Here is a 144,179-nt window from a genome sequence, read left to right as displayed (position 1 = left end):
CTTACTACCACTATTGCTCTCTTATGCACTACCCCTCCGTATTCCCTTATCTATTTACATCCAAACTATCCCACACATTGAATCCTACCCAACCCTAGAGAATCCAGTAATTGGCCAAGTTTACAATACGAATACCATTTAACAGAGGAATCCGTGAGTTTGCATTGAACCTCAAACTATCCGCCTTGTGCAAACTGTGGTCGATTTAACTTCGCCTGCATTGTGGCAGTTTGCGATAATTTCCTTTGCTTGGCCTAGTCCCATGTGAAATCGCTCCTTGGTTTAGGTTCCTGATAGATTCAGAACTGGAACCTAATCCTAATAATATTATAAATGTGAAAGTTTTTGAGCATGCATGTAGGTATGTATGTTTGTTATTCTTTCACGCAATAACCGCTTGACCGATTGGGTTGAAATTTGGTATGTAGATAGGTGACACCTTGGATAAGGCGCTACTACTTATGAACACACCATGTGGGCGAAGTGGCGAGTATATACGAGTTTCCAACCCGTATTAAATAATTGTAGAATGTAGGTACCTAATATTTTTTACGACCATCGAGTATGTAATGGACATTTCCAGTTTTTTTTTTTTCAAACTATCTGCGGTTTCATTTAAACAATGTTTAAACATAATGCAACGCCATGCTTCTTTTTGCTTCTCACTGAGGTACATACGCGGCAAAGTCAGGCTTTAAACAAAATAAAATCGAATTTAACACCCTACCTATAGAAAATAACTTCGCCAGATATCCCATCTCGACAAAAAAATACGAAAAAAGCATTTCGCTTTATATTAATGAATTCAACACAAGTCCGTGCTCGGTGACATGACTCGGTGAAAAGACACTACAGCTGTTCTGTTAGAAACTAGTTGCACTTGCAACTTTGCAACAGTTTTCAATATATGTTCACAACTGTGCCCAGTTTTGTTTTTGTTAGGGAATTTTTCGATAAAGTTTTCATTCATATTTAATTTAAACAAAAACAAGACATGCACAGGGCACACACCCAAGCTCACTAACATAAACGTCAATCTTTAACCGACTTCAAAAGGGAGGAGGTTCTCAATTCGACCGTAGGTTTTCTTAAAACAACTCTTTACTAAGAATTTTTACAATCAATTCAATGTTCAAACTAAAGAGTTATTTTAAAGAAAAACAGACGTTTATGTTGTCAATGAACTTGAGCCTCAGTATTTACTCATTGAGAATTTGTGTACTTAATTTTAAAGCTGATTAAAACACACTTTTCAATTCCTACTTAGATACTTATGAGGTCAACACGGGATTAAAACAAAATAAAATGTTCCCACTATCCATAAGCGAAACTGGTTGTCTTACTGACTTCTGACAACCCGTAACGACTGCCAAAGATGTTCAATGATAACCGGCACCTACAGTTTAACGTGCCTTCCGAAACATAGAAACTCTTGTACCAACATTACAACAAAAAAATCGCTTTATATTAATTAATTCAACACAAGTCCGTGCTCGGTGACACACAAAAAGACACTACAGCTGTTCTGTTAGAAACTAGTTGCACTTCAACACGGAGTAAGCAAAGATGAGTAGAGATACCATAATGCAAGAAGGTCAGGCGTCTTCTTTTACCTCAAATTCATACGGCGGACATGACCAAAACGATCAGTTACGAGTGAAGTAAAGAGGCGGTCGTGTTCTTTGAGACATCTATCAACGATTTTTGGTATGACAAAAAATGGTCGGGTCCAAACAAGGCGTGTAAAGGCGAAGACAGTATAGTTATCGGCACGAATCTTGAGCTCTGACCTACGTCTGCGCAGAAGTGATTTATTAGCAAAGAACCAATCCCGAGTGCCGGCTATGACGCGATGCACTGCGGGCCAATCACCGCCTTAGCCCGCCCCCGCGCCTCACTTCATACCACAAAAGGGACCCAATAAATTACTTCTGCGCAGGTGAAGGTCAGAGCTCAAGATTCGTGCCGATAACTATACAGTAACGTTCCTCGCTCACCCGCATGTTGGCGCGCTACTTTCTTAGGTGATTTTCCGTTATGGCACCTTCGCTAGTCATTTTGTTCTCCATGCACTTGGAACTTTGCAACAGTTTTCAATATATTTTCGCAACTGTGCCCAGTTTTGTTTTTGTTCTTGTTTTGTTTTCAACTAGAACTGGTCTGTTTGAATTTCTGAAACTGGCTTGTCCTGTTTAATCTTGGAGGTTTTCTTGCGAATAATGTTGGGTCGGACTAATATTATAAATGGGAATTTCATTTATGTCTGTCTATCGCTCTTTCACGCCTAACTACTGAACCGTTTTAAATGAACTTTGATACACTGATATTTTAGAGCGTGACAAAGGGCATGGTTACCTTTTACTCGGTTGCGAGAAGTTCTCTCAATTATAGTTCGGCCATTCAGAGAATGCGTTCCTGACACGTCGCGATTGAACTGACGACGTAACTTTGCAATGGCGTTGCAGTTACGATAAAAATATTTTTGCTGGTTGTTTACCGTTTTAACAATTGAGGAGCATTAAAACAACATTATTATATCAATAATCAATGAATGTTATAATTTTGTGCCAAACTGAGTGTCAAATAACTTGGTAAACAATATTTTTCTAAATCTATACTGCGCTATTATAGTTCGGCCATTCAGAGAATGCGTTCCTGACACGTCGCGATTGAACTGACGACGTAATAACATTCATTGATTATTGATATAATAATGTTGTTTTAATGCTCCTCAATTGTTAAAACGGTAAACAACCAGCAAAAATATTTTTATCGTAACTGCAACGCCATTGCAAAGTTACGTCGTCAGTTCAATCGCGACGTGTCAGGAACGCATTCTCTGAATGGCCGAACTATACAAGGTTATGTCAGCGGTTTATATTTTGTAGTGCTGTGCTAAAAATAACAGGCAAGTATCGTAATCTGTTCTTATACAGTTATAATATAAAATAATACGTTTTGATTTTCTTTTTAAGAATTGGAAAATAATGGACTATAAGACTTAATTATAACGTTTATGAAATATAAAAATAAAACTATGACCAAACCGCATTTTTATACTTAGATTAAAAATGGTAACCCCAAATGGCGTTATGGGCCGCCATTTTGTGACGCTAAAACAGTCGTCCGTTGTCGTTTCGTGCGCATAGACCACGTTTTTCAAGTGTTTTCGATCTGTTTTTATTTGATTACCCGGCTTTTGTTAGACCGAGATATCAGGATTGATTCTGTTATTGATAATAATATAATTATACATGTAGGCGAAGATGATGATGAAGACACCACCTCCTCAAGCAAATCGGAGTCTGATTAATATTCTGTTCGCACATTCAATTCAATGTACTTGTAACAAAGAATAAATAAAACAATTTTATTATATGAATATTACCTTTTTTTGGTTTCCACTTAAATAACTAAAATATAAAACAAATGATTCCGCCAATTTAAAACGAAAATAATCTTAAAATAATGCGGCGGTTCATTTTGAAGGAACGGTAACGAACTCAGTGTTATGTTGTGCCCATCACTAGTCGTGACTAACTGATAGGTGTCAGGAACGCATTCTCTGAACGGCCGAAGTATAATAAGGTTTTCTAAGATACAGCAGTACGTGGTATAATGTTATATCCATTGTATACAAACTTAACAATCAAATAACATTAAAACAAAGCAATTACGCAATTACCAGCTAAAACTTCGCACTTTACCCGGTTATTGCTGGAAATTACCATCTGGCTATTAGAAAGCCTATATCCGTCCGTTTAGACAATTTGTACATTGTCCGTTAAACAGTTTTGTAAATGACTACAATTTGTTTACCGGCTTTGCTTTGGCTCGGGTGGCCATATTTTAATTACTTTCTTCGGACATTTCGTGTAAAAAATTGCGGCTTTTGTTTTAATAATACCTACGAAAAAGCTAACAATTTGGGCGCGGTTTTTTTTTATGGTAGGATAATGCTTTGTGGTAATTCTTGCTTGATAGTATAAAATTATATAGAGCTCTTTAAGCAAGGGAAAGCTCTTCAATCAATCTTACCTTGTCAGCCACCCCTTTTACCCATGAGGGATGTTATGAAGGTAAAAAGGGGTAATTACAATATAGGTCAAATGAAGGGAAACTTTCGACATATTTTTTCATACGTATCAGGGTGCGTCCACATCTGGCGAATGCGCCGCGAATGCGCAGCACGCGAGCCGATCGCGAGCTGTCCGCGAGCTGCGCGCGTGCATTTTTGTTCGTGCGCCGCTTCTGCGCCTCCCGCGCGCAGCTCGCGCGCGACCTAAGCGCCGCACGCGAGCGGCGCGCAGGCGGCGCGCGACGTCTGACATCTTCGATAGTACTGAGCCAATATACGGAACTGTAAGGGTGCGTCCACATCTGGCGAATGCGCCGCGAATGCGCAGCACGCGAGCCGATCGCGAGCTGTCCGCGAGCTGCGCGCGTGCAGTCACTGCAATAGTTCGGTGCGTCTCTTTAGCGCAACTCACGCAAGGCTCGTATAGAGCGCGCGAGCGGCGCGCGATCTGCGCGCAATCAGTTCTCGCCCTTACAGTTCCGTATATTGGCTCAGTACTATCGAAGATGTCAGACGTCGCGCGCCGCCTGCGCGCCGCTCGCGTGCGGCGCTTAGGTCGCGCGCGAGCTGCGCGCGGGAGGCGCAGAAGCGGCGCACGAACAAAAATGCACGCGCGCAGCTCGCGGACAGCTCGCGATCGGCTCGCGTGCTGCGCATTCGCGGCGCATTCGCCAGATGTGGACGCACCCTAAGGGCGAGAACTGATTGCGCGCAGATCGCGCGCCGCTCGCGCGCTCTATACGAGCCTTGCGTGAGTTGCGCTAAAGAGGCGCACCGAACTATTGCAGTGACTGCACGCGCGCAGCTCGCGGACAGCTCGCGATCGGCTCGCGTGCTGCGCATTCGCGGCGCATTCGCCAGATGTGGACGCACCCTTAAATTGTGGTTGAAAATAAGGCATACAATAAGTACCTATACATACAGAATTAGCTAATGATACATACACAATTAGCGAATTCAATATACTTTATAATACTATATACTTCTATACAATAAATCATACTAATTGATACACGAAAACTACCCATTCGCCGGATTCAAGTATCTATAATCATAAGTACTTACAGCTCTATTTTACAAAAACTACAATTTGTTACACGAAAACTAACCACCACAAAATACACGAAAACTTAAAACTTGACAAAAGAAAAATAAATCATACACTAACAAAAATTCTGACGTACTTAGCAAAACTTTTTCTACCCAACTGAGCCTAAAATGTTACCTAATATAAATTTCAGCAACCAGACTTTTTAGTCCCAAAACTGCTGTCTATAAATCAATTAGGGTGGCCATATATTACCGAAATACAAGTACGGAATGCTATCGCAAGATGGCAGCACTTCCGTAGGCAGTTTCGTTTGTACATAGGAAACAGTAGCGTGGTTACCTGTTGAATAATTCATGGACACCCTATAATATATCTTACTTCGAGTTTCGACATTGAATATAATTTTAAATATTATAGATGTGTTGTGTTTTATGTGGTAATTTGGGTTTGATTATGAATATATTGTTATATTGTATATATATTATATTGCTTTTTTGTGTGGAAAATATTTAACTTGTCTAAAAAGGACGAATCCTTTGTTTTTCTTTTAGGGTATTTATTGACATTTTCTACCAAGAGTCATTTGCCCTTATTTAGTAATATTATTATCCCTTTCATTTATTAAGCCCTTTTCTAAAATAGTATCTAGGTACTTACACCTTTGGCAAATATAATTGCTTCTATCATTAACCGACTTCCCAAAAAGGAGGAGGTTATCAATTCGGCCGGTATATATATATATTTTTTTTTCTATGTATGTACATCGATTACTCCGAGGTTTATGGACCGATTTACGTGATTCTTTTTTTGTTCGACTCGGAATAGCTGCCAGTTGGTCCCATAGTCATCAGGTCAGGATCTGATGATGGAAACCCTGAGAAATCGAGGGCAACCTTCGAAAGTTGTAGGCATACATAGGGTAAAAACTTGATACTCAAGTGTACGCCTAAAAGCACTATTCAACAGTGAAGATTTGGAGCTGATCTGGTGATGAAAACCAGAGAGGGTCGAGGGAACTCGACAGCTGAATATGTAAACTACCTCGTGTTTGGGCTTAAATTATTTGTATTGACAAGACCTTTGCAACAGTGAAGGTTTGAAGCTGACCTGATGATGGAGACCAGAGAAAGTCGAGGGAACTCGACAACTGAATATGTAAAATACCTCGTATTTGGACTTATATTCTTTGTATTGATGAGAACTTCCCACTTGTATGGATAGTGACAACTATACGTATCACTGAAAAGCTTTAAATAAAAAACTTTTTTACAAAAAAATTAAACCGACTTCCCAAAACACTAAAAAGCAAAAAAAAACTATTTTTAGGTGCATCGGCCTAGAAGTCGGTGGCAAAATTAACTTAGTAACATCCATTAGACACCGAATTCTAGGCCGATGCACCTAAAAATAGTTTTTTTTTGCTTTTTAGTGTTTTGGGAAGTCGGTTTAATTTTTTTGTAAAAAAGTTTTTTTTTAATTTCAGTCAGTTTCAGATTGTTCCTTTAATACCAACAGAAAATAAAAAGGAAAGTAAACAAAGTTGGTCTTTAGAGAAAACTCGTTCAAATTCATGAGTTAGTTAACTCTTAGAAAATATGGTAACATTTTCAATTTTCCCTCAAATAAAGGTAAGTCTTGAACAAAGAAAATCGTAGAAAATTGTTCGCCAACAAATCATAGATATATCTAAAGTCTAGACTAGGCTTGTTAGTGTTTAAACTTGAGAAAACGAAACAACAGGTGTATTGGAAAATTGAACCGTAGCAATTTGAACTGTATGTCTTACGACTTAAGATAGAATTTTGTAGTTGCGTTTGTCAATAGTTTTTTTTTTTTTATCGGCTGTAATAGGAGCACCGTTGCAATTTAAACTCTATGCTCTAAGACTTAAGATAGAATTTCGTAGAGATGTGTTTTATCAATCGTTTTCTTTTGTTATAGGTACGTGTATTGCTAATGTATAAATATATGCTACTAGCTTTTGCCCGCGACTTCGTTCGCGTGGAATAGTGACTTCCGGCAGATTTTTGGTTTTACCCACATAGTTTCCGATCTCGCGGGATTTTTGAGAAGTTCCCGCTCCCGCAGGATGAATTAAAACAATAACATGAACCGAACACGTGTAATGACACCATTGCGCGATTAACGCCATCTATCTACGGAGCATAGGAACAGCTCGACATTTGACCAATAGATGGCACTGTATGTCCGTAATAAATTTTATTTTTTATTTTTATTTTTTGTAATAAAAACTATCCTATGTCCTTTCTCAAATTTCAAACTATGTCTGTACCAAATTTCACACAAATCGGTTCAGTAGTTTAGGCGTGAAGAAAAGACAGACAGACAGACAGAAAGACAGACAGACAGACAGAGTTACTTTCGCATTTATAATATTAGTTTGGATATATAAATGGATGTGTTAGTATAGAACTGGAAGTGACAAGTCTGTTACAATATTGTTCCATGTTATATAGGACTTTTGTCCTATCTGCGCAGGTAAAAACAAGTCCATAATAATCTATACTAATATAATAGACTTTTTTTGTTTGTTTCTTCTCTAAAGGCTCCGAAACTACTGAACCTTTCTGAAAAGTTCTTTTGCTGTTGGAAGCTAGACTTTTCCCGAGTAATATAGGCTATACTTTGTTCTGGTACGGGAAGAAGTTTCCCGTGATGCGGATAAAACCACGTGGAATAGCTAGTATTAGATAAAAGTATAATACACCATTTTAAACCAACCTTAGTAAATAATTAATATATTACCCGTCACAGCAATTATTTCAGCTGAAAGGTGCAGTAAAAGGGTTAAAGCGCCTGAAAGCCTGAAACCTTATCTTCATGCGTCACTGAACTTTCATACATGGAGTTTACTGCTCATCACCTTATAGGCGCTATGCCTCTAAATAGTTGAATAAGGTGTACTTTACTAGGCTGCGGGATTGTTCGAAAGAGATACCGCGGCCCAGGTACATAGAAGGCCTACGACGGAACACGACGGTCTTTAGTCAGTAAGAGTCTGACACTCCCTCACCGCTGCTAACCCACAGCGGGAAGGGTCATTTGATGATTTTTGACGTCGGAAAAAAAAGTGTACTATACTTATTTTAGGATAGGTAAGGTTAATAAAATAAATATAAATAAATAAAAATAATGTCGGGACACTTTTTCACACACGGTCGGTTAGCCCCATGGTAAGTTATTAATTAACTTGTGTTATGGGTGCTAACACAACTGATAAACTACATGTAGCTACATATATACATATTTATAAATACATATCATAACACCCAGACCACGGCCAACAAGCATGCTCATCACACAAATGTCGACCGAACCGGGAATCGAACCCTCAGGTTCGGCAGTCCGGCATGGTGAGCATTGCGCCATCGAGGTCGTCTCAATAATAGAATAGAAACTTAGAGTGAGGGAATATTATATTATCTCGGGGCTGCGGGATTGTTCGAATGAGTTACCGCGGCCTTGGTATAACTTAAGAAGGAACATTTTGGGTTTTAGTCAGTAAGAGTTTGACACTCAATCACACTGTACCCACAGCGGGAGGAGTTTTTTGATGATTTCGCATCACAAAAAAAAGGAACTGCTGTACCGATCTGAATAGATAACAGATGTTAAAGATATGTATATCGGGAAATATTAACTGCTCGCCTTTTTATTTTGAACCACTGCGCAGAGGATGTCCCACTACTACTACCGGTTCCCGTAGGTGAAAACTAATAAGAAAAATACAAACAACACCATTTAATCTTCTTTATAACTGCAAAAAAATGAACATAGAGAACAGAATTCCCGCCATTACTCAGTGAGTGCACACTAGTTTCCATACAGTGTAAATAAATTGCCCTGTGAGAACGGCCTGTAGCTCTGCGTCAAATATTTGTGTTGCCATAAATTGCGATGCGGGGCCCGCACGACGGCCGTGCGATATGCGTTCCGTATTTACTGACCGGCAAAGGTGCAGTTTTTTGGATAAAAAAGGTATAAAAGATACTTTAAAAATTGTCTATAGACACACGCTTTTGGGCAGGTTTATTTTTGTATTTATTACACGAACTGACTGATTTCTTGTTGACTCAACCATCCAGTCCATATGGGATTCCAGAATCCCATATTTAAAAGGTTAAAGCACCTAACCTAAAAATTTTACAAGCAAATTAAACCGACTTAATGTAGAAACCCCTTTCCTAAATTTGAAAATTACTATGCTGAAAACAGCATCAGAATCGCTTCGGCAAAACGTGAGATAAGTAATAACACAAAAACATACGTACACACACCTACAGTTGACCTCCTTTTCTTGGAGTCGGTCAAAAATAAAAAAATAATGAATTACCAGGTAACCCTGCATTTGAGAACCCGTCAATTCGAAACTTAAAAACAAAAAAGAACAACCTATAAACTATTAATGAAATTTCACAGCGCTGCCAACATCACCGCAACAGAAAAAAGGATTTAATAAAAATTATAAGAAAAATGATAAAAACCTGAAACTTTGCTCTCTGTTTAGATGCAACAGCGATGTAAAACAAAGCCTGGGGCGACGCTTCAGAGCCTTGTTTCACGCGGAAAACTTTGAAAAAGGTCTGTAACAGTTATAAATAGAATACCTTTTTTTTAATTGTAAACATTTTGTCTGCCTTGTTACTGCTCAGTTAGGTGCAAAAGATGAGCAGTTTTATATTTTATTCTGGTTTTTAAAATATGGTATTTTTTATATTTGTTAACTTCAGTTTATCTTCTAATACATAAAATCTAGCTCTGTCAGTGGTTTAAATCGCGTCCCGTGGCGACTACTTCAAGTATTCTGTTAAAAATAGTCCATAATTCTCGATAAATGGGCTAACTAACACTGCAAGACATCGAGATTAGCTCGTACAATCATATTTACAAAACAAATTAAAAATAATATTGAAAAAATAAAAAAAAGGTTAATGAGTAAAACAGCAAACTACTACGTAAAACAGTTTGTTCATCACTGTTTCTTCTTCCCAACACTAGGAAGCGGTGAAAGGGGGGCATTTTGGGGGTGCTGTCCTACGCAATCTGACGTTGGAAATAGTGCTCATTTAATAAGCCTAATTTCAATAAATGAATTTGACTTTGACTTTGCAAAGTTATTCAAAAAGCAACTAGGTACACCTTTTCTTTTCTTCTGTAGTAAAATATCGCATTGTATAACAAAAACAGATGTTTTAAGAAGAGATAGCGAGCCAGGACTGGACTCAAGCAATAAATAAACTCTTTAACAATTAAACAAAACAAAAGCGGGAACAAAGTGTTGTTCATTTTAATGACTGTTTTGAACTGTGCAATTATAAAAATGATACTTTAAACTTTGTCGTAGCTTGCTTAATTTATTGGCGGATGTTGAGAAGTTTTTTGATAAAGTACAGTGGAATTTTAGCATTTTCTCACTTTTATGTAGTTGCATTCAAGCTAATTCCTACTTTTATAAGTAAGTTATTCCTCTACCTACCTGTTTTTATTGTCTCGTTTTCCAAGTAGGTATTGGAATTGATTTTTTAATTGCGTCTTTAATTGCAAGTTATAAATAAGTTTTTAAATGCCACAAAAATATTCCTAAATATTAAATTAAAATGACCTAAATCCGACCCTGAATACATTGATAACAATAAAAAAGCTGTTTAAAAAAACTGCTCTCATGTCAAAGTTACGGGAACATCATTTCCCTTTTATGACAGTTTTGGTTGATATATTTAAATATATAACAATAAAAAATCTGCGAAGAAAACTTCGGAACGGGCAGTAGGATAAGCAAGAAATTCTATTTATAGTAGACGATACGATTACGACACGACTTATGAGAATAAAAATTAAATATTAAAATATCCGTTCGTTGCCTATGACTTTTGGACGGTTTATTTTGTATATTCTGCGAAAAAGCGAGGAATACAAAACCCCCGAAAATTACATCCTTATATTATATTGAAAAATTAATATATCCACATAGCATCGTAAATACGAAAGTAACTCTATCTGTCTGCCTGTGCGTTTGTTGCACTTTTACGCCTTAACTATTGAACATTTAATAATGTTACTCCAAACGACACCATAATAAATGAATAAAATTATTAAAACAACAGGGTCCAAACACTAAAGTTCCACAATAAAACCAGGAAAAGCTTAATTAAATTCAGAAATTCATAAACTTTACAATAAAGCCTGACAGCGTTGTTATTGACATTGATATTAATTCAGGGAATCTTGTCAGGCGTCTATTGTCTGCGGTTACTCGTCCAATAAACCGAAACTGTCATATTAATGGCGAAAGGATTCATTTATAAAATTGCTTTATAAATGTTTATGTATATTTGAGGCATTTTTAAAAACGTTTTAAAGAAAAATAAATCAATTTTTCCGTACTTTTTTATCAATCTATGTACCTACGGTCTGACTCTTTTTTTGTAAAGTTAACAATTCTGTCAGTTAGTACAAAATACGCTATCATCCCTTGAAAATTGATAGCTGCACAAAACATTCGATAGGACTAATTTTGACAAAAGCATTTCCAGTATGCATGTATTCTGTAATCTGTGTTTTCATCAGGAAAAAATAGATAATAAATAGCAATGAAAAAAATGGTAAACAAATTTTAAAAAATCTTTACTCTTAGATAGGGGTCACATTAAAACCATAATATTTAATATTTACCATAGCGTATAATTTACCGTACTTTTTACACCATTAAGGTTTTCAACAAATTGGCATCTAAATCATTTTTATTATGATTTATTGAGGAAAATGAACAAAACGGTCATAAAATTATACATTTTAATTTATAATCTAATTATTCCTTCCGCCATTTTATTTAAGATCGTCGAGTGTAAACGTGTTATTAAAGAAAGTTTCTACAATAATTTAAATAATTACACTTTCCTTTTAAATGCGCGGAAATTATAAATAATTTGTCTACGTTTTGCAAATTAAGACGGGCTGTGAAATTTTATTTTCGTGTACGAAACTTCTTTACATTTTCGGTAGTACTTTTAGGTTTTGTGAGATGGTTTTATTGTTACCGGTATATAAAAATAAGTGCATAGACTGTCCAGTGTCCATATCAAAAGGTTTTTAAACGTAAAGAAGTCTGCACAGTGTTATTATGGTTATTAAACCTATTTCCAACTGTGTCGGGGTCAGATTCTAATCAAAACTGAGTATCATTGTTTTACAAGAAGCAACTGCCTATCTGACCTCCTCAACCCAGCTACTCGGGCAACCCATGACCCCAATGTAAACCTGGCTTCTGACTGACTGACTACCCATAACGACTGCCAAAAATGTTCAAATGACAGCCGGGATCTACATTTTATCGGTCCCTTTCGAATAATTTAAGCGTGACACAATTTTTACTGTTTCACCATACAATGAAGCTAATTTAAGTACCTGTAGCTTATAAACAGGCAAACATAATGTATGTAACACATGTTGTTGCTATGATTATGTGTATGTGTGTGTGCTTGTCGATATTCAAAGGCAATAGAAAGGCAGGTTCTGAATACCTCGTTACTGGGACCTTCTTCGCGCACAGAGTAGTTTGGCACAGAGGTTTCTGTTTAAGTTTGATTAGACTTCATCATTATTAGTCTTTTTTGTCCCTCAGTATAGGTAGGGCATAGGTCTCTTCTCATACAGAGAAGGAACGAGATTAACAATCATCACCACGCTTGCTCAAGGCGGTTTTCCGATTTCAGACTTTAAAATCCAGTTTTCCTAAAGATGTTTTTCTTCACACCAAAAATAGACTGAGTATCTTTTTTATGGGATATCATCAAATTGCGTGAGCGTGAAGGAGTGTCAGACTCGTACTGACTTAAACCTGCACTGTTCCTTAAGCCCTTCATGTAGTTACCAGGGCTGCGGTAACTTACGCGAACTATTCCGCAGCCCCGGAAAAAAGCTGAGTATCTAAAGGTGAAATTTTAAAAAGATTTTTTATTTGCCTATGGGTTCCAAAACTACAAAACCGATTTAAAAATTCTTTCACTTTTTTGAACCAACACAACACAGAAGACAGGCGTCTTGAAAAGAACAAGTTACAAATGAATAAAAAAATGCAACCTCTGTACTTCCTCCCTACTCTATGTTTCGTAGAGGCGCAATGCAAACTACATACATAGGTAAAGACTCACTACGGAGCACCCTTTATCTATGGACAGCTTACATGCTCTATATTTTGCTCTATGGGCCGGGAAATATTTCCACCTTAAGAAGTTTTTACAGGCTTATAATAGCTATATTTTTTCAGTACTAATAATAGCCTATATTTGGCAAGAGCACCAATTAATATGTGCCAAATTTTATCTCAATCGATTTATACCCTAGAATAAGTAGTCTATATTCGTCTCCCGAGTACCATCTATACCTGTGTCACATTTCATCTCAATCGATTTAGCGGTTTTAGCATGATTATAATATTATACCCTAGAGTAAATGGTCTATACCTCTTCGTCTTCAAAGTACCATCTGTATCTGTTTCAAACTTCATCCTAATCGGTTTAGCCCTTTTAACGTAATTGCATTTTTACTCAAGTGTGTTGCTCCACAGTTATTTTCGAAAATATAATATTTCTAAGTACGGTTTTCAAAACACTTAAAATGGGCTGTCAAGAAAGGGCTAATTTACCGGGGATTGTTAAAAGGTTAACGAGATTATTATTTTGAAGAGAACTTGACATTTTAAGATCTTTATTAGAAAGCAGTTACACGTGTAAAATTTAACTTTTCTACGTCAATTTAAGTAGGGTTAAGCTGGCTTACTGAAAGTTATTTTTGTCGCAAGGAAGTGATTGTTTTCAAAAATCTTTCCTTCTTCCGTGTTTCAAAACAAACAAAGGCGTTGTTTGGTAAACATTTTTAGAATTTAGAATATTTTTAAATTGTTTTATGAAAGCTTCAGATAAAAAAAACAGGAACTAGGAGGCTATTATATCAAAATCAAAAATCAAGAGGATATAATGTAATAATTTGCAGGGCTTTTACCAAATATGTATATTGGGGTCATTTTTATGTCAACCCGGATTCGGACCAGTTTTTACATGGAGAGACTGCCTGTCTGATCTCCTCAACCTAGTTACCTGTCCGGCCCAATTAAATCAAATATTATTCACATGAAACTGTCTTGTAGATAAATACAGTTGTAATTTCTACCCGTAACTTCTAGCAATCTCAAATCTCAACTTTTATTCAAGAAATACTTTTCCCTTTTTCAGCCATTATACATAATAAATCTGTATTATTTCACCAGAGGCAAGACAGCCGTCCACAAGTGGTTCCATTGGACGAAGGAAACTGCGGTTTTAAACGCGATGTAATCATTTCATATTTATAGTACGAAAAAGGTTTCTTGTATTGTTAATGTTTTATGTTAATTAAAGTGAATGAATGAAACATACGAAGGTAAACAATACTTAGTAAATATAGTGTACACTGGCTCCCGAGAATCAATTCAAAGCATTAGAAAGATTTTTGTTCAGTTGTTTTCAAATTAATAGATACATAATTAGGTTATTACAAAAAAGATGAATAATATTGCTTACTACCGCAATTTGATGAGACTCTTTTTGGGATCTTTAATTCTACCACTCATTTTACTCCCAGCTTCTCTGTCACTAATTTAAAAATATCGAATATGAGAAGAAAGCTCGAATACATACTATTAAAATAGCACAACTAGCAACGAATTTAGACTAAGTAAGTATAACTATAGCCCCGCGTTTTTTTATCTAAACATATCATAGCATCCACTTTTTCTAATTTTCAAAAAAAGGGAAATATGACCAAACAATAACTCAAATGCGACAGCTGAACACAGAATTATTTGCAAACCCGGAACCAGGCGGTTCATTTCTAATTATCCTCAGTGAATATTCATGTCACATTGAATGGAATAATTAATCTTTCCGTGTAATATTATACTTACTTAGCTAGCATTAAACGCGTTTAGATTTGTATAACTTTTTATCTGCTTGGTTGCTACAATGGTTACATATGTGGATGTTCTAAAACTCCTGAACGGCGAATTTTGATGAGACTTGGTAATCACATCTTCAGAGTAACATACAGGTTTTTACAGGCGGCTAAAACGCTATCTAAAATAATTCAATAAAAATCAAAAGGTGGTTGTAAGTGCTTAAAAAATCTTAGGCTATAGCAATTAGGTAAAACTTGCAAAAAACCATTAAACTGTACGTCCCGACTGTCATTGAACATATTTGGCAGTCGTTACAGATAGTCAGAAGCCAGTAAGTCTGTCAACCAGTTATACCATGGGATATTAGGTTGGCCGTGTAACTGGGTTGAGGAGGTCAGATAGGCAGCCGTACCTTGGGAAAACACTGGTACTCAGCTGCATTCGGTTAGGCTGGAAGCCGACCCCAACATAGTTGGGAAAAGGCTAGACAGATTGCAAAGATCCTGAAACCATCCATCAGAACTTCTTACACACACTTCAAAAACCTACGTAACCCATAACAATACAAAATGGTTCTCAAATTAGACACCCTAAAGTTTATATTAATTGGGGGTGCGCAAATTGTCGGCATTCCACTAGATTAGTTACCGACCACAGCCCAAGTTTGGCCTGCCCTAGTAATCGTTTGAACAATGGGACCTTTCTTTGGGTGGGTGCCTTAAACCTATTATATAATAGAAGTCATACTTAACCCTGTAAAGGTCTTTTCGTGATGATCACACTGACTACAGACAATGTATACCTAATTCTTCTACAAAGAAAGTCATAAAACTTTCAGCAAAACAAAGGGTTTGTTCCCACTAGTTCTACTGCTTAGTTCTACCGTAGAACTAATGGGAACTTTTTTTCCCACTAGTTCTACTATTTGAGGTGTAACAAAATAGTAGAACTAGTGGGAATTATGGTTTTTATTGGTATTCCCACTAGTTCCACTGAACATTTGCAGTAGAACTAATGGGACATTTTGTTCTACTAGACAGAAGAAGTACAGTCGACGGCCTGGGTGGTTATATATAGCCTATGTTACGCGGGAAGAGGGTAGCTTTCCAACAGTGAAAGAATTTTTAAAATCGATTCCGTAGTTTTGGAGCCTTAGGCCTTTACAAACAAAAAAATCTTATGTGTGTATGTATGACTTAGCGATTCGACCAATAATGAGCGCTCCCATACTTACGCATACAAAGACAGAGTATGGACATTTACGCACACATTTTTGGCTCACCCGCTTTTGTGAGATAAAACATAGATACCTGAGTGCCTAGTGCGAGTTTTGCAAGTTAATTTTTTCGATGCGAAGATTACCATACCATTGAATCACGTAGCACTTATCATAGAATTGTTTATATAATAAAGACTGTCATCAGTACTTGGTCGTATTACACTTGAGCTCACTTTTGCGAGTGTAATCATTATTAACCGGCAAAATGAAAGAAGAAGTAATACCTAACTCATGTGACGTAGCATTCGACTCTTTATTTCAATAGACTTATAATTACGTATCGAGTTGCGAATGCTGTCAAAACTCGGAATCAGCACTCTGATACAATCAGTCATCGAAACCGATTTCTTAAATAAATACTCTTCAGTTAAATATTGAACATGAAATTATTATTTCAAAGTGAAATACCTCCTTAATTATTCCTTTGACATCAAGTCCAGAGATTAAATAGCAGTCATTAAGATTTAACTGGAAGATTATGTAATCATAGCTGAAGTGTCTTGGTTTTCAGATTAATCTTTAACGTAAAAAGTAAGTAACACAAAGTTATTGTCCTTTAAAAAATACCTGTATCTAATTAACGTCAGAAAGAGTTGAAATTGGAAGGTAATTTAAAATGTTAGTTTGTTTTTACTAAAAAGATAGGCACATTATTTTATTCTGCTTTATTTCAATAGTTAGTAACCACCGATTTTGAGGATGGTACATCATTAAAAACTATGCCCCTCTATGAAGTCTGTAAGCTAGAATATTACTTATATCTCATAGGCCACACATTTAGCTCTGAGAGGAAAATATATCATTTTCACTTTCATAGACGTTTCTTACATCTTATACATCATCCCAAAAACACAGAACCAAAAAATTATCAAAAGAATATAATATTCCCCCAAAAATATACGGGAGTCCTTAACCCGTAAACTGATTCCTTTGCAAATGAATAAATCCCCCGAGTCCCGGGGTCACTTTCGTTAAAAATACCACGAAAAGCCCACTAATACCGCTGTAAATATAATTATGCAGGACCGAAATCAACTTGCAGAGCGTGGTTCCGTATACGTGAAGATTTTTACAAGAAGATCGGATGGGAAGTGTTGTTACATAGAATAAATAGAGAATACAATATATTGGTATGTTAAAAGAAGAAAATTATAAGATTTTGCTTCATTACAACGTTTCAAGGATTTTACACTATATATGTTTATTTTTTGATTTTTATAAAATACTTTCTACAAGTTACAAACTTGAATATAGCAGACATGATTTCTTGACTTGACACTTCAAAGACTTGAAACAATTTAAATCTACATAAAGTCGCAAATGGTAAATTAAGTAGGTAAAACAATGCAAGATATACAAATGTTCTCAGAACACTGAAAAATAACTATTTTAACGTAGGTATATCGGTGAACCAACACAGGTAACGTGAAAAGGCCTAAAAGAAAATAACCTGCGGGCCCCTAAAAGCCTCGTTATTAATGTTCAAAAAGGGAGCGATGCAAATTTTACCACAAATAGAAATTCCTCTCATTAACCCAAGCCTAATGACGTCTTTTTTACTTAAACCAACCAAAGAAATGCGTGGCTTTAGCTAGGAGACGAATGCTTAGAATTTACCGTAGGGACACCATGTTTTGTGTATCTTGAAGACAGGTACATATTGCATACATATAGATTTGTCAATTTGGAGAAATACATTAGCTGAATTAAAAAAAAAAACTATCCTCGATTATGGTATCTGTAGTTTGTTTAATGATCAGTGAATGCTATGTTTTTCTGTTATATCATGTGAAAATACATATAGACATTGAAAGGAGAGCAATATTGTTCAACCCTAGTAACCATTTACCAGTCTTTGCCGACTTCACTCAGATAAAACTCTTCAGAAAGGTAAAGAATAACAATTTGGATGTTCATATTTTTATCTATTGTTAATTACAATCTTTGTTCACTATAGCCTTTCACGAAGTTTTCTGAAGCCGATCTACAATTTTTTCTGAAATCTTAGTCTCCCTACTGAAGGGTGAATATTTACAAGTAGATATGTACAGTTGATACCGACATGATACTTATAGTGCGACACTATTGCTGTAGTGAGGTTAACGATCTCGTCGTGGACCTTGATTATGTCCTATAGGTACAAAGTCTAAAAGGTGATTTTGTTATCACTGTTCAAGAGTAAGTACGAGATAGGTAATCGTTCTTCGTACCATCCCTTTCGCACCAAAATGAACAGTGTGTTTAAAAATCGAAAAATTTTGAAAAAAAAAATTTAAAAAATCCGGCCGGCAATTAAAAAAAAACTTTATTGTTATAAACTTATCATTTTGAAAAGTAATGGATAGTATCTACCTTATGCTTATAAACTAGATCAACAGGGTCATTAAAACTTGGCAATAATTTATGTATCATAAATACGACAATAAAACAAAGCCTAACTGAAACGAATAAATATATACTTCGAAATAAAAATAGGAGACGTATGGACAAAAACTCCATCTTCAAAAATAAAGATACCTATCATATCTACAAAATCACCGTAACAAGATAACAAAATCACCGTCGCCAGCTTTAAAAGCAAAGTTATAGCCTAATTTTAGTGGCAGACAAGACCTAATTTTGGGCACAAAAAGTGTCACACTCACGTTGAAACTCCCCGCAAAGTGGGAGATTCGGTAAAAAGTGGCACGGAGCCGAGTCTAACGCGGCTAAATAAAAAGTGGCGAGTGCTTCATTATTGACCACACGAATGTGGGGAGAGTTTTGTGGAGAAGGTACGTTTAAATCTGGCCTAATCTACCCTGGTTAGTCAAGGCAGTAATAAATGGATCCAAGTGAGAGCTTTAATATGGCACTGACTACTGAATATGATCTGACACCCAGAAAAAGCCTTATAAAAATACTTTGTAGCCTTCTTTATTACTCTGGTCAATGCATGTATGAATGATAAGCTCTTAAGCACCAGGGCCGAGCTAACTCTTTCAAACAATCCCTGCAGGCTTTCGCTCGGCAAACATGACACTCTTTGAAGAACGAGTGGAAAAGAATGGGTGCTTTGGCCGGAAGTCTGTCCAAAGTCCGAAGTATCAACATTTAATCGATTTATAGTATGTCTGCTCTTTAACGGATATTGAAAACTTCTTCATAGTTCCATGTTGCAGACTGTGGGGAGCTCTTTAATCTCCAGCGATGCACCGCCATAAAATTTAATATTAATAGTAATCTGTAGGCTGCGACGCCACAGCTGTATAAGTAAGAGTAATGTTTAATACGCGACTGTAATTGTTCAAAGCTTAAGTATTCATGGTTATTTTAATCGTTTATTAATTAATTTTATAGTCTGAGCGTGTGGGTTTATAAGAGATTTAGTTTGGGTAAAATGTAGGTGTATTTATGAAGAGTAAAAAGTCAGTTATTCAGATGCCTTTTTGTACAACTATACCACAGAATTCGAGGACTTCAAGGAAGCCCTCAAAAGATTTATTTTCATTATTGTCATCACCTTTCCTAATCTACAGCCTGGAGACAGACGCACAGGGACGTCTTAGTAATAGGGTCCTGTTTTACCCCTTGGGCACGACGGATGGTAGGATGGAAAAGGATGATAATGACCTAAGAAACAACTAAACTGCTTTCACCTCATTGATTAACTAAGCCAGCGGCAAAGTGACATCCTCAACGATCATAGGTATTGACAATGAAATACCTCCGTTTTTTCACGTCATAATAGTTCTCACTACAATAAATACAGCATTTCAACCTAATAACTTCAGGTCATAGAAAATGCTACAAGTAAGTATTCGGAACCTAAGGTTCAATCGCTCAAGGGAAATCTATAGGCTCGTTTATTTCAGCAAATCATATAAAATAACCAGCGCAGACTAAAAATATCCACCGGAGTTCGAAGATGATGGATGATTGTGGAGATTTTTGGGCTATTTTTAGTTTTTTTTTTTCTTTACTTGGTTGGTGGGTCTATCAATCAAGTTGCGCCTTTTGTCTGGTTGCCTTACTTATCTGGGTATTTTATATTTAGACCAGACATTTTAGGTAGAAAGTTCAGCTACTATAATATTGCAATATTGTCTTTTCAGCTATTTACTTGATTGGCGGATTTGGCAGTCGTTACGGGTAGTCAGAAGCCAGTAAGTGTGACGCCAGTCTAATCAAGGGGTATCGGGTTGCCCGGGTAACTGAGTTGAGAAGGTCAGATAGGTAGTCGCTTCTTGTAAAGCACTGGTACTCAGCTGAATCCGGTTAGACTGGAAGCCGACCCCAACATGGTTGGGAAAAATGCTAGGAGGATGATGATTGGCAGACTGTTTAGGATTTGAGCTTCTTGCGCGTAACTTAGGTACTTGAACCAACGTTCTTCTTCTGTCCACCATAATCTTGGTATAATTGAAACGGATTCTATGGCTACAGTATATGGGCCATAATTACCTGATAACAAAGGTTTAAATAAATCGGACACCCACATGTCCCCAGTATTAGAAAAGCTACAATACTAAAAACAAATACTATTACCACTATTTCTAACACATAAAACCATCTTCAAACAACAAAACCAAATAGTTAAACAATATAAGAAATTTTCCATTATAACCCAGTAATGGAAACTGTCAAAATATAAGAGCCGAATGTATTTACAGCGGCGCTAAAGCCCGGATTGACATCATTGCCAATAATATCCAGCGGCCGAGGGTTAATAGAAAACTTAATACCTTTGTTTTCTTAGCTTCAGTTTAATAGGTTGTAGGGTGACCATGATTAGTGTTTAGGAAGCTAGGATATAGAACTCGAGATATTTCTTAAGACTACATGTATGTAGCCTGTTAGTAATTTTTTAAGGTTCCGTACCCAAAGGGTAAAACGGGACCCTATTGTTTTCGCTCCTCTGTCCGTCCGTCCGTCCGTCCGTCCGTCCGTCTGTCACCAGGCTGTATCTCATGAATCGTGATAGCTAGAGAGTTGAAATTTTCACAGATGATGTATTTCTGTTGCCGCTATAACAACAAATACTGAAAACTAGAAAAACAAAAAATAGTTGGGGGCTCCCATACAACAAACGTGATTTTTTGCTCATTTTTGCTCGATATCCATAAATATATATAGAATATTACTTTGGATGGTACGGAACCCTTCGTGCACGAGTCCGACTCGACTTGGCCGGTTTTTTTTTAAAGAACAACATTCATTAGTCAAACAACATCTTTCTGAATTTATATACCTAACAAAGCTCAAAAAAATCTCTTTTGCAAATAAACTTAAAAAAAACCTAGACTATATCACCCGCAACGTGGTCACCCTACTCCATCGTGCTGAGCCGTGATGCACCCAGCTTAGGACCCCGGGCCCCGTATGGGTCCAAGATAAACCTACACGTTAACCACATCGGAACACCGTCACGGCTTACTTTAGTCTATAATATTGTTTCCGATTCATAGACAAGAATGAGGTAAATAGATAAAAAAAAGATGGAGTAAATTGTCAATTTTGTTATTTGGAGATTGTATTAACTGAGATTGTGTTTAAATTGAACTATAATATTGTTTTGTTAGTTCGTGATTTTGTAGGCGGAATGATAAACATTTTTTTGCGCTGAATTCAATAAAATCCTTACTAATATTATAAATCGGAAAGTGAGTTTGTTTGTTTGTTTGTTTGTTTGTTCCGCTTTCACGCCGTAACTACTGAACCGATTGCTTTGAAATTTTGCAGACGTAAAGTTAGAAGTCCGGATTAAATAATAGGGTACTTTTTATCCCGAAAAAAATAGATATTCCCGAGGGAAAACAAAAATATTGTTTGCTTGATGGATGGATTGTAGATGGCGCTGTGTGTCGTTTAAAACAAGGTAATATATTGCAAACGAAACAAAACTAAAAGTAGGTGTACCGGTGATGCTCATGCGTAATCTCGATGCCCCTAGACTGTGTAATGGTACCAGGCTGCGTGTCACTCAGCTTGGGTGGAACATTATTACAGCCACTATTTTAACTGGCGCAGCAAAGGGTGAAAGTGTACTCATTCCTCGGATTCCGATTATTCCAACAGACCACCCATTTCAATTTAAAAGACTACAATTTCCTATAAGGGTTTCATTTGCAATGACCATTAATAAAGCACAAGGCCAAACTCTAAGGGTTGCTGGAGTACACTTAGAAAAACATTGTTTTTCGCATGGTCAGCTCTATGTAGCGTGTTCCCGGGTTTCCAGTGCCCAAAATCTGCATGTTTTTGCTCCACAAGGGAAAACGTATAATATAGTGTACCATTCAGTTTTGGTTTAACAACTAATCGTATCCAGCGTTACATCGCGCTTCTTAGATTTTTCCGTGGGAATGAGAAGTTTTCTTATAGTTGTGATTTATACCGCAATATAACCGAATTCCACGCGGGCGAAGCCGCGGGCGGAAAGCTAGTAATCTATAAAAAAAAACCCTAATATTTAATACGTTGAAGAACTGGCGGTAAGCCACTTTAAAAATGTCATGTAAAGGGTTGCCATGGCAACAGAACTAAAAGTTTCATAGTAAGTGGCATATAATATTGTAAGGGGAAAGTTTGTTTCTGTGTATCAAAGTACCTATATTTGTTACTATAATACTTCACGCGCAAACAGCTAGAAGATATTTTGACAAAACATGACAGTTTATAAATCAGAACTGCATAATTATGGGCTACGTTTGACCAGCTGGCGGAAGCTATTTATCGTTATAAATACCTAATGCGTATTATCAGACAACAGGTGATGGTCTGATACTAATCTTTGATAAGAATGACTAACAGAAAACCAGACAAAATCACGTTTTTAAGAAACATTTTCCTTGACATAATATTTATCTGTTAAGTACTCGCTAAGTACACCCATTATCTCCCCTATTTTCAGTACAAATTATCACAAAACTCAACCTTTGGACTATAAAATCCTTGCAATTTATTATCGAAATGTTATTTTGTCCCAGATAACGGACACTGAGGACGTCGGAGTCCAAAGGTTTCTTATCGAACATTCTTCTATAAATAAATAACAATCGGAGACGGTACAAAGTCTTTTGTAATAATCCTGTTTTGAATATTAAGTGTGCTTAAAGTACATAGGTCGCTGGACTAGAGATGAGAGACGTTGGAAGGACTTGGTGTCGATATATGATCTGAGCACGCGTGGTGAACATGCAGGCAGGTAAACAATGATAGAACAAATCTTCTTTCTGAGAAAGAAAGCCTTTTTAAATGGGAATGCATGAAATTACCCCTGTGGCAGCCTTACAGCCGGAGTGTCAGACTAAGTAACTTCTTACACAGGTAATATAACATAGGTTCCATAGATTCCTTCTGAAGAAAATGGTGAAACAATGCCGCGGTATCTCTTTCGAACGACCCCGCAGCAACGTAAACAATCGAAATATTTAACGCTTACCCTATTATTATGAATGCCAAAATGACTTTGTCAGACTGTCAGTCTGTCAGGCTTTCACACCAAAACTACTGAACCACATTGCCAAATGGTCTAGAACCTGAGAAAGAACATAGGCTACTTTTCATCCGGCTGTGTGAAGTAGTTCCCTCACTCGGGTTTAAATACGGGGAACAACTTCTTTTTCTGCAGGTTTTAAATCACCTCGCGATGCCTCCGACGTGGAATTGTAACAACGACTGCTGCTGAGAAGCATTCAGGAACGCGGCTTTACGTGCCCTCCCAGGCACGAGGGTATATCACTGTCGACTGAGATCAACTAATTAGATACCCAAGTATTACATAAACTCCAAAATCACGTAAATATTATAAAACTAATATCACTTCGAGACAGACTATAGGTCGTCAGACACATCCGGCTATCTTTATCGCTTTATTTTTTATTTTAAAAACATTAATAATATCGTTTAACTATCACTATCTATGACTTATTGAACCTTTTTATCCAGAAACCGGAGGTGCAGGCATTATCTCTGAATTTGGTTATCTGTGGCTGGACAAAAAAACATGCGGCATTTTTGTATTTGAGAGGACTATTGAAATTTTATTGTAGTAACTCCGTTAAATGGGTATAAAATTATGTTTTGTCGATCGATACTTTTCCGGGCTCATAAGTAAATAAAATGGAATAATACATTAGTACCTCCTTACGCACATTACAAAGATCTGGTATCCGGCCAGTATCATTCTGACTAAAAAGTTTGATTGGATTCACAACTACCTTAAAAATAGGTAAACTTTCTCAGAAGCATTGAAGAGCTAACTTCCTTCCGTATGTTAAGTCTGCACTGTAGAGAAGCTCTAAAACTCCTAATGAGTTACATATTAAACTTATTAAGAAAACCGCATGGAAATGTAATCGAAACTACATTTATTCTAATATAGTAAACTACTTCTTACTTTGTTTTATGTTTTAATATAACCGACCGTTTTACTGCTACATTCAGGTAGGTACTACTATGAATTATGTAGTTATCCCTACAACTTCACAAACACAAGTTCAACATACTTAACTACGTACATATCTACCTCTTTTATGTCAATATCAATTTAGTATCGAGATCTGTGGAACTTTAACTCCAGGCAAATCCTTTTCTGAGAGATGGACCACTTTAAAAGTTTCACACAAAATAAGCAATGGAGTTACCTACTAAAAGGGCAGACATAATTTAATTTAACCTAGCGACAATAACCAATAGCGGACATTTGTCTCACTATCGGCCCGCGCGATAAGGGTTGATACTGAAAAAAATATAAATAAATAAGCGTGGTCCCAAATTCAAATTGTATCAGTGATCCGATCGACGTCGATCAATACAGACGTCCTATAAAGTGTTGCAAGCGTTAAATTATATTCAAATTAATTAATTAATATGGCACTTTTATACCATATTTCGATAGTAAGTTTATATACGTTCGCGCTATGGTATGATCAAAAGTACGTGCATATACCATACCCGGCGAAAGAATTTGAAAATGTACCATTCAACGCTCGAGCGATATTCTTCACATTTTGGACTGTTGTAAGTATTTCTTTTCATTTAAATTATTTTTGTAATATTATTGCTGTTGACCATTTATTCTGAATATACTGTTTTCTTTTTTTCAAAGTTTTAAAATTAAATTGAGCCCAAATAACTTTACAATATTAGACACCGAGCTTTAGTTCTAAATTAACTAAACTAAATTTGAACTGGTAAAACTACAAGAACTTCAATTTTATGTCAAAATTAATACCGACCCAACTTTACGGAAAATATTTTTAATTATTTATTATTTCTGGTTCTTATTTTATTTATTTATCGCCTCTCAAATCTTAAACGTTAAATTAAGTCCAATATCTAAACAAAAGGAACAAAAGTATCCTTATTTTTAAACCAGTCTCCACTAAGGATTTTAATTGCATCCTATGGGAACTGCTTTGCACACTTGGAATAAAAGGAATCTATAACCTAACTTTCCACGATTTTGTTATAGTTAGTCTCATAGTTAATGTCTAATAGTTAAATAATTTTTCAAATCGGACCAGTTGCTCAAATCACGTTCAAGCAAGCAAAAAGCTTTTCAGCGTAATACATAATCATTAGGTGTACCTAAGTAGATAATGCAACTATAACCACAGATTATATAATAGTTACTACGTAACAGATAAATCACTCCATACAAAAAAGTCCATACCTACTATTATAAGCACCTACAAGTTCCCCAACTACCTACAAATTCCTAGCTGCTTTATAAAATGAACCTTAAAAGCTCGAGCGCGTGATTGTTATTCCAATGCGATAGCGCACAGTTCAGTGACCGCAACAATTACAATTTATTAATATTTAAGTAGGAAAACAAAGTTACGCTTATTTTAAGATAGCCTAAAATGGAGTATGGATACATATTACTAAATATTACCTAATACGTAAGCATAGGTAAGTAGGTACTTAAGTAAAGCTTTCGTCAAAATCAAAGGCGGTTTCCAACTATTTTACGAGCACAAGTGCCATACCCCATATGGTACAACTCCGTCGAGTGTTGATACATACCTAAAATTGGTTTCTGCGTAGCGACACGCGTAATATTCCGAGTCGTCATTAAGTTGGACCAGAACTATACCTACTTACACTCGAGATGTGTTTTGAGCTACAAAACTCACAATACAGTTCATATAACTAAGTAGGTATCTAAAGTAAAATAAGTACCTAATGATCTCTGTTGTTAAAATCATAAAGTAGATAAGTATTAATTTATTAAAAAAAAATAGAATTACTAGATAAGCTCATACATATAAAATGTTTCTAAATCTTACAATAGTCGCATATAAACCAACACAACTCAAAATAATCCATCAGTTTGTGAGGTAGCTTAAAAAACCTAATAAAAACCAACAGCATAACATGCCACGAAATAAAAATAATAATATTGGAGCGCGCGCGGCGCGTGTGACTGTTGAAAGCAGGCCTCTGTCACTCGACGTACTTGCGAGCGATAAATGCCTACCGCTCGCTGGGTTACCGGTAGCCCCACGCGGCTCAGGGCTTTCAATAGTCACACGCGCCGCGCGCGTTCCAATATTATTATTTTTATTTCGTGGCATGTTATGCTGTTGGTTTTTATTAGGTTTTTTAAGCTACCTAACAAACTGATGGATTATTTTGAGTTGTGTTGGTTTATATGCGACTATTGTAAGATTTAGAAACATTTTCTATTTATGAACTTATCTAGTAATTCTATTTTTTTTTTAATAAATTAATACTTATCTACTTTATGATTTTAACAACAGAGATCATTAGGTACTTATTTTACTTTAGATACCTACTTAGTTATATGAACTGTATTGTGAGTTTTGTAGCTCAAAACACATCTCGAGTGTAAGTAGGTATAGTTCTGGTCCAACTTAATGACGACTCGGAACATTACGCGTGTCGCTACGCAGAAACCAATTTTAGGTATGTATCAACACTCGACGGAATTGTACCATATGGGGTATGGCACTTGTGCTCAAAAAATAGTTGGAAACTGCCTTTGATTTTGACGAAAGCTTTACTTAAGTATTTACCTATGCTTACGTATTAGTTAATATTTAGTAATATGTACCTACACTCCATTTTAGTTGGCAATACAATAGTTAACTAAAGAAAAATATTATTGATATTACTTTTTATTTAAAAACTCAGTTTGAAAAAAGGCTATCTTAAAATAAGCGTAACTTTGTTTTCCTACTTAAATATTAATTAATTGTAAGAAGCAACCCTAAGCACGGCCACGGCACGGTTGCGGTCACTGAACTGTGCGCTATCGCATTGGAATAACAATCAAGCGCTCGAGCTTTTAAGGTTCATTTTATAACGCAGCTAGGAATTTGTAGGTAGTTGGGGAACTTGTAGGTGCTTATAACAGTAGGTATGGACCTTTTTGTATGGAGTGATTTATCTGTTACGTAGTAACTATTATATAATCTGTGGTTGAAAGCCCTGAGCCGCGTGGGGCTACCGGTAACCCAGCGAGCGGTAGGCATTTATCGCGCGCAAGTACGTCGAGTGACAGAGGCCTGCTATAACTAACTATGCCCCTTTATTTGACAGTGCCGATATCTATCGATCTCATACATTCGCTAGTTGTTAGGTAACTTTAATGCATCTTCAATTGAAACCAATCTACCTACTGCCTATCAGTAGAAGTAGATACCTATGGTCAATATGCAGACAGACTTAATCACGCCAATCTATGGGAATGCACTCAATTGATAGGTACACATTGATTAAGTAGGCTTTACAAATACCGAAATAAAAAGAAAAAAAAAAGGAAATAGGTACCTAAGAACGTAGGTACCTAAGTATGTGCCACAATCATTATTTTCTTTAGGTACCTAGGTACCTACTTATTTATTATATTTTCTATCCTTATCTCCGTGAAAAGCGGAAATTATAATTAGGCACCTATCTTCCGTTTAAATCCATATTATCAAAAGTTATATTTATGTGCCTCAATGACGTGACTCAACATCAGGTAGACATCTTTAGATATTTTTACGTACATATATCGATAAAAGAATAGTATCGTTCGATTCGATAAAATTAATTCAGAAAGTATTATCTCGTTTAACTACTAACTTAAATTAAGCAGATAATGAGTTGACGGAGGTACGCAATGTAGGAAAAAGACTCATTATAAAACAAAAAAATAGCAATACCTAGATACAAAACACTAACTGGTTCTTTGGTGGTCGCAAGCACGATCACCGAGCTTAGGGTGTGTAGCCTTCGAGTCTTGGGTCGGGCCCAAATTGCTCGGAGAAATGCAGGTTAACCTGTCGGCAGACGCAGGTCCACCCCTATTCCCACACTCTTAGTCTGACGATAAGGCTCTGCTCCTAGCCTGTGTCTGCGCGTATGCTCGTGCGCTGTACCTAGGTATATAGGCCAGTAAATATATTAAAGTTGTTCCGAACGAAGCAAAGACTGCCTCAAAACTTCTTAAACTAACAAAAATATTTTCTTCTTTCCAGGTACTGCAAAATGTGTACTTCATCGTAGCACTTCTGAATGACATCTTCGGAACCAACTCGGCCACGAAAAAGCCGCCTCTAATCCGTCAGTTCAAGGACATCCTATTCAGCATAACGCTCAGTGCTGCTCTATACGTAGTCCTCGTATTTTGGACCTTCTATATAATCGACAAAAGGGCCATCTTCCCTAGCGATGAAATCGAAAAAATCTTCCCAATGTGGTTGAACCTTATCATGCACACACTAATTCTACCAATTATTTTAGTAGAATTATACCTCACTAAGAGAAACTATCCTTCAAGGAAAACTGGGTTTTCTGTAGCCATTTTCTTGACTGCTATTTATGCTGTTTACATTCATGTTATTTACTTTAAATACGGTATCTGGCCTTACCCATTCCTGTATGTAGTTAGTTGGACGACAAAAGGCATGTATTTCCTGGGCAGTGCTGCACTGGGCATGGCTTTCTATTCGTTCGGTGAAAAGTTAGACGCCATGGTCTCTGATAGAAATAGTAAAGTAACTTACACTAATGGAACTAAGAAAATACACTGATTAATATTATTTTAGAAATAAGGATTTAAGTTATTTAATTTTTTTAGAGATTTTTTTGGAAGCCTAAATTAAATCTAGTTACTATGTGCAAGTGGCACTTTTTTTATCCTTTTGGAGCCCTTTTTGTAACTACCAGGCCCGGCAGGTATTGGCCCTGGAACCCGCAGTTTGATGACTGCTCTTTGATAAGAGTATGCAAGAAAACGTGCTATCGACACGGGCTTAGAAGGCATTTATTAGATAGGTACTCACATACAGCCATGACGTTCAAACCTTATAAATAATTTTAAATTGTAAAAGTAGCACACTTAATTTTTCGAGAATTGTCTAAATAGTAGGTACACACTACTTACCTGCATAACTACAGTCCATAACGTAGTAGATAATTTTAGATAGCTACTTGAAACACTTAGTGTTTCCTTTCTCAATTATGTATATTATTCTAGTGTAGGCTATGTCCTGGAGCTGTAGTAAAATTATTTTTATACAATCTTTAACATTCTAAACTCATTCCAAATATATGTACTCAGTTTGTAAATAACCCATTGAAATAAAACCAAAAATTGTTATACAAAAAATACGTTTTATTTTTTAAATAAAAACCTCTGATTCAAATCCTTTCACAATAAAATTGATTTCATCTTCTTCCGTATTTTTCTTTCTTCGCCTTTTCTTTTTTCCTTGCCATTGAGCAGTTGTTAAACCCATTTTCTCAGAACATTTCTCATAAATACTACATAAACTTTTATAGTACAAAAGTACTGAATTTGCACCTCTCAGGTACTGATCTAAAAAGTTCTTTGGGTCAACCTGGGTCTCTAATTTGACGGCTAAATTGTAGACAAAGGTACCGTTAAATGTTTTTGAGTACTTTGTACTTTCAAATGGATTCCTACATAAAGTGTTAAGGCTGTTAATTTGCATCAAACAGCATTGAAATTGAGCAAATGAGTGCATTTTCTTTGTGTCATAACTTTTAGGTTTTTTCTTAATCTTATCATCTAACTCAAAATGTTTTAATAAAACATGGGCAGCTATCAAACTGTCTTCATATTGCACTTTGTTTTTATTCATGAATAAATCATTCTCATCAAAGGAGTATGCGGTTGCATTCTTTTTTAATTCTTCAACCTTTTTGGAGTATTTGTTATTGAATTGGAAGTTCCCTCTGAATGTTCCGGTTTTTTCGTCAATGGCATCTAGCATTACAAATCCTATTATAAGACTATGAATATTGCCTAATGGGACATTGCATTTTGCAACCCACCAGAGGATAGCAATAAAAAACAGTTTAAAATTAGATGGAAGACATTCTATTAAGCTCAAATCTAAATCATTCATATGTTCTTTAATAAAATGATAAAAACATGATTTCAGTTGATCCTCTGTTAATTCAGAAAATGGTATCTCAAAAGGTCTTTCTGTGGCAATATCTTTTTCTAAAAACAGCCTTTTATAACTTGTATTTTTTTCCCGGCTGACGTATATACATTTTTCCTCTGAAAAATCTGTGAGCAAATCAAAGGCATATCTCAGTATTGGTAAGCAACATAGAAATGAGTCTTCATCATAATAATCTTCTGCTTGGGGTGAACAGAAGTATAGATGATGAGTATAAAGATTGATGTATGCTTTTGGGATACAGTTGTGGCGTATACCATCTGCAAACCATTCGGGAACACCTAAAACTAGTTGATCTTCTTCAACTTCAGTTACTTCTTCTTCTTCTTCTTCATCTCCTTCTTCTCCATCTTCTCCAGGCTCTTCAACTTGATCGTCTGAAGAAGCTTCTTCATTCTCCGAAGATTTGTCATCTTCACCATTTTCTGTGTCATTTTCTTCAGCTAAAATATTTTCTTCAAAATCCTTAGACAGCTGCCAGTCTTCTTCAATGGTGTTTTCCTGAGTTATATCAAAGAACTTCAATGATCTACACTGCTTTCTGTGATACCCGTCTATACTTTTCTTTATTACATAAAGAACTCTTTGCTTCTGACTTTTTTTCAGCCTGCCCAATATTTTGGCTATGGCAGTCTCTAAGGTTTCATTCTGAAGCCATTGGAATAACCCATGAATACATTTCTGTTGATCATTGCTCTTCTTTTTAGTCTTTGGCAATTTGAGCTGCGAGAAGAACTTTTTGAAAACTTTCTTCTGCACAAAGTCATTGCCAAGTAAAGTTGCCAATAAAGGTAGCAATTCTTCTGTTAGACCTCCAAAATTTTTGACCATGTATTCTACTCTGTAGATTTTACATGTTAGTACAAAGGTTTTATTGCCTTCTATCTCTATGGGCTTAGCTTTGAAGTCTAAAGTGTTGAAAGGGATGTATAAAACATTGTAGATGAAGAAGTCCGAGTCGTAGCTTAGAACAGGGCAGTTGAGGTGACGCGCCATGGCTGCAATCTCATCATCAGCCTCAAATTCACACACTGTGTATGGCACATTCATATCTACTAATGCCTCGATAAAAACATCCCTTATTAAAAGCGGGAAAATCTGTAAGCTTCCCTGAGTAACCGGGTCGAGCTTAGACGCACCATAGATTTTAGACCTTAGTCTGCTGTAGGCAGTTCTCAGTTTCCTGTGCTCGTAGCTCCCGTCAAATAAAACGTACGGAGTAATGTTGCACTTTCTCAGGTTTTTAAAGAAATTTCGGACATAATTGAAGAATTTGTCGTAATCTCCGCCGAAGGCAGAAAAGCAGTTGAGTAGTCTGTATAACTGAGCACATAAGCTGTGCCCATCGATAATCAAACAGCAGTCATGGAGCAAAAAGTCTTGGAGGAAAGCATGCTCCTTATGATTAATATAAGTAGTCAAACCTCGTACTCCCATTTTTATTATTTCACTTCATTTGTCGTATGTCCATTTACTTCTGATTACATAAGTCACTTTTGCTTTTAATGTTGTCTATCTTTTCTATAAATACATTTTATTTTTACAAAATAGAATAGATAGGTTATGTTTGGTTATGTTTATTTTGAATGTCAAATTTTATTTGTAAATGTCAGTCATGAGTCAAGTGTCAACTATTGTCATGCATGTTCATTTAAAACGTTCGTTTAAAAAGCCTTTTGCATCTACATAAATGATCGCCGGTTTCTCCCAAACGAGATTTTAGTCATACATTCAAAATAAGCACATTTAAATTCATAAATATACGTAGCTTAAAGAGCTTAAGACCAAGCTCACTGGTTTCAAAGTTTGCGTGCAATTTGTTTCTATATGCTCGGAGTTGGGACACGAAAAGAATAGTTTTTTAAAGCTTCAATCAAATTTTATATGCATTGTAGTCTAAAAAGTGCTATTACAATAAATAACCCTATTCTTAAGAACAAAATCAATACAGTATTCTAATCGCAACTTTCAGAACGTAGCATTACATGTCAATACACATTCTCCCCTCCCCCGCCAATTCGTAAGCCGGCCGCGTGTGGTAAAACTCGAAACACGTGTTTTCGAAAAGAAATTGCTTGAATCCATTGATTCTACGTGTTATTCTGATTTTATTGTCTGAATCATCGTTCCTGTGAGTTAATTCCCAGTGAAAAAAGGTAAGTGTTGTAATTAAAATCGATAGCGCCATTTTAGAGATGCGCCGCGCCGAATCGTTGGTTTGGAGTTTAGGCTTATATTTTTATACAATATGCTTGTTTTTCAGTTTGATAAACATGACTGAAGCTAAAGAAGTTGTTGCTGAGACTAATGGAGAGGAGCATAAGAAGGTTGAGGAGAATGTGGAAGAAGAAACTGAGTTGGAATCTGCAATCATTCGTCAAGTGGAGTACTATTTCGGTAAGTACATAGTGAATAATTTGGATCTGACGTCGAGTTTAAATAAAGAATACCGCGTATTCTCAAGGTCTTGAATGCGTTTGAGCATAGTTTGTGATGCACCTACCTATAAATATTGCACTCATTTTCTCTGCAACTTCATAACATTCAACATCTGGTATTCCGCCAATTTAGTACTAACGAGGTTAGGTGTGTTTTCATAAACAAATCACTTTTTGGGAATTCCCCTAAAAAGGTGCCTATGCCTGAGTTGCAATGGTATTAGTACACAAATAAAACAATGAATGTATTCATTACATATCAATGTATTCAAGAATTATACATTGTATGTAACAAAGTTCTTATCACAATGTGAACTATTATGAAAACAACATTACTCTATAAATTCTTCATTCCACATAAAATCTTACCATAACCGATCAATTATAAGGCATAAATACATTTTCTTATACCGTTCTTCTGAAATTACTTGGCTGCTCCGAAGTTAACTATGAGTAACTTTACAATTGTAAAAAATATTGAACAATATTATGACCATGTGTAGATTTAGATAACTACCCTCAGAAAAGCTGCAATAGTAAAGACGTTGTTTGACTAGAACCACACCACAAAACACAAAAATTATCTAAAACCATACCTACATACTTCAAATAAAATAATTCTCCTCATTTTCCAGGTGACTTGAACCTTCCCCGTGACAAGTTCCTCCATGAGCAAGTGCAGCTAGACGATGGCTGGGTACCGCTGGAAATCCTCACCAGATTCAACCGACTCGCCAAACTGACGAAGGACACTGAAATCATTGCAAAGGCTCTTGCCAAGTCTACGAGTGGACTTTTAGAGGTACGCACAGATGATGATCAGTATATTTATAGAAAATATTTGAATTAATTATTGTAAAGAAACCTTGTCCACTTTATTATAAAACGGTTATTATGGTTTTACGAAGTACCTGCTTTAGTAACAGGTTTAGTCCACAACTTTGTTCGGGCCGGTGGTTTAAACGTGGTGTAAAAGCTGGTACTTTTTTAATACCATGTTTTATAATAAGGTGGTAAATGTCACCCCAACACTTCACTCTTTGGTTGTAAAGGCAACCAAATGCATGCGTATGTCTTCCATATAGCCATAAATCCCTCAAAAGATATATAAATGTAATTTTTGACACAATGCATCTATTCTGAATCTTAATTAAGTAAACAAATTGAAACCTTTTAAAGAAAAATATGAAATCAACTTTCTAAAATCCAAATTGGTTTATAAAACCATCTGTTATTTTACTTTTGATTATTTTTTAGATCTCAGACGACAACAAAAAAGTCAGACGCAGCCCTGAGGTACCGATACCGGAGATGAACGAGGAACGCAGGAAGGAACTCAGCAACCGGACTATTTACGCTAAAGGATTCCCAAAAGACTCTTCGTTGGATGAACTTTTGAAACATTTCAGACAGTTTGAAACAGTCGAGAATATTATTATGAGGAAATACCAGGATAGGTCCTCTAAGAAGAGGCTTTTCAAGGGATCCATTTTTGTTACCTTCAAGACCAGAGAACAGGTAATTTGAAAATTATCTGTTTTTATCCTTAATGAAAAATGTGGTAGAAAGACATTTCTGTTTCTGTTCTCGTAGTTGTTTCCGACGGTTTCACCTGCTCACCTGAATTAAAAGTAGCCTACATTTCAGGCTCTTGAATATGTACTAAATATCAATTAAATCACTTCAGTAGATTAGGCATGCAAGTACAACAGACCAGAGTTGTTGCCTTATAAAGTGACCTGCATATAAAGTCACCAAATTTCAAAACCTTTAACGATTTTTCTAATATAATTTCAGGCTGAAAAGTTCATGGAAGGCAAACCTCACAGCTACCAAGACACAGAACTGTTGATCCTCTGGCAGGACGACTATATTGTGAAGAAGCAAGAAGAGTATGCCAGCAAGAAGGAACAGAAGGATAAGAAGAATAAGGATAAGGAACAACATGTATGTAGTACATTTGTACTTTCAGAATAATTGCAAAATAACCTCAACCTTGTAGCAGTGGACATAAGGTTGAAATCGTCATTGCTTAATTTGGTGGCCACAATTATTCAAGTAATCATAGAAATAATAATATGCATAATTAAAATGCATAATTTTACAAATAGAACCAAAGTTCCTACAAATAGTGTGCTCAACCAAAAAATGTATGCCATCTTTAGAATTATATTAGTGTAGGAAAATTATATTACCCTAAAATAACCATCTATGTTTTACAGGTTGAAAAGGAAGAACTGAAGCTTCCTACAGGGACGGTGCTGCACTTCAGCGAGGGTACTGCCCAGATGAAGAGGGAGGATATCAAGGAAGCACTCTCTACTATAGGTAAAGTTCTCTCCAAACTCTTTGTCATCTCAAAACATAGTAAAAAAAGTTATGGTACTTCTTTACAGAGAAATAATTGATAGAAATAAAAAATGCTGACAGCAATAACCAATTTTAAGTTTTTATGTAAAAAGAAGATAATCCCAATTCATGCTGCTGCAAGCTAGATGCAGGTGCTGTCATGGCAATTATATTACTTTATTTCTTCAAGTGCCTAATGGTTGAATGTGGTTTTTGCTCACAGGTGCAGATATAGCTTACATAGACTTTAATATTGGCGACAAGGAGGGATGGGTGCGTCTCACGAAAGAGAACACAGCTAAGGGAATCGCAGAGAAAATGACTGACAACAAAATGAAGATCGCCGAAGCTGACGTAGTATTCAAAGTTCTAGAGGGAGAGGAAGAGACCTTATATTTACAGAAAACGGTCGAAGAAATGGCTAAGAGACGAAAAAATATGAAGAATTTCAAAAGTAATAAAGGCAGGAAAGGAGGTAACAAGTACCACGGCAAGAAAAGGCGACATGACAACGATGACAGTGGACCTCCAAAGAAAATTATGGCCTCCGATAGTTAGTTATAGATGGCGCCACCGTGTAGGGACGACTCTATGCTTGAACATAGACTTTCATGTTCGCTTCTAAGTATAATATTAAAGATAATCTTTAATACAAGTATAAACTGTTTGTTGATAAACCGGAACTGTGTTAATCTAGAGTTTCATTTGTTACGTCAAATATTTACTATTAAATTTTATCTTATAAGGATTTTAATTTTTTATTTCTACATAATTTTGGCCTGCATGGAACCCGTTTCTTCTATATACTGCACAGTTTGATCATAAATGATGCAAAAGTTGTTTACGAAATCCAAGTCTAAATAAACAATCCCCAACTAAACAGGATACCGAGACTAACAAAATACAATAGCACTCAAAGTACCTACAGTCATAAGATACCATGTCCCCTCATAAAGTGAATGAGAATTTATCGATCTTAGCATGCTTCGTATGTCGAGTGGGTTTATAAATAAGTATTAATAAATAAATTTATGTTTCCATCTCTCAGGTACTTTTCTGCATAGTGTATTTGAAATCAGTTTTTCAAACAAATACGAATTTCAGCAAAATTGAAAAAGGCTTACTGGGGCTAAGTAAACTCTTCCTTCGTAAACGTATGTCAAGTTTCCATTCGTTCTTTTTGACAAGCTTGTTCGTAAAGTCAAAATAAAAGAACACTGTTATATATTCGTTTGTTTTTATTATCGATCGAGATGAAGTGTTTTGTTTTACAATATTTATTGTGTTAAGTTGAGATAAGCGTTCGCTCTTAGAGTACTCTAAACGTTAACCTCGTTAGCATTAAATCTTATAGTAGTCTAATATCTCGTAGACTTAAAAACATCGTGGTTGACTTAAAACCACATGTCACAAAACATGAATACTGAAGGAAATCTTACTCCATCTGAAACGAACAAAGTAATCCCTGAAATCGTTACAAATGCTAAACATTCTATAATACCAGAAACAATGAAGTTTGAAGACCTAAAAATCTCTCACTGGGACGAAAATGATGAAATAGACATGAAGCTTGAAAAAGACAGAGTTGAGAATTTTGAAGATTATGTTCCCTCACGTGAAATAATTTCTAGAGACCAACATAGCGATGAAATTCCAGAATTTGATGGAAATAAAGCTGACTATCCTTTTCCACCAGTTCTGTCCAGAAAAAAGAAAAAAAGGAGACAGGATGATGATGCTTGTTCCTTATTTGTCCTGCAATCAGACTCTGATGATGCATCAGACCAACCTTCTTATGACTCTGAAGACACATGTGATAATTTTGTAAATATTCCTTTCAAAATTTTAATTCTGCACACTTATTTTACATACCTATTGCATTTTACCCATTCCAAGGCAAACAATAAAATAAAATATTGTTTATCTGAAACTTTCAGGTAGAGTGTGGCGAGAAGGGTATGTGCAAATGCCGAAGAATGCAGGGAAGACAATACTATGATTACTTCTTAGAGACACAAGAACAGGAAATCCATTCTATGTATCCAAGAGGCAGGGCTGTGTTGCCCGTGGGAGCTGTATTACATTTCACTGTAAATATTGATGCGCCTGCGTTGTGGAGGGAGAATATAAAAAACGAGTTTTTATGTTTAGGTAAGATCCCTTGAGAAATAATTTTTAATTCATACATGGATGGAAGCTCACAAAATGGGCTTCTTTTTATGTTTGTGGCACTATTTTCAAATAATGTAATTATAAATAATGAGGATTCTTGTTTTCAGGTGCAAAAGTAGAATTTGTGGACTATCAAAAAGGTCATAAAGAAGGATGGGTGCGCCTCAGCTTTCCCCATGAAGCCAGAATTATCATCAGGAGGATGAAAAATAAGAAACTTATTATAGCCAATGCCGAATTAACCTTCAGAGTTATATCAGGAAAAGAAGAAAAGAGATACTTAGAAAACGTAATAGAAGAAATGTTTCGAATACATAAAAAGGCACAGAGTAGAAAACTGAAAAATCAGTTGCACAAAGCTGGTTTCCAATATTTTAATACATATTACAATCTTGAAAATAAAAAGAAAAAACCGAGAACAAAACCAAAAGGAAGTCCAAGTTCAGATGGTTATAACGGCACACCAAAGTTACAATATAAAGAAGGAAAGAAAGAACAGCCCCAAGCCCCACAATGCGAGGAAGAGAAAAACCAATCTTCAACCTCACAATGCATAGGAGGCGAAGGGCAGTCTGATAAATCACAATGCGAAGGAAAGAAAGATCCATGTAAAACCTCAAAACGCAAACGAAAGAAAGGAAAATCTTGTAAAACCTCACAAAGCCAAGGAGAGATAGGACAGACCCAAAACTCACAATGCAAAGAAGAGGAAGGACAGACCCAAAACTCACAATGCAAAGGAGAGATAGGACAGACTGAAACCTCGCTTTGCAAAAGAGAGAAAGGCCTGTCTAAATCCTCACAAAGAAAAGGCAAGAAAAAAAGACAGCCTTGTAAAACCTTAAAATGTGAAGGAGACATAGGACAGGCCCAAACCTTACCTTGCCAAGAAAAGAAAGAGTCTGAAACCCCGCGATGTGAAGGAGAGAAAGAACAGTCTAATAACTCGCAATGTGAAGGAGAGATAGGACAGACTGAAACCTCGCTTTGCAAAAGAGAGAAAGGCCAGTCTAAAACCTCAGAAAGGGAAGGCAAGAAAAAAAGACAGCTTTGTAAAACCTTAGAATGTGAAGGAGAGAAAGAACCGTCTAATAACTCACAATGCAAAGGAGACATAGGACAGCCCCAAACCTCACTTACCCAAGAAGAGAAAGAGTCTGAAACCCCACAAAGTGAAGGAGAGAAAGAACCGTCTAATAACTTACAATGTGAAGGAGAGATAGGACAGCCCCAACCCTCAACTTGCCAAGAAGAGAAGGAGTCTGAAACCCCACAATTTGCAGGAGAGAAAGAACCGTCTAATAACTCACAATGCAGAGGAGATATAGGACAGCCCCAAACCTCACCTAGTCAAGAAGAGAAAGAGTCTGAAACCCCACAATGTGAAGGAGAGAAAGAACCATCTAATAACTCACAATGTGAAGGAGAGAAAGAGTCTGAAACTCCACAATGTGAAGGAGAGAAAGAACTGTCTAATAACTCACAATGCAAAGGAGAGATAGGGCGGCCCCAACCCTCAGCTTGCCAAGAAGAGAAAGAGTTAGAAACCCCACAATATGAAGGAGAGAAGGAATGAAAAAAGGACAGCCCTGTAAAACCTTAGAATGTGAAGGAGAGAAAGAACAGTCTAATACATCACAATGCAAAGGAGAGGCAGGACAGCCCCAACCCTCACCTTGCCAAGAAGAAATTGAGTCTGAAACACTGCAATGCATAGGAGAGGAAAGACAGACTGAAACCTCAAAAAGCAAAGGAGAGAAAGACCCATCTACAACTTCACAATGCAAAAGAGAGACTGACCAGTCTGAAAACTTTGAATCACCATAGTTGTAATAATTAAAATATTTACTTACTCAGCAATATAAATGAACATTTACTACTTACGTACCAATGTGTTTTCTTTTATTTCTACATTTTAATTTGATTACTTTCTTCTTGGCTTCGATTGAATTCAAATTCTGATATGCTTTTTCTTAATCCAGATAAAAGTTTTATTACTTTTCTTTACAAAGATATTTACATGTCTATACTAATATTATAAAGCTGAAGAGTTTGTTTGTTTGTTTGTTTGAACGCGCTGTTTATTTATAATTTATTATTAATTTAATATAGATAAAAAACTTGGTTTGTACGGTTTTTATATGACCCGGTTTTATAGTTTTATGTCGGTATACTGAAAAAAGATAATAAATAGAAATAAGAATAGAGAGAAAGGGTCGTGGTGGCCCAGTGGGTAAAGGACCAACCTCTCAAGTATGAGGGCGCGGGTTCGATCCCAGGTCAGGCAAGTACCAATGCAACTTTTCTAAGTTTGTATGTACTTTCTAAGTATATCTCAATCAAAATCAAAAGTCATTTATTCAAAGTAGGCTGAAAATCAGCACTTTTCGAACGTCAAAACAAAAGACAGCCCCCAAAACGCCCGCCCTTCACCACTTCCTATGTGTTTTTGCTGGGAAGAAGAAGTGGTGGAACAAACTCCCCAGCAACACAATTCTGTCTGTATGGTTTGAAGAACCGTATACAAATATTTAAATATCACTATACAACATTGTGTACATAATCTTAGACATCATTGACTGTGTTTCGGATGGCACGTTAAACTGTAGGTCACAGCTGTCATTGAACATCCTTAGCAGTCGTTACGGGTAGTCAGAAGCCAGTAAGTCTGACACCAGTCGAACCAAGGGGTATCGGGTTGCCCGGGTAATTGGGTTGAGGAGGTCAGATAGGCAGTCGCTTCTTGTAAAGCACTGGTACTCAGCTGAATCAGGTTAGACTGGAAGCCGACCCCAACATGATTGGGAAAAAGGCTCGGAGGATGATACTGAAAAAAGAGAACTTTGCTCAAAATTAAATTCAATAATTTGGAGATAATCGTATATCCACGTATACATTAGCAACCTTCATAAATACAATCTTACAGAAAAATATTCATTCTTCAGTTCAGTCATTGTCAGTTATATGTCAATGTTGTCAACCAGTCAATGACCCACCTCGCTTCATTATGTCACTGTCAAAACATAGTAAGTTTTTGATTTGGTTTGCAATGAAGAAGTGTTTGTTGTAAAAACATATTATTGGCGATAAATTAAATTATTAGTGAAGCCTCTTGTACTTCATAAACAAAATGAAGCCAGAAACGGTTGAAGATACAGAGAATTCGGCCCAAGTAGCCGGAGATGTTATCGGCGATACGGCATACAGCGAACGATTTGTTCTTAAAATTTTATTGAAACTCGCCAATTTAGATACGCTGAAAGAGGAAATTAAGGAAAAGGCATTTGAAGACGATGTCTGCACGTTATGGGACATGACCGCCGAGAGAGATGTCGTGTTATTTCTTCAAAAACACGATGTTTTGAAGCTGTTCAATTTTGCATTGCCGGTCATTGAAATACCGAGGATTATTGAAATAATCGTCGGTATTATTGGTAATATGTGTTGTCAAAAAGAAGTGGTGAATGTCTTGATGACGATGGACGGCTTGCTGACTATTCTGATAGACTACATTAACACTGATGATAGTCTAGTGTTGGTGCAACTACTGCGACTGGTGAGCGCGTGCCTCTTCCTCGCGAGTGACGACGAAATCAACATTTGGATGGACTTGTTCGTCAAAATAGAGTACTCTTCTGCCTTATACTTTATATTAAAAAACTCTTCACACAAATTACTTATAGTCACAGCTCTAGAAAATTTAAATACATTGTGTTCATATTGTAACACCGAAAAGTTTCGAACTAAATTTTTTACACACTTTGTCATACCAGAGGCCTTAGATTCTCTCATCTCAGGTTTTACTGAGATCACGGTTAATCAGAAAGAGTTGTGTATTAAAGATGACTTAGAAAGAGTTCTAGTTGTAAGTCTCCAGATAGCTTTAAACTTAGTTGGTTTTGATAAGTCACAAGAGATATACAGCCAGAGTACAGAAAATGTATAACAATGATAAATGTTATACTAAAATATTATGAAGACAAGTTGGTAATCAACAAAGAGATTGATTCAGATTTGGTTGATATTGTTGAATCAACAAATACAATTGTCAATGTGTTGAAAATTAATACAGACCCTGATAAGTACTTAGAACTCAGTTACAGTATTTGGAAGGCAGCATCTTCTATCATACAATCAGATAAAAATGGATCATCCTTTGAGGAGAATGATAAAGAGGAACTTAAAGAATTTGTAGCTAAAGTGAAACCATCATTGGCTATATTGATTTGTAACTACTTATCAAAATGTACAGATGAAAATTTGATAAAAGTATTAGATCTAATTGGAGCGGATTATGAAGACATTCTATGTTGGGTTAAGGATAAAGAGTTGCAAACTAATGTGCGGAACAGAGGAACTAATTATAGGACTAGGTTGAAAGATAATGTAGATTCATAATAAAAAATATTTCTCCCTACTATGCGTTTAATTTTTAATTTTTTTTTTGCATTCTTCTAATAATAATGAGTGAGCTTTGCTAGGATAGAACTTATTAGAATCTTAGAAAATTCTCACCTACACTGTTAATGCCCACCACTCCCAAAACCATAAATTCTTATGATAAACAAAGTACTGCAGTTGTATCATAAGTTGTTGATAATTTTGGAATTCCAGGCTTTCCATTTGGACCTTAGGATTCTGGAAGCTAGGTTTCTTGTGGTGATCAAGTTGTTACGGCGTATTATTAAAGGCATACCTTTATTTTGCACATTAAAGGACGTGACACATTACAGCAGCACCGCAACAGCACGGCTCCACACCAGCATTTAAGTTGTCATTCAATTTAGAGCATTAAATCGTGTATATTATAATATATTTCGTAATGTCAATATGAAAAAGCCAACGGCGAGCAGTCAGCTGTGACAGCAAGCTTACACCTCGCGGCCGACGGCGAGCGGACAGCGCGTGGTTGGCGCGCTGTCCGCTCGCCGTAGTCTTAATTCGAGGCGACGCCGTGCTGCAGCCGTGCTGTTGCCGTGCTGCTATAATGTGCCACAAGCTTTAACCTATTTCATTAAGGAGCAGAAAAAAAAACGACAATATGTATATAGGATTATATATTTTTTTACACATTATGAAGCAACATTTACATTACCATAAACGAGTTTTACACCGTCGCGTGCGCGGCGGACTAAAACTATTCGAATGTAACAGTACACAAGTACACAGTAACAGAACAAAGCTCTCTACATCCACGCCTCACATACCTCACACAATGATATGCTCCTCACATAAAAAAACGACACAATACTGAAAAGGAAAAAGGAGATTAATAAATTTACATATATTAAATGTACTTATACACTAACTAACCACGAGCCTACGCGCCCTGACAGGGCAAAAACGCACGAACTTTTTAAATATCAATTTGTATATAGTTTACATAGTATTATATCGTTAGAGATAATAAAAACAGGATAAAGACTAGACTTTACACTGATCAACGACAAATTGGCTAACAGCAACATATCGCGAGAGCGTGTGTGTGCGGGCGACACCCGCTACATAACATATCGTGACATAGCCCGGACACTCGGGGCCAATCACTAATGCCCGCTCGTTAGTAAACAAGAAACGTCGTTTTGCCTACGAACAGTAGTTTTTGACGTATATTGTATGAGGCTTCTGTCAAAACCAACTACTATCCGTAATCAAAACTTATTATTTCTTGTTCACCAAGTTCTTATGTTTCGTCAAAGCTCAGTAGCGACCCCGACTGCTCCGGCCGCTAAAAGTAATCGTTTCATAAACTAAAAACAAAAAAAAAAACATGTGACCGTAATCTGTCGGCCGCACACACACGCATCATAACATACATATAAAACGTTACATGTTACCTACTCAATAAGTTACATAAATAATTTGAATTTAAAACGAGTCTTAGGCTTTTGAATAACATAATTATAGCATGTAGTACCATGACAAAACCTAGTGACGCTACGAACAGTCCGCTAAGTAGCGACCATGGTAGGATACCTTTACAATTCAATCCAGCCGTAATTTAATGTTGTAATGTTTATTTCTTTCTTCTTAAAGACTATAGAGCCGTATTATGCTCAAGAGGCAACTTCGCGCATTCCAAATCGAACAGACCACAAAACATTGAATGATCCTTCGCTATCTTAAACTAACCTCCTCTAAATCAAATACCTTATAAATATTCAAAAAGTTAGAATGTCTATATTAACCGAACGATATAATATTTGTGTATGGGCTACAATACTTAACGACATTCACAACTTCACATAATATATATAAAAACATTACTCAGGTACATGTGAACATTTTTACATTGATAACAATCCGTTTGGGCCTCGTTTCTAGTGGTGATTAAATTGTAAAGGGTTTGAGTTTCATGGTCAGGTAGTTAGGAGACTGTACAGAAATAATATTTACAAATAAATCGTAGCGGAATATGCCGCGGGTGATACGAACGCAGGTTGTTCCCCGTTGTACCCTGAGGGATGTGTTTGTGTACACGATGACGTCACTGTACAAACGTCAGCACGTCAACTTACCCGAATCTGACATCTGTAAAATTTTACCAATCGAACATTAACCTTCCACTACTGTGTTAAGGTTGAAAATCTATTGAAGAAATTTGACAGGTTGAGGTAGGTTGATGTGCTGTCGTCTGCACCTACACGTTACCTGCATTGCGCTAACAACATCTGACGTTCGTTTGTCGTCACTCAAAGTTCATTGATAAAGATTTATACGCACCGCGTCTTCTCAATTCTATCTTAAACAATGTTGCTTCATACCACATCAAACTACATAACGACAAACGAACTCAAACACCATACTAAAAAAAAAAACAACTAAAATATTTTTCGACACAATTCATCTTCGATAAAAACTAATTCACTTACGTTTCGTCGATAAAAAATACAATCAATAAGTGTAAAAATACTTTTACATAAATTTTATGTAGAAAACAAATACATCCAGATTAATATCTGAAGTTTAGAATCAAGCCAATTCGTTTAATGGTCCGATTTTGGCACATCACCTTTGAAAATACATAATAAATAATACTATTTTGACTGCGAACGATGGCAGTGGGAGTTGAACCTTTTCTCTTCGTGATAAGAGCGACAATTGAATGGCAATCGTTCTCTAGTTTCCGGTGCAATATATTTGTTCGCAAAACACGATGTTTCCTCATAGAACCAAGGAGCGCGGTTGTGATTATTTCTCTTGTAATTCAACTGAAGTGCAAAACATATTGCCATGTTTCTATGACTTGGCATCGCATACGCTCTACATATAAACTCTTTGGTACATTTTTGTGAGCAACGACAAAATCACTGTGAGTATAGAATCTTAAGCAATTAGAACATACTATACGATACCAAAATACTGTTGTTTGGACCGAATCTGTGTCGTACAAATTAAAAGTTCCTCACAATGAGATAACGCTGTTGTGGAATGTGGAATGTCCGAAACCCCGAACATAGTCCACCGCACGGCCGAACCCCACAAATACATATTGCTTTCATAATAAGCGTATTATTTTAATCCATCAAGAGTAGGTACGATACATTCAAAATTTTATTTGTACTTACACAATCTAAACACGAGTAAATATTTTTTTTTAAACAACCTACATTTCCCCGTCTTCGTTGTCTTGAACGGACAGCTTGAATCGTATAGGATTGCTACGGGGCCACACAGAGATATTGTAGAATAAATATTAGGAATACAACTACACAGTCTGTTAAACGGCAAAGGGTCAATACATTGTCAATGTATTTATTCGCCGATTCGCGTACATGAAGCGACGATCACAACATTTATCACTCGGGGATATGAGACGAGGGACTTCGACTTCGAAGTGACTTCGATCTACGCGCCGGAGAAGCCGTAGACTTCGAGGACGCGGATTTCGAAGTCGCCACTGGGACAGAGAGGCGGGTTGTTGAATGTGGAGCAGCGATCCGTCTTGCCGAACCGAATGTTCTCGTCCATCCATATCGCTTGTCCGTCACTGGAAATATATAAAAATATATATTAAAGTTACATTCAACATTAGTAATGGACGGCATAGTTAAAAGGAGTAAGTTATCTTACATACAAGTGGAGATATGAACTATTGAAGTGTTTGTTAAGTGCAAAAAAATTGTGACGTGAAAAAGGGGCCTTGGTTCTTTAACAGGCCTTTAAGGGAAGTTATGATAATGTATCGCAAAGTTAAGACATAAAACAACACTCCACTTACAAACAGTTATAAACATAAAAACTGACAACACTGAAACTTGGGGGTTTTAATGTAAATAACACTGAGGAGATATTTTCATATGGGGCATCATGCTTAACAAACAATCATACCATGGAGGGTTTAGTCTCGTGATTGGACAACGTTCAAATCTAAATCCAACCCAATCTCAATCTTATAAAATTTCACTATCCGACATTTCTCTATAAATTCATCAGTAAGAAATGATCCCTTTTGGCAACGGATAGTAGACCGTCGGCGTATTCTGTGTGGTGGCAAATACTGTAACTATCAATGCAGCTTTATTTTTATCTATCCCGTCTTTTAAAAAGCTCTAGACATTCATCCCATCTGCTTATAAAATTGAGATTAGCATCAGAACAGACTCCCAACTCACAAACCGCAAACACTTACTCGTACCATTCACACACAAACATCGACATACCCTCCACCGATAGTAATCATAGTATTATCAGCCGCCATGAACAGCGAGTTGGCATGAGGAGTCCTCTCCGTGGGCCCCTCCACTTTGTCCTCTAAACACCCCACCCACGGGTACTTCGCTCGTAACGGATGCAAACTGGAATTATTATTATTATTTTTAGCTATTTACCCTCCGCCAATGGTGATCATTTTGGAGTCGGCTGCCATGAAGAGTTCGGAGCCGTGGGCGACTCGCTCTTCGCCTTTTCCGTCGGCTCCCGTGGTACAACCCACCCAGGGGTACTTGGCCCGCTCCGGGTAAAGGCTGGAAGAAATTAGGGTTGATGCAAACATGCTATGGTATATACAGGTTGGTTATTACGAATGGGGGGTTTAAGTTTGGTTGTGCGAAAATGGCCCATTTTTGAAAAGTTAAAAAATATAATGGCTTTTTTTTAAGGTTTTCCTTGTGTACAGAAAAATGTAAGAAAGTTTTTGCTTCAAATAATCTTAATGTTTGGACCATTTAGGCACAATGTTTCTGAGATACAAAATTATCGGGTGAGGTCATAAACTCATTTTTTTAAACAAAAATCATGATGAAACGGACCAGAGTATGACATAACATACTTTTTGTCTGGGTCTATTTGAGAGGTATTGCTCTATAGTAAAAAACGTTGGGTTATTGATGTAGTTAAAATAAGGGAACTAAGTGCCTCACGATAGGATCACATTACATATTATATTTTCACAGTGTTAAAAGTATTTTTAGGTACATATTAGTACGGTCATATATATATTGATAGTTAAATATGTAAGTAGTAAATACTCAAAGCAAGTAAATAAATATAGTGTTTTATCGATGTTTTATGGAATTTGATACAAATTATCTGCAAGTTTGTAATCAAATTCTGTAAGGAGGTTAATGTAGTTAATAGTAAGTTATTGTGATAAAGTTAATAGTGTTTTCTATATTCAGTAATAAAAAATACAATAACGATATAATAAATAGGGCTAACTCACTATTACGTGTTAGCTACATTTAAGGGAATAGTCCCTTAAATGTAGCTAACATAAAAACTAAAAATGTATAGACATAAAAACGAAGCATGAGGTTGCTACATGTAAAGGGTTAAGAAAACATTAGTGGACACAATAAATAGGTATTCTAGCATTTACCCGAAGAGCTCCAATATAATAAATAAACTGCTATATTGTAAAATATAAATAAATAAAAATCATAACAAAATATTAGTACAAACTTATAAACCCTTTAATTTTTTATTGTAAAATATTGCTCTTATTTTGATAACACCTAGAAGATCAATTAAATTACGCAATATAACAATAAAATTAAAATATTATGCAATAAAGCATTGATTTTCCGAAATTCACTGCGCAATCTTCAATATAATTTCGTTATATTGCGCAATTTAATGTATCGTCTAGGCAGCAAAGCAACCAAGAAGTTGTTGGTTGCTGTCAAAAGACGCGAAGTGAATGGTTACCTAAAGAGGAATGTCTCTCCGGTGCCGAAGTAAGCCTGTCGGTTGCCGCGCTCGTCTTTCTGGTTGCGCTCGAACCATCTCGTTGAACAATATGCTCCGAATACCTGGAAAGTAATGTTATTTGTGATAGGTAAACATTGTAGACTGAAAATTATTACTATATTCAAATCTAGTTAAATTGGCTCTTGATTGCATTGCTTGTAAAATTGAACCCTCTATGATAAACTATTCTCTAATTCCGATTTAAAAAATATATTTCAGTGTTAGATAGCCCCTACTTCTCAAGGAAGGCTATTAGTTAATTTGTTTATTTACTTCTGTTGGGAGTTAGTAAATATAAATTAGACTGATATAATTACGAGATATGGAAGCATATGGTTAGCGAGCAACCAAACACTTCAGAAAATACTAATAAAGCAGAAAAAGAACCTCACCTCGTTATTACATGTCTTGATCATGAGCAACGTTGGTTCATGGTGCTCAACCCGCACGTAGAATGTGGTTAACGAGCAACCATGCTCTTCGGTAGTGTATAGCAGCACTGGTTGGTACATCGTGATCCGCACGGGCAACCACGACCATAACGTGAATAGCTGCAACGATTTTTTGAAAATGTTAGAATATATTTTTGATTTTTAGGCGGTTGTTTGAAGTTGATGGTTGCTTTGCTATCTAAATATGGTCTACTAATAACTAGCTAAAAAATAGCTATTTAAAATTTGCTAAATGGATTGTAATTAAAATAAATATATTTGAGAGAGAATGTGTAGTTTATTTTTTGTCTCACTGGTGAATTTTTGATAAATATCATTCACACTTCTTTACAATGTAATAAATACATTCTGTAAATTAATATAAAGAAGGAAATAAATTTTACTTAATATTCTGTAAATAAAATATGAATTTAAAACCAATTACCAAAATTATCCAATTTAATACTAATTTGGAAGTTTATATTTCAGCTGGCAACATCTTAATGACGTCACAGTTAGTGGTGTTGTATTAGTAAACGTGTGAAAGTGACTTGTGCTTAAGTGCGTAAGAACGATATAAACACAGTACTAGTAAAGTGATACTGCAATACCTTACTCTATTATATCTATTTTACTATCTGCTGGGGCTGCAGGATTGTTCGAAAGAGTTACCGCGGCCCTGGTACGTAAAGGGCTCAAGAAGGAACATGGTGGGTTTTAGTCAGTAAGTCTGACAATCCCTCACGCTGCACCCACAACGGGAAGGGTTATTGTATGATTTCCCACAAAATGATCTAGTTTATTTTAACTTTCTTAAGCTAAAGCTAATTTTCAACCTTATATCTTTGCTCTAAAGTTTATATTGCAATATCACAGATGATTTACGTGAACAAATACAAATGATATGACATGTCATGCAACATTAAATATTTAATATTAAAATAAACAACAAAATAAACAGCTCGAGTTAGAGCTAAGTACACAACAACGATTTTATAAAAAAGCTAATTTTTTACAGGTTAAGGGTTTATCTAACATCTAAAAATCACATTCGGAATCATTAAATTAATAATGGGGTCTAGAGACAAATTATTATTTATGGAAAACGTCTAGATTTTTTATAAAGGTTGGGGCACATTAAATACGAGTGCAATGTATACTTTAACTCTAAAAAGGAGTTTTAAATTTTTACTTACTATTAAAAAAAAATTATAATGGATATTAATTTTAAATGTATTTTTAAAAACATTGAACGCATATCCCGTGTGCCCCTTTCTATAAAACTTACAGTTTCTATAGCTTTTTCTCGCAATTCTGTTCGTACCTTTAAAAATGATTAATTTCATGGAGAGATAGGCATCACGAATGTTGAAGGTAATTCTACATTTATTTACTTTCCTAAAATTCACTATTACATACTAAGTAATTAAACACGAAATAAATGATAATAATATGACCGATTTAAAATATCCTACAGTTCTGTACACATTTATTGTTTTTATTTTCTACAAGATTTGATGGAAAACTAGCTAAATGAATAAAAACACGATATCTTTGACATGGGCATATACTTATTTGCCATAAGACAATAATATAATACGAGGAACAGGGTAGCAAAAGTCGTTAAAGATTCTCTGAAACTCTGATCCCTATTAATTATAAGTACATACCTACTTAATAAAGAAGATAACACCTAATCTTTATGTTCATAATAATTTAATTTAATTTAAAATTGTTCAGTACAAACCCACATCAAACTATAACTACCTCTAAAGTCGGTGGCTACTTCAAACTATATTTCAAAAAGAATTTACCTAGATGTGATCGCAGGCACTATAAAGGTGCAACTAGATACAGTGACAATGTGGTTTTTATAGACACATGCAAAACTAATTGGGGTTCCGTAGGTTGACTAAACTTACCAAAAGATAATATATATAATACCTACAAATTGGGGACACTAATCTACAATAATTATCTTGGTGGAATAATCTATCTACTACTAAATACTGCTATATTTTTATATACCAATACCACATCACATTCCATACTTTAATAATGTCTAAAACATTCAATAAATAGAAGATATAAAATATGTCACCTAGGGGCCAACTAACTAAATAGGTATAAAAAATCTCAAATCTACGTATACATAATGGATATCAGGAATAACTGAAATCTAATAAACTTTATGTATTAATATAATAATGGAATAAAATCCGCCGGCGCCATCTAACATCTATCTATCAAATAAAATTATCTTGGCTAAGGCTTAATGACAAAATGATAATTTTACCACAGCAAATTACACCTAAAAAGTACTTATGATCTCAACCCTAACACTATAAAAAAGACTCAAAAATCCTCAAAAAAACCTACGGAACCTTCCAATTTTAAAAACCGAATAACTACCAAGTGCTGAAATAAAATAAAAATTTAAAAAATTCTACTATTACGAGTGCCACCACGACAACTCCCTTTAGTTACGATTACGTATAAGGTAAGGTAATAACAGTCGTCTGTCAAACCTTTTGTCTGAGGTCGGACGCGTGGTGTTGCTGATCCTTGAAAACAGCGTTAGGAAATGGGAACCAAAGAGCCAAGTGCGCTGACCGGGGGCTCTGTGAACACCGATGTCACGGTGGGATAATGGTACTAAGGTAACTAGGGTAGTATGTAACCGAGGAGGTTTAGTTACGATACTTTTGATTTTATTTTCGATGTTTTTGTGTTGTTTGGTTGAGGTATTGTATTGGCACTGTATAAAATAAAACATGTAATACAACAAAGAAAAAAACAGGACGAACATCAGCCGTCATGCACACTAGCTTACACTTACTTACCATAAAAACGCAAAATAAAATGTTCAAAAACAAGCTTATCATAAAGTCGATCCTTCCAAAGCTATATCGCTTCAAAAGAACAAAATAAATAAAACACCTAGTGACAAGCGGTGCATCTAAACATCGATATAATGTCGCAAGCTCTCAATAGGGGCGACACTTATATTTGGTGACTTAATACTTGTATCTTACTTCGCTCTGGTCTAGAATCTGCGACCTTATGGCTTGGATTGGGAATACGCCCATCGATAGGGCGCGCGGGCCCGGCGAATGTGAGCCCTAACGGGAAAATCGACACACAGTTAGCACTCACACAAAACAATCGATACATGCCTTCACATCACTATTATCGATTTCTCTCAACATTTGTTAATTTGTCAAGCTTTGTCCACTTGTTGTGGCATTTTGTATTTGTACATATGTCTCCGACTCCTGAGAGTCCTGAAACTCCACACACATGCCAACTGCACGCTTTGACACAAAATTATGTTCAATAAATTATTCTTAAGGAGAAAATATTTTGTACACAGAGTATAGTCACACTTAAAACAATGAGAGAAACATGAATAAATCAGACATTCAAAGCGAATGATAATATGAATGTTCGATATCGTTCATTCGGTTCAAATATTTAACTAATGAGAATTAAAATCGAATCGTATGATAACATCGACGGACACAACAATATAGTCATTCACAGATGTTGGCTACACAGACCGAACATAACATAACGGTGGTTCGACAAACGAAACAATATGTATCTTAGATATATTAGACTGGACTATCGAATTTGTACAACAATTCGATTTATAGTTAGTCGTGTTAGGGTTGCAATCGAATGAATTTAATGATAAATAAAAGCCAAAGCCACGCCTAAGTCGTCGTAGTACAATACCATTTGTTTGCACGTTTCCTCAGACATTCTCTGCGAACCAAGTAAAATAAACCGATATACAAATATATTCTTGTATATATTTGTGAATGTGCAGTGTGTAGTTAGGATATATCATCGTGACTGTTAGCATCAAAGCTACCCGTAAGCAGAACATAAACCTACACGTGGCTATCGTTCTATGGGAAACTTTACCATAACTTTCATTCTTCATAATGGTAAATAAGTCTCTTTTATATAAATACCACATACATATAGTATTGATACATAAATCTGCTGCAAAAAATATATATTAATAAAAATAATATCATATGATATTAGTACATTAAAAATATCAATATAATAAATCCCTGCCCAAAACTCGAATCACATAAAAACTTTTACCATTCCCATAAATTAGCAGACTTTTAAAAACCAAAGCTGTCAATGTCAAACATGAATATCGTAAACGTCAAATGATTTGACACCTGTCAACAAAATGTCATAGAGTTGGGGAGGTGTGTTGTAAAGGTGGGAACATACCTCGCGGATAGTGAGAGTGTGTGACATCATCTGGATGTTGACTTGTGACTGGCTGGTGGGGAGGTTATCTGAGGACCGGGAGCGAACGAGCCGGGACCCGGTGATCACTTGCTTGGACTTGAGCGTCATCTCTGTCTTGATGAACACCCGCGATATGTACTGTGAACTGTTAAACAGGATCATTAGCTTCGTCAACGGTAAGAATTTACAAAAAAACGTATTATTGCAAAGTTTTATCATTTCCCCAATGTGGTGAGAGAAAAGTTCAGGCTTCCAGTGACCGTATAAATCAGAAAAACAAGTCACGTAGTAAATCCTTCAATCCCTCACGACTCTCCACCATTATTCAACTTTATTAATCACAAAATGAAACGTGTGCCCACATTTCTGCTAAACCCAGCTTTATATAATCCTAAGCTTTACACCGCAAACTTCACACATATTTTCATTAAATACGAAAACAAAGCATAAATAATCTTACAAACGGCAAAATTCCTGCATTACCATACGAAATCTAATAAAGCGACGTTCGGGATTCATCTAATTTGCATACTCTGATTGAGAAGAATTAATTATGCATTCGTCTCACACACCCGCCTAATGAACGAAATTTAGTAAAGGAACAACTTTTTATACAAGAATTACGAACACCGAAAAGGCGACGAAGAATGAAATATTTCGAAAATTTCGCGTTGCCAACGTAATTACTAACAAGACATGTTTTATTCATGAGTTAAAAAGTTGACATTACTTTCGGGGCGTAGAAAAAAGTAATTAATACAATTTCAGGCAAAAACATTTACATAAAATATGTCGGTTGTATGCAGAGACCGAAAAAGTTTAAAGCAAAATTTTTATAAATATTTATAAAAAATGCTCGTTTACATAATATCGAACATGATTGTCATTAAAAATAATATCGATATCGATACGGTGACTACGGTCCCATCACTATTTCCTTTATTCAGTCAACACACCAACAAATATTCTATTACAAAGCCTTATTATTTATCTATTATCTTACCTTAATGCCCTTATACTGAAAGCAGTCCTGAGCAGCTTGGTGGGCGACGCAGGCATGTTCCTACAAAACTTGTCAATGGCGTGGTCGACGCCGTTCTTCGTGGCTTCGGCGTACCACTCCGAGCTCTGATTCGATGCGTGCTTGTTGAATAGGATGAGGATCGATAGCGCCACCCTGTAGAATACCTGAGAAGACAATGCATGAATTGGAAAAAAATATTTATACACATGTTTTTGCCTTTTGGCAAATTATACAAGGTGTTGATTTGCATTTGTGCCATAGTTCAGGAGGAGGACATAAAATACGTAAATAATCGATTGGAATTACAGTAGATGGGGAATAGCTAATATGCACTGCTTTTTTTGTCATTGTAATGTCGTAGTATTTCAGAAGTAATCCAATTTTATGAATGAAATTTATGAATAATCGTTGCGTATTCTTTGTGTTTGCGTTTGTGTGAGTGCGCAGCACGGTTTTAAGGCCAGTACCACACGCGCCAAGTTTAAATACGGCTAGATGACAGTTTTCGGAATTCGGAAAAAAAAAATAAAAAAAATATTACGTACCAATTTTTTTGTTGATTTGGGTCGAGAATCATTAGCATAATTACGTCCCTGAATATGGCACGGATGCAAATCAACAGCTTGTATAATTGCTTATTGAGTTTGTTTGAAAGAGTTACCGTGGCACTAAAAAGGACCCGGAGTCTTCTTGAAATGCGCACTTGGCGTGTAGTCAGAATCACAATAAATTCACGCAGTCATTAAAGCCACGGTCAATTAAAATTCATTTCAGCGCAGTACTAAAATGTTGAATAGTTTGACTTCAGTAAATCAACCTTCTATGCATATGTTATGGACCAAGTGATAAATTGGGCAGTATACATAATGCCCGGTCATTATGAATAATGCCCAATATGAGAGTGCAATTTGATAATAATTATTCAAACAATCAAATTGACCGGGCACTATACATATTGCCCGTGACCTTTTGGGCAAAGTAATACAAACATATTTAATTTCATTTTTTTTATTGTTATTGACATTTAACTTAAAATAAACTAAATATTACACATCCCATATCAATTGACAGAGCATAGAAGTAAGCATGCAACATGCAGCAGGCATGGCTTCTGTCACGGCTCCGGCGCTGCGGGGCTCCGGCGGTCCCATGCGAGCTTATCGCCTACCTGCACCTCAGCTCGCGGGCCGCCTCGCCCCTCCGTGCCTACGCGGTTTTGAATTGCACTCTAGGGGTAGGGCAGACAAGACTACGTGGAGTCGGTTTTGCAGCGATTCGTTTTCGTCACTAAGTTCAGTTTTTAATACAATGTTTTGAATCCAAATTAAATTCTACCATAAAAAAAAAACGAGCCAAGAAAAATGAGATCAAGAAAACGAGGCCGAGTTAGTAAATTAGATGACAATTGTCCAACTAATAATTTTGTGGCTAGACTTATAATTTCCCATTAAAATAGAACATACAATTTAAAACAATAATCATAAAATATGTAGCAAGTAACAGGATTTATTTATTAGAACAACTGCCACCCTCGCACCGCATAAAATATAGCTTTATTATCAAATTGCCCAACTATCATGTAGCAATATAATAATGCCCGTGCAATGTGATAAATAATGAAGTTAAGATAGTTATTAATCACTTGGCCCGATAAAGCTAGACATTATTCATAATGCTCGGGCATTATAAATAATGCCCGAATTAATCACATGGTCCATAACACATATACCAACCCCGCTTTAGAAATAGCTCGTGTCTCACTAGATTACGGAACAGGTACGGAACATCCATGGTACCTCAACGATCTTTACGGTCCAAGAGCACATTTCCTTCAACAGTAAACCATGTGTACCTTAATCCCCTCATGGAAGAAGCAGTCGAGCACTCGCACGAGGTGCGGGAAGGGCAACGCGGCGAGAATCCACCACTGCCAGTCGGCGTAGATCCGCTCGGGCCCGATCGCTCCCGACAGCCGCGACAGGTGCTGCGCCGCCGACTTCTGCAAACAATTCATAGCACTGTACGGAAACTGTATGGGAGAAAACAACTTACATATAATTTACATGTCCATCAGTTGTACAATGGTCCTCTTTGAATCTCATAGTCTTCCCTTTCAGCGTTACACTCATTCGTTTCGTAACATGGCAATATCCTGAACAGATTTTCAGCAACCATCCTTCGACGTAGTCCTAATTATAAATATCATCTCCTTGTGTAATGAAGAACTAAAGCACCGTTTCTTGAACCTAAGTCGTTACTGGTTTTCAGGAAAAGTGCAATGACGAAATTATTTTACTTATTATTTTAACCGATATGGAAAAAGAAAGTAGATACTCCTCTATTTGGTAATACAAAGAAAATACAAACAACGAGTGGTTCACAACCAATGACAACATACAAACATCCAATTACGGACAATGAGTCACAGAATCTGATGCAACCCTTGGCACAAATCTCGATTCACAATTAACATTTATTTTTATCGAATAAATCGATTAAAGTTCACTCGATTTTTACCTCAATGGTCGTTGCCCTCAATGTTTATTATTCATAGTCGATAAATAGTGTTGTGCCCTCCGTGATAATGTTATCGATAGTTTATTGTGAGATCACGTAGGTGCGAACACACGTGATATGTGAATTAGATGCGATAATTATACGCTTACATAATAAAGTAGTTCTGCACGTGCTGATTCATTTTAAATCAGTCTGTGGATTTTTATCGATAATATTATAAAGAGTGATTTAATCAGGTTATCAATTCGCTTGATAGTAGTATTCAATGAAGCGACTTTTTTGCGATTGTCAGCAGTCAGGTGACCGAGATTGGAAAAGGAGGTTAGCTCTTGATCTGTGAGGTCGGCTGTTAAGTCCCTTGCCTTTGCCTTTGTCTAGAATATTCGGAGAGGCCGTTGAATCGGTAACTAATACGGCTTTACTGTGAGAGTAAGAGATTAAAAGATTTTTTTGCATCATCGACAGTTTGATTGAATGATTTTGACTGTGAATGAAATCAGTCCTTACCTGACTCTGGTTTAATTTATCCTCAAGAACATTTTTGGACAATATTTGAACTTTATCGACCTTACACGTTGTAACATTTTATGAGTAAAATAAATAAATATCCGAAATGAAGAATCACTGAAGGTGAAGTGCACAATTGAAGTATTTAGTAACGGTTAAACTAATATTGTCAAAACTTAGTGAGGTTTTCGTGACTATATTTCAGGGCCAGTTTAAGTACAGTTATTCAGGTCATTGTAACTTAAAAACTTATGGGGATACATAACAAAATATAAGCACGTGTTTAACCATTCTTACTTATCAATTTGAGTAACGCTCATGTGTTTGCTTATACAACCTAACGCGGTGTCCTGCGTGAGCGACGAACGCGACGCGACGCGACGCTGCGAACGCGACGAACGCGATCAACTCAAAGGAATTCCCTACATGCGGCCTATGTGACAGTCTGCGGCGAGACGCGACGTAACGCGTACTTGTTTTGAGGGCGACCAGACGCGACACCGCGAACTATTCAGAAGCGTTGATTGTTGTGGGACAAAAAAAACATAAATATTAAAGAAATCGTTTATTAGTACAAACAAGTTGGAAGATTGTTGCTGTCTGTACTTTAAATATGAACTTTCAAGCAAAATTGTAACACAACTTCTCCATGATTTGAGAAGTAATGACCAAAATCACGTAGGACATCTGTCGCGTATAGCATCGCGTCGCATTACGTCGCGTCGTGTTGCGTCGCGTCGCGTCGCGTTCGTCGCTCACGCAGGACACCGCGTAAGTTGATAGCTGTCGGTTTTCAAGAGAGAATAACTTTCATTCTTGTCGGGGTATAATCGATATTGCTCGTCACTGTCAAAATGAAAACAAAAAACTATCGTGTGGAAAATACTAGAACTCACCGTCCCTAGGCTCCACGGCGCCATAATATATTTACACGATAAAAACAAAAATGAATAGTTTAAGGAGTTAGTGTCCCCCATTGCGTGTCCTAGAGTTATGGCGCAGTAATGGTTCCGATAAGCGCCACTTCTGGGAGGGGGGGAGTTGGCACGCAATGGCCTAACGTATAAAGGGGGAAAATTACACAAACTGGAAATCCAGTAGTTTGAATCATGGAGAACAGAATGACTAGCGGAGGTGCCATAACGGAAAATCGCCTAAGAAAGTAGCGCGCCAAAATGCGGGTGAGAGGGGGACGAAGAACGTTACTGTTTTCGCCCTTACACGTCTTCTTTGGACCCGATTAATTTTTGGAATACCAAAAATCGTTGACAGATGTCTTAAACAACCTCGAACCGAACGCCTCGTTAGTTCACTCGTAAGTGATTGTTTTGGTCATGCCCACCGTACGAATTTGACCTAGAAGAAGGCGTCTGACCTACCAGCATTATGGCATCTCTGCTCATTTTTCCTTTCGGGGTTTGAATTCAAGGAAAATGCAAAGGAAATTGCTTTAGTTTTTAGTAGAGGAAACTTTTGGGATGCAAAGGATTTCATTATAGTAATGGGGTTGCTATGTTTCCTTTCGAAAGTTTGACCCGAATAAAAAGTATTGCAATGTCCTTTGGGAATTTCTTTTCGGGAATATTCAACGAATTTAGCATTGCCATGAATTTTTATACAATTCTTTTTGACTTTGCGACAGTAGCAAGAAAGAAGAATTATGTAGGTATTTTGTGTATGTGTATGTTTTATCAAAGTGAATATTTTATTTGTGTTCGAATTTCTTCGTAATACTAACAAATTCCTATTTAACTAGTATTTACAATAAATAAAACGTAGCCACAAGCCAGGGTGGCTTGTGGCTACGTTTTCTGTAAGTTGTTCTAAAACTTCAAAGGGCATGTTGAACGGTTAAACCAATTAAGTTTCAATCAAGGACTGAATGTCAATCACACTTCAAAGTGGTGAGAAATTAGTCAGTCTTCTTTCTACGTAACCCTTCAATTATGTATATGTATAATATACTACATTATAACGAGTATGTATTACTATGCTTTAATGCCTATTTAAAATGATAGTTTGGTTGTGGCGCGGATAAAAAGTAGCCTGTATGTTGTTCTAATTTTTTAGTTACGATTATTGATAAGTTTCATCAAAATCCGTTACGCATTATTTTTGGTTAAAGGAACATCCATACACTAAAATTATACAATTATGTGTGAAGTGATAGAGACCCTTCTATTCTATAATTCCTCCTGAAAGAAGGTTAAGGAAAAATAAAATTTTCAGGACATAAATACTCGAAACATTGTTTGAGACACGATAGCGAGTAGCATTCTAAAGTAGATATTAGGATTTTCCCACGATTTTATTCGATTACAAAGTAAAGTTTTTTCGGAAACAACGGTTGAGGAAAATGTTTAAGCTTCGTGCAAATCTTTTTTAAATTATTTCAGGGATTTACTGTGAGAGAGATCAACTTTCATTGATTAAGTATTTTGTTCATCATCCACCTGCTTTTATACCAATTTTATATCTACAGGGTCAACGCAGCATGTCTTCTTTTCCCATACATTTCTGTCTGAAGTCATCTTACAAGTGCCATTCTTTCTAACCGTAGCCTCTTCCACAAAACCCATCCATCGTTTCTTTGGTCGTCCCCTTCCTCGTTTATGTTAAAAACCTTCCCCACAACGTTAACATGATTATTTTGTTTTGTGTATAAAAACAATGGTCTTAATAAACATTCCAATAAAATTACGCAGTTACACAGTGTAAGGACCTTAAAACTATAATTTAAAAGTCAGATTTATTTGTTTGATTGTATAAACGCGCACGCAATTCCTCGGAAACGAAAATAAAATGTCACTATTGATGTTATTTAGTTTACATACGTTGCTATAAAAATACTCCCTATTTAGACATCGTTATCCCTACTAATTTTATAAAATGCGAAAGTAGGTAACTCTGTCTGTCTGTTACGCTTTTACGTCTAAACCACTAAACTGATTTAAAAAAAATTTGGTACAGAGATAGAGTTGACCTTGAGAAAGAACATAGGATAGTTTTTATCTCGGACTTTGAAGAATTCCCTTGGAAACGCGATATAACCGAACACTACGCGGGTGAAGCTGCGGTCGGAAGCTAGTATGGTATGGGATCGTTTCTTCTGGAACTTATTCAACTAGTTACAGCAACTCGGAATCTTATTGGAACAACCCCAAGTCCGGCAGATCTAGAGTCTTAAAGCAAGAATGTTGTTAAACTTTAGAACAACTGAAAGAGTATGTAATTTGGAGTCGGAAGTAGATTAAAGAAAATTTGCCTAAAATATGAATTAAAGAAGAATACGAAGAAATGGAAACGTAATTACATAATACAGGGCAGAAAAGAAGAAGAAGAAATAGTAATATAGAATTCTTGAACTATAAACGGTCTTTAGGTCAAGAAACTACTAAATAAAGTACCCAAGTATTTAACTTCACAACATAACCCGTTGCTATTAATATCAAAGTTTAATGTCCTGCTATTAACTTGGTTACGCATAACTGCATTTATAATAAGGAAAAACTTAATTAAACGATATGCTAGTCATTATCTTATTTGCGTAATTTATTGATTTACGGGAACTTTATAGCTGCATACACTGTAAAGTGGGGTAAATAGGTTCTTAGCGTTGAAAGAGACATTTTTATAGAAGTGTTTTATGTACTTGCTTTTGATCAATAAATCTCATTAGAATATGTGTTTATAATTTCGTTTAATATGGTGTAAATACTGGTTACAGCAAAATTTTACTAGCCTCTTAGTAAGGTCTAGTGGCAAAGGTATCACATTAGGTTGTTGGGCGAAGTTTTCCTGTTTAATCGAATTATTTTGAAAAAGGTAGCCCATATTAACTAAACGGGGGTCGGGAGTCACATGAGCACCACTCGCTCAATAACTTTGCGTTACGCACTAGGCTATAGTGATTGTTTACAACCGTTTGATGCCTTGCGCTTACGAATGAGTGTTACGAATATTTTCACTGATGCGCAACTTCAGACCGGCAAACTTATTTCAGTTTTAAAGCTTTAAAGACTACGTGAAATTTAAACTTACGGCATGTTTCTTAGCGATCTGCATGACCGTCTTCCATGTGACTTCGTTGAGTAGTTTCGTTTGCGTGATGAACATCTTCTCCTTGGACGCCACCAGGCTCGCCATGCAGTGGTAGCATTCCTCTTCTGTGGACAAGAAGAAATAAACATTTAATACAAGTTATAATTACCTGGTTAAAGTGGAAATTACAAAAAAAGTGGGGATCAGGCTACAACAGTCTTAAAAAAAAAACCCGAATTCAGGACCTTCTATTTTTCTAAGAAGACTGCAAAAAAACACAAGGTAAACAGATACATAAAAGTCTGTTTACACAGTTAATAAATGAAAACCACAATCCATCAACAAATACAAATACAACCCTAATCCTGATTACTGAAACCCTCTTACATCACGCAATAAACACACAACACCCAACACATACATAAAACCCGCAGACAGTTTAACCCATCGCTGATACATAGGCAAAGTGATCCTACAATCCATTTCAAGGTACATTTAATGCGCCCACGCAAAGCAAATAAGCTCTTTGTTCGAAATCTACTAGTGGAAGTATATAATGTACGGCGTTGAACAATATATGTAGTAGAATTTGGTGAGTAGCCAAATGGCTGTAACGAATTTAAAAGCAGTTATGGTTTTGTTGTAGCTGCAAGGTAAGGGTTAATTGTGTCATGATTGTTTTGGAAATGATGATGAAATATGGACGTACTGTGTAAATGATTTGCTTGTAATAAGTATAAGAAAATCATACTGATAATACGAGCTCCATAAAAAATAAGCAATTGGCTAATAATGATATCCGTCATTTAGTCCATCCAGGAATTTCTACTTGTCAAGGATTTTCTAGAATAGTTGTCAAAGTGTATGGATTTATATTCGGAGAACGCAGAAGCATTGTTAACCGGTATACAATGACTAAATCATCAGCACCAGTCTAAATGCTGAAGCCATCAACATGAAAAATAGGTGCGAAAACCACAATTAAAACAAAACAAAACATCACTATAAAAACATCGCATGGAAAAATAAAAACGGAATTTTTAAAAGCGTCCAGTATAATTGCGGCGTTACAGACCGCAAGCTCACAAACTCGATTAATGCCCACCGCTTTTACTACGAAATGGAAATAAAACAAAGCGATGGAAACTCCGGACTCCGACAATCCCATTGGGAAGCGAAAACGTTAGCTCTAGTGTTGTTTGTGAAACCGGGAATTGAAAGTAATTCCGCGGAATTATTTTAGAGTGAATACTTTATGTGTGATATGAAAAGGTCAGTGTCGAAATTAAACGGGGAATTGCGGTTATAATTAATGGACTGTTGAGAGCATGAACGATGAAGCTTGGAAAGGTCAAATGTGAAAAATTGTGTTATGCCAAAATGTAATTATACAGACTCTGCTACAGAATGATACATCATAAATTGTTGCCATCGTTACAGATTTCATAATTGAGACGTTTGTTGCAGAAAGACTGACAATTATCAACAATCATCTTTGGAGAATATCTTCTTAGTATCAAAGAGAAATTTCATACCAAAATTGAAAATCTAGACTCCGACAAAGATGCAATAACTCTAACAGACACAATGCATGACAAATTCATTTTTGCAATCCCAACTACCATCCGGCTGACCCATAAAATAAAATTTAATAACGAGCCAGAACTGACGACGGGATACACGCTACGTCCTGCAATTTCCCCGTCACTACTGTTGAACATGACAAATTGGAGTGAGACGTCCAATTTGCAATCGAGCTCCCGGAATACACGAGGGCCCTAGAGACCAGCATCGGTTTCCAATAATTCATGTATATAATGAATATATTGCTGCATGTGTTGTGGTAGATAAAAACTTAGTTATGTAATGTGGGAATTAATTTTGTTTGTGTTTTCTTTGTTGTTGTTCTTGGTCGTAGTTGGAGCTTGATTATTGATTATCGGAATTTCGTCTTCAGCTTGAATTATCATTTGACTGATTCAAAAATCACCAAGTCATGACTTTAGAAGAGATCCATCCATCAGTGCGTCTAATTCGGGGGATAGAATATGATTATCCAGAATTACAATTCATATTTTCTTTCTTCGCTTAGCAATTCTGTACAGTATTAAACATTCAGTTACCGATAGCCAGATTAAGTTGTAAAACCTAAATATAAAACGGTTAGAGCACGCCCCAAAGCGAAGCGTTTCACTAACGACCAGCGATAATTAATAGCGTCTGAGCCAAACGCTTTGAATTATTTATCGAGATGAAAACGTTCAGTTTTATAGTTAGGGTTTATTTCAAGTTTATTGTGGGAACGCCTCATATTGCTTGCGTTTAACCATTCCTCATTAAGGAGGTCAAAGGAATAGAATTTATATTCATGTGGGGTTTAAATGAGATGCGTTTTGCAACAGAATAAATAATGTGTGCTTAGATGCGTCTTCTCTTAAGATTGTTTCTGAATTAAATTGCAGCCTCAAGCGTATTCACTTTTTAATGCTGTTGTTATACATAAGCCTAGAAATAATACCACATGAGGATTAAGCGAAAGTGCAACAAATAAATGAAAAATGTCTGAGTAAACTAGAATCAACCTTATTTATAATTTTTGACATTCATAAGTGCTTGTAAAGGCCTAAATGAAATAAATGATTTGACTTTGACTTTGACTGAGTAGCTTGGTGATCGCGAAATTCCTAACAATGCAAGTTATTTCTAAGTCACTATCTACATCTTCATTATCATGTTATACCCTCCTAGCATATTCTTCTAGTCTTACAACATCAATATACAATATGCCTTCTGCATATCTATCTTCATGATCTATAGTACCTACAGCATGTAAACCACAGGTGTTCAGTACTGCATCGTTGCGGTCGACTAATTAATCTAATTAACCGTTCCTTGTGAAAGACCTTAGTGTATGTGATAATGCGGATTGTAAATCGTCTTCGCGTCATGGTTTGGTAATGGTGTGCCTTGATTGATGATTTTAATTAGTGCGGCTTGTTTCTAATGAAGATATCGTTTTACTGTGATCTCGGTTGTGTATGTTTTACATGTCTTATTTAAACTTGAACTTGACTGTTAGGATTAACATCCTATCTTCACTGTTTGTGTATCCTTTTCAAAATGATATTTTTCATACTATGACTCACAGTGGTTCCTATTAAGTTAAGAAAAATAAAGACGCTCCTACAATAATATTTATCAAGGTCTCAGCATCAGTCTAGACTCCCATCCCATCTATCCATCAAAATCTCTAAGCCCGCATATTTGCCGAATATGAAGGGATTACTTAGGCTACATAAGAAAGCTTTTAATACCGGACCAAGTAACACAATTACAGATCCCTGGGACGCCAGTCGTAAGTGGTTCCGTACTCAAGGATAAGTGCATTAGCTGAACTGATGGAAAAAGGAATATAATTGGGTTATGATGAAAGGGAAGCTGCCGAAGCGGCGATGGCTCGTGAAATTGAAAGAAAGAGTGATAAGGGTGGTTATTGTTCTATATGTAGTAATTTAATTTTCGCAATTGAATTACGGGAGTTACCGAGCAGACTCTTCGGACGTAATTAGATGTGTTTATGTTATTAATGTAAGGTTTATGAGTATCTTGAGGTTTTATGAAACTCCGTAACTTCGTGACATCTTACTGTTATTATATCTTATAATTATCCTATTCTTCGATACATTTTTAGTGATTTTGACGAATAAATTAATTTGACGTAATCAAAACTACGGTTTACATAAATAGGGATTACGTAAAGGAAAGTGACGAATCTTGTGCTTGTTGTAAAAATGGGCAATTAATTACGGTAATTTGTGTAGGTAGTCACTAAATTTGTATTGTTGTGTTTGTTTTATCAGCCATTGTTAATACACACTTTCATAAAAACAATGGATCATTACTGCTTATAGCTTTATTTGATTAAGATTGATAGCTTTTGATTGTTATTTTCAGGCTCTATCAATAGGAACTATTGCAATCACAAACCTTTCTTCTAGAGTGATAATTTTCAGAGTTTGACGTAAAAAAAAATAACTATCAACGTAACAGCAATGTCAAAACACGTACATTGTTTTACGATTAAATCGATGACATAATTTTCTTGATGGCAAATTGATATAGAAATAGAACAACTTTTCGCTTTCGCTGCCGTGTGAGGAACTGTGTCGTGTACTGTCAGCGGTGATTTTTGAGATGGTCTAAATTAAAAAATATTTTGGTACATATTCTCTTTACCTACGATTTCTTATATCAAAATAGACGACCAATAAGATATAGTAAGAATTCTTAATAAGCAGTTTTCTTGGCATGTTTACGAGGGCACTTGGCTGAGCCAGATTAATTGGCTGTCATAAACAAGTTTAATAATTTTCTTTAAGGAAATACCGAAAGCAAAAGGTCAGGCAAACGACGGAGTGACGATAATGTTATTAGAAATTAAACTTCGCTAATACAATTTTCCACGATTAAACTTTAAAGGTAAGTATGGAAATATGCTGTAGTTAAGTTCCAAAATTGTGTCAAAGTTGAGTTAAAATTATCCTTTATTATGTAATCTGGACTAAGAAAACATTGGAACGTGAACTTGAAAGATGTCTTCATACAGAAATATGGGACACGCGGCAACCACCCAAAATAAAAAAATTATAAGCACAGGAGGTTGGTGCTAATCTAGAAAATAGTAAGTATCTGTTTCATAAGTCCGCAATAGTGTGTTTTCCAGTCGAGCAGTAACAAACATCCCTGAAACTTTCACGTTTATAATAACAGGATGAGATTTATTCACACGAGCATGAAATGTTTCCTTCGAGTTCCATAAACTACTGAATAAACAAGTTTAATTAAAAGCTTTGCAAGTTTCAGATGCGTGAGATGCTCATACATGCCTTGTTTGAATAAAGACTAAGCACAAGTATTTTAATAACGTTTCAGAACATGAATATTCATGTGTAGTTTATGTTATATTAATTTCGTAAATCCTTAATCGAAACACGTGTCTCCACAAGAAGAAAATAATAAGAAATAAGAAAAAAACTAAAAGTAATCCTGACAACATGCCTGTCTGGAATAAATTACGGTCTAATTAATATTATTCTGACTGAAAATATTCATCTACCCTAATGAGTGATAAGAATTTCGAATTAATAGGGGTCTATAGATGACAATTTTATAGGACCCCGCGCTCCAATGTTCAAGTGGCTACTGATGCACACGAGAACATACTCAGATGATAGGGAGAAAGAAAGAAGCCGACCCCAACATAGTTGCGAAAAAAGGCTTGGAGGATGATGGATGAGGGAGAAAGAAAGAACAGAACATTTTGGCATTCAAATTCAACATACTACAGTAGTACCCACCCTTCTATTCACTAAAGTCATCGATTTCATTGAACCGAACACTGCCCTAGAATCCATACTGAACTATCGATCTCCCATCCAAGCTAAGTCAACCCAACTGTAAGTTCATGATTCATGAATAAGTGAACGCTGAACAAATTACCTCCTTCTAGAACATTCACCCCGACACTTGCGTAATTTACGAGTATATCAAGTTCTATGTCTGAGAGTAACCATGTGGTATTGTTTGTTGAACTTTGTCTTCAAGTGAAGGTTTATTGCACGTGGTTTGTATTATTTCAGGGTTTAGAAGGGAAATGTTTTCATCATGAAGTAAAGCTTTAGAATCGTAAGTTCTATGTGCATCATAACAAACACGCAGTCCGTCAAATCAGATAATACCAATCCTCTCTGTGCAACTGTTTTTGAGTTCTTTGCCAACAATCAGTCCGTACTCAGATGTGTCCGTGAGAATACGCCAAACAGTATACTGATTTATTATTGCATTCTCTTTATTACTTTGTCAAACCGAATTATTTTTTGAAATAATGACTGGTTTGGATAAATTGGGTAAAGATGTCACGATACGATTTTATTTGATCCCACAGTAAAATAATAACAAAAAAAAAACTTAATATTTCGGCCATTGAATATCAATGCAATATTTGACCACGTGCAAAAATAGTAGACAGCAATCGTTCCCATATGCGAAGGGTACAATGACAATGTAAAACAGTCTAATTTTAGAACTACCCAAATTGATACAGATACCATAACATAGCAACTTACAGACAGATTCGATTCGATTTCATTACAGCAGCATGTAGTAATGTTTATTCGCGGAACAAAAACATACTCGACGAGTCACTCTCACGATACAACAAAACCAAAAGTTTATTAGTTTAGTAGACAGAAATAGTGAATTGCTTAGTGGATGCTAATAAACCATTGGTTCTTAAAGTCTGCGAGCCCCTTGATATAGTTTAAGAATTTAATACTCTACAAACCATAAATCGTTATTGTTAAATATTGAAAAGGAAAATGTGTCTAACGAAATATTTGGCTTAGGAATCCCTTCAAACAATCGATTGAAAGCGAGAAAACATACGTCACACCAGTATGCGCCAAGATTGTGACAATATCCTGGCAACGATGCACCAAACCTTTCAGTTATTAGCCAATACTTTAACAAAACAACATCCAATTTAAAATGCATCGCACTTCGTCCAATCAGCAACGAACCAAGGAAGACGTTGGATGAGATAAACAAAAATTTTGGCAACATTTTGGACACCAAAACGGCGTCGAATGGACCATTACCGCGATTACTAACCACGTTTTCTCCTATAACTTGTTCAGTTTGTGCTCAAGTAAATGGTACATCAGACGATACGTCACTGCCGCAGTCTGAATGTATTCGGACCTTTTTTCAGTGAGTCTCGTTATTTTATAGTGAGACTTCGCCCACGAACGCGCGTAAGCTACGTGCCAAAAAACATCGGGATTCTACGTGGAAACAAACACCCGTCAAAACAAATTAACTAAGATATGTCGCCAAAAATGTTGAACGAATCATTTTACTGAGTTAATAAATTGGAATCGTTGTTTTCATGATTGTAGATTAATAAGCTCTTAGTTGAAGATTGAGAATATATTTGAGTTTTTTGAAGGAACGTTAACTATCAATTCTAGTCCCCTTAGCATACTACTAGATAAATTCTGAATTGTGAGATAAGAAACCCGCTACATTATGATTACGATACCTCCTAAATCTACCTCAGTTATAACAGACTAGAGACACGACTTTTAAACCTACACTAGAAAACACTGCAGCAATTATTATTATGATCGGCATTGACAAAGCCTGGCCTCCAAACACCGAAACCGTTGCCAACCCATATATACTCCTGCATTTCAAATGTAACATTGACTGCAATAAGATAGGTTACAAGAAATTACTTTTTTTACGACCTGACGATACAAACAGATCCATCCATTGGTGCGCAAGAAACAATAAACGTTATATTGGACAGATAAAAGTTCTTATTGTATTCATTGCGGTGTATAACACAGCTGGACTTTACGACTGCCTCACCCACATATTGCTTGTTACCCTGGACATGTATATTCATAAAGTTATTATTGCCTTACGGTTAAGGGGTAAACAAGTGACATCTTGGAAGAAAAGTTGAGGCAAAGTTAAATTAAAAAACGAATACACTAACATGAACACAGAAAGCGTTAGGTAACTGAAACAGATTTTCAGGCAGGCATATCCGTGGCAGTTAGCGGATTGAATTTAAAATATGGACGATGAAGAAAAAAATAACTAGGGAAACATTCCTCGGCACCTGCCGAAATAAAGAAAATCTCACATTATAACACAAGTCATAATGAGAAACTAACAAGCGAAAATGGAAAAACACACTGAACAGCACAAAATTAAAAAAAGTAAACAACTTTAACATTTCACTACTAATTAGTCTCTCCTGCAAAACTAACTCTGACATCACTACCGCACACAAAAGACACGTTCATATAATGAGCTGTCACATTTTGCACTAATTAAAAGTTTTCATAAATCACGTTGGCTCTCATTTTGCTGTCAACCATGCCCCTTTTGCAGTGACATGAAGTTTATTACATACAATTTTAACCATATTAGTAGTATGTTGGCTGACTTATATAATCAGGTATATGTGTAATAGATGACCTGTCATGTTGTTCTATAGATTTAATGCTGTGTAGTTCTTTGTATCAATATTTGTTTCAATTGCATTGCAATATCCCTGTTATGTAATTGTTCATCATCATCATTTTCGTCAACTTATGCCGATATCATAACCGAAGCCACTGCTTGAAGATGACCAACCATCTCAATCTACTCTTTATCTTTGCCAGATATGACGACGACATAAATAAATCCAGTTCACTATCCCTTACGCACATTTGTCACCAATCTCAGCTTCACGCAAACCTAACACAATAAGTTAACTCTATTGTCGCCATAGCAAAAATGTCCTCACACCCTACATTTCTTCCAAAATAAAGAAAGCCAAGACGTAAAACGTGACGGGTATTCGTTGCAGTGTGGCAATATACAGTTTTCCGTAAATTGGCCCCTTTTGCGAGGAAAGCGTATAAGCCCGGCCGAATATATTGCCCTCCGCCTTTGTACAATCGTCCTACCTATTCGTGCGTGCTCCAACTGGCTCACGTGCCTTTCTAAGTGGATGTACCTCAATATTTTATTTAAATGTAAGAATTTTAGGTAAGGGAGAAACCTGGTTTGGGTTCTAATATTTTTGATATGAAAATGTGTTTGGTATCCGGTTAGACTGGAAGCCGACCCCAACATGTTGGGAAAAAAGGCTGGGAGGATGATGATGATGAAAATATGTTTGGTAACAGTAAAAATATTCTTCTGGGTGGATACTCACTGGGTTTTACTTTCTCCATTAATTAACCAAGTATCTATTTTTACAACATTTATTTAGAACGACTATAAAATATTTAATTATAAAGGTCATGAAGTCATCCTACCAGCAGAGCTGAAAAATATATCAATGAATCTCCACAGGGACACGAAACGTATATAAAAGTATAAAAAACCCTACGTAACACAAACTCAGGTTAAATTTAGATTTATCACCAGTTCCGAGCTAAGGAAAACATCGCACGGAAACTGGAACTTTTAACAATAAACAAATAACTGAGAAACAGTTAGTTTACATGTACTGCCGATAGATGTCGCTACCTGTGGCATGGTGAAGGTAAAAATAATCACTACCTGAATATTTTATAATCAACGGTCGACGGTCGTTCTAAGTCCATTGCCCTAATCTAACTATTAAACTATTACCGTCTTACCACAAAAACTTTTAAACGTCAGTTTATGCCTTGTCTAAAAAAATGTCAAATTATGACGTTGACATATGGTGCATTTTGCAGCCAAAATTTTATTAGACAAGTGTAAAACAGGGTTTAAAGTTTTTGTAGTAAGGCCCTTAATGCTTTCAAGAACTTTTTTAGACATTGACATTCTTATGCAATTTGTGACGTCACTACTTGGATTAGCCCTTTCTATTTCAAGAGTTTCTAAGTAGACTTTCATGTGATTTAAACTTTGGACGACATTACATATAGTCTAAAAATTCTAAAAAAAACCATGCACTACATAGTCAAAAAATTACTTCACGGTCATAGAAAAGATCCGTCGTTGTAAAACACTGGTACTCGGCTGCATTTAGTTGGACAGGAAGCCGACCCAAAAAAAAAAAGGCTGGGGAAAAGACTAGGCAGATGATGAAAATTTAGGATGACAATAAAAATGATAAATTCGGAAGAAAAAGTTTCTTTCAAGCCAAACAATCATAGACTCTCTCTTAAACAACAATTTGCGTGGGCAGACTTGAACATTCAAATCATTCAAATAACTTTCCCACCTGATTCATTACACGCAGCCTTCTAAAAGCATATCCAGGTCATTCTAGAAGATTCCAGGGTCATTGACCCGCAGGCTACACTACGAACGAACGGTCTAGGTATTACTCAAGTTGATGACAATCGTAAAATGTTTACGAAGCACTAAATTCTTGGATCACGATATATTTTCTTTGAACAACGTGAGAGATGAGGAAATGGAATAGGTAAGGGATTTTTATTTTGGTTAAGTACTTGGGGGTAGTTAAATAAATTAAGTACATACATTTTGAAGACTTAATGGCTCTAAATAAAGGCACAAGGTTCAATATACTTTTGATCTAAAGGTTTCATTTACCCGTTGTACACCTACGCATATTTGACACCGTTTTCCTGCACAAATCTAAATACATATTATTATCTATTGCTTAAAAATAAATGCGAATAAATCCTCAGAGCTTATTTTGTTTGTGTTTTAATTCCTCACAAAAATATTGTTCAGTTTGCGAATTTTATGCCAAAACTTATACACTGTGAAAACAACACTTTAGCATTACCAAAGAAAAAACTGTTTACTACATTCCCGACGCAAACAAAGGGTGTCCTACCTACACATCAACCTTTAAGTCTACAAACATTTGAAGACGTAAATAAAAACTTTCCACCGCTGGAAAAACCCTCGGAAAGCAATACCATGTTCTTTCAGTTAAGCACCTGAACTTTTGCTATTAATTTCTTCATTAACGATTATATGTTCTTAGTAACAAATCTTTGATAGCCGACAAGTACGATGAAGGTAGGTATTTTTTCTAATTAAAAGTTAAATTAAATTGAGAAAACAATTCCTTTGTTTACTTAATTTATTCACTATAACAAGATAATAGATCAAATTGCTTTAAGAGTACTTCGCGAGTAATTAAAAAAGTTGTTTCATTTGTAACGATCACACGAATTCCTTCACAAAGAAAATATATACTTAAACATCAAAGGCAGACGATATTACTTTTAATTACAGATAAATATATCAACACAAAATCAGTAATAAAGATAAAATGGTGGAATCAGTTACAGACGTTAAATAAAAAGATTTTTTTTTTCGCACAAATTCAACGCAAACCCGCACAAAATGCTTTAAAAGCCTTCTCATATATTCCCTAAGGCAACGAGCGGCCTTAGTTATAATAAAATAGTAATATAACGCCGAGATGAATGGAATGATAAAAAATGCGACAAGAAAAAACCAAGTTTCGAGAGCAAAATTCAAAGTTGAAGGCATACTTTTTCATTATGATACCGGAGGGATGTTATCGTTATTGATCTAGACACACGGCAGTGTGTCCGCCAAGTTCGAGCAAAAAAAAGCGACACACCGGCCGTGGGTTATATTACACGAACCATTTCGGGCCAAATTCTACCCCCCTATGACTCAAAATCTATTTTATTTACGCATATCAAATTTCTAGTATCTGTTGAGACCTCCTCACTTATCTAAAATACAAAATTTCATTAATATATCTTTTGTAGGTCTTGAGATATTGACGTCAGAAAATCGCTATTTTTACTATACACTCACTGACTGACTGACTCACTCATCAAAAACCTAGACCACTTCCAATGGTCGTATTGACTTGAAATTTGGCAGGGAGGTAGGTCTTTATGTCAAGGTAAAGGGAAAAATCTGAAAATGGCCAAGTGTGAGTCAGTTTCAAAATAATGAAGGTGTAAAATACCCGGTGTAAACTAAGGAACTAAAACGAACTAAATTTATCTATATTTATGTAATATATCTTCGAATGGTCGTACCGATCTGAAATTCGTTACAAAGGTTTGTATTTAGTCAAAGTAAAGTAAAAATCTGAAAACGGCCAAGTGTGAGTCACTTTCAAAAATAACGAATGTGTAACTTTGATCCACGAACATAATATATGATAACATGTCATGTCAGTCTGTTGGTAATTCTAGTCCATTTAGGTAATCTAGTTCATTTCTTTGTAAGAAGGATAGTGCATATTCAAAAATCTGAAAGATAGTATAAATGAGACATTTCCTTAACTAACTTAATCATAAGAAAAAAATAAAATAAACAACCTTACAAAAATAAATGAAATCCCACCCAAAACAAAAATGTGAAAGGTTGCCAAGTTCGATAATATGGGAATGCTTCGCCTATAAAAGAAGTGAGATCTGAATAAGTACCAAGTTCCATACAAATACCTCAGTTAAAAATAGTTACTTTTTAATGATGTTACTTGGCAAGTTTTAATAGAAAATTATATACTTGATTCATTGCGTTTAGTACAAGGTTAGGTTTATAACAAGGTGTGTGAAAACTTGCCAAGAACTATCATTAAAAAGTAACTATTTTTAACTGAGGTATTTGTATGGAACTTGGTACTTATTCAGATCTCACTTCTTTTATAGGCGAAGCATTCCCATATTATCGAACTTGGCAACCTTTCACATTTTTGTTTTGGGTGGGATTAAAAATACAGTACAGTAACACTTTAAGCTTGTATAGAAATCCGATGTTATTAGATTTGATTGCAAAAACCCAAGACTAAATAATGTATGTAACGATAAAACGGATCCAAAAAAGGCGTAACGTGTATACGAAAATTCATGCATTGTTAAACAGATCAGTCAAGCTTAAAGCCAACTACTACCAATATATCCGAACTTTGAACCCAAACGATGTTCATTCATACGATACCGGCGTTTGACCGATAACCTTTCCATGAGGCGAATGTCACATTTTCTCAAAGGCTAGTAAACTAGTTTATGAATAAAAGTGACCTCGCTATATATTTTAGTAACGGTTTACGAAATTAGAATGCTAAAACCGGCTGGAATGTTGAAGTAGTTGAGAGGAATCAATCGGTATCTACGTCAGTAGTAAATGACGATGATGATTATAATTCATCGAATGAAGAGAATATTAAAAGATCGGGTAACTGGGTTGAGGAGGTCAGATAGGCAGCCGCTCCTTGTAAAATACTGGTAATCTCCATCCTGTTAGACTGGCAGCCGAAACCAACATAGTTGGGAAAAGGCTAAGCTTGATGATGATGATTATACAATTAAGCAAATGTAGAGAACTTTCAATGATCGAAAAGGATTAAGGTGACGAACAAACTTAGGATCATTGATAGGAGTGTCATGCAGTTTAACAAATTAGTCATCTCGGTGTTAAAATAGATTTTATATGACACATGACGATTGAATGAAGCAATAGAGATAAGGAAAAATAACAAGATATTTTCAACAGAATCATTGGACAGACAAACAGAGCTGAACAAAAAGTATTACAAACTGTTATCAATTACGTGCAAGATAAGTGCTGGTATTTTTATGACAGAGTAAAGTAATGCAGACTACATGTCTCAAAACACGTAAAAACCTAGGTTTAACGAACGCGTTAATGTAGGCGATTGTGGATGACCTAAATGTACAAAATGATGTATTTCACAGGGTATAATAAATCCAACTAAAGACAATTTAAAATTAAAATAACATAATCATTTCATCAGAAAGTACAAGCTTGGGGTATTTCATCATAAACTGGACATCAGAATTAGTCATACGCATTTTGTCCTTTGATCAGAAACATATAAAATAAAGTTTCACCATGACTAGGCAAAATATATGAGCTATAGAAATTACTTCCGAAAATTGGCTTGAGTCATAGATAAACCCTTAAACAGTAGTCGTAAAAATCAATCGAGAGCTTGTTCGAAATATTGGAAAACAATAAAGTCTGGCAGGTAAAAAATGAAAGGATAATATCAAGTATTTGTCAACCCAGACATGATATTGCAAAATATGGAGACACCCCTTATCTCATTCATCGAATGCATGAAGCTAAGAGGACTTTAGATGGAGTATCCGTTGACGCAGCACAACAAGCACCTACAAAACCTAATTAAACATTTTGCTTTTAATTCGATGAAAATCATGGATTAACCATAAATACATGGTACAGGTGTAATGATCCACCAAGTACCGTATTTGTACAATCAGAGTTAGTCATCGATAATTATGGAACTTAATGAGCGTGCAAATTGTCAGTCACGCCAACACTATACTGAGCCAATTTAGTGCATTACTGCAACCTTTACTGCCATATATGGTTTATTAAATTAACAGTTACATTCCAAAGGTCAAAGCTTTAATAGCTAAAAGAGACGCAAGCATTTCAGGAATGAGATTTTAGAAAATAATGAATTCATAAAGTTTAAGATAAATTGCTTTTTGTTAATAAATACTATAAAACGACCACACGATCCCCACTGAGTTAGATAATTCACAAAATGCAATAACGTAATAAAATATTTATTGCATATAAATCGGTTGGGATTACTGATAAATAATATGATAAATATAGTTTTATGGCGACATTGACAGGTAAGAGATAAAATGCCGATATTCAGTCGCATCAGGTAAATGCCAGAATGATGAAAGAATTTGATATCTGATACAATGATAAGATCCTCATGCTATTTTTTAAATCCCAGGTTCTACGTAAACGAACAAACAAGGTAAATCCCTGAGAGCTGAAAAGTGTATAAAACTGAATTTATTAGTAGCGAAAGATGGAATAATAAATGAGAGTCCTAAAAACTACGATGAATTTGAAATTATGCGGGGAATAGTAAATGAAGGTACGAAGTATTATAGTAAACAGGATCTCTACAGATTAACCAGTAAGGAATACTTTAATATGAAAACTAAATATAATATAGGATCCCTTGATTTTTGGACGTCTATTAACATAAATACAACCTACAGTATAGCGGTTTTTACGATAGAAAGTACTTCTAAAGTGACAGTTTTTTTTGCCGATCGATTTTATCAATTTCTACACCTACTATTCAATCTATGATATTGCCAAATCGCCGATTTGATCTCTTGTTTTTCATCTCACTGACGATAAGAAACAATGTCTATTTTTGTTGCCTTGCAAACATGTTTAATTTTTTTTGCCAAACCTACGTCTGTCATGACCATGTTGTCCATGAAAACTTCGTCATACTATCGTCACTGTGAGTTAATCTAACGTTAATTTGCATACGTCCACAGCAAGAATAGCAATTTTGTTTGCTAGAACTCTGCTTGCATAAACTTTATCTGCTGTTTCAGTGACGTATGATTTAGTGTCATTTTTATCATATTTATGTTGTTTCGACACGCATCACAGACGCGTTTTAGAATGTCGTTTTAGCTTGAATTCATACTACAAGTAGGTTTAGTAATGATAACTCACTCTGTGTGACTCAGCTTATCATACTTAAAAACTAAATCTTACAACAGCAATCCTGAAATGTCATGCGATATTAAGAGTAATTGAAACCTATCTCCCACAGCTAGTTAAACTAATTTACAACAATGTACTGCATTATGTGCAAAACCCGTATAAAGTGACATTTAACGCCACACACAACGTTACGCATGATTTTCAAGGATTTATCGCGATGTTTCCACTCGATTAAGCATTTATTTACCTAGAAAGGGATATAGTTTCAGTTAGAACAATCGCCTCGTTAGGAGCCGTAACGAGCATGTCTATGATAATAACGGATTGAGCTGGGATTTCAGGTTAGGACCTTTTATACGTCATCATGAACCGCAAAATTTTCGAATTAATTTTCCGTCGGTAATTTTTTTCCTGATTATGATATTCAGCAGTTCAACAAATCCTCAGTTCACTGAGATTGGCTTTAGAAAACCGGTGATGTCACTCCCTCACAATCCAAACGACGAAAGTTACGCCTAAATCATGTGCAAGAAAGTGTTCGCGGCATTTGTAGGGTACAAAATAACAACTACATAAACATTGAACATACCAGTTATGATAATATGTATAGTTGAACATTTTCAAGTATAGCCCACACGTTCCCACCACTAGGAACTGAGTATTGTGATATGATATCAGAGATTGCAACAGTTATAGAACTTATAGATTAGTGAACGCATGCTGAAATTATTTAAACGGCTATTGATGAAGGATGATCGTCGTTATCGATATAAAATTATGCAATTTGAACCAATATTGATTTAAATTGTATTTACGTTAATTGAAGAGTGAGGGAAAGATGAGATGTTGATATTTCATGACTAATACACACCACATTTTGAAAGGCATGTAACATTGAAAGCGTGAAAATGAATTTATGACAGTGATAAAACAATGCCATTAATACAAAATTGTGTCACACGAAGGCAATTTTAAGTAGATCTAAAACTTATAATCCTAAAGAAACTAAAACACGTAACAAACCGAAAAAAAAAAACATAGATACAACGTCACAAGACCAGTCAACAAACTAAAACTTGCGAAACACTTTATCCCGGAATTAGACCGAAGTTGCTAAACGGGTCTTTCTGAAAAAACAGTCAACACTGCAGTAATTGGGCTTTCAGCTAACAACGAATAAAAAATAAAAACTAGAGGGACAAACACTTTGAAAGCTTGTTATAATGGACGTAACTGTCGTTTACAGCTATAAAGGATGCTAACAGTATTATTCTGCAGCACATCAAGTTAGTCCACATGTAAATTTTCATACTGTTATGCAAAAATATTTTAATAGGATTAAGCAGTGTGCAAATGTTTGCTTTCTGTCAACGTTTTATTGTATGTGTTGCGAATTATTTACTTTTGTTCTTGTTTCAGTTGCAGTTTTATCTTCAACTTTTACTGAAATCATCATAATATATTTTCTTGATAATAACAGTCTAACTATAATCTGTACACGTCGGAGAAATCCACAAGCAAATAGATCAGACCCACTATCAACAGACATAAGTCATTGTTTTTACGTAAACTTTATCGACATAGATACAGTAAGATATGACGTTGACTCGCAACGTAAAGCGCATTGGTAATACTCTGTGCGTGCGTACCGACGTAGGCAGTTCAATATCAGCCATTTACGATTTGATCCCTCTTTGACGCAAGCTGCGTGTTGATAAACGCTCAAAAGTAAATAAACGAAAGTATTATGGATCCCCTTTGTTATTTGCGTTTTTATGACTTTAAGTGTTTGTTTTCCTGTAGGAGTTATAATGTTACAGATATCTTTGTTCAGATTGTAATTTGATAAACTAAAATCTTCGTAGGTATTAGAGATTTTCTTACACTTGGTAACAACATATTGCCTTCAATGGCGAAATCCCAAGAAATCCGCTTACACGTAAGAAAATCCGAATGCAGAAAGATCCGGATAAGCCCACATCGGGCTATTGTCTAACCTTTTTCTCGAATAGACTTGCTAAATCGACGGGAAGTGACAAACAGATGCCCCAACGGATGCATTTATGCCGTTTATCTACGAACCTGCTTCGACTAGAGGGGATCTCTTGCTCCTACCAGTTAATTGAATCTAACTTCAGATAACTGAATTAAATTGAATATCGTTAACGCTTTGAAGATCAATGGTGTGGTAATTGGATTTTCTAGGCAATAGTTGAACTTGTGAAGGGTTAAATGGAGCTTTCATGTTAGGTTAACTTAGGTTCATGTAATTAGTCTGCGGCGTACTCGTGAAATTCTCTTCAAGTTTCAATTAAAACGCAATTGAATTAATTACAGAATTCAAAGAATTCATTAGACCGAAGAAAATATGGTTAGAATTAATCCTTTTATTTACTATATAAATTAACTCACCTCAGACTTCACACAAATCTAATATTAATCTAATACAAAACTGACATGGGTTTGAACATCTAAAAGACCTGTCACCACGGCGCGCAAATTATTTCCGCTGAAAACCTTAGGGAAATAGCTTCCTCTCTAACTGGAGGGTCGGTTGATATCAAGTGACCCGCACTTGACTCGTGAACTATAGGATTTTGGGCTTCGAGAATAGGATGAATTTGATGGAAATTTATATTTAGAACGCTTCGGAATTTTCATGCAAAATTCTATGACATTTTCCGATAAAGTTTTGCTGGCGTTAATTCAATTAACGTTGTTGTATTGGTCAAGGACCGAAAATATTTTTTGGGCTCAAATTGTTTTATAGGAATTGTGATTGCTACTGGAAAAGTAATAAAACCAGGAAAATACGATTTCAGTTCCACAAACGTTCTTGTGTCTGAAATGTTTCAATATTTATATTAACATCACTCACAAAAGTTGAAGAGGTGTTCTGAAAGACAGGGTTTCTTACGTCGGAAACCAATATGAGAGGGAGTTAGACAGCAGCGATTTGTTCAAACGGACTGTTTAATAGTAATGTCACTTGTCTATCAACAAAATCAGAAAAAAGCCCACCAGACACCAACGCTATTTCAGTTCAATCGTAGGTTGAAATATTTATTATTTATTTTGGAAGACCAGAGCTATTTTCGTTTTGATTCGAGGTCCTTATAGCGTTGGTAAAAAAAATGATGAACAATTTAAATTAAAAAAATATCAAGTAAGCGTAACGTTATTTTAATCATATGAAATTGCTTTGTGTTCTGAAATGTGCTGAAAATGCCAAAGGCATTACACACAGTTTTTCCACAGAGCGTGTTCAAAAAGGTAAAATACATGATACCAAAGCAACATCACATGAAAACAGAAAACACGATGCCATTGTCAGACACAATAATCCTGTTAAACAAATAACCTAACAACATAAAATAAAGACGTGCCAACAACGATAAAGGCAGAGAATCTAATTAAAACTTATAATCCCACTTATCCAGTCAGGCAAGGTATCTTCAAAGCTTCACACGAGAAGTCGAATAAACTCGAAACTGAACTTGGAAGTTAGTACTTCATCAGTGGAGGCAGTTACCGTCGTCACCTAGGAGCTAAGTTAAACTTCTTGATTGAATTTGAAATCTCATTAAGTAGATGTACCTAAGGCTGGGTTGAATTTGTGTACAGGCGTCGAAATTGGATACGTTTTGGAGAACATGGCACGTTAAGTAGATAGAACGTTATTACTCTAAGCCCTGTAAATATATTTAAGATAATACTTGTTTAAATTTATACATGTAGAGTATAAAAAGGTAAACAACAATTGTAATTAACTGAAAGAACAATAATTAAATGTTACCGCATACAAATGACCTATAAAATATCAATGAATTCAATGGCAAATACAATTGCACCGGCATAGGTTAGGAACTATCGTACAATAGTCATGCAATTTGGCAATTTAAAGAGCAATCTGACCTAGCAGATCAGACATTACAGTTTTATTAATCCGTTTAAAAAATAAATGCGTGTTGTAGATAATGAAAAAATGTTCCACTCCATTTCCGGTCTGTATTATTCGGTCAAAATAACAATAACATCTATGGTTCATACTTTTAGCTGCTTTCAGAGTCGCTTAAATAAGTTTAATTTTAATTTTAGCTGTTTAATATAGGACCTCATTAGCCAGTAAGTCTGACACCAGTCTAACCAAGGGGTATCGGGTTGCCCGGGTAACTGGGTTGAGGAGGTCAGATAGGCAGTCGCTTCTTGTAAAGCACTGGTACTCAGCTGAATCCGGTTAGACTGGAAGCCGACCCCAACATAGTTTGGGAAAAGGCTCGGAGGATGATGAATATAGGACCTCATGTAGACCCTTGCGGGACACCAATTATTTTCCAAATTCTGCTTACATCATCAAATATGTAAGGACCACCAATATTCTATATAAACACGTCCAAGCCTTGTTACTAATATGACAACACGTTAACAGGAAAAGAAAACACAATACCGTTTTAATATGTGGTCGTAAACGTGCTCAAAAGCCTAACATTGACATCTGCCAAAAGCAATGACAAATATATTGTGTTACAGGCAACGACCTGTCAGTTAGGAGCATACAGTTGTTTTGTGTATGCCCTCGCTATTATCACGTGGCTTGTGCTGTTAAACAAATAGTCTTCAAAGATTTGCTAAATGACTAAATCAGTAGAGTAGAGAATAGCTAGACTCATTTTTGGAACCGGTCAATGTCCTTGCAGCTATTTTGCGAGGAAATTATTCTGCATAACAGTGTTCCGTCATGCAAGGAAATATGGAAACGTTTATCTGTCATATTCACAAGATTATAGACATAAGCAATTACAGTGATATAACCGTGCAACAAAAGAAACATTAGCATTGACACAATTGTAGATAGCAACATTTCAATAATAAACGGATATTATAAGTAAAAGTCCTTGCACTATAGCGAGTGGTAATAGAGGCTAACCACCTATGCTGGTGTAACGATATCACATGAGTTTCTATGATTCATTGTGTAAATACCAGTCTGATCGATATTAGAAACATTGTAGGTAATCTTGTTACATTGCTCTAGTAGAGATTACAGATATATCTTCAAAGGTGAGCTACATTTTATAAGATTGCAATCCCAACTCGGTTGGAAATAAAAAGTATTTAATTTTTATTACTAGTATTGCGTTTTGATCTAACGTTTTTCCAGTTTTTATCGTTCTGTAAACTCTTTCAATGGAACCACATGGCGTAATTCATATACAGTAATAATAACTAAGTTTATTATAGTTTGTTATAATAAATGTTCTTATTATTAATCATATTCGGTTCACATCTGTGGCTTTAGTGCAGTTTTATCTTTACGATACCACAAATGATATTTTTATGGCTAAATTAATTTGCAATTGGAAACCGGTTTCTAACGTTTATTAAAACTTGAATTATAGATCAGGATAGAGAAATGTGTTAGATAAAACGAACATTCATATCATAGATCATGAATCTGTACAGGAAATAGAATAGGAAGCTGGTTATCATTATCAATAAGTCATTGAAGGTTTATTTAATGAGAATGATTATTTATATGTAGTATTCATAGTCATATTTAATATAAGAAATGATCCAGCCGTACGGTTGGAGTCGGTGGTTGCAATCTGTGGTTCGACTGATGGTCGTAAAACTTTGATATACGGCTGTTGGCCGTCGCGAACGAAAATGTTGTTTACACCAAATTGCTATACGTATATGTATATGTATATGTGTATATGATATCAAGGTATGTTTGCTTTAATAATTTTGGACGCTAGCAACAGATCTGAAGTGCCTCAAATGTTTGAAGGGGAATAAAAATGTTGCATATCATGTAACGTTTTAAGTTTAGGTATATGATATGACAAACTTTACCATGCTGATCTGAGTCAGTTACCTTATTCGTCACTTCTTTATCTATATTTTGGATAAAAAAAAAAACACTGAAAACTTTTACTCTCAGCACTCGATATAACCACTCCATTCATCTTTCACAAACTGCAGAACATGATCAGTGACCGAGATATTTGATAAACCATCTAATTCGGTTAAATAAAATCAAAATCCAGCCATCGGATAAGTACAAAGGAGTACAAACCAAACCACTATCAATTTCCTGATTTTCCAAATCCTTCTCTATAAAGGTAATGTCAATAAAGAAGAAGGTTCGCCATGACAGGATTTATTTACTCACAAAAGCCTTACTTTGTAAATGGTACGGATAGCGCATAAAATAGAAGGGAAAGAGAGAGCTTAACAAAGATCGTGACCTATATTCCTTTCAGGAGGGTCGGCATGGATTCGGGTCAAACACTCACGAGCTGAAATGCAACGCTACGTTTTAGAAAATCCTTTGATGTGAATACATGCATGAAAAGTTTGTCAACCGAAACTGTGTCTGTTAAATATTGAATTTTGAGTGAAACACTTAATGCAAAAGCCGCTACGAAAATAAATTGAAGTGTAGGGAATAATAAATGAGCATTTAGAAAAAATGTAGTTACGCATGGGAAGTTAATAGATATTGTTTTTAGTCCTAGGAGTCGGAAGCATTCTAAAAATACGAATATCTTTCAGAGTGTGGATTCAGCAAGCAAAAGTATGTCGAGATGTCAGGAGAGCTTGAGTTGCATTGTGCATAAGAAGTGATCGCTTGAAAGTCTATTGTCCCCGAGCAGCATATTGCCCTACTGATGCACTATTCCTAGCCTAGAGAGTGCAAAATGAAACAGGTCCATTCGAGCTTCAGAACTCAAGCAAACAAAATTAAAATAACGAAGAGATTGAAATGACAGACGAAGACAAAACAACAGCAGTCATAACTATAATAAAAGGGATCTATGAATGATTCAGCAATGAAACGCTGACTCCATTGAGAATAGCTGACTGTGAAAATCTGTAAAGGCTGTACATGTCTGGCTACACAATAGCTTGACCTACATTCAGACTAAGTGAACGAACACTAGAGTATTCAGAAGTTTTAAATGCTCTAGAGACAAATATAAACGTTAAAAGGCTTTTGGGTCCAAATGGAGCAAAAGTAATTTCGCTTAAAGCGACACCGGGATACGAATAGGTTCCGGCAAGACAAACTTATTTTTTAGGTAAAGCTTTTTGGAACAAGATTAAAAACAGAAAGGTTATAAAAATGGAAAAGGTTTGTAAAAGATAAAAGAAACAAGATAGTAAGAGAGTTATACCTAACCTGAGTAGTATATTGATCGTCTGTGTATTCCAGAAATAGAAAGTTTTGCCAGAGTGGTGTCTGTTCCATTTTAAACCGACTATAACCGTTTCATGTAGGTACTTGTAGAAATAAAGACACAATTTTGACGAAAATCATGAAAAAAATTACAAAACAAAGCTCGTGACTAAACCTAATCGGGCTCTGTATAATCATTAAAAGATTCTGTATAATCACGATATACGAACAGCTGTAGGTATTGCTAACAATACTAGTAATGTAGTTAGGACTTCTTGTAGGCAGATGATTTTAGAGCCAAATGCACAAAACTTTATTCCAAAGTAGCCAACACCAACGTATTTAGTTGTCCTTATTTATGATAGACGATTTCTTGCAAACTTTTACGTAAAATTTAACAGACCAACAGAGAAAGTATGTATTATTAGAATCAGCGGAAAAATTGGGACAATGTCTCGTTATTCAGCATTCAATGTCTACAGAATGCATGCCATTTGGCTCAGGTCTTTTATTGCATTGTGTTCTTTCCCTGCACCAGATTTTTATTCTAAATATAAAACAGAATTAATTTTGTTATCATTCACCTACTCCGCATTATTGCTATGATATCATCTGTGATTTGTCTGACTAACTCATGACATTGTGTGGACCTTAGCTCGTATGGAAATCGTAGCGGCCTTGGTGGACTATAACGTTGTGATTAGATCTCACGCAATAAATCTCGTTATAAAACAAAAATACGGGCGCCGTTAATTCAGCAATAAAATGGTCACACAAAGTTTCAGAAATAAAATGTTTGTTGATGGGCACGAAGTAGGCAATTTTATCGTCGGTACCCATATCAAATGTCCTCGTATACCGACAAACAATCCTGTTTGTCGCAGTGGGGGTGCGAAAGGGGGTTCCGTTTCGCAGCAAATTGAGATTGGATGTTCCTTTCAACCGGCGTAATTGAAAAATGTAATAGAGGTTCCTCGTGTCGGAGACAAGGCACACCACACATCGAATTTCAAAGCTTTTCCACAAGATTCCACACTTTAAAGTATTGAACAAACATGGCAGAACTTCGTTACCTCGAAGTTGTTTATAAAGCGAAAATACTTCAAGTCTTTCAGTTTGACAAAGGTAAGCTTATTACCGACTTTGCTATCAAGTTCAAACTGTTTAAGAACAAAATTGCGATAACTTGTGGAACTCTGAAAGTTATCAAAACGAGATATTGTTAGCGGAGACAACATCTCACTTAGTTTGTGTGTCTGTAACTGAAGCAGGAAAAGTTTATTAAGTGTTATCTACGTGTCGCGGGTAATATAAACAGTTTGTACAGTGCAAGAACGGAACAGGAAGCCCCTTCGCGCTCGAATGCTTACAGAAAACGAACAAACAACATGTAATGAGAGTTTATTCAAGCTTTTTGTGCGGCCCTTTCGACCTTTGTGTAGGCATTGTGGCCTACTGAATGGGGTTACAATAAGAATTTAATTGAACAGCCGAGGAACAAGCCAAACACTTTCCACTCAAATCTTTGAATAAATCTTCTTTGATCGATCTTGACGTAAGCGGGCTTATCTCGAATTAACAGTTGATAAAATAAACGCGTAAAGATAAGAAGATCGTTGGGGCAGATTCCTTAATGGCCGTATTGTTCAGAGGGCGGCTGGTGGCGAACGTTGCCAGTTTTCCGATCGATATGAGGGGAGCAGGCACTGGCGGGGAGCCAACCACTAAAACACGGTAAGCCAGAGTTTACGTCGACGCTTTACAGCAAATTACAAACGCTAACTTTATTTATTAGTGTAAAAACAACATGGATAATGCTGATGACGTGGAGCACTCGAGCGATATCTGGATAAAACCAGAGCGAGCAGTGATAACGGTGAGAGCCCCCAGTGTCACGGACGTAATGTCTATTCAAATTAATAAAGTGAACGACATTGACACACGAGCGGCGCGATGGACAACAATAAAAACAGCGCTGGACACGAAACCGTTTCGTACGTTTGACCACAGCGGTACATGTGACTAAGAGCGTCATGAACTATTTCAGTTTAATAACATGCCGTCGCCGCAAACGTGACCGCCAGGTTAACTCGACAAATTGTACGTAACTAAAGTCCCAAATGACTAAAGGAAACAAAACACAAATAAGTCCCCTGGAACTGCATTGTTTTACTACCGTTTTAGGATTTCTTCTGAGAATTGTCTGTTGCCTCACCAACCGATGTTTTCAATAAATCAATGCGAGAATATAATCTATGTCGCATCTATAAATACAAGAGGTACATTACCTAATAAAGCTAGCGATGACAATGAAGGAAATTGTCACTTTTGGAGTCATCCGGTGGCTAAATTGACACCGCAACTACGCCTCCTCGCGACTTAAATCATCCGACCTGTGATAAATGACTAGTACGTCCATTATATACTCAGTTTCTCATGTTTACATTAGTTACAACATGATGAATGTTTTAATTTTGACATGAAACCACGCACACCCCATATTGATCGTACACGCATGTTCGCATTCCAACCAATTATATGAAAACGTGCTACGGAGGAAGTGAATCGTATGGAACTGACAGCACGACGGACGCAATGCAAATCTGTGGCGTGCCGGCGACGTCCATTTATCGTTTTGATCACGTCAACCCAGTAAGATCCATATCGAACACATACCAGACTCTGCTGCCCTGAACGAAGAGTTCAATTTAGATGTTGATAACACAGATCAGGGATATGCTTTAGATGCAAGGAATAGTAGGTCTTAGTGCCAAGATGTAGAGTTGGTATTCATTTTTGAAGAGTGGAAGGGTAATCGCGGTATAGACGGGAGACTGGTCCGGCAATTTGCCTATTGCCGAGTTCAATTATCGCCCCCCGCACTCATTACTGAATTAAGGCGAGAGCGACAGTAAATTTTGTGACGCCTCTGCTCTAGAATTGAAAGTACTTTATGTAACCGGTTCTTACCTGACTACAATGAGAGGCAACCATAGAATAACAGAGATTTGATGATAAAAAAAATCTTGATATAAATCGTATTCAAATTGAAGATAAAAATCTTAATTTGTCTAAAATTAAATCCATACAAACTTGACGACGATGAAAGGGAACCAATTAATAAACTATATATTGGTATTCTAATATATTTCGGCATAATGGTAGTAATGACATTCAATAAAGCTGCGGCGGTATCATAAACCGAGCGTGGCGATGTAATAAATTTAACAGCTTCCATTCAAGAGATAGCTTTAATACTAATTAATAAAACCGCCTCCGCATCGGCCGAAGCAATTAGCCATCCACATTATGATTCTAATGTCGAGAAAAACTTCGGAACTGCTAATGATCTTCCTTCTGGTTTAGAATCGTTTATCTGTCCCAAAATCTTTAAAACTGTTTTCAATTGTTATACAAATACTTTTCGCAATCGTTTTGCGAACAGATTTGGTTTCAGAAGTAAATATGTAACTAAACTCTTTAAGTAAACGAAGTACGTCACAGTATTTACAGATTCAATTCACAGTAAAGTTCTATATTAGAGAAATGAAGCGGATTTTCCTTAAACGTACGCCGATAAAAAGGGAGCTATTTAAATATAACCGGGTAAACGGATAGTTGGTGAATGAAAGGAATTGAAACTTTACATTAAGAACAAAGACCTGGGTAGAAATATTGATAGAGAACTTACCAGGCATGAAGTGCAGTAATGCAGCTGTGATGGGGTACAGACTAGGGCTGTACGTGATGTCTGGGCAAGCATAGCCGAGGACTGAGACCACCCTGTCTGCGACCGCCCGACCCTTGCGAGTCAGATGGTAGCCCAAACAGTGGGTCGCCTCCACGAAAGGCGGCAACATGATCGGCTTGTCCGGCAACTCAACTGTGCCGAACACCTGCAAAAGAGGAGAACACATTTAGAAAAGAAAAATGCAGTCAAAAGCTACTGAGAAGGCAAAACGCGTTTTAATATTTCCAAGATCCTATCTCTAAGCTCAAAATCAAACCTCGTCTTTTACGACCATGAGGAATATTGATGATAGGTAACATAACGTCATGAATAAATCCTCATATTGGCAACAGTGTACACTTTCATGAAAGCCCAAAATAACACAACACTGCCAATTGCAGCGAATCGATTATTATGTAACGGTGTCCATAATGTTTCCCAGATCCAACAAATACGCATTCTTGCGCCAATCGAGTACAGAATTTAGATTTTATATCGAATCAAAAGAACAATGTGAATTCTAAGAAAGATCCCAGACACGAGTTTATTTTTATAAGTCTGCTTATTGTTACAAGATAACAGGCTATCAACATAATAGAACACTTTATAGAGGGTCGTAGTATCGAGAAGTTTTATACAACAACACAAAAGAAAAACTTTCAGGCTCTTGATATCAAAGGAAATCGTGAATTTGTTTAGCATGTCGATCCGTACTAGATGTACGGAACGTTATTGAAGTTATCAAATATAGATGTTCCAATTTCTATGTCCAATTGATCTGGTAACTCGTTTGAGATCGTTCGCAGACCCAGCTGTTATTCGGGTCTGACTTTGTTAATGGGAAAATATTCTGTTGCTATTTTAAACTAGGAGTTAACAACCTCTTTAATAATTTCCTTATCGGTAACGATTTAATTACTATGGAAATATACATGCATACGCAATACGTTGGCAGCATTCTAAATGGATGCATAATAAATTATTTATATTCAATTAGTGATTCTAAAAGCGTGTTGGGCTTAAATTGTAACACCAAACACTGGTAAAGGATGTTTTTAAAATAGGCGACGTTAGAGATTCGCAAATTAGTGTCGTCGTATGAATTTGTTATCCAATCTGTCGCCGCCATGTTCAGTGTATGCGTGATTATCCACTTTGTGGCAAGGACGAGATGAACCGAGGCACAAATTATATATTTGAAGCTTGCATGATGGTTTAGATACATGCTACCTACGTTATTACAGCGAGGATAGATGAGAATGACATTGTAATGGAGGATTCTAAGTTAATGATTCGAATTCATACTGAAGAGGATAACGAGACTAGTGCTTGGATAGACGATGAGCTAGATTCAAAAACTGGGCGTGACCCGTCCATCGCAAATAAATGCGAAGGCATAGATGACGATATTTGTGCTAATGTAGATAATATGTTAAATAATAAGATAAATATTCAAAAAGTATAACGTGAACTAAGTTTCAGTAGTGACGCTACAATATTTTGAGGTTTCGTGATCGGATGTCGTTAAGTATTGGATACACGCGTAGAACTTTACTTTGCGGTAAAACTCCTTGAACAAGAGCAACTAAATTTGGTTTATGAGCGAAAACCAGTAGGTATGTCGAGATAGGGTAATATTGTTAATTTCTTTACGTCAGTATACACTGTCTTAATCATCGTTGTAAAGTAGTAATCCCCATGTCACGTTTCCTGACTACTTAATTATAAACAAAACAGTGTATTCTCATTATCATGTCTCGTACAAACATTCTTGGATCAATATTTTTGTACAAAAGATAAGAGCATCTATCGGCTTAGTTTGGTAATGAGTTTCGTTGATATTTTTATACTTTCTACAAAAAAATTGTAATATTGTTTGTGCCCTAGTGGAGTGATCCTCCTTGCATAAAAGCAGACAGCACATCAAAGGAATGGAATTTTGGAAAGTACATTTTAAAAGCAGGTTCAATAAGGTTGCTAATGATAAAACCATAACCAAGTATGACGTTAAACACAATGTGAGAACAGTCAAAAGTAGTTCACCGAACGATACCATTCTCAGGTGCGATAACGATAGAAAATAAAAACTAGGTCTGACCATTGCGTAAATTCGGAGAAGGCAACGAACCCAATGTTTGTAAATCGGACGTTACGATAAAATAAAATAAATACATGCTATAAACATTTGTCACCGGACCAACAGCCGGTCCCAGCAACGTGACGCCAACAGGCTATAATTAGACTATCAACAAAGCTCACCCAAAGGAAAATTCGGCAAGATTCAGATAATATTCGCGACAAAAATAATAGTAGCCTCTCCGGACGGTGATAATTTTAGTGCAATAATATTCCGTTTCATAGTTTCTCTGAAGAATGTTATTCGTTTGTTGAGACGAAATTTTTAGATTTTGTGCTAAATAAATAAGAGTACATAAGCCTAGAAGTATAGGTTCTGGCATGGATTATAAGTATCGGTAGCTGTTTTCATAGTTGGAAACTGCGCCAAACTATGCAAAGTGGAGTTTTAAATGCTGGCTTTATAGCTCGAGCCGCTCAAAGCTGTCCGCTCAAACAGTAAGCCGGTTCTATACAATGTATACCGAAGGGATTTGCATTGCATCACGTTAAATCAAGGTATCGCAAGAGGAAAAGCCGAAAGTCTTATTGAAAGTATTTTTGATAAAGAGCGAAGGAAAAGTTACATTTACTAATCTGATAGAAATTCTAAAGTAACTAATAATGGTATTGTTTTACACGCGATATAAAGAAGATTCAATAGAGTAAGAGAAGATGATGCTCATAAAATACACCCGAGACAAGGCAAACAAGCACATTATAACTTAGAAAGTATACGAGACAAAGTATTTGAAGAGCCTCAACGACTTTCACACATATATTAAAGCCTTCAGTTCCATCATTATTAAAGCCATAATGCAATATATTGTTGCAAGCAAAACTATTAGTTACAACGAAGAAGCCATACATAACTACTAGGAACGATGGTTTAACGACATAGTAATGACTATAAATCCTATGAATAATGCACCTCATTGTTTAGTTTTTCAATTACATGAATAATAATCGATTAAGTATTAAATCGTTGAATAGTAAGATGTATTCTGAGGAAATGTTTGTTGGTGAAGAGGATAACTTGAAATAAGTCACGAGATACGTTTGAATAATCAAGAGATTGGATTCAATGGAGGCGAAATTATTAAAATTGCTACCAAAAATGTAGTCATAATATTTTGTTTCACGCGCAACAAATTATTTTCGGTTACCCTCATTATCTGAATCAAATAACCTTAAAATGATGAAATGATACATTATGCTTCAGCTCAGTTTAAATTCAAATATAAATGGAATTTCAGAGAAAATTTAAATGAGGTTATAATGTAGCTCATTACAGAAATAACACAAAGTCTAAATATAACTGAGGTAGCTACTACAAAAATACACACTTTAGAATATCTCAGAATCTAGACAGAGATTATGAATCCAGATCACAGTATTGCAAGAATAAAATCCTTAGTGATATTTAACCATGAAATGGGAGAATAGGAGTTTCTGAAAAGCCTGTGGACAACTCCGCTAACGTATGAATGGGGTATTTATTATTAGTGTCGCGTACTACACGTCCGGGGATATTGAATAATGAATGTCGTTCGCCAGTTTTTGTCCACAGGACTAATCGGTTAATCTGTTTGTCACGAGGACGGTGAAAATTCTCGGCGCTATAGTAAAATTAAACTTGTGAAAACAAATGCTAGAGTTGCAGTGTTAAAATAATTAAAATGTGCAGTATAACATTGTCAACAATCGCATTGAATTCGTTGTTATGTCTACAGATCTTATTTACAACTATTTGTATTTTGATTTCGACGTCAGTTGTTATTTAATTCAACAAACATTACATTTATCCTCAATCTTTTATTAGATCGTACGACGTCAATTTTTTCAGATTATCATGTTGCGCCGCATCGCGTCAATTAATAGCTGTGAAACGTATTATTAATTTCATACAAGCTCACGTTTCCCCCTAGATAGAGAAAAAAACCAGCTTAAGAAAAACAGCAGTCATCCATACGCGGTTCGCGTGAGTGCCACGCCCCCACCGGCAGCGAGTGTGCGCGCGCGCCGCCGTCCTTCGCTCAGTCAAGGCCGCCCACGCGCTTAGAACGAATACGCCAAAACCTGATCCCAGCCTGTTTTGTTTATAAACGAAGCCTCAAAACAGGTTCTGCAACTTTTTGCACGTGATCTCCCGTGTAAAACATTAAGCATAACCGTTGCTACAAGCATTAATTTTCTTGTTGATGACGGAAAATGATTACATAATTATGAAATATGTAGCGTATTCTATTGATAATTATGCAAAGACGTAAACCAAGTAGCAGAGTCAATTTGTATGCAGTCACGTACTCGATAACGATAATCTTAGAAATTAGGTTTTGAACAACGAACCGTGGAAAATAAAATGGTTGGCATTGCTGATATTGAAATTGAACTAAACGAATTTGTTTCTTGGCATTTACTCGCGGCTTGTAATAATAACAAGAAGGTAAATATAAACAGTATGTTTGTATTGCCAATGAGCTGATAGTATTGAGGTCGTGGCGCACGTGGGCCCATGGCTCGGGTTTTACACTGAATCGCACTACATCCAACGGAATCCAACTCTATATCTGTTGTGTTCAGTTTCAATATGCACATTTGCATTCAACCTTGATGTTTGACATGTATAATGTAATGAATTATTGAGTGCTTTCAACGAGTCCACTGATATAGCCATCGCGTTCTGACGCACTGTGCTAAGTATTGTTTTCATAACTGATATCAATCCTGCCTGGATTTGTGTCATTTTTGTAACAGATAATTGCAAATATGCATGTTTTTCAATTGAAGCTTACAATTTTCAAAAAGGACACAAAATGATGCATAAGTAATATGGCATTAAGCATTCCGAGAAACGATTGCTCAAGATGAATGAGAAGACAATTGGTCAATTGTTAGCTTGACACGAATCATAAGGTGTATTGTATCTGAACACGGATTATAGGTACATGTGCGACAATGGGCACGTGCGTGGGCGAAGCGTTAAGGCCCTAATTAGTACAGCCACAACCCGACGCGACCTCTTGCCACCGGCAATCAACGCTTAATTGAATAAAGTGGGCCGACATGAGCCAAATTGCGAATTTGATGCGCTTTATGTAAGGCGTTTGATGACGGCTCCACTAACATTACATGATTATATCCAAAGGCCATTCATAACACCGTATTCTGTACAACTGACAACATAATGGTAGTAAATTCATGCATAAGTTTCAAGGGACAAAGGGCTGCCGTCAACATGCCACAGTGGCATAAATATGTAAATGAACTCAGAGGATAAGGCAGAACTTTTCCTATATGCCACTGTATAAATAAATACGCGGCCACTGTTATTCTCTCTTGCGAATAAGATCGATGATACTATTTTCGGCGGAGCAAATCCACAAGGCGGATTCCGTCGGAAATAACTCCGTGTTTTACCATCGTACTGTGCGCGACTGTAAATCTTTCTTGGCTATAAGTCGATTGTGAAAAACACTCCTGTTATCTTCGAGGCTAGTTATAAGCATAGAGTAGATACGACAATAAAGCACTTAGGGGCCGGTGGTATAATTTAAAATGTAGTTTAAAGACTAAAGTAAAGAGATATAAGACAGACGTGCCAGTTGAGAACGCATAAACTATTGAGAAGCAGAGATACTGGCGTAACATTCGAGCTGCGCGCCGGCATCTAAATGACACATGAATGGACCAGGGTTGAAGAGATTGATTTACATAAATACAAAAAGTAACATCTGGTACAAGACGCAATGAATACACAGACGCCATGATGTTTCAATATCACGACCAGTGTTTTATATCTGCTTATTTAGCGGATCGCAAATATAATTAAAAATGAAAACGTAGCTACCAGAATAACAACGTTATTTATACGGCAGATAAGGAAAGAGTGTTTCACTTTCGTATACTTAGCCATATCACAATTATACAAAACATTTTAAATCAGACGAGTGGCACTCTAGAGATAATGTTTAAATACACAAACATGAGTTTGGTAATGTGGGCATATTCCATTGGCCTATTTCGATAGATCACATAACAACAATAGGCATGATGACAAATTTTTAAATTCCTTTGTACGATGTAGGCATACGTCTATTTTATATGAAAAATTATTAATTTTAAGAAAATGCGAAGTTTTTTTATCAAATAATTGCATTTTTCTCTGTCCGCTTTGAATCCGGCGCGAAAACGCTTGTCAGTGTCATGTCGTCACTTGTGACGTCACGACTGAAATTACAAGACGCAAGTAAACAACGCTCGTGCAATAATTAAGTTTTTTGTGTTATTAAATATGAATTCGAAAGTGCATAGGTGTTGTGGGGTCCCCCAGTGTAAGAACACATCCAAAACAACTCCTGATAAGTTATTTGTGTACGTTCCTCACAATAAAAATATACGAAACAAGTGGCTTAAACTTGCAAGGCGAGATTCAAAAGCAATATTGCCCAGTGTACAACTTTATTTTTGTGAAGATCACTTTGATGTAAGTCATTACATAGTTCTCTAGATTCTAACATAGAAGTTTTTTTAATTAAACTAATACACTTACATGGAAGTTTTTTTAATTAAACTAGTATACTTACATGGAAGTTTTAACATTTCTAAATTCAGCTGAACAAAAATCTTTATGTGATGCCAAAAACTTTCCCATATCATAATGATATCAATTCTAGGCAAATTAGCGCTGTTTGCCTTGATAAATCCGGGCTCCATAACTCGTGTTATAAACAATTAATTAATTAAAAACAAAGATCGCAGTGGAAGTTCACAATAACGAAATGTGACGTTCGCGCGCTTTCGCGCGAGTCGTTTTGAGAGATGACGTCACGAGCTCTGATTGGTGTTCAAGATATCATGGCGGATTGCCTTATTTCGTAATTTTATTTTATAAAAATACATATTAATCACATTATTAATAAAGAAAACAATGCGCGTTTTATATTCCAAGCTTCAAGTTTAATTTAATAAATATATTATTTTAATGATTTTTGATTACTGTCATCATGCCTATTAGAAACGAATGTGTCATAACAGAAGACAATTTCCGTATCTAGTTTGCAACTGCTGTAAACAGTGTTGATTTGATAACCTCGTGTCAAGCCTTGTTTACAGTACCTAGTTTGATTGATAATGTGATATGAACAAACGACCCGGGGTTATCTGACGAATAGAATGCTCAAATATGCTCAAGTATAGTTAGAGAAGAATTATTTTTACGTATTAATCAATTTGTGTAGGTCATCGGTGTTGACTTACATAGTATTTTTAGTATGATGATACATGGGAAAGGTTTGAATGTGACTTGTGATAACCTTTCAATGTCAGGCGTTATCATAAGCTAAAGAATTGTTGTTTTGTATAAAAATGATGAGCTTTGAGACGATAATTTCAGGAAAGAATTTGTTGAAATAACTAATACTGAGGAAAGAGACGAAGTTTGGCCAAAATTGCCTATTACTGAAACGGGTTTTCGGAAAGTGTTGTAATCAGATCACTGTGGCCGCTTAACTTTTCGCCAAGTTTCCAATAATTTATACGCTAGCCGAGATAGGGAACTTTCGGCTCATTGGACAAATTCCTCGGTAACTAAAATATGAATATCACACGATGTAACTAATTAAAGTAAATGAATTATAATTTTTACCTGATAAGAAAGATAAACAAAATGAAAGGGAAAAAGCCTGCGTAAATAATCCTAAAACATCCAACCTTTACAAATTCATACTAAACAGAACATATATATGTTATTCTAACTCTTTGCTTATGATATAAATATTGGCAGTGTTCATACGATAACGTACTGAAATAGATCGACCTAATAAATAGGAAACGAGTGTGTGCGGCTCCATTGCGCAACATTAGCTCTGACACGGATGTGAATGTGCCCAGATTGTTGCACAACGCACGTTGGAATAAACTGATAATGCACCTGTTAGTGTTTTGTTTACTAAATGTTTCCGCGTCCAAAATATTGATGAGTAAATAGAAGACATTGTTGTAAAGTTTACAAAGTAAACAAAGACTATGAATGCCACTTGGACGCTTCTGAATCCAAATTAAACAGATGTCGGAAGGTATGAACTTTAAAAAGCGACTTCAATTTGGCAATGCAAACAAAATTTTATTTATTTATTATAAACCACACATCCTGTTACCAAAAGCTTGGGATTAATTCGCACATTTTTATGATATGGAACTAACCATATTTGTACAGTCAATGCATATGTTAATGCATCCTCTATCCTCCGAGCCTTTTTCCCAATCATGTTGGGGTCGGCTTCCAGTCTAACCGGATTCAGCTGAGTACCAGTGTTTTACAAGAAGCGACTGCCTATCTGACCTCCTCAACCCAGTAACCCGGGCAACCCGATACCCCTTGGTTAGACTGGTGTCAGACTTACTGGCTTCTGACTACCCGTAACGACTGCCAAGGATGTTCAATGACAGCCGGGACCTACAGTTTAACGTGCCATCCGAAACACAGCCAATGGTGTCTAAGATATACTTAGAAAGTACGTACAAACTTAGAAAAGTTGCATTGGTACTTGCCTTACCTGGGATCGAACCCGCGCCCTCATACTTGAGAGGTTGGTCCTTTACCCACTAGGCCACCATGACTCACATCGCATATGTTAATTCATACGAAATTAAAATATTCTAGAAACTTGATTTCTAGTGATCCATCAACTTATGTTCGGGAACATTTAAATCATCGGTATATGCTATACATTACTTTTAAGATCTTAAAAGGAAGTTGCTATACATTACCAAAGAAGGTAAACTAGATAAAAACGCAACACAAAATAATTACATGCAAATAGAAAGCAGCATCAACAATCAAAACGAAAAGAAATATTGCGAAATCAAGTGAAAATGTATGCGTAATTAACGATATTAATAAAGAAGAGCATAACAAAGGAGAGAAACGCATAATTCTTGATAATATTCAAAACATTGTGACTGGAGTTCGGAGACCTTAAAGGCAGAAGATAGTATTAATTTATTAACTATAGCAGCAGTAAACATCTTGGTGACGGACAGTGTAGGTGATAATGATACAATGATAGGAACAAAGTTCGATTTCAACAATTACACAGTTATCACATCATATTTCGTATGTTTAAGTGCAACTGTTCACGTTCCTTCGTCAGATATAGTAAGATTTACGAGTACAGTAGCTGTCAGTTTTGAATAGTTACTGAGTTCAAAGGTAGCTTCGGGTTTTTACCCGATATTCAATTATTGAGTCATTTGTTACGTTAGTTAATAATACCGAAGATTGTTCTTTTATTGTTAGTGCAAGTTACTTGAATATTAGTTTTACCTGGTTATTCAATAGATTTTACTTGTTAGGTGTGTTCGAATACTGAATCTTTTATTTAATTCTCTATTGGTGCCAGATTGTCAACTTCGCCTACAAAGTGTGTCTCATTGAGAGATTGCGAACGAGCTAGTATATTGACTTTGTTTATTAACTAGAACCGTAATGAAGGGCACAAACAACTCTTAAGATCTAGAATTTTTTATATGTATTAATAATTATGACAAATCATGATTCATCGAATTGAATCTAAAGATGTTGTTTTCAACACGGTACCGATCATTACTATTTATGTCTTGTTTTCAATAAGCAAAACTCCTCTGGATTTCTTTGCAATAGCCAATGTCTTATTTTCTACAATCACCTCAACATTAACCAAATCACATGATCTTTTTAAGCTAGATATTTATTATTCATCAACTGCAACGAAAAAACTGTAGAAAAACAACATTTACGCAGCAATTAATCCAGGCTTCTACAAAAACAATTTACAAATGCATTTCTTACATAATAAAGTCAACATTATTATTTAAGTATGCACTTTAACGATCACTTATGCGTTGCATACATTATACGATAAAACTGCATACGATAAGAAAGAACGTGCCTTAGAAAAATGCACTTGGGTTAGGTCGGTAACAACGAGTATGCATTTCAGCATAATGCAGTTTTGTATTAAGATACATAGTATCAGCTATCTTGCTGACAGGTTAAACAAACCGTTTCAAGTTTTGTACAAGTAAAGCGAAATATGAATAAAAAATGTGTTGTTCCTACAGTTTTATGTGAAGGATTATGTTGTTGCGGACTTGCAGGTAAATAATGTAAATATGTATCGATAAGGAGACGTATCGCCATTATATTGGTGTCTTCAATTTTAGTAGTACTGCATTTATGTTGATGACTTTATTATTTTTCATGAACTGTTCCAATTGAATTTGGGGTCTTCTAATTTCAGAACATTTTACATGAAAATACTTAGAACGTGTTATGAGTTGATGATCGGATCTTACGAAAATAATCCATAGTTCAAATTCAAAAGTTTATTTCCATCAGTGTCTATTATGGTTTAACCAGGTTAATGATTCACAAAAAAAAATAACAGACCGTCACTGTTCCATTCTTTGTCACAGTATAACTATATTGAAAGTTAATTTAATTAACACCCATCGTTTAAGAATAATGAATTTTAAATTGCTCTGACAATTATTAATGAGCGCCTATTCTAGCCGCAGAACGTGACACTCAAGTCTAATGACTCAATTTCGGTACTAAAGATGCTGAATCAGTTATTAATAAAACATTTCCATGTATCTTTATTAATAGAAATCCACCCAGATGTGATACAGATCATTAGATTGTATAACAAGTCTAAATATAAAAAGAAAAATCAATTTAATAATACATCTTGAAGAAAAACTCATATTAAAAAGCCTCGTGAAATATATTGCTTCTAACATTTCCAGTTTGGTGTTCAGTGAGCCAATTTATCAGATACAACGAAGGAAAAACATTGTTATCTATTACACAGATGTATTTAGTTAATAAGACCAAATAACAAGTACAGAACACGAGGCCAAATATCCACCTTTCAGTGAACAAAACAACAGTCTAATTTCCGTTTTAAGTCTAAAACTCAAGGTTGAAGATGAAGAAAAGAATGAACAAGTGAAATTGAAAGCTAACAAAGGTCTAGTGGATTAAGAAGCAATTAGAGCACAAGGAGAGAAAACGGGAGCCGCTCGTGCAAAACAAATATTCAACTGTATTTGTCAAGATGAAAAGCACACAGTAGCTCAGAAACAGGGGAAGATGTGAAAGCAATTATCGATACATCGCCAAGCTTTAATCGAATCCCAACTGAATAGCAGGTCGCAGCACTAATTAGTAGGAATTGCATAAACTCGATTAGGCGGACAGGACCGCAGATGCTGTGGTTTCACGCATTCGAATAATTCTACGATCAATGTGGCTCTAGCATTGGTGGCACTTTAGGCGTGCCTGTAAAATGCCATAGACATTTCCGTTCGAATCTAGAAACGAGGTTTAATATGCGAGAGTTGCTTAACTAGTTTTAAGACTTAAAAGGTGCTTGGAGAATTTTTGATGCAAAAAGTTTTTGCCGAGTTTACGGAGTTCTTGGTTATATTGTTGAGTGAGCTGAGTCTGGATCACTTTAACGTTATCCGCTTAAAGTTTCAAAGTAAACAATAATAATCTCTAATAACGTTATCTTATCGCGCTGTACGTATATCGCTTCAATCCGTATCCACAAACACCGCCGTGCACAAACTATTCACATTTTCATTCATTTCTATTCCTATCGATTATTTTCTTTAGAAACGCAGTCGATATTTCGTTTTTGTATTTTCGTCTCCTCGAGTAGTTATTAAATTAGTACTTTACACAGTTACTCAACAGTTTCTGCTCTGACTCCTGCAATTTCTATTTTGAGCGCAGACATAAATTCCATATGCAAATAAACCTGTTTTTCTGTGTTAACATCGGAACAATGGGCGTTGCGCAAATCAATAATACTACGATCGTTTTAAATACCATTTGTTCTAACTAGATGAGTGAATTAACTCGATAAACGTTCAAGGTCGGCAGGGAGTGCGTGCGAACTCTTGTAAGTGCAGGAAATAGGCTCTGTCCGTCTGTCTGTATCTTTGTGTACTTCCTGTGGTCGCCGTTCGGCTTAGTCATTAATATTCTCTGGTCCGCCGGTTAGATCAGCTGACTCGATGCCCACAAGGACGTGCCTCCTCGAGCGTGTAATGCAAGTTGTTTTCACATGTTTTCGATTCAACTTTTTGCTCAACATAGTTTGTCTTTCTTCCAAACCTTTGTTATTCTAGGTCCCAAATTGTATGTATTTGCGCGACACAAAAGAATGATCCTCTTTATACGCAACAACATCCGTAACTGTACTTAAGTATGCAGGTCTCGGATTTTTTCCTAAGTCATTGTTCTTTAAAACATGAGCTCAGAATGGAAATACATACATCAGTTATATTAAATAAAATATTGATGTTCTGCTCACGTGACCACAATGCAAGTAGCAGAAGGTGAGAAAAACAAAATGGTGCTTGTCTATTTTAAGACTTGGCTCTCGTCCATCGCGCGTGCGGCTTTACCTATGTAAGTATATCAATTATCGGTACGATATGATTTTATGTCACATAAAATCAATGTTGGCCGTCAACTGACGGTAATCTTAAGTATTCATATAACAACTCATATAAATATTATCAAAATAAAAGTCACTCGTGATAAGGTGTTTACGCGAACGACAAGGATGAGCATTTGCAACAAGAATAAAGATGAAAATAGGCTAATAAAACTCCATAAACGACGTCGAAAACGCGTAGTACAATTCTTGGATGGTTTTGACACGCCTCTGACGTCTTACTGTTACTGTTACAGCCTTTTTATCGTCCCACTGCTGGGCACAGGCCTCCTCTCACAAGGAGAAGGATTGAGCTTTAATCACCACGCTTGCTCAATGCGGGTTGGTGATTTCAGACTATAGTCCAGGTTTCCTCAAGATGTTTTCCTTCACCTTTTTATCAGCCATTGGTGTCCAAGATATACTTAGAAAGTACTTACAAACTTAGAAAAGTTGCATTGGTACTTGCCTGACCTGGAATCGAACCCACACCCACATCTCGAGAGGTTGGTCTCTGACGTCTTATCAGCGGTTATTAATCAGACGCACGACTTATACGCAAGCGCTCAAACCGCAGCGCTGACGAAGCTGATACTCCCGCAAACTTGATTAAAGACGGCTCATTAAGAATTGGTGCGTTTCCAAATATCCCAAGATAAAAATAAAAATAATTCCAATTAATACTGCACCGATACTAAGTGATATTAATCACAATGTTGGCTCTAATCCGACATTTAGTCATAATAAAAGTAATTAAGATATGAACAATGAAAATTCATTAAGCAAAGCCTCTTTCAAAAACTGGGTTACCTGAGTAATTTTTCCTCATTAGAGAAAACTGTTTTTGTTGAGCCTGAAAGATGCGAAAATAAGAAGGGATGATCCCCTAAACTTATTACGGAGTTTTCCTAAATCAAGGATTCTATTTGACTAAACATGTAAAGCTCTACCCTCTGAGATTTAATTAGAGTCGTATTTTAATATGAAATAGCGGAACGTTGGGCTTTCGTCCGTCATAATCGGATTGGGTGTAATGAGATTATGGTCTGACGCGAGACGACTGACTAGCGCTTGTATTCAGACTCCAGAGTAGTGTTGCCAGACTACGTAACAAGTTAAATTAATGAAGCTAAATAGGCAACCAGTGAATGCAAACCCGAGGGTAGAAACAAAGGTCCGTAACGAACAATTTCGACAAAGAGATCGTTTAGCAATTAGACCCGAGGGCACAATAGAACAACCCAAGCATTTGTAGTTATCGGATTCGAGAGAATATTATTGTAAATGAAAAGATTGTGATCGTTAGTTTCTATTCCCATCTATTCATCGAGTCCATAAATATCTCGTGTTTACAATCAGATAGTCACATCAAGGCGTAATGTCTAGGTCATGAAGACCACAACGCGAGACATTCGGACACTTTCGTCGGCTTTCTCCGTCCTACTCGCACGTGTGGTAATGACGGATAGCGATATCGTTGTAAATCCACCGTTATCGGTGAGTGACAGCGTGTGACGGATTGCGAGGTCAAGGCGCATATGTCGTTGGCACTGCACCAGAGTTCACATGACGAGTTCTTGCGAACGACCCTCGAGCGAATTTCACGGATACCTAAAGTCTCGCACACCGTAATGATGTCGTAATGCCTAATTACATTGTGTCCCTTCAAGAAGCTGCTCTGCCTGAGAAATGTTGCGCTAATTGAGTAAAATGTCACTTGAAAGTGGTTAATGGTGTCTTACAAACATTGCCAAAGTGCTTCATGAATCCTTATCCTTACTAATATTATAAATCGGAAAGTGAGTTTGTTTGTTTGTTTGTTTGTTTGTTCCGCTTTCACGCCGTAACTACTGAACCGATTGCTTTGAAATTTTGCAGACGTAAAGTTAGAAGTCCGGATTAAATAATAGGGTACTTTTTATCCCGAAAAAATAGATATTCCCGAGGGAAAACAAAAATATTGTTTGCTTGATGGATGGATTGTAGATGGCGTTGTGTGTCGTTTAAAACAAGGTAATATAAACATGCAAACGAATATAAACATGTACATTTAGAAGCTAAATGATACGATAATGAATCCCCGAAAATGAGGAATTCCCGAGGGATGATGTACAATTTGTTTAATCGTCTAAACTGTTTTTTTTTTACATCTACTTATATATTGCAAACGAATATGAACATATAAATTTAGAAGCTAAATGATACGATAATGGATCCTCGAAAATGAGGAATTCCCGAGGGATGACGTACAATTTGTTTTATTCCACGCGGGCGAAGCCGCGGGCGGAAAGCTAGTTCTAGAATAAATGTTAATCTAAATTGCTAATGTAATGATTGTGTGACTATTGCATTTGTAGCTACGTTGTGGCTCAACCTTAAGACGAAATCGAACAGAATTGGATGCTTCAAATGCCTGAACTTGCCGACAGATATGAACAGCAGTCAAACTGCGGTCAAGGGGATTCAATAGTCACCGTACTGTAACCGCAGACAGTTTTACAATACAAAGCCTATTCTGCAATGGAGTTCCTTTTGTGAATTGTATGGGTGGTTTTATGAGTCATGATTTTCAGCTCTCAGTCTAGGAAGATACATAATGTACCATGAATGATGTATGAGAATATTGCGCAATACTAGACTACTGTAAGGTGTTGTTTTTATTGACAATAGGTTGCTTCCAAACGACATAAAAATAAGAAAAATATTTACTAAAAACTGCTGACAATCTCAGAAAAACTACTAACAAAATACCCGAAACATGAATAACACTGCAATGTCAATACATAAACATTGCCAAAAAATCGGATATAACGATTTGAACAGTTCCAAGTTTTTCGCTATGATGTTATTGAAAAACTAGATCACTTGGATCCTTGCCTTGCACGGCACGTGGAAGTATCTGACTCACCATACGACATCATAAATACGCGAATTACATAGAAGACTTTGAAGTCTTGACCTAACACATTCATTAAACTTACATGTTCGACCAAGGCACTGCGAAAATTTTCCTACTGGGAATAAACAACACTGGAACTGTTGCCAAATATTCGCATTTGACGATAACAACAAAACATACACTAAGATGTGGGGTATGTAATGCCTCCTACGATTCGGAGAAAACCGGAACATTTGGCTTGCTACCTTAGGAGGCACGTGGACAGTCCATTGAATCATTTCACTCACTGAGCATAGCACATGTAGTACCTACTCCAGAAAATTCGCTTTCATGGTCGTTCCCAGAATATATTGGGATTCCCAAAACATTATTGTTTCAATACGATCCTTTTAAACGTTTAAGACAGTGAAGGATAATTTAGACTTTTAATAAAACGATTGATTGTGAACGATATGGTTTCAAGGAATTGACACTGCCAAAAGGAAAAATAAAAATGGGCGACGCTGTATTTTGGTGCAATGATTACTTTGGTTGACTGATATATGAACTTCAAATCTCTATAATATACCTAATATAGTTATCGGCACGGATATTGAGCTCTCGGCGGAAGAGTGGGGATCGCTTTGCGCACTGTATACATAAGGCAATAAACCAATAAATCGCTTCTGCGCAGATGAAGGTCAGGGCTCAATATCCGTGCCGATAACTATAATTCGATGTAAATAAGTAACTCGTAAACACTCCTAGAAACTTTCCCATCATCACACAGCTACCAAATCTTTGAAATCGGAAACAACGCAAGATCTTGGTCATGAAATGCTTCCTCCGTTACTGAGAAAACCGGAACAGTTGGCTTGTTACCTTGACCAGCACGTGGATCCCTGTGACTCATCTTACTAACATTGAAACACGTTTTGATGCGACCAACATTTGTCACGGGAATAAATTGGGTCAACATTAAACAATGGGGATTTCGGAGAAATTGTCAAGTTGTTTTGTATGAGATTTTCACTTGCGCTTTCTTGGAAGAATTTCTAATGGTGCTTCATTTGTTTACAAGAATATAAACACGCGTAATTATGTAAATATGTGGCGCCTTTCCAAGTTGGGCACACGTCTTCGATTGGATCCAACATGGATGAATGAAGCAAGATTTTTCGGAGTCTTCTATTTTAGGAGATAAAATAAATCCGGTTGTTACTGACACTTGTTGCGAAAAGAAAGATATTGGATTAAGCTGAGCTAAAAGGCTTGTCAAACCAAAGCAACAAGTTACTTTAAAAGATTCTTAAGATTTATTTTTTGGTGGAATAATGGTTGTCGTATTGAATATTGGACTAACAGAATAACTGCTTGTATAATCGTGTCAATGATTACTTTGACAGTAATTATTAAGTAATTAGATAAACGTTTAGATACCATTAACGGCTTTTGGACAACTTTGGTGAGCGAGACGATGTGAAAAAAATATTAAAAACTAAGTTAGTTTATAAATGCATCTGAAGAATCCCTTTCACTTATCTCTTCAGGCTTGACACGTATAATATGGAAATATAATTTAGTTAGAATAAATGATATTACGAGTGTTAGGATACGTGATGGGAATATAGAGGCTTTGCTGACCATTGGAGTAAAAATTACCATAACTCTATATTCAGTTTATGACTAAGCTAGACGTTCAGAAAGCCATTAAACCAAATACTAAAGTGAACCTACTCAGTAAAACACTAAAAAGCAATCATCCACCGTGGAAAGCTCTTACAATGCAATCGTTAAACACGCCCACATACGCGTGCCGTGCGTGTGAGGTACCGGCGCGCGCGCCACGAAGGTGAGCAAGCTAACTTGAAGCTGTGCCAATCTCTTACGTGCATATTAATGATTCCTTGCATTCACTACCCAAAAAATCACAACTTTTTGTCAAAACAACAATATATTTTCTTATTTTTTCTTAAGTCTAAACATAGACTTAATAAACATCGCAACAAGTTAAAAACAATAAATTGACGCTACTTGTATTTGTTAGCCACAGCCACCTGTCGTATAATTAGTCTGCCATTGTTAGGCCGCCGCGGCTAATTAAGATGCGCGAGAGCTCCCATTGTGACGCGAGGATGCGCGAGCGCACGTTGATGTCGAACACAAGGACCCGCGCTCTGATAGACAGGCCTATGACTCGAACAAATTTTTACTAAATAGACGTTTAAGTACGTTATATTCCACATGACACTAATACGTAGCCTCGGCGGCAAGATTGACTTTTTATTGACAACTTCACGCACATTTCAGTTACAAGGACAAGTTGCGCCTGTGTGAGTGGGTTTTGTGGTCAACAACGGGCACCTGACTTGAATAACGAAGCGCTCGCGAGTGTTACTTGTTGCCAAAGAGAGCACCTGAATAAAAACGCGCCGAAAACTCACGAGACCTTGGAGGGGACGACGCCTTCTTATCTGGGGGGCGCACTATGGGAAAGCCCCATACAAGGCCGTCTCAAAACCGTTTCACCTGAAAGTCATTGTTATGGAGTAAAACTAATTAATTAATTTAGTCTTATAAATGAGCTTTCTTTTCTATATTTTTTAAATTATTTTTTGCTAACCTAAATGTATAAAAAAAGGCATCAAAGCTAACCCATGTTCAATGATGTGATTTTAGCACAATACATTACTACAATTCAACGCCACATTACTCGAAAGTTTTTGATATAAATGTATAAGTATTATACATTTTTGAAATGCTTATAATCTCCTCATAACGTTTCTTAAATAATATTATGTATAATAAATAAATAAATAAAAATTAACCAATGTAGTTTAAGATGGTATAATTTTCGGGTTACTTTTTTTTTTAATGAGACTTACCCGGTTGCCGCTGTTTGCCGATGTCTAGATATTTGTTGTATTACGATCTTTATACATTAGTTTACACAAGGAGAAAAAAAAAGTTGCGCATACTTGCGCCTTTTCTGACACGGTGCCAAAACATATCGCGAGATAAAAAAAAATATTTTTTTCCAATATGATTTTACTTCTCACATAATCATCTGTTATCTATTGTGTCAAATTGATAAAATGGTCATTACAGTGATGAGTATTATTAATAGTTATTTGTGGTTTTGATATAGTTTTGACCACCTTATATGATAAAATATGGTCACTTTATCTATTAGGGTCAAGTTAAAAACAGGTTATGGGAAGAATGCAAATATTAGTTTCTTATCTTTTTGCACATAGCACTATTTTATTGGCCTATAAAAGAAAGGCGAACCCTGAAACATCCACAGTTGTTCGTCAGAAATTCAGTTGCTTTTAAAAAGCAGTTCAAACCTATTTTCAAATATTCACAGAAGTTATCTGATTTTAAATAATGGGTGAATTTGTTTGTAGTAAACGAGAGTTGTGCAATTTGTTGATAAATGGGAATAATATAGAAGACTACTTGCATGAAAATTTCAATTTGTCACCAGACGATATGGCTACTGTGATCTCCTACATTCAAAGAAACTTGGTGTCTAAATGTAACGAACGCTGGAGAAATGCATCCCGGAAAAGAGAACGCTTTGAAAGTAAGAACTTCGACTGGTTAAATGGTGAATTTCGTGTTCCACTGGAGTGTCGAGTCACAGTTAATGACCCTAATACATCTGGAAGCAGTGCAGGTGGCAGACCATCGAAACCATACGAAGCATCTTCAGAAAAAACAAAGAAACGAAAAAACATGCAATTAATACAAGAATACGGATTGGAGTGTGTGCTCAATGCATATACTCAGGAGTTGCGGTCTATGGGTGAGACGGAGGAGGCCACAATTGTTAATATTATACGAACTGCGCCAAAAAATGATAAGAAAAAGTTTCTTAAATTCATAACTGAGAACCCTGAAGACGTTACACCTTTTACAAAGGAAGAAGCACTACGGACATTTATTGACTTAGACCTTAACAAAGAACAGTATGGGAAACTTCGAATTTGTTTGGCATGGCGGACAAAAACTGCTCAGTGTTTCCTTCTTATCCAACTTTAGCCGAAGCGAAGAAGATGTGTTACCCACCAGATTCGAGCATAACCATTACTAACATAAGTGCAAAAGTCAATCTGCAGGACTTATTGGATCATACTGTAGCTCGTATATTACTAATTGGTTCAGTTTACAAAAACGGTTTAAGACAGTTGAAACTATTCTGCAAATGGGGTTGTGACGGGTCATCAGGGCAAAGTGAATACAAGCAAGTTTTGCCCGAAGAAAGCGATTTCATATCAGATGCGAACCTTTTTATTGCTTCACTTGTACCCATTAAACTCATAGATGTGACAACTAATATCGTTATTTGGAAAAATGAAGCTTGCTCATCCGTAAGATATTGCCGACCTATATTAATAGAATTTGCCAAAGAAACTCCTGAAAAAACCGCGTCTGTTGTGGCTGATATCAAAAATCAAATTAAAATCCTGTCCCCTTCCATGATAAATAAGAATGGTGAAGTAATTGAAATTACTCATGACCTATTTTTAACCATGATTGATGGTAAAGTAGCACAAGTTTTAACTGAAACTCCTTCAAGCGCTTCTTGTACAATTTGTGGTGCTACTCCTCGGCAAATGAATAACTTAGAGGCAGTTAGGACACGAGATGTGAATGAAAGTTCATTTCAATATGGACTGTCAACACTACACGCTTGGATTAGAAGCATGGAGATGATTTTACACATTTCCTATAACTTGTCTTTCCAAAAGTGGTCAGCCACTACACAAAACAAAAATAAAAAAAACAAAGACGAAAAGAAAAAACTGGTACAAAAGCGGTTTAGGGAGGAAATGGGACTGCGAATAACGGAGAGGGTAAGCACTGCGTCCAGATAGGCGGGTCAGAGACGGCGAGGGACTCCGCGCTGGGTGCGCGAAACGCGGCGGGTTCTATGTACATCGCACTGTTGGCGCGGGGCACATGCTTTCGGTGCGCGCGCGCCGCCGGCACTGCCGCCCGCCGCCGCAAGCTCGCCAGCCTCCGGAAAATGCGATAGCGCGCCCCAACACTGTCACACTTCCATTGTTTATTTGACCGTGTGACGTGCGACCCGGTACAATAGACCAAACGTAACTTAGTTAGTTTTTCAATTAAAATAAATGTTTACTCTCAAGGACAGTGTTACTTGATTAATTCAGGCTGTTGAACTTCAATTAATTCATTTGTGGTTTACCTGCATTTATGTGCAGTGTTTATGAGTTGCATTATAAGTTCCTATTTCGAAAATCTTGTACTATCATAACGTAGTAACAAACTGAAAGTTTCATGAAAACTAAGTAGCTACATACGTCAAGTAAACAACACGTAGATATCACACGATAACAGCATGAACAGTCGTATAAATAGTACCAGAATCAAAGCAAAACGCAACATTTTGGCCGGGAGCCAATAAAACGAAATTTTCGTATTGCATACGTAATCGCAGGTTGAGATTGTGAGCGAAACGAAATAAATGAACATCAGAGGATACGCCCTTTGCTCGACCTGGCATACGATCTAAATACCTCACGTGTTCCGTAGAAGTAAATAAATCAAAATTACTGTATACCTGAATCGTTAAGAGGGCAATGACACGGAATTAAAAATGTACGAGTATTGATTATCCATCAGGCATTGAAATAGCTCTGTATAACTCCATTTAACGTAAACCACCGCGTGCCGTGTAACTACTATGTTCAGGTAAATTGATTGATTGCGTTACATATGTTCAAACAAATGTGATATGGCAAGACTAGAAGTTGAAATATTAGGAAGGTTATAAAATTTTAGGAACTGTTTATGAAATTATTATTCCAAAATTATTTGTAAGTACAGAAGCGACAAGTACTAAAGAAATCAATTTAGGGCCCATTTCTACACAATTTTGTGTGTCGCGTAGGCAATAGAAAAGCTTTTAGGAGGTTAAATTCGATAGATGGGAGTCAATTTTCTTCTGTACCCCGCACTGACGTTGATAAATTGAGGATTGAACGAGAACATTTTTACCACTTTGTACGCTGTGAAAATGTCAAGAAAACCATAACGAATACACTCTATGTATAAACATAATACATTCGATTTGAAAAAAATTAAAGAAAGTGACTAACAAAGACATCAAGAAAAAAAATCCGACGTCATCTTTTAAATTGCGCTATTTTACAGATAACACAAAAAAAACTATAAAACCCAAACGCATTTCACGTCAAAAACTACTAAATACTTTAGTTACCGTCCAAAATAAAACTCCTTGGAAAAAATAACGTGACGTCACAAAAAAATCCAAAACATATCCAGCCAAGAACTACACAACTGACCAAAAAAAAAAATCGTGACGTCACAATTCTAACTTACAAACCAACATGGCCGTTTATACCTGCAAGCTGCATTTGAGTGTTAAGTAAACAAGTGATAAGCCGAGGTTATCTACAATGCAGTCGCCGACCAGCCGCTGCGATTGATAGACCGTAGACGATTTATTTCAAGTTATTACTTACTTAGTTATTGTTAAGTTTAACTTATGTGCAATATATTGTAGATATACCTGATTATTATGCAGATATTTTCTGATGTATTTCCACGGTTAACTGTAGGTAGACTGTAGTGGTTCCAGATGAAGTTTTCATTTTAAAAAAAGATTGCTAATTGCAGATTAAAACTGTGTAAATGAGTAATAGTAGAAAAATCTGTAAATGTTATATTATAATTATTATAAGGCAAAGAAAACAAGTATTTTTCCTTCTTCTCGGAAAGTGTGTTAGAATGTTTTTCACCTTTTTTCAGTCTTAGTTCGTTGATTCATTCCGGAAATTATATAAAAAAATATCATATTTCTTATCGCTATCTTCAAAAAATCCTCTTATAGATAGATAATAAATTGGCCTGTCATGTTCTAGAGAAGACTGTTTGTCTAGCCGGTTAGTTAATTTCCGGCCCAACGCTCGCGTGTGGGTTCACTTCCGATGTTGTACAAATAAAAGTTTTCTTCTTTCTATATTAACAGCCTATTTACACGTTTAATCGTCTTTGAAGAAATAATCGTTTCTTTATAGTTTGCTCTTTAAAGTGTGAAAAACAATTTTATTAGTTCAAGCAAATAGCTTTAGGATTATTATTTTTTTGTCTGCGGTCTTCCCAATAGAACGAAAAAATGGAAGTTAGTAAAAACAAATACGTAAAGTTCTTTTGAAGCAGACTATCATTTAAATGAGAACATTGCTCATTTATAAGAAATACGTGATATATTTTCCGTCTAAGCGCAATTAAAAAAGCATTTTTTTTTGTCAGGCCCCTTATGTGATCAAGCCTTTCGATTAGAAATGATTGAGTATTGCCAAATCCAATGTAATCCTAACCCGTATAAAAATAATTGATTGTTTGATCGATAGAAAACCACATCAATCAAACCAGGTTACGTGTGGAAAGGAGGATAAATGATAATATAACGATATACGGCTGACATTAACTACAGATGAGTAAAAAACAGGATAATATACAAATAATTTTATATTGGCTTTCATACGCACAAAACGTTATAGGAATATTTTCATTGAGCGAACAGCTAGGCAGTAAGATTCCTTGAAGAGTCAGTTTCCTGGACTTAGCAACATATTGGGATCTTGGGTCCAGTGAATAGGTCACCTATTCTTGACAATGATTTTCCACCTTTCCAAGTCAATGCTTTTCATCAACTGAGATAGTGGTCAAATCAGGACAGCTCAATATAACATGAACTAGGTCTTCTTCTTCCGAGCCTTTTTCCCAACTATCTTAGGGTCGGCTTCCAGTCTAACCAGATGTAACTGTACCAGTGTTTCTCAAGAAGTGTTTTATAACATGAACTAGGTAAGTCTTAAAATCTAGACAAACAAAATTCAGTAAGTACAACAAGTTTCTCTCAGATTTTCGTATTGATTATAATTTACGAAGAACTGATATGGCGATTATGACGTCAGCCATACAAGTACGTAAGCATACAGAGTTTATTATTGGGTTTAAGATACCGTTTGTTTTATCAGATGGAGTAAACTTACGGCTATTTTGGGTTTGTTTTTATCGAGATAATCTGCTATTTTCACTTCATCTGGCTATACTATTGAGTTATAATGTAAATGTCACATCAATTTGACTTTTCCAAGGTCGGACGAAAAGCTGAGAATTTGGAGATAATTTCATTTTGTTGATTACTGTTGCCGTATCCAGGAGATATTTTGCTGTAACATGTAAAGGAAATAAATGCTCCAAAAAGAAGGTTTTATATCTATATGGTTAGCGTTGAAAGAGGAGATCCAATCAGCTATAATATTCCAGATTGAACTTTATTCTTTATCCTATCTGGTATAGTTTTATCGCAACATCCACATTTTTTTATAACCCTGGATTTATTAAATTGCGCTTCGTTCCAAGCCTACGGAAGTCATCCTCCGAGCCTTTTTCCCAATCATGTTGGGGTCGGCTCCCAGTCTAACCGGATACAGCTGAGTACCAGTGCTTTACAAGAAGCGACTGCCTATCTGACCTCCTCAACCCATTTACCCGGGCAACCCGATACCCCTTGGTTAGACTGGTGTCAGACTTACTGGCTTCTGACTACCCGTAACGACTGCCAAGGATGTTCAATGACAGCCGGGACCTACAGTTTAACGTGCCATCCGAAACACAGTCATTGGTGTCTAAGATATACTTAGAAAGTACATACAAACTTAGAAGTTGCATTGGTACTTGCCTGACCTGGGATCGAACCCGCGCCCTCATACTTGAGAGGTTGGTCCTTTACCTACTAGGCCACCACGACTTTCCAAGCCTACGGAAGTAAGATGCAGAAAATATTATGGGACATATATTTACAAGTATTTTCTGAATAAAAAGAAAATACTCTTGGATACGTTATCAGTGATTTCTATAAAGTTTTTGCATTCAACCAGATAGGAATGTAGCCACTGATATACGAACAATGTTTTTCCTAGCAATATTCCACGGTAATTTGGTAATGGGATGTAGTAGGTACCTAAGTTGTTTTTTATTGTGTTTAGAAAGAAAACTGCGTTGTTTCTGCTTATCTTAATGCGCAAATACATAATATTTTTATGTATATTAGCAATTGGTTCAAAAAGCAAGTGAAAGTTTTTTAGCTTGCGTTCTTGACAAATTATGATGACAGATCGCTTCATAATAGGTACCAGTTACTGTGGAAGATAATAAAACCTTTTAATTTTACATGAATCTGGTAGCATAAGAGTTTTTACTTTTGCATACAATATGTCAGACATGAAATTACATACTGCTTTGTGAATCATGACCAAAACAAGAAAAAATACCTTTCCGTACTTTCCGATGTATTTTTAACATTTAAAAACTGCGTACAAAAAGCTATCTTTGTATTTTTAATTTCATATGACGTGGCGTGCATCCAACGAGTGCATTGTTAATTATTTTAGAATTAATCGCTCGATCTGAACACTACGTTATTTTTGTCTCTCATACAATCATGTAGAACTGGTCTTTATTTTGCCTTATCAATTAAATTCACTTTAAATTGTTTGTAAGTTTAACTAACATTAAGTTCAAGAAGAGACGTTATAAAGTTATAAAAAAAATTCACCTGCTATCAAGTTTATTATGGTTCACTTACAAAAGTCAACGTGTTACTGCAGTTTCGTTCAATATTCGTTCGATATAGTGTGCATTTTTATCTTCTGAGATTGTGTGAACCCACTGTGCGTATGGTCACAACTAGGGCTGCTAACTTGAAAATAAATAACTTGTTTAATAAAAATAATAAAATATTTCATTTTCATATAACCATTTTTATTACTAAGAATTGAATCTAAAACAAGAAAGAATTTATTTAACGGTTCTTAATATTGTTGGAGATCGCCTACGCTTTAAAAATAAACCTAATTAGATCCTTTAAAAATATACCCACATACTCACTAAAAATATCATATTTAGCATACCTATTTTTACTCTTACTCTATATTCGTGGGTCGAGACAGTCATAAATATCAAAAATACATCTGATGTTTTTAATAATCTACTTCTTAATATCAAAACTAATATCTTAGTGACGTCAGAACAACGTCAACGGCACAGCGTCGCTTGCGCATCAAATAGGGTTAATTTGTTAACAAACTTGGCAACTTCCATCGTACATGTTGCTATTTACAAATTCTGTAATTTATTTTGTTACATGGTAACATTTATGAAAAACGTGTTGGAATGCGGTTTAAATTCGCGTTGAATTGTTGCTAAACATACTAAAAAAGAACTTATGTATACGGTATAGAAAATATAAATGCCGGCAAAAGTACATTTTATTATTCCTAATTTTACTTCTTTTCATTACAATCTCACTAATCATTATTTGACAACTTAAAAAAAGAACGTTGTTCCATTTTCAAAAGGCGTCAACCCTACTTTAAAAATAAACACACGCTGGTAAGAATCTCACGAAGTCACGACTGACATCTACAGAGGTCGGATAAGATTCAATGCAATTAAACCTATCAGATGTTTACTGAGAGTTGGCATCACCATTGACAGATGGCACTACTTACTTTAATCTTGTTTATTGTTTTGTTTTGTTATGCTCACGCGCATCCAACGTTGTTTCTTAATGTTTTTATCTATTGGCGTTTATTTTGTTTCTGTTTTGTATTTGAACATAATGTTCTATTCTGCTAGTTCTATTATGTAATTAAATCTTTTATTGTTAATCTGCATCAATATTTGGGCCATTATTGACCTGTAATTTTAAATGGTACCTGTACATACTTAGTTCCTGAGATTATAACGTTAAAGAAATCTTTATCTTCAAGCAAAGATACAAACTCATCAACTTAATAATGTTAGTAGGTAGGTAAATACAGATCACATCCTAGATGATGCGATGATATCAAAACCAACGTCATTGACAAACGTCAGGCATAGATTAGATTATACCGATCGTCACAAACGCGGATACCTAACCTACCTAAAAATAATATTAAATTAATTAATAAGCTTAGCATCTACAAGAGAAATGACTGATAAGTGTTGTCTTGTCACTTTTACGAAAAAAAAAATATAGAGGGTACCGAATGTTTTGTGCAGCAGACACCTGACTGTGTTCTAGGGAAAATACAGATTTTTGTATAGACTGATAGTTGTCAACTGCACCAAAAAAACGGTAGGGGATTACTATGACTAATCTATCAAAAGACACATTTCATGTATGGTAACCACGACAATGTGCCACTAATGTTTTCCTACTCATTCAGTCGGACAGTCGGACCTCAATAGAATTTTCTAGAACGCAATAATCCTGCATGAAAGGCATAAAGCTGTGCTTATGGCAGTTAATGACGTCAAAGCCATCAGTATGGACACGGCCGATATAAATAGAGAAGCCAATACAACACTGAACAGTGGGACACGTTGAAATAGACAAAGGGGTGTGGTATGATATGCCCTTGTGCTGAATCGAACACAACGAAAGGAAAATATCATAAAGAAGGTTTACCTCAGAGAAAGACATGAATAATATCCTAAAATAGTTTTATCCTAAGACAAGGGGCTCTAAGCACGACACAATCATCAACATACACATGAACATCATTACAAAAACTACGAAACAAAAATAATCATCCTCATCATTTATTTGATGAAAGCCTCGAGCTTAACCAAAAGACCTCACTCACAGGAAGAAAGATTGCCTTTCAAGAAGATTCACCAACTAACTATGTATAAGTATAACCTTCCTTTCCTTAATAATTTTCCCCTTTCTTTATGCACAGAAACACCGTTTATTCACAACACGAAAAGGATCTTCCTTATATGTAATGAATTTGAGGAACAGGGCAATACTATTATGGGTTTGTGACGTCACTCATGACGTTGGATGATCGTGCTGTTCCCATGAGTTATTCAGCTTGTAATATTTATGGGTGACATAATAGGAGCTGTTAATTGCGGTCGTTATATCTGCTGTACGTGCGAATTCACACGGCATTTTTCAGACTGCTAAAATAACTCTTGGAATGGTCAATCTTCCTTAATAATGTAGGTATGATAGTGGATGACATTATCGAAAATAAATGTGTTCAAAGTGGGTAAAACCCCTAGGTAAGCACCAGTAGTTCTTTGAAATGCAAAACTACCTGAGAATGAAATCACAAACTAAAAGGTGCGAACGTAAAGAGATACCAAACTAGAAATGTATCAACGATGTTTATAAATAAACAGCTCTATAGTTCAAGGCAACTATCTTCAGATTCTCAGAAATCAGGAAGGAAGTTCCTGCATTTTGAAAAGCGTCCAAAATTCACGGCAACACCAACTCATGCGCATACTCGGAATACCGATCTCGATGCATCACAAACGAACGAAATTAAGATTTATTGTATTACTTCTATGACTGGGTATTGCGGCCTTTCATATTTCTGATTACTAATTGTTTACATTTTGTGCGCTTGGCATTCTAAGAACTTCGGAAGTTGGGGCGTAAAACTAAAAGGATACTTAAAATCTTCTTCAAAAATATTGTTTTATGATTGAAAAACATGAATATAAAAGATACGAAGAATGTTAATCCATTTACCACATCAAACAGACTTACGCTTAGGCCACACCAAGACCCCCTCCATCGTAGGTGACTTGCGAATCTTTTGTATAACCAACGCCATCATAAAGGCACAGTCTAAGATCTCGCATTGTCTTCAGTTACACCATGAATGAACCACTTTATCTTGCAAAGTATGACTCAAACTCGGCAAGAGGCACCATAATAAATCACATTTATCTTGTCACTTAGATCACTGTTCAAACTATAATAGTTCTCTCCTTCGAGACTGACGACACTTAAGATAATCAAGACAGTAAAAAACAGATTTGCCAATATTGATATAAAACTGGGTCTCCAAATTAGGTCTTTAGAGGAATTAATTAAACAATTCACTTCAAATTATGAGGTAAAATGCAACACGAGCTTGACTGGTAAGTTCTTATGCTGAATCGTGACTAAGCCGGTTGCGAATTCTGTCCTCTATTTTATATTATACTTTTCTGGTGTAACATACAACCTTTGTTGAATACAGCCTGTAGAAAAATAACTACAAAAGAGTTTACTGACATAATCTTCTCTAAGATTATCACAGCATAACTCCAAAGCAATTACACTTAGGTGTTTCAACTAGTTATGCAATACAATGTAGCAACTTTTCTCATGCAGTGTTGCAAAATATAATCACTTGTTACGTCACATTTTCTATCAGGACAGGAGCAGAGCCCTTTCTCTTGAACGTGAAATTGATCCAAAAGTCCTGTCCTTCCTTGAACCTGCTAAATAGTTGACAAACTTGAGTTTGTAGCTCAACTATTGAAGATTCTAATTATAAAGGTCGTTGGAGCCAGTTGTACCTCAGTGCCTCGAGTCACGTAGACCCACCAGATGAATCTCTTAACGGAAATCATGAGATAAATCTTTTTAGCGTATAATGTGTAACTGCAATAGCAGGAAACATAATGACTGTATCCATATATTTTACTTTCTTAGTATTTTATATGATTACGCTGTTCGATGTTGTTGTTTCTTTGTTATCCTTAATTATACTAATTCTGTGCATAGTTCTCTGGTGCTCATTGTTTATTTACCGACAAGTTTGATGGATCTAATAATTTAAGTGATTTTGGAGAAAATCAATTGTACAGAAAATGTTTTTTTTTGGTCCAAATGCACACACTGAAGGTCACGACAGGTGTTTAACCTACTGTAACAAAAATATTCCATTTTCTACATGTTTTTGAGAAATTTGTATCTAATCATTTTATTATTATAAACAAATACATAGATAAAATCGGTATCCTATTATTAAATATTTTGATGACATGACCATATTTAATAATAGGATATATAACACTATCTTAATCATTGTAAGCCCTATTGAGATTAAGATTTCTAATTTGTATGGCGCACTAACACCAATTGGATTCTAATAAGCACTCAACGTACTGCTATCTTATATCTGCAAAATCTATAATACTTTAAGTTGTATTATACAGCAGTTTTCGCTATGTAAAAATATGTAAATGATACCTCGCTATTTGCCCCTTCTAAAAATCCATTCAAACGCAGCTATTATTTCATGAATACAAAAACATCGCAATTAGGGTCTACACTTTCGCCAGGTGGCGTGTTACCCCCTCTAACTGCGCAAGCGCATGGCATCGGCCCGCCTTCTTCAGTGGCCTTGAGATAGCACGCACAACCGCCAAACACGAACGAGAAGCCCAGATTTACTAAGACTGGCAATAATTTAAGGAAATACAAGTGCATGGACCAATCTTTACATATGGCACAATTGGGTATAATACTCTATCGGTGAAGACAATTTTTGTACCCAAGGGGGGTACAAAAATTATATTTCCATACGTTACAGATGGCTATCGATCCAAAATGAGCAGGTGTGAAGATTTTTTTCGCTAAATCATGTCGATTAGGGTCTGTACTTTCGCCAGGTGGCGTGTTACCCCCACTATGCGCTCGCGCATGGCATCGGACCATCGCTGGACAGTTTTGCTGATCTTACAAAGCGTAATCACGTGATTGCGATGGGGTAGTATTTAAACGCAAATCAAAAAATATCCTTTTTCTATGCAATAAGATTCCGAATTCCCATCAAAATTACTGATTGCACAGCAAAATATTCAACTCAAAATATCACTAAACACACTACAATTTATTTTCGCAGCGTACAGCGATTTTTCCTAAAGCAAAAGCTTTTTCATCAATGCACAGCTAATAATCTTAATGCACATTATACATGTTAACTCTTTTTCTTTTAAATATAGCTTCTATTTTTATATTATTTACAGCAGTTTTTCAGAATGAAACAGCATTTTATTTGTCTCAGTCATCTTATTATTTATTAATTACGGCATAATGAGACCAGCAAAAAAATATAAAATTAAATACAAAATTGTAATTTATTGAATTATTAAAGCGCGTCTTGCTTTCGCGGGGCGTACACGTTTCCTTTTTTGCCCTAATAATAATAGGCAACATTTTTAGCTTCTGCAGCTGGCGCCACGTACTTGAGTCGGATCGCAAGTCCGATGATATGCTTGCATATACATACTATAGTTCTTTAAAAAAATAGGGCTGGTGCATTGTCAGTCATTGTCAGTATTTCCTTTTGGCATACATTTCATATAAGTAGTCATTAAAAGGCTACTACTATAATATCATATTTCAGAATGTTTATAGTCAGAATCATCTTTTGGCATAGTTTTGGAATTTTTATTTTCCTGTAAGAAGCATGCAAACAAGCCTGAAGCATGAAAGCAGGCATGCAGCATGTAACCAGGCATGCAACATGGAAGTAAGCATGCAACATGCAGCAAGCATCACTTCTGTCACGGCTCCGGCGCTTCGTGGCTCCGGCGGTCAAATGCGAGCTTATCGTCGCAGATGATTTTCACGCTCACCACCGCAGCTTCGGCTTACTGGCCGGCCGAGCCGGCCAGCCTCAACCGCGTTGGCGAGCGTTAAAATTACCTGCTCCTCAGCTCGCAGGCCGCCTCGCCCCTCCGCGCCTACGCGGTTTTGAATTGCACTCTAGGGGTAGGGCAGACAAGACTACGTGGAGTCGGTTTTGCAGCGATTTGTTTTCGTTACTAGCTTCAATTTTTAATACAATATTTTTTAATACAATATTTTTTAATTGAACTCTATCTTACTCACTCGCGCCACTCTGCACTCCAGTGACGAAAAAGCGCGCGAAGCCGCGAACCTTTTTCAGTTAATTTGTTCTGTTTTTAGAAATAATGCAATGTGACAGGATTTTTTTGTTATAATAATCATTTAATTTGTCGAGCATGGCTTCTTGAAAATTAAGACAAATATGATGAACAGGTTTTGTTGTACTTACTGGTTAATATGCGACTGGGATAGTTATTTTGCTATGAAATATGGAAAATTTGCTGTGCAGTCAGTATTAATGCTATGTATGTAGTATTTTTGTACAAGAATAAATTTAAGTGTATTGCATTATAATAAAAAAAGCAATGTCATATTGATGTATAATTTCGAATTATCTGCAGTTTGAGTGTTGTTAAACATTTAGTTTATTTGTAGTGAACTAAGTTATTTGATGTAAAAAAGAATATAAATGATGAGTATTAATTGATAGGCGATTATTTATTTGATATGCAATTTATAATATCCCATTGCGATGCAACCTCACCTAGTTTTTTATTTCGTGTTTATTCATATTTGTTTTTCAGACCTATAGATAACTATAGATACGTAGTTAACATGAGGAAACTAACTAACTACGTGCGTTATGTCATGTCAATTTTATAGGAAGGTAAATTACAAAGACTAGTCTTAACAATACGCAATGAGGTGTAATAAAAGATGAGTCTTATTACTCAGTCGCCACGTTTCTAGGATTTAAGTACTTAAGTCTAGTTATAGGAAATCTTGGTAAACAAGAGGATATGGTCATATTTTTTATTACAAGTTTTTACATTGGAAGATAAAAAAGCAATAATTACTAATTGAATAAAAACCGAAGTACCTACAAGTCCAACCGAAGATATTTACGGTAAAGTAATTGATATCTAATTGAGACGTTTTCACGATCAAACTGCGGAACAAAAGCAACTGATTGGCCATATGAAATTCGAGACCGAACTAACACAAGACCCGGGAAAGGACATAAAAAGCCATTGTATTGTGGCTCCTATCATGCCGAATGAAAATTGATATCGTGGCCAACAGAACGTTTGTAGTCTTGGCAAGAAGACTATACCGAACAAATAATTTGAGATCAGATTTTTGGTTAATATTCCTTAGAGAAAAGTTTGTGTAATTGAAGTCATCAACAACACGATGCATAGATCTGGCCTCCACCAATTCTATTTGGGAAATCCCAATAACAATTTGTTCCATCTTAGGCTCTAACCACACACACCAATTTTGGAAGTCGTGTAAATATTCACACTCATTTTATAGGAAACCCCTTAAAAGGGATTTTTATCTCGATGATTCACTCATGACAGTGTTATACGTCATCGAATCGAACGCATCAAATAAAGCGCATTACTTTTTCCTTCCGAGAGATAATCCTGCTTACAATGACTAAGAGAACTATAAATTCACACAGTCTTATCACCAGAGTACTTTAGATACTGTTATCACTAGCTCAGATTTCTTCATTGATAACGCTTATTACTGAGATGAGAATTGTTTGCCTCCTACATTGATAACAAGCATTGTGCTGTGACCTAGATGGGACTAGAATATTAATAGCGTTTATTGTTTTGAGTAGAATATTCTAGTAATATCTGCATATGCAAAGGTCCGGTTCACTTGTTGATTCTGGGGAGTGATTATTCAAGAATACAGTGTAATTTATTTATGGATATAGAGGGCAATCATGAAAGTGGCTGAACAGAATCTGGACGGTGACGCTTTGGATAAGAGATGACAAAATATTAGATGAAATGTAATGGAAAAGAATAATGAATAGGAAGGCAAACACGAAGGGGGCCGCAAAATAGACGAATGGTTTTGGCGAAGACTCATTTGCAGATTATAGGGCAAAAATCACATAAGAATTGAATAAAACTATTATTATAAAACCAAAGCAATAAAACCAAATTAAAATAAGAAACGGATTTGTGTACGACATTGTGAGAGCTTTATAATGTTTTTCTAAACACCTCACGCCTAATTTAGTGCAGTCATTGAAGCATTATTGCTACGATTTTTTTTACTGTGAACCGATTTGCATGAAATTTTGGAATTAGGTTCATCTTACCCTTAACCTTAAAAGTGAATATGATTTGAACTCCGCCACCCCCCCTGGGGGTGGTTGCCACCCCTTCTTTGGGGTGAATATTTTTTTGCAAAATAACCTCGGATATCGATAGAAGACCTAATTTTAAGCAAAAGTTGTCTTTAAAGTTTTAAAAAAAATCCAATACTTTTCAAGTTATTGGCAATTGAAAATTCGCAATTTTTTCACGTTTTTCATCGGTTTTTTGCAAATATCTCCAAAAATATACGTTTTATCGAAAATGTATGAAGAACAAAATTGTAGCAGGTAAAACAACGAACAATTAGTTTTTTTATAAAATGTCCTAAGTGCAATATTAAGCTAGATATTAAAGATCAAAGCCGTTTTTTATTTTGTCTTAAATTTAATCGTTGTGGTCAATGCCATGTAGCGGCGAGTAGATGCATTTTATAAATTCTAATAAAAATGGGTTTTGTAGTGCTTGAAATAAGCTTTAAGATGAGCACTATTAAAAGTCTTTTGCACGTAAAATAAGTGAGCTGTATTGCAAATAAGGGGAGCATCTTATATTTTTTCTTTTAAATCAATGGGTTTCATAAGTGCCATTTCCACCAAAATTAAAATTAATCGTATTCCGCCTAGGATTAACTTTATTATGAAGAGTTTGATAGATAGTATCAGTTTGGCTGCTTCAGGACAGATATTTTTCAAAAAAGTCGCGATTAACGAAAAGAACAAAATTTCAAATTAAAGAAAAACCCACTTGTTTTTCATAATATCTCAAAAATTACGACAGATACGTATAAAAGTGTACTGATAAAAAAATTAGGTATTTTTCTGACAAACAATTAGGTTTGTTTGTTTTTTCTGTCGAACAAAAATTGACGGAGATATGATTGTTTAAAGAGCGCGTGGCAGCGCAATCACAGCTTCTCTTAAGCCCTTTAACCCTTCACCGTTTTAGAAAAAAGTTCTTTACTATATATTGCAATGATGGATGTTGTAGCTCTCTTAATTACTTTTACAGTGGTTTTTTATAAATTGTGATAGCATGAAAATTGAAGGAGTTACGGTCCAAAAACTTGTCATATTTTTTTCTACTTAGTAACTGAAAACTTCGGAGTATCAATATTTGGAGCAGTGTGAAAGTAGGCAGTATAATAAAGAGTCACAACTATTGTAATGTGTTTATATGTAACCGGAAAATAATAAAACTCGTAAATTGATCAACTTACTAAAATAATAGATGGCATAAACTACGTCGATTAAATTTCAGACAAAATAAAAAACGGCTTTGATCTTTAATATCTAGCTTAATATTGCACTTAGAACAGTTTATAAAAAAAACAAATTGTTCGTTGTTTTACCTGCTACAATTTTGTTCTTTATACATTTTCGATAAAACGTATATTTTTGGAGATATTTGCAAAAAACCGATGAAAAACGTGAAAAAATTGCGAATTTTCAATTGCCAATAACTTGAAAAGTATTGGATTTTTTTTTAAACTTTTACGACAACTTCAGCTTAAAATTAGGTCTTCTATCGATATCCGAGGTTATTTTGCAAAAAAAATATTCACCCCAAAGAAGGGGTGGCAACCACCCCCAGGGGGGGTGGCGGAGTTCAAATCATATTCACTTTTGAAGTTAAGGGTAGGATGAACCTAATTCCAAAATTTCATGCAAATCGGTTCACAGTAAAAAAATTCGGAGGTTAGACCGTATTTTTCGCTTCAATGACTGCACTAATTAGCTTGAATAGACGAGTAGTTTGTCTGCAATTATTTTTAGTATTGGCAACACTCTTATAAACAGTTGCAACCATTCTCAATCTGAGGTTGAAATAAATTACAGACATTAAACACTTATTATTCATTAGAAAGAACTTTCTCCTAACATCTGACGGGTTTGTGCAAAAATCTGTTCGAGTAGATCTCAAAATTCAACTTTGCCTTTTGTGTGCGGAAGGTTGAAGGGGTCCGATTTTTTCGAAAAGGGAATTTTAGTGTTTATGTATTTTAGAAGATGTTGCAGTACTGCCCTTAGAGAAGGAAATGTATTCATTAATAAAGCAAAATAAGGCAAAGTCACTTAGCACTTTCCAATCACCAATTTACTTGTCTATAAAGTTTTGCTTAAAAGAACCAAAGTATGAGTAATATTCCACCTAAAAGATACGGAAGTTTCGGTGGCAGAACAAATTAATAACGTTCACAAAAATATTGACATAACATTCGATATCAAATTGATTTTACTAAGAGTGCGTTAGTTGCCAATACACGAGAACATGATTAGCCAGTTGCTCCAAATTAATAATCAACAGCTATCCAGGAAACTGGATTTAATCAGACCTATCTGGTAAAAAATATTTACAAAGTTTTCATTCACGAAGTTTAAAAAAATGATAAGGATACTTCGAAACATTGTCCTACATTAAAATCACCGTAATAAAATGAGATAGCAAACACGAATAAAGAGGCGCGACCATTTTGGATATTATTGCCATAATATACTGGCCATTCTCTCCTTTATAGGCTGTAAACAGACCTTAAAATGACAACTTTATCCCACGAAGAAAATGTCGTCAATATTATGATAGACATTATCAGCAAACTCTCTCAAGTAACTTTGAACCTTAAAATATATTGTGAAAGTCTTTCAGACGAAATGTTCCCATCTGTCGTCTTAAACTTTGCAGACGGAGAGCACCTGTGATAGAAAAGTTCTGGGAAAATGGGTTATTTTCAACTTTTCCATTTGAGAAACCTCGATGTTCTAATTCTGTTTGTCGTTATCGATGGCACATCCCTTCAGTTATTCCAAATTCCAACTATTACAATTTCAATTACTAACGTGTCACTTACTCAGTACTGAGTCAGTATCAGTACTATATTTCATAATAAATCATTATTAGAATATATGCTAGGGATTTTTTAAATTTTAAACTGAGTTTGGTGCAAACGCTCTTCCTTATCAGGTGCACGGGTAGATATCCGGTTTTTGGTGATAAACATAATTCTGCTAACATGAATATAAGGATCCAGGTACAATCGCTTTTGATAAACCAGAGTATAGCCTGCTCAAGTAAGTATTCTCACACTTAGGCTAGGAATATCGCTCACGAAAATGCGTGCTATGTCAACTTATTTTACAACAATGATAAATTCAGAATTTTATCTACTAACCCATAGATATCTTCCTTTATAAGCACAGCCGCTTGTTAAACTCAGGCTTCAAAAATTCAGTTCACAAGCCACAGCAAATCCTTACCCTACCTCAACACGCCCACAAATAAACGTCGACAATACATAGAACAGAGTTGCTAACATGAACTTACTTCGCTAATGTTAAGTCACTATTGTCACGTTAAGAGTGTTTAGACAACGCAATGCACAACAAGCGTCTGTTTCACAAACAATGATCCGAGCATTACACTCATTCAGGGAAACTCGACGGTTGGCCAGAAACATGAAGTCAATGAACATCGTCAATGGCGAAAGGACTAGATATGGAAGCGGATCGAACAGGTTCGTTGGTTTTCAGTGTAAAACCCTTCGTGGTTCTTCGGCAGGAATTTCAATTGCTTACATTATTTTCAAATCCATCTAGAAACAAAGAAAGGGATCAGCTCAGATCTGCAAGTACTGCTGTATTTTATCCATTTGGTATCTACGAGTATTTTAACTCGCTCATGCAGTTTCCCATTTAAGAACCATTTGCGAAATAGATCGTGATACGAATGTTGAACACCAGTTCTCATTTCACTTTCCCAGCTTCAATTCGTAGTTAGACATAATGAAGGGATATCGGCAGATTGCTAATGTAATTGCCATTCGCTAATCAACTTGGATGTAATCGTTCAAATGAGTTTTATCATTCGCTTTCATCCTGCAAGTACGCCAGTAATTATAATCGATCCCTGATAAATGTCTGGTTGGCAACGAAGTAACCTGTCACTACCTATCGATTATGTTATCTCATTCAAAAGAACATGAGTGATCGATACGGAAGCGGAAAGATTTGTGATTCGAATGGACCCAGCCTGTAATAAACTCGAGTTACAAACCGCTATCTAAATAGACTATTTAAAGGGACCCAAGAGTCTCATTATGTGGTAACAACTATCCTTTACTACACTTTGAAACCCGAGTAAGTGCTCCCCAAAACGGGGTATCTTTCATGCTGAGCGTAAAATTCTATTCACGTAGCATCTTCATGAATGACCATAAAGGGCTCTTGACTTCTTTAGAATTTGGCAAACTATGGGTTGGCTTTTAGCTTCGGACAACAATGTAATCAAATTCTTTGCTGTCTTAAAGTTTGCAGACCGACGCTTTATTGGTTTATCTAGGACAAGAGTTTGAAGTATCCAAGTTGCGTGATCTTTATCAGATCTATTGGGCCGATGTCATTCAACACGTTTAAATAAATTGCTGCGGTTCTTCATATTCTGACTTCATTTGAATAAAGACTACAGGCGTAACAGGGTGCTATTATTAGTTACTAGATTTTAGTACAAAGGTACGGTTTGGAAACAGATGGACACCTTATACGTCCCAAACTCCCAATCTTTTAATCACTAGAGCTTTCCAACGACATAGTGCTTACATCTTTTTTGATTAAGCAGCGACTCTCTTTGGATCCTAAAAACTTTTTTGTCCGTCGTACACGTTAACTAACCGGAGCAACAAAAACTTCGTTTCTTTTACTTCAATGAGTTAATTTGCCTTTTACGCACCAGTTTCTATTCCTTGGAAATTTCTTTAAGCACATAATTAATAGCAATTGAAATTATAATGGTTTATCACGCAACAATATGTGGTGGTTGTAAAAACACGGACGTGAGGAGTTTTGCTGATCTATTGCCTGATTTCAGAGCTACGGTGAATTTTCTAGGCCATCATTCATGTTTGATAGATTTTTTTCTGTAAAGCAATCGTTTATTGTGGATTTTTTTTCGCAAACAAAATTGCCGTCGGGCAATGTCCGAGCTGTTGTTTCTTTTGTTTTAATATTGTTGCTTGGTTTTCATAGGATTCGTTGTTCCGTATGGCCGCTTTTGGATCTCTATAATAGGACAACTACATGGTCACATCAGCACCATTTACTTCGTTTTAAAAACGGAAGAGCTTCTCGTGTGGGTGTATAAGGACAATACAATTGTCCAAGGTTTATTAAAATGAATGATATTTTAAAGTGAGTTTTCTTAAAAACGCCGTCGGCTGGCCTGTAGGATTCCCGTGAAAACGTCGGTTAAAATCGTTCCCGGAATGCGCCGGGACGCCGGAGCTATTGCCCGAAACAACGGAACTATCTTATTTACGAGAAGTAACATCCAAAAGTCAAGGTGTATACTATTTTGGTAAGCTGACTCATTTGTAAAATGAAAAAAAAAAAACGATACACCATGACTCAGAGAAAACAATAAAATTACAGTTCAATTCGAAAATAGAACGCAATTTTATTCAATGCCCATTCATTATTAAAAGTTAGTCTGGTCTTTGATAAACAATCATAAAGTAGATTATGACCACAAAGGATTTATTACTGTAACACATAGACAATATTTCATGTATCATAAATTAACATTGTTGTGCAAAAAGGACTTGGAATAGGCATAAATAATATAGCATTGATTGGTTCTAATTATTGCTGTTATGTTTTTTTAAGAAATAATCATTAGCACTATTTGTAATGGTTTTAGAACTCAAAATCCTCCAGTAATTTTCCTTATCATTGCACAACAAGAGGTATTTTGTGCATAATGGAGATTAAATTATTTGTAATATTACTTTACTAGCCAGTCATATGACTGTTTTTACATTAATCAAATTGTAAAATTCCACACTTTCAATTAATCAGTGATATTCAGTAAGAATCATATCAATTGATAAAGATACTAGGTAATTACAAACATCTGATTATTACAATTCTATAGTAGTAATGATAGTACAAGACTTTTTTCTCCAATTAAATTAAACAAACAACATTAAACTGAATTAATCAAGTAATCATTTTCAATTAAAAACTATGATAACAACTGTAATTGTGACCTTCATACAAATTATATAAGATGTTCTTATTCATAGATCTCATAAGAATATTTGTTCATGGATAATAACAAGCGTGATAAGCCAAAAGGAGACTATTTATTTAAAAAGTATTAATGCAGAATGCTTAACAGTTGAATATATAATTTGTATGGTGAAATTAAATAGCAATAACTCACCTGGAGGACTATCAGTCAGGATAGTAATGCCGGTGGGGTCTACATGAGGTGGGAACGCCTCGTACAAATCGGGCTCCTCTTCAAGCACTGCCGACAACATCACGGAGGGCATCCCGGCTCCACCGTCACTCACACACACACTATGACTAGACACAGCACAACACTACACTTGACTGGCCCGTGTCCCTAGCTCTCTCGGAGCTCACACCCGTGAGCCGCCCCGAGCCATTCCCGACTACCACTTAAACAATTAGTCTGACTTGCCTAAGTCAAATCTTGCTGCACCATTTTTAAATCTGAAAAAGGACAAAGTTCAAATCACTGGAAATGTGTCAAGACTGCCAATCTATGTAATGTAACACTTTATCTCCAAGATAAGACTATCAACAATATAATAATCAAGCGATTATGCACGCGGCGATAACGACATCTTAGCGATTCTCAACAAACTATTAGTTACCTAATTCGTTATAATTAAAACGCTACAGATCAGCTGATTGCTACGGTGCCAGGCCAGACTTGACATTTTATAGCTATTTTAAGACTTACGGGCACCTGATCGGGCTGCCTTCAATGTCAGATGCCAAGTACGAAAATTCAAAACTCGCCTCGATGTCTACTCGCAATAATTGTATGAAAAGGTGACCGCACCGCGTCGGCACCGTACTCACCGCAATCCTGACGATAAATGATGCGAAGCAGGATCTGCGCCTCCGTATTTACCGCTTTGGAGTCCCCGCGGCGACTAAACCAAGTGGCCAGTTCCCGGCCCAACGTAATCACGAATAGGATAATAGTCTCGAATGGGAGCCAACGCTTTTGCTTTGTCACTTAAACGAACAACACAGTACATCACACAGATATATCGGTAACTGAACAAACGCACGGATACATTGTCATATAAATTCAATGATATGTGGGATAATTTGCGAGCCCCCCTTGCTTTCGTTAATCAAATTATCGATGTATCCGGTGAAAGTCGTTTTCGTTTTTATGCGGTAATACACGATTGTGTTGAAAATGGTGTGTTACGAGTTTAATTTTCGTTCAGTGGGAATAAATCCCGTTCGTAGAATGAGATCGCACGACTGCGATATCCACGATTTGCGAGAAGTTGAGAACGCGATTCTCTTGTCGTCGCACGCCCGTCGGACGGACCGTCGAACAGGAAGAGCATAGACTATATAGCCGTGTTACAAGCAGATAGAACTGCACGTTTCAGTCGGATATAAACTGCCTATTTATCATGATTGGCTTTTGTTTAGACGTTATTTATTTGTTGTGAAACATCTAGCCTATTGAAGATTGGTAGTATAGCGGCACATAACAGGTTTATTTAATGTTCAGGTTTGATTTGCTAATCTTAAAAATATTTTTCTATTTACAACGGTCTAGAGTAGGTAACTTACTTAAATTCCGTTATGGAAAATTTTCATACCTTAGTACTGTCAAGACGAAAACAACTATGATCCAGATACTCCTTGTAATCTTATATTATACCTAATACCGCCTCTGAATAATATAGTTGGATTTGGCGATAATTCGTAATGTCTTTGTTTTCATATTATTTTTAATTTAGCTTGGCAACATTGTATTTAAATGTCAAAAAGTAAAGAGGAATTTTCATTATTGCAGGGCCCTAATTATTATTATACTCTTTGTCAGTGCCTATATTATAAGTCAATGGCAGTGCCCGGTTTAAATATTATTCTTAATTAAAGTAAAACCAAAACTGAATCTAAAAGAGATTTCATAATAAAACTGAGTTGAAAATACCTTTGATATTTTTATTTATTATTCGAAAAGCTTTTCCATTTTATAGTGTGAAATATTAAGATATCAGAGACTAAGACAATATTTAATATGAGCACAGATTTTAAACTATACATCATAAATTTTAAAAAAATATTTTGAGATTTACATACTTATCAGTTGGTCCTATTTATTTCTTACCTTGTGTAGACGGACCTTTACATTATTCAATTAAAGCATAGACAATTAACTTTCTTAGTAGATTTTAAGTTGTTGGTATTAATGATTAATTTTTATAATTATTTCACGAATCATTTATTTATTGTATACGTCGTAATTTGTTATCGTATTATTTTCAACAAAGAACATATTTTATCATTTAATTTTAAGTTTTCTTGTGCTGTTTCTGTGTCCACTGTTTGACTGTAGTTTGAAATGTACATAATCTTAAAAAATCTTCTCTTTTAAGGTCATTTAATTTTTTTTTTATAAAGTGTAATTAATTTACCGAATTTCATAAGCTCAAAAATCAATACTTTTGGTAGTATTGGATAAAGCAGTCTTACAACACTGAACGTGAAATGTCATTATGACGTATTGAGCGCACAGCTGTGTCATGTTTTCGTTAATATTTCTGCAAATTGTCGTTGAATAAAAACGGGGAAAAAGACAGAATTTCTAATTATCCATTTAGAAGGTCAAGGATATGTGATTGAGATAAGATGTCTTCGTCGAAATCCGAATCTCTGAAAGGTATTTAGAACAATTCCCATTGTTTACTTATACGGCTTCGAGGTGTATAACAAAAAAATAACTTATTTTTTCTGTTACAGATACAGTGACAGTGTTAATTAACTCTGTCGGTGATAACGAGAACTCAGTAAACAATGTTGTAATAAAATCATTGACTAAAATAGCCAATGCGTACCCTAACGAGGTGATAGAAATATTTTGCGAATTCTACAAGAATACTGTGAAAGTAAACACTACGCAGCTTGGTAATATTGTCAAGTGAGTAATTTATTGTTTATTGTTATAAATATGTCTTAAGCCGATAATGTGGCTGATTTATGTGTTTATTTCATAAATAATTACTACGGATCAATACACTTATAATAATTCCTACCTACCTACATTAGTCACCTTTGTTCTGTGTAGGTATCATACATACACTTTCATACCTCACTATGGTACATATATGATTACCCCCATATCTTTAACACTCATGCATGACTAATTTTGTAACCTAACTCCTTGTTGGATGTTAATTGTTACTGTTAAGCATAAAGCAACTATTCTATAATTGAAGGGGTAAAGTTACTGAATAGTTTTTTTGTCCTATGGTAATGATCCATAGAGAGATATGTAATTTTGACCTCTTACACTTAAGTACAATAGTTGCCATGCTTTAAAAACTTGGAACTTAGAAAATGACAAAATCATTGAGCAATCATTGTTACTATGGAAAACCAATTAATTTAAATACCTGTCTTTTGTTGAATAAAACTTGCAAAACTGTGCTAATATCATCTCATACCTATTTAAAAATCAGGTTAATATTAATATTATTACAAATGATCTTCCTGGACTTACAAGTTCTTAATTTATTCAAGAGCAAGAATAAATTTAAATATTACAGAGTATATTGAATCGCCCTAAGTAGAAATATTTTCTTAAAATTTTGATGTAGGAAACTACTAGCCGAATATTGTTATTGAAAACATAAATATTGTTATCAAAAATGATTAATATTTTATGAGGCCTTTATCCTTAATTATCTGTGAAATATTAATAGCAGACTTAGTAATTTGTATCATAAGCTTAATTCATTATCATTATGTATTTTTATATTATATATCGGAAGAACATGCTAATCTGAGGATTACTGAACCAGTTTAAAAAAATATTTAATTCTTATCAATGTTGCATATCCATTGATCTGCTATAGTCTACTTGTATCCAAGTATTCTGTGTAGTTTCCGTGTTTCGAATGGCACTACAAACTGCAGGTCCCGGCTGTCATTTGAACATCTTTGGCAGTTGTTAATGGTAGTGATAACCCAGTAAGTCTGACAACCAGTCACACCTAGGGAGGCAACTGTTTTGGAGAGGTCAGATAGGCAGTCGCTCCTTGTAAAACATTGGTACTCAGATGTATCCAGTTAGACTGGAAACAGAACCCATAGTTGGGACATAACATAGTTGGGAAAGGGCTTTGCAGATGATGTTCGGAGTAGTTCTTGTATGTAACGAAGCAAATCCTGAAATTTTCTCTACCGTCTACACCAAATATCTCCTTACTCTATCTCTCAAAGAACACTCTTTCCTTTCCAGGGTCCTAGAACAAACATGCGTGAACCAAGTAAAGAGGTTGGAGCCTACCACGGCTGCCAACCTAGTGACGGCTATGTTGCGAGCCATGATGGAGAATGTTACCTACGAGCCAGTTGTACAGATGGGCAGTTCTGCGGTGTTGGTTGCTGTGGGACATGAGCATTTGGATTTGGTATGTTCAATTATTATTTAAGTAATATCTGTTTAACAGTATTTTCGAAATTGGTTGGAAAGCAGCCAGCTAACATGCTTATTCTACTTACTCTGTCGTAAATTTACCGTAGTCGCGATAGATGTGTTATATAACTTGTTGCCATGCAAACTAGATATAGTAACTACTGAGTCACACAGAAGTGAGCAGATGCACAATATTATGTAGATCCTTACACATATTGTAAATGGAAAAGTATCTCTGCCGTGCTTTCATGCCAAAACTATTGAAGCGTTTTAAATGTGGCAAATATACGACTAGTCTAGAGTCTGGTAAAGAACATAGGCCAATTTTTACCCGGTTACACAAACAGCTCGTTAAATTCAAGAATGGTCTAGAGCCTAAGAAAGGACACAATTTTTATCTACGCGGTAACTAGCAAATAAATTCAAGTTTGATTTGCGAATAACAATAACTGATCCATTCTGACATAATTTAAATGAAGTTAATGTCTTTCAATCTCTAATCCAAAAAAAAAACAGATAGATTCGTTATTGCAACTCGTTAGCTAATATAATTTCGTCTCACCTAGTACAAAGTGGTGTCAATGCTAACCCCGTCTCTAGGCTAGTTGCAACAGTAATCTGTCCGGTTTAAGAGCAGCCGTCTAAATTGGCGGTAAGTGCCGCCATTTCCTGCACTCGGCTGTTGAAAGGTGTACGTGATGTAGATTGTAGTATGTATGTGTTATTTAGCAGGCTAGGAAAATAAAATGAAAATAGAATGGGTACATTTTTTATGTTCAACTATTTCTTTACAATATAAAAGATAACTTCGACACTCTTTAAATTCAAATCGGAAAAATTCACATATTTTCATAATTCATTCATAATTTTAGAATACATAGTCATTTTTTTATGTATGAAGTTTTTCGTTTCTCGATGACATACCGCAACTAAGTAAATTCTGAGCTTAAGAATGCGCATTTGGCCCACACTCCAGTCAATACCTAAAACTGATTTTAAGGAATATTCCGGTACGCCAAAAACCGGGGCTTTAAATAAAACTGGGTTGAGGAGGTTACATAGGCAGTTTCCCCATGTAAAACACGGAAAGAAAGAAAAAAACATTTATTTTACACACAAATGACGCAAGAAACAAACACACAAATACAAACAAATAAATCTAGAGACAAAACAAACAGTGAAACAAAAAGACAAGCGCTGCAGTTGTGTCACTCATGCGTGAAAAGGGGCAGCGCTCAGCATAAATGCTGTGTCTCGCACACGCAGGCACGAAACAACAGCGCTGGTTTTCAGCGCTGTTGTTTCTGCTGACCTACCATACTATACAATCCTGACGGGTACCCAGCTGCATCCAGTAAGACTGGCTGACTCTCAGTAAATAATGATGATTCTCCTTCTCTCCCAGGTCCTGCGCTCCCTAATCAACCAGCTATCTCCAGCGTCAGTGCCCCACTACACAATAGCTCATACTCTTGGCACGTTAGCTGCTGTCAACACCCATGGAGTAGTTCCTCATATCAAGGAGATTCTTAGCAAAATGCTGCCTCTACTGTCTTTGGTTAAGGCTGACGGATTGAAGCAGGCGTTTGCTTATGGTGAGATGTTTTTTTTCTATTCGTTGTTTATTTTTTGCGGTTTCTGCTCGTGCTAGGAGAAAATACCTGCAGGGGTGATCTAGGGATAGAGTAGGTTTTCAACAGTGTAAGAATTTTTTAAATCTGTTCTGCAGTTTCGGTGGTGTTTGTTTGAATGTTGTGCCCTTATAAACAAGCAGAGAAACAAAGTAATAAATCTTCTCAATGATGGAAGATCATAAATTATTTTGATTAAGTATCCAAGTAGAAATATAGAATAATTGCGAACTCGCTGCTTTCCCAAAAATATGTGCCCCAACCGTTGGAAACGAAATAAGTTAAAAGGGAAAATGATCCTTAATACCTAAAAATAAAGGTTGATTATTGCTTAAAAAGTTATACAAATTATTACACATAACAGATGCTATTTTAGTATCTGAACAAGTACATTATTTTATCTACCATAAACTGCAAGGTTGTTGTTTGTCCATATCTGGTTTTAATTACATATGAGTGCTCATGCGTATTGTTACTTGTGTATTATTATATTATATTTAAACTATCTGTTTCCCGCGGATTCACCCACGTTCCGAAGGAAACTTCTTGAATCCGGATAAAAGTAACCTTCTCAAAGTATCACCTATTTCCGTGCCAAGTTACGTCTCAATGGTTTCAGCTATTTCAGATGAAAACGCGACGAACGAAACGCGCTTTCGCATTTGTATAAAATTATTTAAAGATGGTACTCAATGTATTTTTATTTTCTTTCCAGCTTTCGGCCACTTCGCAGTCGCAGTCTCAGAACAGATAGGCGACAACGTAGAAAACGACAACATTACATCTATCAAAGATAATTTCGTGACAGAATTCACTATTATATTCGACGTACTATATAACCAATGGCTTGCGTCCTACGAACCTAAAGTTTCCGAATCAGTACTTGAAGCTCTAGGGCCTATTACGAGATTGATATCCGAAAGGCAGTTCAATGAGACCGTGAATAAATTTGTGCTTTCATTGCTGTCTTTGTATCGGAAACCAGCAATCAATTTCTACTACATAAGCCAATGTATATCGTACTTACTGTCTCCATCGCCATTGAATCCAAAATTGAGTTTGAACGACAGCACAATAAATTCTATAAACCATGTGCTATTTAATCTAGTGGTTCTAGAACCTGACTATGATCAGCCTCACACGGTAAAGAACCATTTTGAGGTGCTTAGGTGTTTCGACCATATGGCTGGTCAATTCCCTGAACAGACTATCGAGAGTTTACTCCATCAGTGTAAGAATAACCAGGAGAAGGATAGAATGAAGGCTGTGATCATTCTTACGCACTTAACCACGTCTTCTCAAGTCTTTGTGGAAAATTACGCGGCAAAGTTTATAGTTTTACTCAAAGTCATGACGGCAATGGAGCAAGGAGTGAAAATGAAGAAGTTATTAGTCAAAGCGATAGTAGGACTTGTCTACCGAAACTGTATAACGACTCCTGAAGACTTCACAATGGTGGAGTTCATAATAAAACATTGTGGCTACGAAGCTCCGGCAAATGTTTCCAAAAATGATGTCTTGGATTTACATGATACGTGCAAAAGTTCTTTAATCCTCATGTGTAATACGGTTACCAGTGTCAGGTCCCAGTTACGTAACTTGCTGCTTATAGCCTTAACGGGCGAAGAGTTCACAGCTTCTATGGCGACTGTCTGCCATTGTCTTACTTCGCTCCTGCAGAATAATTCTGACGTCATCGCTGATGACCAATCAGAAAAAGAAATTGAAATGAAATGTTCTCCCGATCTTGTATTTGTTCGGTGCTTAACTCATGTCGTAGAACCTGATCAGGTGGAGAGAAATAAGAGTATATTGGTCTTCTTAGAAGAGTATTCAGGTGATGTCCATAAGAATTTGAAAAATTCTTGGACCATTGAGATTCAGAGGCTGCTTAAGTTTGTTGATACAAGCGAATCCAAAGAACAATGGCATAGTATGTTGCTAGACTTGTTAGTGTCTGCCGTAGAACAAGTAAATAGCAACAAATGGGTAGAATTTATAGCTACATTGATCTCACAGCAGATTCTTTCCAAAAAACAGTCGCCCATGATCAAAGGGGTTTCCTTACAGTATTTAGCAGTATTGTCCTGTCACATGTCTAATGCTGCAGTCGTTGAAAAGATCCTCAAAATAATACTGCTAGCTTTAAAGTCTATCCCAATGGAAAGCAGTGATTATGTCAGCAAAGCTGTAGGCATCGCTTCGAGGCAACACGGAGAATTTATTCTGAATGAGTTGGACGCGATTTATAAGGAAAACGAGTCTAAAAGAGGGAGCAAAATACTGAATTTCTTATCTTCGAGACAGTCTAAAACTGAGGCTGAGTTGGGTGTAGTTCGGTATGCAGTTATAACTTGTTACGGGAAAGTGGCAGTCGATTGTTTAGATGTCCACGTTTTGGCGAGGTTAGGGGATAATGTCACTTCTATACTATTTGAGATCCTCAAGTCTAACCCTCCTTTCGACCTTTGCAAAGCCAGTGTGACCACTCTATATGAAATAAGCAAGGCTTTACACCCAGCTGCTCACCATAACGTGGTACTGAGGAATCGCTGGCAGTTGCTTAACGCAGTCCTGGAACAAATATATAACTCCAACTTGAACAAACGTAACGTTGAACTATACCCGATCATTGTGAAAGCTTCGAAAGCGCTCACGAAACTGCAAAAAGGAATATTACCAGAAGAAAGAAACACAATACTGAGGGTGCTATTCAACAGTATCTTTGGCGAATTATCTTCGTTCAAAAGAAAATATGAGATCGAAGGAAACGGTGACAAGAATGATAATTTAGCCAAAACTCTAAACGATAGCCTTACACTTTTACACCAATTGATTAAAGAACTGGTCATACAATCCACATGTCTCAGCACAATCGATGATTTAATCGGACTCTTAATCGAATGGATCCGACATGAAAACGATGAGATCCGAACAGCATCGATCATGATTCTCCAAGTCATATTCGATACCTACATCAAAAACGTGAAGCTAAATTATGAGACCCCTAGCAAGTTCGGCCAAATGGGGTACTTATTAGGGCTTATAATTCCTGGGGTAGCCGACACTAACTTTCCAGTAAGACTGACTACTATAGACTGCATAAAAGTGATCATTCAAATCCAGGACCTATACGAAGGTCATACGATAGGACCTGATGATGAATGCATGACGAATTTGGGACATCTTCAGAATAATATCCTTACGAATGATCTGAACATGATCAGTGATTATTGCACGGCGCTTTGTGAGGCTATATCTCCGAAGATACCCCATCATCATAACATGCAGTTTATAGAGAGTTTGTTGGAAGGTTATGATGACCAGGAGTTTAGGAGTGTGGGGATCAGTTCTATACTTGATGCGTACTTTGCAAGTAAGGGTCAGGATTTGTACCAGAGCATTGAGCGGATAATGGAGGTTATGTTGGCTACGATGGGTGATGTGGGAGTGGAGGCCAGACAGAGGCTGATGAAGCCGATGACGTCATTGACACGTCATCACTCGAACGCTGTTATTGCTGTGCTGTTGGCACAGAAGTTGCCTTTGAAACAGTAAGTGATTTTATTAGCTTCTGAAATTTGGAAGGGTTCCTTTGAAAGTCTGCCAAAATGGTCGGTTGATACTTTTCTCGATATGCCTTTTAATTTAATAGATATAGATTTAGAAAATAGAGATTAAATTTTGTGCCAATAAAATCAACCTATCCTAAGTTTATTAATTTTAAAGGCAGGTATGTGATAGTGTGTCGGAGTACTTATATATTTTTTACATGAATATGAGGTTCGTTAGTTAAATTAATAACAAAGGGTATAATTTTCAGGCTGTTAGATTTAAAAATGGTTCATTTCTATGGGCGTGTGAGTTTGTTTTCTCATCCATTCTCCTGAGTGTATAAGTGTGTTATTTGACAAAATATTCATCCTTTCAGGAGTGTATTAGCTTGTTGGCGCAGCTTAGCTCGTGACGAAGGATTATCCGCAGCCATTACAGACAACTTCTTGCGACTGATGACGTCAGTCGAGCTTTATGAAGACCCTTACCACATCACTGAGCATCATATTGCCGCTCTCCAGCCCTTAACTGTAAGTTGTGTAGGAAATTGAACCTTAGAGTCGTTGAAATAAAGCCTATTATTGTTTAGAGGCTTAAAAAACTCCAGCGCTTAACTGTAAATGATGTAGGAAAATCAAACTTAGAGCTATTGTAATAAGAGTCCTAATTGGTTTATTGCCTCTTGCAACATGTTTTGGCGGAATGGAAAAATGATTTAAATGCTTTAATCACAGTCTAAGAATCAAAACTTGGTATTTTAGCAGCACCATCAGCTGTTTTGCTTAGATAAAAATGAACCTTAAGACTTGTAAATAGAGTCCAAAATTATGTACACTTCTGCCTATCTGCTACACATGGCCTTATGTTTTTCTTATACTTTCAGCTTATAAGTGCCTTCGGAGAGATGCTCCAAGAAGAAACGATGAAACCTACCTGCATAGCCAAGTTCTCCGATCTATTCTCCGTGTTATATACCACCCTCGCTTGCTATATCGACGCGGAGTCGCCTGCCTACTCCCCCCCTACGAACAAGAATCAAGAACGATTCGGTTTCGTACCCAATAGGGATGCGATTAAGTTGTCCCCGGCGAAAATTACGGTGCAAACTTTCAACGCGTTCTTGGAGCAGGCTGATTGTCATAAGGTATGTATGTTCAGTGTTTTTGGTTATTATGTGAATTTGTTGAACGAGTTTCTATTTTATTTAAGACTAGCTTCCGCTCGCGACTTCACCCGCGTGGTGTGTTGATAAAAGTAGCCTACGTGTTAATCCAGGGTATCACTTATCTACATACCAAATTTGAACCAAATCGGTCCAGCCGTTTTTGCGTGAAAGAATAACAAACATACTTCCATACATTCTCACAAACTTTCACATTTATAATATTAGTAGGATAGTAGGATATTAGTAGGATTTTTCGGAATTTTTTTAGGCGCAGTTTTTAAGGTTTCAGGGATTATATTTCAGTTTTGATAATCTATAAATATTTGCCAAAATTATTTGCGTCCTAAACACGTTTAAACGTATTCGTAAAACATATTACAAACAATACATACTATATGTTTCTATTCTTTTCGTTGCTATGCTTTTCGTTTTATTCATTGATTGAAGACGTCCATATTTTTAGATGACCCACATGGGTCAAAAAGTGTGTAGAAGCTCACTAAAAGCCACCTTTGTGTATTTTGGAGCCCTTCATGTACAAGGGCGGCGGTAACTTTTCCGAACAATCTCGCAGTACTGGCAGGCTTCGGCCTTTAAAGTGAGTCAGCCCCACTGGCGTTTCTTGATTCTTTTTGAGCGCGACAACGCGCGCGACCGACACGGGCCTGTTGTCCCCCACGAGACGGAGGGACGAGGAGCCAACCGAAACTCCCTGCCGACGCACCCACGTCTACGGTGGCCGGGAGTCGTCTCATATTTCACAATCGGATAGTTTATTCAGTCAGGCTTTTTGAATAACATGATATTTCCATCACGTAGGTCCGCGAAGCCTGCTCTCTCTGCCTAAGCATAGAGCACAGCGACTCGTCCACTACATTACTGGACCTAGCGCCGATACTAGCCGGGGCCCTGTCCCGCTCGTGCCCGCAGCACTTGTCGCGGCTGGTGTCGCGCGTGGCCGCGTACGCGCGCTGCCCGCTGCCGCCGCAGCGCTGTGCGGCGCTAGCGCTGCTCGCCGACCTGCTCAACTACAGGTGAGTGTCGCAGTGACACCCTGCTGGACCCAGCGCCGATACTAGCCGGAGCACTGTCCCGCTCGTGCCCGCTGCCGCCGCAGCGCTGTGCGGCGCTAGCGCTGCTCGCCGACCTGCTCAACTACAGGTGAGTGTCGCAGTGACACCCTGCTGGACCCAGCGCCGATACTAGCCGGAGCACTGTCCCGCTCGTGCCCGCTGCCGCCGCAGCGCTGTGCGGCGCTAGCGCTGCTCGCCGACCTGCTCAACTACAGGTGAGTGTCGCAGTGACACCCTGCTGGACCCAGCGCCGATACTAGCCGGAGCACTGTCCCGCTCGTGCCCGCTGCCGCCGCAGCGCTGTGCGGCGCTAGCGCTGCTCGCCGACCTGCTCAACTACAGGTGAGTGTCGCAGTGACACCCTGCTGGACCCAGCGCCGATACTAGCCGGGGCACTGTCCCGCTCGTGCCCGCTGCCGCCGCAGCGCTGTGCGGCGCTAGCGCTGCTCGCCGACCTGCTCAACTACAGGTGAGTGTCGCAGTGACACCCTGCTGGACCCAGCGCCGATACTAGCCGGGGCACTGTCCCGCTCGTGCCCGCTGCCGCCGCAGCGCTGTGCGGCGCTAGCGCTGCTCGCCGACCTGCTCAACTACAGGTGAGTGTCGCAGTGACACCCTGCTGGACCCAGCGCCGATACTAGCCGGGGCACTGTCCCGCTCGTGCCCGCTGCCGCCGCAGCGCTGTGCGGCGCTAGCGCTGCTCGCCGACCTGCTCAACTACAGGTGAGTGTCGCAGTGACACCCTGCTGACCCAGCGCCGATACTAGCCGGGGCACTGTCCCGCTCGTGCCCGCTGCCGCCGCAGCGCTGTGCGGCGCTAGCGCTGCTCGCCGACCTGCTCAACTACAGGTGAGTGTAGCAGTGACACCCTGCTGGACCCAGCGCCGATACTAGCCGGGGCACTGTCCCGCTCGTGCCCGCTGCCGCCGCAGCGCTGTGCGGTGCTAGCGCTGCTCGCCGACCTGCTCAACTACAGGTGAGTGTCGCAGTGACACCCTGCTGGACCCAGCGCCGATACTAGCCGGGGCACTGTCCCGCTCGTGCCCGCTGCCGCCGCAGCGCTGTGCGGCGCTAGCGCTGCTCGCCGACCTGCTCAACTACAGGTGAGTGTGTGTGTGAGTGTCGCAGTCACACCCTGCTGGACCCAGCGCCGATACTAGCCGGGGCACTGTCCCGCTCGTGCCCGCTGCCGCCGCAGCGCTGTGCGGCGCTAGCGCTGCTCGCCGACCTGCTCAACTACAGGTGAGTGTGTGTGTGAGTGTCGCAGTCACACCCTGCTGGACCCAGCGCCGATACTAGCCGGGGCACTGTCCCGCTCGTGCCCGCTGCCGCCGCAGCGCTGTGCGGCGCTAGCGCTGCTCGCCGACCTGCTCAACTACAGGTGAGTGTCGCAGTGACACCCTGCTGGACCTAACGCCGATACTGGGAAAAGAATACCACCGAGTTCGCGCGACATTCGTCGACCGGGTTCGTCTCCGCGGCGCCGCTAACATTGCGCAGCTAAAGCCGGAACATTTTAATTAGAATCTATATCTCCTTTAAAAAAAAACTGTTTATATCCTCATTTTAAATGCATTATTTTCCCCTAGACATAACAACAACCCGTGTCATATAGGGACAGTGCTAGCAATATTGAACCGCGGCGTCGCTAACATTGCGCAACTAAAGCCGGAACATCTAAATTAAAAGCTGTATTTCCATCTAAAAAAACCGTTTAAGTTCCCCTTCTAAATGCTCCATCTTTCCCTAGATGTAACGACAACCCGGTACTAATAGACACAGTGCTGGCGACACTAAACACGGGCTGGAAGGACGAGCACGACCGAGTTCGCGCGACGTGCCTGCGCGGCGCCGCGAACATTGCGCAACTGAAGCCGGAACATCGGAACCAAGCGCTGCCCGCGGCTTTGGCGGCGCTAAGTCAGGGCGTTGATGCGCAGAAGACTCAGTAAGTTACAAAACTATTTTTATATATTCTTTCTATTTCTAAAGACCATTTTAAATCACGTATATTTCGTCTAACATTGGACATAAACCTGAGTTTATATATGTTTTATACTTCTGGAGGGACCAGAGGGATGGAGGAAGGAACTCTCGATTTATTTTTTTAAATGCCACCCTTGTCATCGACTGGATTTTTGATAGAGTTTTGATATATCTTTTTAGTTAGAAAACATAAACCTACGAGCCTCGAGTTTGTCTCTATGTAGTAGTATCGTAAAGTACACAAGGTTTTGAACCATTACTACTCATACATACATCATCAGCCTATCGCAGTCCACTGCTGGACATAGGCCTCTCCAAGTGCACGCCACTGAGATCGATTTTCGGCTACTCGCATCCAGCTCCTGCCAGCCGTCTTGCGCAAGTCATCACTCCACCGTGCCTGAGGACGTCCTACACTACGCTTGCCGAGGCGTGGTCTCCACTCTAGAACTCGTTTACCCCAACGGTTATCGGTTCTTCGGCTAATATGGCCAGCCCACTGCCACTTCAGCTTGCTGATTCGGTGGGCTATGTCGATGACCTTGGTTCTCTGACGGATTACCTCATTTCTGATGCGATCCCTCAGAGAAATGCCAAGCATAGCCCTTTCCATAGCCCGCTGAGCGACTTTAAACTTGTGGACCAGCCGTACCGTCAGTGTCCACGTTTCGGCTCCGTAAGTCATGACAGGTAGGACGCACTGATTGAAGACTTTCGTCTTTAGGCACTGTGGGATCGACGATGTTAGGACTCGACGTAGCTTCCCAAATGCAGCCCAACCCAACTGAATTCTCCTATTCACCTCGTCCTCAAAGTTGTTTCTACCTAACTGCAATGTCTGCCCGAGGTATACATATTTCCGAACAACTTCGAGAACGGCACCGTGTATCGCAATCGGTTCCGGTAGAACATGTTCATTGAACATGACCTTGGTTTTGTCCAAGTTCATCCGTAGGCCGATGCGTAGAGAAGATTCAGCCAGGTCGTTCAGCATTTGTTGTAGGTCCTGCAGCGTTTCTGCCATGATGACGATATCGTCAGCAAATCGCAAGTGAGAGATGTGTTCGCCATTGATGTTGATGCCACGTCCTTTCCAGTTCAGCGTCTTGAACATATCCTCCATTGCATTAGTGAACAGTTTCGGGGAAATAACATCCCCTTGTCTCACTCCTCGATGCAACGGTATGGGCCTTGTTTGCTGATTTTGTACTTGGACGGACATTGTAGCGGCTTCGTAGAGACATCTCATCACTTGGATGTATCGCCAATCTACTTGACAACGCTGCAGGGACTCCAGAACAGACCAGATTTCAACCGAGTCAAAGGCCTTCTCATAGTCCACAAATGCTAGACACAGGGGCTGATTATACTCTTCGGTCTTCTGTATAATCTGCCGCACTGTGTGGATGTGGTCTATGGTGCCGTATCCGCTCCGAAACCCAGCCTGCTCCGGTGGTTGGAATTCGTCGAGTCTTCGCGCAAGTCGGTTCGTGATCACTCTTGAGAACAGCTTATAGACGTGGCTTAGGAGGGAAATGGGTCGATAGTTCTTCAACTGGGTTTTGTCTCCCTTTTTGAAGAACAGGACGACAACACTCCTACTCCACGCCTCTGGAGTTCTCCCTTCAAACAGGACCAGAACCATTACTACTACCAGCTGTAAACAAGGCATGTATTCTAAAGCTTCAGTACAATTAAGGGTGCCATATGTTGAAGTTTAAAATCCACGTCATGGAGCATTAGTATTATAATATTATTATTTTTTTCCAGAGCACCAACAGATAACGTGCCTCTAGCCGCAATACAAGGCCTAAGCCGTCTTCTAACAGAACTAGACAAAATCGACAAAGAATACGAGCGAGAACTGCTCTCCATATCCCAGAAGATACGTCCGTTCATGAACACGGAGTGTGCTCAACTGAGGGAGCATTCTATCCGACTGTTCGGAATTGTAGCGGGGAGGGTGAAGTCTGATGCGTTGGTGGAACAAGGCGTCAGTTCTCTGCCTTGCTTATTGTTGCATCTGTGCGATAATAACCCTAATGTTGTGAGAGTAAGTTGAGATTTTTTTTTCGATATTTTTGGTGGTCTGATTTTGGGGGTGAGGTAAGAAAATGACGAAGGTAAAGAAGAAATCCCTGTTTGAATTGATAAATTGTTTCATACTCATAAAACAAGGGGTCTTTGGGCAATATATTTTGGCAAAACACTTATGTATTAACGAAATAGACATCAAAATCCTCTTTTGGGGTAAAGTCAGTATTTAAAAACCAAAATCAAAAACCATTTATTCAAACTTGGCTGCAAAACAGCACTTTTTGAAAATATTTTTTTTTTACAAAAGACAGCGTCCAAAACGCCCACCTTTCACCCTTTACCTACCTATTTGTAAAAAAAATAAACACTTATGCAATCTTTACAGGCCAGCAAATTCACTCTAAAACAAGTCTTCAAGACATTCAACGTGAAGAAGTCAAACGACTTCGTCCAAACTCACCTTTTGGACGAAGGCCGTCTGTATTTGGACGAGTTTCTCTCCGCCTTACTGAGACAGTTAGCGGACGAGCTCCCGGGCAGCGTGGTCAAGTGTTTGCAAACTGCGGTTAACTATCTGCATTGTGCTAGAGAGGAGATTAAACCACATCCACCCTTGTTGCTTGGTAAGTTATCAGTATATTTAGCTTGATAGAGCTGTGAATGATACTTCTTGCTTCTTCTTCTTGGAGAGCCGATGGCAATTCTTCTTTTAAAAAGTGTTGTACTTGTACATGTTTCTTGTGCAAAGCAAAGTTGTTCTGTCGTTAGAAAAATACTTGATATTTGATTATATGCACTATGAAAATTCTAAAATATGCACAAACAAGGGAAAATAAAAATGGTGGCTATTACAATTTGCCAGTTTTTATTCTGACAGTTTTAATAGTTAAAATAAAATATTCTGTGTTCAGTCAATATGTTAGTGAAATAAAAGAATGGAGTCTACTAACCATTTTTCTTTTATATCTATTTTCATATTACTTTTTTACAACTAATAACTTCCAAAAAATTTCAAACTTTAGACATTCATTCTGTCTCTCCTTCATTCACAGGCCTCCTCTACTCCGAACTATACCGCATCCGCGAGAAAAACCCGGACGAGACCGAATTAGACCCGGACATCACCCGGACAGCCAGAACCAGGTTACTACAACTCATTAAAGACCCAAATCCCCTCGTTCGGCAAAATTCCGCCATGGCTTTGGCAAACATTTGCCTTGTGACGGCAATGGAGGGATGACCGAGAGTTGTAAGAATAGAAGTCGAAAGGTATGTGATGAGGAGATTCCTATTCGAATTCCAACGTTAATGTAAGGTGATAAAGTCGATTTTTGTGTGTAAGTTTTAATTTCAATGTTGGTGTTTTATTTTGTGATGTTGGTTTAGATTGAGACGGCATAGAAGCAGTTTGATGAAATTAATACACACAATATTCTTGAATAGATTTTTTTTGTGGTGCTCAGTCATTTTTCAAATAGAAGGCACGTTGTGATAAAATCTTTTAATGAGGCAATACGTGTGCCCTGTAACACGACAGGTTATTTAAAATGGCCAAAAAACCTTTCTCCAGTTTAATGTGATTGCAGAAAATTTATAAATAAACTAGCTGATCCCGCGAACTTCGTATCGTTCAAACCTTCCCTGGACCTCTAAAAACATTTTAAAACCAAAATCAGCTCAATCGGTCCAGCCGTTCTCGAGTTTTAATCAGACTAACGAACAACAATTCATTTTTATTTATATAGATAGATTATATTCGTCTCAATGTAAACTAATTCTTAGGTACAATTATAAGCACTATAATTTAATTCGTTGGTCAAATGTTTAGACCGTCGTGTATGGACAGCGTTAAGCTTGGGTTTCCTAGGAAAGCGGTGCCGTCATATAGCGACCGTACTATTACGGACGCAAATAGACGGTCGTCTTTACGGTGATGACATGTGGAAAGTTCCACGGCCGTTTTAACACACCGTCATAAACTTTTTGTTAGTTGTATTATACTTACTAACCTGTTTTATTTAATATTTCTCAAATTTCACGACACTAATTTTGTTTTAGTTGACTTTTTCTATAATCTTTACTTTTTATATTATTTATTGCTTCGTGGTTACGAACGAAATCTAATAAAATTTCATCGTCCTCGCTGCTCCAAGAGTTGGAACTCATTTTTTACGTTGTTCCGAAAAAAAAACACAAATACAGATTAAAAAAGCTTCACCGCTTTCAATAAAACGTTCACCAAACCATCTGACACCGTTAAGACGGCCGTCATGCAAATGGCAGCACCG

The 144,179-nt window shown here is 36.6% G+C and overlaps 7 protein-coding genes across 10 annotated transcripts; 5 read left to right on the top strand and 2 right to left on the bottom strand.

Annotated features, from left to right (window-relative positions):
• The first annotated feature begins 25,127 nt into the window (after window positions 1-25,127).
• Window positions 25,128-29,969, top strand: LOC124646067 (androgen-dependent TFPI-regulating protein-like). Its single transcript, XM_047186098.1, has 2 exons — window positions 25,128-25,363; window positions 28,837-29,969. Exons 1-2 carry the CDS (start codon window positions 25,214-25,216, stop codon window positions 29,389-29,391), a joined length of 705 nt encoding a protein of 234 aa, XP_047042054.1. The 5' UTR covers window positions 25,128-25,213; the 3' UTR covers window positions 29,392-29,969.
• LOC124646066 (protein asteroid) lies at window positions 29,955-32,388 on the bottom strand. The gene has a single exon (XM_047186097.1). It carries the CDS (start codon window positions 32,227-32,229, stop codon window positions 29,983-29,985), a length of 2,247 nt encoding a protein of 748 aa, XP_047042053.1. The 5' UTR covers window positions 32,230-32,388; the 3' UTR covers window positions 29,955-29,982.
• A 400-nt stretch (window positions 32,389-32,788) lies between these two features.
• Window positions 32,789-36,327, top strand: LOC124645954 (la protein homolog). Its single transcript, XM_047185943.1, has 7 exons — window positions 32,789-32,948; window positions 33,056-33,189; window positions 33,866-34,032; window positions 34,488-34,748; window positions 35,028-35,177; window positions 35,453-35,558; window positions 35,803-36,327. The coding sequence occupies exons 2-7, from the start codon at window positions 33,066-33,068 to the stop codon at window positions 36,135-36,137; spliced, it is 1,143 nt and encodes a 380-aa protein (XP_047041899.1). The 5' UTR covers window positions 32,789-32,948; window positions 33,056-33,065; the 3' UTR covers window positions 36,138-36,327.
• Window positions 36,328-36,431: 104 nt separating this feature from the next.
• On the top strand, window positions 36,432-39,638 carry LOC124645955 (retinitis pigmentosa 1-like 1 protein). The gene is made up of 4 exons (XM_047185944.1): window positions 36,432-37,403; window positions 37,517-37,730; window positions 37,859-39,326; window positions 39,380-39,638. Exons 1-4 carry the CDS (start codon window positions 36,984-36,986, stop codon window positions 39,576-39,578), a joined length of 2,301 nt encoding a protein of 766 aa, XP_047041900.1. The 5' UTR covers window positions 36,432-36,983; the 3' UTR covers window positions 39,579-39,638.
• Window positions 39,639-40,535: 897 nt separating this feature from the next.
• Window positions 40,536-42,168, top strand: LOC124646292. The gene is given in 2 exon segments (XM_047186413.1): window positions 40,536-41,692; window positions 41,695-42,168. Coding segments are annotated over 2 exon segments (1,266 nt in total). The 5' UTR covers window positions 40,536-40,881; the 3' UTR covers window positions 42,150-42,168.
• Window positions 42,169-42,793: 625 nt separating this feature from the next.
• LOC124646373 (GTPase-activating protein skywalker) lies at window positions 42,794-86,864 on the bottom strand. Of its 4 annotated transcripts, none has more exons than XM_047186506.1 (10): window positions 86,624-86,864; window positions 60,741-60,865; window positions 55,528-55,674; window positions 53,655-53,839; window positions 52,631-52,796; window positions 52,112-52,141; window positions 48,335-48,493; window positions 47,901-48,004; window positions 46,583-46,717; window positions 42,794-45,741 (listed from the first exon to the last, which is right to left on the bottom strand). In XM_047186506.1, the coding sequence occupies exons 1-10, from the start codon at window positions 86,847-86,849 to the stop codon at window positions 45,600-45,602; spliced, it is 1,419 nt and encodes a 472-aa protein (XP_047042462.1). In that variant the 5' UTR covers window positions 86,850-86,864; the 3' UTR covers window positions 42,794-45,599. The 4 variants fall into 4 exon arrangements, with proteins under 4 accessions (XP_047042462.1, XP_047042463.1, XP_047042465.1 ...); XM_047186507.1 differs by lacking the exon at window positions 46,583-46,717 and adding an exon at window positions 46,415-46,549; XM_047186509.1 differs by having other exon boundaries at window positions 55,528-55,671.
• A 41,664-nt stretch (window positions 86,865-128,528) lies between these two features.
• Window positions 128,529-143,245, top strand: LOC124646082 (maestro heat-like repeat-containing protein family member 1). Its single transcript, XM_047186120.1, has 12 exons — window positions 128,529-128,686; window positions 128,767-128,944; window positions 130,268-130,439; window positions 131,850-132,039; window positions 132,791-135,629; window positions 136,007-136,160; window positions 136,514-136,774; window positions 137,615-137,829; window positions 139,619-139,816; window positions 141,625-141,907; window positions 142,277-142,514; window positions 142,944-143,245. The coding sequence occupies exons 1-12, from the start codon at window positions 128,656-128,658 to the stop codon at window positions 143,129-143,131; spliced, it is 4,947 nt and encodes a 1,648-aa protein (XP_047042076.1). The 5' UTR covers window positions 128,529-128,655; the 3' UTR covers window positions 143,132-143,245.
• Window positions 143,246-144,179: the final 934 nt, after the last annotated feature.

This window comes from Helicoverpa zea, chromosome 3, assembly GCF_022581195.2.
Source record: "Helicoverpa zea isolate HzStark_Cry1AcR chromosome 3, ilHelZeax1.1, whole genome shotgun sequence".
NCBI lineage: Eukaryota > Metazoa > Arthropoda > Insecta > Lepidoptera > Noctuidae > Helicoverpa > Helicoverpa zea.
This window is presented reverse-complemented; position numbering and strand designations above follow the sequence as displayed.

Coding starts and splice junctions, on each gene's coding strand:
- LOC124646067 (XM_047186098.1), top strand. CDS start 25,214: ATGGCACTTTTATACCATATTTCGATAGTAAGTTTATATACGTTCGCG. Junction 25,364..28,836: donor TCTTCACATTTTGGACTGTT/GTAAGTATTTCT, acceptor TCTTCTTTCCAG/GTACTGCAAAATGTGTACTT.
- LOC124646066 (XM_047186097.1), bottom strand. CDS start 32,229: ATGGGAGTACGAGGTTTGACTACTTATATTAATCATAAGGAGCATGCT.
- LOC124645954 (XM_047185943.1), top strand. CDS start 33,066: ATGACTGAAGCTAAAGAAGTTGTTGCTGAGACTAATGGAGAGGAGCAT. Junction 34,033..34,487: donor CTACGAGTGGACTTTTAGAG/GTACGCACAGAT, acceptor ATTATTTTTTAG/ATCTCAGACGACAACAAAAA. Junction 34,749..35,027: donor CCTTCAAGACCAGAGAACAG/GTAATTTGAAAA, acceptor ATATAATTTCAG/GCTGAAAAGTTCATGGAAGG.
- LOC124645955 (XM_047185944.1), top strand. CDS start 36,984: ATGTCACAAAACATGAATACTGAAGGAAATCTTACTCCATCTGAAACG. Junction 37,404..37,516: donor AAGACACATGTGATAATTTT/GTAAATATTCCT, acceptor TGAAACTTTCAG/GTAGAGTGTGGCGAGAAGGG. Junction 37,731..37,858: donor AAACGAGTTTTTATGTTTAG/GTAAGATCCCTT, acceptor TCTTGTTTTCAG/GTGCAAAAGTAGAATTTGTG.
- LOC124646373 (XM_047186506.1), bottom strand. CDS start 86,849: ATGTGTTCTCCTCTTTTGCAGGTGTTCGGCACAGTTGAGTTGCCGGAC. Junction 46,718..47,900: donor GGAGAGACATTCCTCTTTAG/GTAACCATTCAC, acceptor AATTTCTTCCAG/CCTTTACCCGGAGCGGGCCA. Junction 45,742..46,582: donor ATGATCACCATTGGCGGAGG/GTAAATAGCTAA, acceptor ATATATTTCCAG/TGACGGACAAGCGATATGGA.
- LOC124646082 (XM_047186120.1), top strand. CDS start 128,656: ATGTCTTCGTCGAAATCCGAATCTCTGAAAG. Junction 135,630..136,006: donor CAGAAGTTGCCTTTGAAACA/GTAAGTGATTTT, acceptor TCATCCTTTCAG/GAGTGTATTAGCTTGTTGGC. Junction 142,515..142,943: donor ACATCCACCCTTGTTGCTTG/GTAAGTTATCAG, acceptor CTTCATTCACAG/GCCTCCTCTACTCCGAACTA.